The 144,179-nt window shown below is 43.9% G+C and overlaps 2 protein-coding genes and 1 long non-coding RNA gene across 5 annotated transcripts; 2 read left to right on the forward strand and 1 right to left on the reverse strand.

Annotated features, from left to right (window-relative positions):
• The first annotated feature begins 32,702 nt into the window (after positions 1–32,702).
• Positions 32,703–84,524, forward strand: GUCY2F (guanylate cyclase 2F, retinal). The gene is made up of 19 exons (XM_009688330.2): positions 32,703–33,258; positions 33,894–35,018; positions 38,865–39,166; positions 40,886–41,240; positions 45,359–45,443; positions 48,850–48,946; positions 49,777–49,908; positions 50,674–50,754; positions 51,813–51,989; positions 53,023–53,179; positions 54,536–54,685; positions 57,475–57,623; positions 59,344–59,507; positions 59,799–59,991; positions 60,124–60,298; positions 65,448–65,546; positions 67,972–68,066; positions 70,446–70,531; positions 83,213–84,524. Exons 2-19 carry the CDS (start codon positions 34,280–34,282, stop codon positions 83,349–83,351), a joined length of 3,375 nt encoding a protein of 1,124 aa, XP_009686625.2. The 5' UTR covers positions 32,703–33,258; positions 33,894–34,279; the 3' UTR covers positions 83,352–84,524.
• LOC138065662 (uncharacterized) lies at positions 60,377–81,301 on the reverse strand. Its single transcript, XR_011138770.1, has 3 exons — positions 81,198–81,301; positions 66,467–66,552; positions 60,377–60,640 (listed from the first exon to the last, which is right to left on the reverse strand). It is a non-coding gene; the product is annotated as an uncharacterized lncRNA (long non-coding RNA).
• Positions 84,525–101,368: 16,844 nt separating the features above from the next.
• On the forward strand, positions 101,369–119,337 carry LRRC32 (leucine rich repeat containing 32). 3 transcript variants are annotated; one of them, XM_009688308.2, is made up of 3 exons: positions 101,369–101,499; positions 110,510–110,600; positions 115,517–119,331. In XM_009688308.2, exons 2-3 carry the CDS (start codon positions 110,514–110,516, stop codon positions 117,455–117,457), a joined length of 2,028 nt encoding a protein of 675 aa, XP_009686603.2. In that variant the 5' UTR covers positions 101,369–101,499; positions 110,510–110,513; the 3' UTR covers positions 117,458–119,331. The 3 variants fall into 3 exon arrangements, with proteins under 3 accessions (XP_009686603.2, XP_009686602.2, XP_009686605.2); XM_009688307.2 differs by lacking the exon at positions 101,369–101,499 and adding an exon at positions 105,991–106,460 and having other exon boundaries at positions 115,517–119,337; XM_009688310.2 differs by lacking the exon at positions 101,369–101,499 and adding an exon at positions 105,991–106,460 and having other exon boundaries at positions 115,661–119,331.
• Positions 119,338–144,179: the final 24,842 nt, after the last annotated feature.

Consider the following 144,179-nt stretch of genomic DNA (forward strand, 5'->3'; position numbering starts at 1 on the left):
CCTTTTTTTACCATCATTTGAATTTCTTCTTCCACTGTGATTTGAGAATTTACGAACAGCTCAATTCTTGCTGGCAGAAGAGGGTTCTCAGCTCTTCACAGAAGGTTTTGGTTCAGGGGTGCAAATCTGGCAGTTAGAGTAGCCTAACGTTGCTGGAGAGCTGGACACTTCTCATCTTAACTATAAAGCATCACGAGTACTATAATCCATTGGGGGGGTTTTGAAATGAGAAGGCAAGTTCTGCACTGCTTTATGTCTTATTTGTTCCCCATTGCTTTCAGCCAGGCATCATGCTGTCCAGAGATTGTATCTGTATCTGTTCCAGAGTACCCTGAAGAATGGAGATGTGCTTCACCCAAGTGATGCTCATCATTTTGCCTGGAACAAATTTGTCACCCAGCCAATCAAAGCAAACCAAAGCATGGTGCCAAATAACTCAAGTGCTTTATCCGGAGGTTCTTGATTTTTCATCCAGCTCTTTTTGATCCAGGCTATAAAGAGAGGCCAGTCCCTGCATCAGGGAGCTTGGTCATTGGCAGTCTGGATTTGAAAGCCTGGAGACCACAGTCCATCACTTGGTTTTATTTGAAAGCTACCATCTGAAGTCAGGACTATTTAAAGATCATATCTATTTAAAACACATATGCACACGAAGAGAGATAGAAATAGCAGGGGCTGTGAGGAATGAAGGCTGAGCTCAAATTCTTCCATGTCTGAACACATGGTAACTTGGATGTTTTCCATAGATGGCTCACAGCCTCCATTCCTGGACTGCTGGAGTGGCAGGGAAAGCATCGTCTCCCACACATGGTGACAGCCCCCCCTGCCATTACAGCAACAACATTTGATTTATTTACAGGCTATTATCACACTATTTATAGCTGGCAGCTATTTCTAACCCTTCAGACATGCTCGTACATGAGATGCATGGCTGCTTCCAGCATCCCACATTCCAGGCGAGCTAGAGGTGTTTTGAAGTGTGATGTTTGCAGGGGCGAAGGAGCAAAGTTAAGAGAAAGCCTGACACTGGAGATGGATGGGGAGGGCAGGCAGGGCGCAAGCTATCTCATGAGCAATGCTGACCAGAGAGTGTCTCCATCTGCTATGATTCCTACTGAGTTTCCTGCCTCATGAGTCTTCAGTCTGACTATGGTGAAGGGAGGGGAACCAGTCACAGAAGGATACCCTCCAGGGCTTTTCCTCTGCCTTCGAAGCTTTTCAAAGCCTAGCATCTCCCAGTACCCCTCATACCTTTTCTGAACCATGCTTCCTACCTGCTACACTGCAGTCTGAGTTTGTGAAGGAAAGGGAAAGTCCCTGAGTCCTTCTCTCTTTCTCTTGGCTGTGTGCTCAGCTTTTGTCTCCACCTTGAGAGCACTGCAATACCGCCAGCTCCTCCCAAACTGAGTAAATTTAGAGGACGTATCCTACTCCATGCAGTATACATCCAAATCTACCACCTCCCTCCATCTACAGTGTTATTTCACATCCTCAAGCTACTCACTTCTCTCTTAGTCTACTGCAACTATGAGTGTGTTAGACTCTCTTGTAATGTTGTTCTCTGTATGTCCGTGACTGCCCACTTCAGTCTATCTATCTTTTAAGACCGTGTAGCTTCCAGAGACGTTGGCATCAGCTATTCTGACCCTGCAGGAAAGTTTATTCTATCCTCCACGCCACTAGTGTAGAAAATGGGAATCACCTCCTCAGTCCGGGTACAGCTGATCTTCCTACAAGTGTTGGGCTACCCCACGGGATTTGCTCTCCCAAGTGTGCTTTCTTCCTGCCAGTCTGAGCAGCTGCAATTCACAGGCTCTGCACCAAGCTGAGACCTGATGATTAAGATTCAGCACGCCATGAAAATGCTGGCTGCTGTCCAAGCTTTTCCCTGCCTGTTATAGCACAACAGCTGTGAAATGTATTACTCACAGATGTCTATAATTAGGGTCCAGCACTGCCTTCCAATGGCGTCTGAACCAAAAAGGCCAGCAAAAATTGAACATGCTCACTTGAGCCAGTAAATCAAAGATTCACGTTCTGTAGACCTATGTTGTTCAGTTTTACTGATTTAGCCCCAGCCTAATTGTGGGAACCAATGGAAGAAACCTTGAATCCAAAAGGATCAGAAATGAGCTGTTGTTTCCAGCAGGGCTTTCTCATATGGCTTTGTGTCCTGGAGTTGTATGGCATCCTGAAAGACTAAAGCACATCTTTGCTGCTATGTTTTGGGTTGATTATTTGTGCCTTCCTGCCCACCGTGGAAAACTAATTTGCACCTCAACTAACACCAGCTGTTTGCTACTGTTGATGAGCTTCAGTCATCTGTAAGTTCTGTCAACAGCAACACATTTTATATATAGTGCACTTTCCAACATGACTCTGCACCAAGAGCCTTTCCAGCAAGCACAATATCATAAAATCTCCTATAGAAAAAGACAACAAAAATCAGGAAACAAATTCAGAGCTTGCGCAAAGTTAAAATTTGTCTTGGGGGAACGCTATGCAGCTCTCAGGAAAGCAGGCTGAGCTTATTAAGGGCCTAGCTATGCGTTGGAAAACTGAAATTAAAGCATCTTTTAAGAGATAAATCTAGACAAAAGCTAGTATTGCTTACATAGGCCTTTCTGGATCTCAATTGAATCTCTTTGCATCTCAATGCAGAAACATCCCTGAGGGTACTGACAGCCACAGCTTTCTCAAGCTGGGTCACTGCCTGTTTCACAGATGCATCCAGCAGCTTCTCCTGCTGGTTAGTGTCACTACCAAGTCTTCTGGACAGACCGTGCACCAATGCACCATCTCAGGAGTGATGGTGCTGCTTTGCTAGGAAAGGAATGTTAATTTAGGAAATAGGCCAGCTTACAGCCAGTTAATGGCTCTCCCGCTCTGGATGACTTACACGTATTGGATAGGACTTTTTCTCAATGAGTAAAGGACAAGTGCAATGGGAGAAGAGGAGAGAGTCTGCAGTGGATGAAGCAGGGTTGGTGGGTCACTAACTGCCCTGGTAAATTTGCTGTGAGAACTTCATGGAGCCCATTCATTTGTGCAGCAGTACTTTTACAGACAGCAGGGCTGGTACAGAGCACTTACCAGGAGATATAGCTGACAAAGCTGATAATGAGTCAATTAAATACAAGTCCAACCATTTTATCCGGTCCAGGGTCCTCCCCAATCAATTGTGCTCACACCTGAGGTTCTTTCTCAGGCATCTCTAAACGGGGAGAGCTTAAACTCGAATGAGGGATGGGGGGATTTTTCTGACCAAATGGAGGTGCCTTGTCTCCCTTGGCAGAGAGAAGCAGATAATATTATGGTGCTGTTCATCTCCTGTGATGAGACGCTTACAGATTAGATGAGTCATACTCCAGAAATGATTATTTCCCTTCGCTGAATGGAAGATACCTGGTGACAGCTCCCTTTACAGAAGGGAGCCAAGCTGAGCAGGAAAGGTGGGGCTGTCCATGGCAGACTCATCTGAAGCCAAGTGAGATGAATCCCACCCTGGGATCTGAAGCAAACGCACTGATCAAATCTAATTTACTACAAAACATCCCACTATTAGACTGTGTTGAGCACAGCTTTTCCTATCCAGATGTGAATGGACTGGAGCTTCAGTGGGTCACAAAGTCCACATTTTGCCTTCGATATAGCTCCAACTGTTCCTTCCTCCGCAAATGATTTTTCAGACTCATTAAGACAGATTAATGCTGTGTTTATAGTCCTTGGATGTTTACAGTGTGTGAGGTACCTCCTTTGGTTCTCTCTCCTGCCAGCTTCAGGCCCCAATTTTGCAAGAGTCTGTTCATGTGCTTTAAGCACACAAGCAGTCCTTACAAAAACTAGTAATAGCAAATAGATAACTGTTTGTAGGGCTGACAAGATAACAGACAAATGATGGAGAAAGGCAGTAGTGCAAAAGATGATATTTGAAGGTTGATGGCCTTTTTGATGGTGTCCATAAATTTTTTAGGAGGGTAGGAGGAACGAAGGTCAGCATGCATTCAAAATGAACTGAGAAGATCAAGAAGCAGGAAAGTGTCAACTCAGAAGAGATGTAGTTAAAATGAACTCTAACCAAGATCACAGAACAAGAATCAGCAGGAATCAAACCAGAGATTTTGTCTTTGCATTCCCTGCTCAGATTGTCTAGGTGTTACCCTCCCTTTCTTTGATTGCTGATTTCCATTCATTGCTGCAGCTTTACAGAGGCAGAGAATAAAGGCTTTTGTTTTTGGTTTTTTTCATTAACAGGCTATGTTAACTTCATGCCCGTGGATAGTTCCCATTTGTGGCTCTGTTATTTTTGAGATAGGATATCCATCATTCCCAGAAATACATGCAAGCTGACATTTTCTGTTGGACTAAAATGTAATTAGATTTGCACACATCAAGTACAAGGTTGTCGACACAAAAACAGAAAGACATCATATGAACAGGGAAGAACATCTGGGAGACACATCGATCAGTCTAGGGACCAGCAGATTCAAAACCTGAATAATAGATGGACTAACATGATGCTATCAGGGCCAACATCCTGTCTGAGTAAATCTACTTCATCAAACATCATCAAGGACAAAATATCCCCTTTGCCCATGGTTGGATCCATGATGAGTACGAAAACTTGTATGATTTATAACACATTACTGAGTTATCCTAAGTCTTAGGTATTGTGCCGCAAGTAGGCACAGAGTACACCTGTACTCTGGTATTGAATTGCTCTACAAAGACTCTAGCCTCAGAGGTTAGATGTTAGATGTTGCTTCAAACTGGAAATTTTGGAGGCAAGCACTCCACTCCAGCCTGCCAGTGGATTCAGGGCACGTTAAGCGTTGGGAGTGGTTAGGGTCCCCTGTGCTCTGAAGGTCTACTTCTGGTGTCCTAGAGGCTACTCTCTCATGTTTATGTTTTCATGATCAGTGTTCATACAGGCACTAAGGCTGCTCTCAGGGAAGGCCTCAGGCTGTCCCTCAAAAGAGGACATAGACTCACTCAGTAGGCCAGATCCTCCTGGACCATGACCATTGGTATTGCATCCACTGCATGTGCCCAGCCTCAGACATGGTTTGAGAGAAAGCAGGGGCCAAATGATGTTCCCTCCAGGCTGTGTGATTAAGTAGTTTCCAGTTAGTTTAAGACACTGCGACATATTTTCAGGTCCTACAGTGCTGCAATGGTACAGGATGATCATGGGAGGAAAAGGCTGAGGAAACAGCACGAGGAGTAAGCGTTTCTTGGATCGGGCTATGTCCCCCACTCCTAGGCTGGGATGGGGTTGCGCTGCAGCTCCCAGGTTGCCATTCAGCAGCAGGCTCATGGGTACATCTAGTGTTGGCACAAACCACAAGAGAAAGCTCGAACTAGTCTAGATTACAAGGACAGAAAACAATCATCTGTAGCGTTATAAAGGCCGTCAGCAGATGACCGAGGACTTTACTAGCATATTATAACTGGGGAACCAAAGAGAAAGATCACACTCTATGCATGGTGACTGACACAGACTACTTCTGTGTTTGGCACATCCTGGACAAGGCAAACTGACAGGTAAATTGGAAGTATTGGGCGAGACAATAATTCAGTTTCTCTCATCGGTTCAGTTAATGGCTTTCATTTAGAAGGTTCATGGAGAGTCATTACTCTCCATTAAGCTGCCACAGGTAGGCACAGACAGATGATAAACAGGTTTCCTCAAAGCAATCCACTAAAACCATGTACCTGGAGACAAATGACTGAGTCTAGTTGTCAGAGAAACCTGTCAGGCACACTAACAAGATCCTGGGAATGTCCCAGTAGCTGACTCCAACGAACCTCAGTCCTCCTGGGCCTGCAGGAGGCCTCCAGGGTGCACAGGCCAGTAAGGACTGGTCAGATGCAGACATATAATACAGTATGGGGATGGTCAGAAATTCAATTCGTTGTCACTGCTCTTATGAGGCATCACATGAAACACAGGCTATGGATGCACCTGTCTCTGTATAGACACCGTTTTTATGTGGCCTGTTCCTTCTAGGAGCACTCAGATCACCCAGGGACTTGCATGCTCTGTAGAAGCAAATCCTGTCTGTAAATCAGAGCAGCCTCTTTCCCTCGAGAAGTGGCCTTACAAGGTGCGGTGCTGTTCAATAAGCAGCACAGGAAGTTGGCAGCATCTTCACCAGCAGCTCTGCCCCTCCAATTCAGGGAACTGTGAGCCTGAAAATCCCCTGAAGGTGACTGTGCCAGTCTGCAGGGAGCAGGAGAGCCCTCTCAGTGGGCTGCTGCCAGCTGCCCTCAGTCCTGTGCCACTGGAGATGGTTGAGAGTCCTGTATTCCAGGATGCTCTTCTGGTTCATGTGCCAGGTGTTTAAGACTCCTTCATGGCCTCATGAGCAGTAAGCAGTTCTTGGGTTTGTGGCTGCTTTGTGCCTTATTTTCTTCCTTTTAGGAAGACACATCAGCAATGGAGAAACTTTACTGATTGGAGTTCCTGGTGCCTGTTAAACTGGTGATGTCTCCATGGAGCAGGCTAGAGATCTGGGTTCAAAAGACTCAGATCCGTGTTATCTTTCTATAACAGGATGACCTTGAACAAATTACTTTTGCTTTGCATGAAGGATGGGAGAGGAAGCACAATGCACCTCCTCTTCTCTGCTTTGACATGTTGGAGAAGGCCTGGGGCTTGTTACAATATGAATCAGCCTAATATAGAAAAAGGGTCACAGCTTCAACTTTTATCCCTTGTTCCCTTGGCTCTCCTCCTGCAGTTCCCCACTATAGCCCAGGGCTAGGTACAGGCTGTGTCATAGAGGACTAAGGCACCACACATAAGCATTTTGCTAGAAAGGATCTCTTTGGAGATGTTCTGGGAGACTGGAAAAGTTTTCCAAGCATTTGCTTGGACTGGAAGACTGGAAATGTCCAAGCATTTCAAAATTGTCAGAATAGGAAATGTAAAAAGGCTGATGTCACATTCTGAACATCACGATGAACAAGACTTCTTGGGTGGGAATGTTTTTTGTTCTTTAATTTCCTCTGAGCTATTTTGCTCTGTCCTACTTAGTCAGTGGGATTGCATTAAGCACTTCCTAGCAAACCCTCCTTTTCTAGCATGCAGTCATGTCTCTTGGGTGGAACTTGTCACTGCCAAGTTATCCTGGAGCACAGAAACATCTAAGAACTCAGAATATGTTTGCGGAGGACCTTGTGGGAGTGTGTGTTGGGGGGAGGGGGTTATCTCAACACTAAATAATGGATGCCTTGTGTAGGCAGGCAAAGCCAGGGCCGGAGATATGCCAAATTCAGTGAAGGAGGATTGACTCTGATGTTGTAGATGGGAGCACTAGAATGGGCCACTTCAAGTGTCTTGCAACCTTTTGTGGCCCTACAGCTACTTGGAGGGGTTTGAGAAAGAGCTCCTTGGACATGCCTAAGAAATGAGAGATCCTTCATGGACACAAGGAAAAGACTATCCAAGGACCTGGTGTCAGCTGGCAGTGCGGGGCTTCTGCTGATCTATAGCTCCCTAGGAAGAGAAACTGAGTAAGTCCAGGGATAAGGGATGGTTTCGGTCTCTGGCTGACGGTGGGATGTTTGTTTTGAATTTTATCTGCCTTCTCTCCTCCTGTGCTCCCCATGGATGCACTCAGGGCTATTTGCCCAGGTTTGTTTCTTCCTTAACCTTTGCACCATTCTTGTTCCAAAGACATTAGCTGAGCCCTTTTGTTCGTGGTGACTCCTTCTCTATGAGCGGCCAGTCAGCTACACTGGGCTTGTGAGGCTGCAGAGCAGGAGAGGAACCATGGAAAGGGGTGTCCTGTGCAGGATGCCTGCTCACCATGGGGTTTAAAGGAATACTATTCGAAAGCATGCTCCTTATGGACATGCTTCGTGACCCCTCACTTCCTCTGTCAATGGCCCTATGCATGGGGGTCTCACAGGTCAGGAGGGCAGCAATATGACACTCTTGAGACAGAGAGATGGAACAGGAATATCCTCCTTTGGAGATTCACATATACCCTGCAAATGAGAGTAAAACTCACTCCTATTGCTGAAGGTTGGAATTAATCTCTAGGTTGTATACTAGGGCAAGCGGACAGGACGTTACTTCTGCCCAGGAGGCAGACATCAGCTCATTCTGTAAAATTCAAATCCAAAGTGTTTGAGCTACAAACTACCTGCTTATTGCTAACTGGGGCAGCTCCAGGCTGGTACCATCCTTCCCAGTCTGTCTTGTTACCTATTGTCCTTTGTCCAGTGTCTGAGTCAACAATTGTCTGTTTTGTACCAAAGTTCTCATGGATGCCTGCGGTCAATTAGCAATATTCATAAGGAGCAACGAGTCCACTCAGTTCCAGTTCCAACTTTGTCTCCTTTGTAATACCTTAGACCACACATTAGGCTCCTCTGGCAAAATAAAAGATAGAATGGGGGAGTATGTATGTCTGGTAACTCTGCTTTTTCTGAATTTTGCCTGAAGAGAGTTAACTTGAATAAAGAATATACCCTTTTTCTCAGTGAAGACCTGGCTTATCATCACAGAGCTGGTTTAACCCCCCTGAGGTTATCCTTTTCCCATTCATCTGCCTGTGAGCTAGACTAGAGAAAAATCGAGAATGGTCCAGAACTCAAAGGCTATTCTTTATCCTCAAGGAAAGTATTTTGATGAATAAAGGCAAAAAGGCAGATTCTGTTAAGGATGATATTTAATATTAAAGAACAAATGAATGCTTCGAAAGATTTGCTCCCATAGCCAATTTTGATACTACCTCCTAGTATTCTGGTATTTCTTTCCCTTGGTCGTATTCATTACAGTGCTGACATTCACTGTAACATGTGGTGCTACAAAGACTGGGGTTACTGAAGCCTGTCTTCCTACGGGTCGGTGTCTGGCGGCTGATTCTGTAATGCCTAATAAGGATTGTGGCTTTGCTGTGGTCTTTCCCTCTGCACTATCAGTAAAGATTTTCTCCATCATCTGTTAGCACAAACCCCTTAGCCTTAGAATACCTCTGAGGCCTCTACCTTTCAGTCAAAACTGATTGAAATTCAACAGCATGTTCAACAATGACTGGGGAAAAAGAAGAGTAGTGGATGGTTAGGCAGACAAAAAGACACTTACATGGAGGCAATTGCAAAAGTAGTATGATTGCAGAGTTCTCATTTCGTTAGGAAACTAGGGCAAATACAGCATTTTCATTGCTTTTGATTATGTCCTGCTGTGCTTTGCCATCTTCAGTCTGCGAACATCAAAAAGCCACTGCTGCAGTAACCATGTATGGCATCTGATGCTGAACAGGAGGAAATGAAATCCCAAGTAATAGGGGACCTATTTCTATCTAAACTTCCCAGGCAATAACATTAGGAAAGTGTTTTATAAAATGTATAACTTAATGAGAAGCTGATAAAATACTTTCCAAAAACTTCCTTCCAATTCCCTCTAACAAAGGCCATCAAATCTTGAAATTTTGTTCACATTTCAGTGGGAAGCAAAGCATTAAATAAAGTCCAGGTTACAGCCTGAATGAGTTTGAAGACCTTTGCATTCAGACCTCTAACTGCATGGGGCAGAACAACAGTATCAGGGCCTAAAAGATAGGATGGCAAGAGATGTAACCAGCAGAAGGTGCCGTTTCTCATCGTTGAGAAAAGAGCCACCCCACCAGTCCCAGGAATCACTGTGCAACCTGGGTGATCACAAGATACTAAGCAGCATGTAGAGGACAACTGCTAAAAGGATTTCAAGGAATAGAAATCATCTGATGAGGAGTTCTTCCTTGGAAAGAGGCTGTATAAAAAGGGATATATTTCAGTTCTATTACACGCGTATTTGCTTATCACAAACAGTTGTACTATGAACTATCCAGTTCCCCAGATAGTTTTAAGGCATCCTTGGCCAAAATCAGGAAATAAGTTATTTCTTATCTACAGAAATGCAAACACCATTTCTTTGAGTGCCACATCAATGGAGAGAACCAGTGGGGAGTTCCTGAAAAAGCACAACTGATGCAATTTAATATATTTCCTGTAGCATCGCAGGTATTGCCTCTGTCAGTGGTGAAAGGAAAGGTATTTCGCCCTTTATGAAGCCATGGGATTTGGTGTGTTTGTGTTTATTAGCAGCCTTGTTGAGAGAGATATTCAAGTCATTCTCTCCTGTTCCCATATTCTTTCACCTTACATTTTTTAGCTGTCGTTGGACTCACCAGTGCTTCTCTGACATAGACTTCTTGTGTAGCCCAGGAGATGCTCAGTGAAAGGTCAAAGAGACAGTCATATCAGTTTGTACTAACAAACAAAGAAGGTCTGGTTGCAGATCTGAAGGTTGGGGGCAGCCTTGGCTGCAGTGACCACAAGATGGTGGAGGTCAGGATCCTACGAGGAAGAAGCAGGGCAATAAGTACGATCACAACCCTGGACTTCAGGAGAGCTAACTTCAGCCTCTTCAGGTCAAGTAGGTACTTGGAGGAATCTCATGGGGTAGGGCCCTAGAAGGAAGGGAAGGGGGGGTCCAGGAGAGCTGGTTAATATTCAAGCATCACTTTTTCCAAGGTCAAGATCAGTGCATCCCTCTGAGGAAGAAGTCCAGCAAAGAGGGCAGGAGACCTGCATGGATGAGCAAGGAGCTCCTGACAAAACTCCAACAGAAGAAGGAAGTGTACAGAATGTGGAAAAGGGGACAGGCCACTTGGGAGGAATACAGGGACGCTGTCAGAGCGTGCAGGGATGCGACAAGGAAGGCTAAGGCCCAGTTGGAATTAAATCTGGCAAGGGATGTCAAGGACAACAAGAAAGGCTTCTTCAAATACATCAAGAGCAAAAGGAAGACTAGGGAAAACGTGGGCCCGCTGCTGAATGGGGCGGGTGCCCTGGTGACAAAGGATACAGAGAAGGCAGAGTTGCTGATTGCCTTCTTTGCTTCCGTCTTTACTGCTAAGGCCAGCCCTCAGGAATTCCAGACCCTGGGGACAAGAGAGAGAGAGTCTGGAGAAAGGAAGACTCCCCAGATCCATGGGCCCCGATGGGATGCACCCACGAGTGCTGAGGGAGCTGGCGGCTGTTATTGCTAGGCCACTCTCCATCATCTTGGAAAGGTCCTGGAGATCAGGAGAGGTGCCTGAGGACTGGAAGAAAGCCATTGTCACTCCAGTCTTCCAAAAGGGCAAGGAGGAGGAGCCAGGATTTTTACCTGAAAAATGCTTAGGTCAGAGAATAAAATGCTTGGCAGCCAGCAAATTTACATATGCAGGTGCCTGGATTAAAAACTAGCATTACTTTTTCATTGCTAGAAGCATTTCAGGCAGAGACATAGCCTTAAAGCAATTAAGGCAGCTCTCCACAGTGCCAATAGTTATGAGTCTAGTATTACTCTACATGTGTGCTGAAGCTATGACTTGGTTGATTAGCTACTGCTACACATACAATTATTCAGGTAAGTAGGGCAGAAGCGACTGGAAGTCTCAAAAGTCACCTTAGTCCTGTGTGCTCTGTGGGCTACAGGAAACGGCTTTTATTAGCCAAGCGAAGCTGATGGCCCCACTAGGCTCAGAAAATCCTGTGGCTCTGTGTGTGTGATGTGTACATCATTTATTTCCTGGCTCGCCCACTGTAAGCTTACAGTCATCATTAACGATAATCACTGATTATGTCAGTCTCAAATTGAATACAAGACGCCTTGGTGTGCTGGGTAGGCTAGGAACACTTTGGCAAATGATCTAAATGGACAAAAGTGAGAGTCCTCTGAGTTAATTTGCAGATGTAATGGTCTAGCAAAGTGAACCAGAACCTGCTTTGAATAGTCATCTGCCAAACACACCGGGTGGTCATTTTTGATCACAGCTGGAGACATGCTGTTCCACCATTTCCTGCAAGATTAGCCTTACCCCTCTTGAAGCATGAGAACTGCATTGTGAAGTCTCTTACCAGACTCATAGGGGAAGGGAAGAATTAACAAAATCATAGCTACATGTGCTAGCCACACATTCATCTTTCCAGGTCCTGGAAATTCCCCACTAGGGTTATATATTCCCATATTATTTTGTTTTGGTAGGATTTTCAGACACAGCTGCTGTAATATGGGATGACACATATTGGCTGGAGTGACAGTGCTTAGGACATTGTATTAATCTTAGTTCTTATCCCAGCTAAACACATTCAATTTTTTAATATTATGGTAGTGATTTGGATGAAAGGATCTATGAATTAGAGAGACTTGAAAAGTTTAAAAAAACGTAAGAATGTTTTTTCTGGGTCATATGGAATATCCTATCTCTGACTAGGTCAGTAGGGGGCTTGTAAGAAAAGTGAAATGGGCAAAGATAAAATGAACTCTTCCTAACAAATCTTGTCAGCTTTTAACAGCAAGTAGTTTAGAGACTTCCTGAGCCAGAGCTTGAACATGGACTGCCTTTTTTGGACAGCCAGCATAGACAACATTTTTTGGACGCCTTTGCAAAAAAAATTTCCATGCACCAAGTGAAAAAACAAACATGTCATTTCTGCTTGTTTTAAACCTGAAAACAGGAAACATCTTTGGGAGTCCTTTCATTGAGAAATAGTAAATAATCCTCTCCTCTTCACTATTCACGGCTGTACAGATCACCATGTAAAAAGCAACCCAAGTGGATAAATTCCCTAGCTAACTGCCTAACTGGGATTATGGTAACCCTTTTCACCTCCAGATGATTGTTTTTATTTACATTTTGATTTTGGTTTCAGATCAGCTTCATCTGACTTGGCCACAGCTTCTGCTGTGCTTAGTTTCCAAGGAAATATTTGGGTCAAACATAGCAACCAGTGGCTGTTATTATTATTATTATTTAGAGAATAGCCCAAACCGTTGCTCTACATCCAAGCATCGCTCAGACTTTGAAGAGTTTGGAAATCTAATCCCATATCCAAGGTTTGCAAACATTCCCTCTCTTTATAATGGGGCAAGCTACAAAGCCAAATCCAATCATGCCAAGCCTGCTCATTGCTCAATACTTGCGAGCTCCAACTTCTGCAATGTGTTTCCATCTCTGCTATTCCTTACTGCTGTTATGCTGTATCTCCTCCTTGTATCCATAGGAAAATTAATCAGACCAAAACTTATGAGACTTCCTAATAGTATTAATGGTATTAGTACAGAGCTGTATCTATTAGGTAGCCTGAGGCCTATTACAAGCATCTGGAAAGCTATCCATCAAGAATGTCTACAGAGACCTCTGAGATTTCATCTTCTCCCTCTCAGAGAAGCCTCTTTTAATTTTCTTTTGGGTAAACAGCTCCAAAACACCTCTGCTTCATCTCTGATCAAAATATCACATAAGAGGTAAATATATCCTATTTATATTCAAAAATTTGCTTGCTGGCTTTTTTTTCTTTTTTTTTTCTAAAAATCTCACAATAAAACTTTAATGATCCTCCATGTCTATAATAGACATATATATGGAGGTCTATGCTGCTTAAAAGTCAAGTGCAAGAGTTAACTTCATAACTAATTGCTGTGGAGGTTTACACTACCAATATAACATAACTCAGCATGGGGCAGTAACAGCCAAGGGTAGGCACTTATCTTTTGCTCTCTAGAGATGAAACCCACTTTAACCGATATTAAATGCAAACACAAGCACGGATATAGACAAAGAGATGTATTCAAAAACATAATTGGGTGCCTGATTCCTACAGAAGTGCAAGTCCTTGATTCTTCCTACTTTCTTTCCATAGGACTTTCTAGTTCTCAAAACTTTGGGGCTTTTCTGCTAAAGATTTTGGGTTTCCTGTAGGCTCCTGGGAAGCCGTGGCATCTCACTAGTGGTTTTCTCTGACTGTTTCTGGACTCTGTGGCCTTGTCTATTCTACAAAGGAATATTCTTTAGCCCTAGGACTAAATGGCACTGTTCAGGTTGTGCCCATATGGCTTCCTCCAGACCGAGCTTGGGCATTGTCTCACCTGTTTCCTGACCCGAGACAGCAAATCACCAAGTGATGCTAGCACTCACATGGACTAGACAACTGCAGAATAGTGCTAGAGTCCACGCCTTGGCATGGGTTAGTCTGCTGAGATCGGTGAAGACAACATCTGCTGAAGTGATAAGAACTAAGTGAACTAAGGATGTTATCCCGGAGTTCTTCCCGTCAATTGTTCCTCTGATTTTACCTAAAGAATCACAGAATGGCCAAGGTTGGAAGGGACCTCTGGAGATCATCTAGTCCAACCCCCCTGCTCAAGCAGAGTCACCTAGAGCACATAGCCCAGGGCTGTGTCCAGATGGGTTTTGAATATCTCCAGCAAATGAGACTCCACCACCTCTCTGGGCAACCTGTGCCAGTGCTCTGTCACCCTCACAGGAAAGAGGTTTCTCCTCATGTTCAGATGGAACTTCCTGTGTTTCAGTTTGTGCCCATTGCCTCTTGTCCTGTCACTGTGCACCACTGAGGAGAGTCTGGCCCCATCCTCTTGACATCCTCCCTTCACATATTTATATGCATTGTTAAGATCCCTCTCAGTCTTTTCTTTTCCAGGCTGAGCAGTCACAGCTCTCAGCCTTTTCTCATACGGGAAATGCTGTAGACCCTTAATCATCCTTGTGGCCCTCCGCTGGACTTGCTCCAGTAGCTCCATGTCTCTCTTGTAGTGGGGAGCCCAGAACTGGACACAGTACTCCAGGTCTAGCCCCACCAAGGCCGAGTCCAGGGGAAGAATCACCTCCCTCGACCTGCTGGAAATGCTCTTCCTAATGCAGCCTAGCATACCACTGGACCCCAAGGTCCTTCTCTGCAGAGCTGCTTTCCAGCAGGACAGACCCGCAGCGTGTACTGGTGCATGAGGTGATTCCTTCCCAGGGTCAGAACTCTGCACTTGCCTTTGTTGAACTTCTCTGTCTGTCTCTCCAGCCTGTCAAGGTGCTTCTGAATGGCAGCTCAACCCTCTGATGTATCAGCCTTCCAGTTTTGTATCATCAGCAATGGTTTGACTGTACCCTCAGCAAGCAAGAACTTTGGAGATCGATGCACAGCTGAGTTTTAAAAGTGTAAGGCCAGATTCTGATATCCCTTACTTCAGAGCAGATCTGGAACCACCTGGGGGCAGCTTGCCATCAGAGGAGATAGAACAAATAAGACTGATGTATACAGAATGGTTTATTTCTCTACAGCTGAATTCGGAGCTGAGATATGCTTCATAGGAAGCTGAGAGCGAACATGCAGTTGGAATGCCCTTGGCAACAGGGGACACTGGCTTGGGTGGGTGTGATCTGGTGTAACCCTTGCTACTCAGGACAGCTGCTCTTGGCCTGACTCTCTACTTCCACAGTGGCAGTGACTTTGGAACTACACCTGCCACGAGTACAGCACCTGAACTATAATACAGCAACCCTTCAGGGCTGACCTGCAGCAACACTGAGCAGCAATCACTGAGAAGGAGTTTCCTTTTACCAAAGCCTGGAAGATGCCACAGCTCTGAAGAGGGACAGGCAACAGAAGGCTCACCATTTTGCACCAAAAACCTCATGCTGCAGCATTATTTTAGGCTGATTGAGAATGATAGGTAGGAGTAAGTCACCAAGACCAAACTGTTGAAGTCAACTACTTAAAGCATAGCAGACAACCATCTGTGGCAACAGGCAGTCAAGGGAAGCAAGATATCAATGCCAGAATGACAACACATCCCCCTTTTCTGGCTATGTTCCTCCCTTCTACCTCTATTTCCTATAGCCATAGTGGCTGTAGCTCTTAATCAAACCTCAATTTTGCTTATTCTGCCAAGAAGCCCCAGTCCACCTTAGGTGCTTCCAGCATGGATGACAAGAGAGCCAAAGAGGTGATATCTCAGCCTGATCTGTTCGGCTTCATTCATCACAGTAATAGGAAAGTCTACGCCAAGGTTACTGAACATCAGACGATACAGTTGTGAAGATGTTTAGCTCTGGCCATCACGCAAACAAACAGTCATCTACCCCAGGCTCTCTGTGAACGAGCCTAGCAGTGTCACTAAGCTGAGTGAGTTTAAATACACAATTTTTTCTGCGTTATGACAGTGCAAACTGGAATCTGGCTCGCTATGAACTTTATCCTCCCTCATGGCTATGCCTCAGCTCTGCTTAGTCACTCTTTGCATCAGCTTCGTGGGTCCGTTTGCCCAGAGCAATGTGTCTTATGCTGTAGAAGAAGCCTTCCCTATGAGGAGGTGGATGCTGTGAATAGAGGTGCTTGCTACAGGGGGGTTCAGCTCGGGGCGGTGGCGGGGGTAAAGGCCTGCAGAGTTCAAGGGATGGTGCATAACATATGATTTGATATGGTCCAGCTCCTACTGCAAGGAGGAGAGGAAAGAAAGTTAACTCATCACAAAACATAACCCTTTTTGTAGTTCTTGCTGGGAGCTCCTTTAGCATCAGCACAGATGTCCACCCTGGGGAACTGTTTGCTTTTCCTCTATTCATCTATTTTTCTGCCAGACAGTGAAATAATAGAGTTTAGCATTTCCATCCTTGATTGCATGTTTATAACAAGCCGGTTCCAGCTAAACAAACTCTGGAGGAGACGTGTATATTTTACAAGACCTCAGAAATAAAGAATGCTAATAAAGATACATAAAACCCTTCCAGGAGACCATGCCCTGTGGCCAGGGTGGAGCAACTATATTTCGTGCTCTGTTCCCAGATGAACGCTTGCCTGGAGCACTAGAGAACAAAGACCTACATAGAAACAGAGAACAGGAGACACAAACATGTTTCCATTATTATTTCAGCTTGACACTGTCCACCCATCTGCAAGAATTCAATGGCTCCCATTGCCATAGCAATGAGTGCCTCACCATTTTCATATATTTCTCTTCACAACACCCCTGTGAGGTGAGGAGGTGTTGTCTACACGTTACAGCTGGGAAACTGAGGTACAGCAGGACATATTTTCATCCCTTTCTTTTAGGGCCTAACTGAAGTGGAGGGTTCATTTCAACATCTCAGCTCACAGAGTAGGGAGGGAGCCAGACCGTCTGTAACCCAGCCCTGCCAGGCCCTGGCATCTCCCCATTTAGCAGGGGTATTGCAGAAGTAAAGTGTTTTAGCTGCTAAAGGAAGTGGTCTGAGCTCAGTCTTGTTTCTCAAGACTTGCTCAGGGTATGCTAGAAGCTCTCTGGAGGATCAGAAAGTTGAATCCAGGCCTCCTGGGTCATCTCAGGTGACTGCTCTAACCACTTCCCAGACCACAGAGGTACAGCAGCGCTTGCATCCCTCTGTATACTTGGACCTGGAGCCACTGTCTCAGGGGGATTCACCTGGGGCCACAGCCTCCTCTGCGAGGCTCGTGAATCCCAGCCCTCACGTTAGCTCCCATCCACTTGTAAGCTGGGGGTGCAGTGGGAATTTCCTTCTGCACCCTCTCTTTTTGGGCATCTGCCTTAATCTCAGCCCCTTGCTGCAGGGCAATATGTCTACACTGATTATCTTACACAGCAGCCTGAGCTTTGGAAGATGAAGATAATGCTTTGCATGAGCAGGAAATAAAATTAGTTCACTTGGGCTCAGTGTCCAGCCCCATGTCACCCAAAACTCAACAATTCACATTTTTCCCTCTCATTTTTTCCACAGTGGTTTTGCTAAAATTCAAAGATGATCACTCTGAAATATAACCAGTCTCCTCAGAGCAGTAACTTGCAGATAGAACCTCTCATTTATGCCCTGACCCTGGGAATTTGGTGTTTACCTTGGGATTTGAATGCTGAGGCTGGACCCTCTGAGAACTCCACTCTCCAGGGCTTTTCAACACCACCTCTTCTTGCAGCCAGCATCACTTCTGGACACAGTGGGACTCCCTCCTTCTCTCCTCCAGCAAGGGAAAGGGCTGCTCCCTCCAGAGCACGCTCCTTGAGTTAATTTGGTGAAATCAGGTCCATTGTCATTTTATCCTCCCTCTTCCTGCCTGTGCATTCAGGGCTGCTAGCTGTGTGATAAGTGAATTTGGGGTTTCTCTCTCCCTAAGGAAGGGATGTTTTCCCTGTGCCCTGCTCCTTCCCCCCTAGGATGGGGGTGGTACCCCAGCCCCCTTCCCCCAGCCATGCCTGGAGACCTACCTTCTATTTACCGGCACTGGTGATGAGAAACTGCCTATTCTCACCCTCCTCCCCTCATTAATGAAGATGGACAAGCTGATAGCTCATCTCCACTGTTTGCTCAGCCATCCCTTGGGAATGCCAATTACAGCATTTATGATATGGACATCTGTCCGCTAACAATTGGGCTGAGACCACCAATTCATTTCACAGAGGCTTTCAGCTGCTGCTGCTGATTAATGCCCACTGACCTCAGGTGTATCTCAGCCATCAATTTGCAGGCAGACAGGACAGTTCCAGTTTCCTGAGAGACTCAGTCATTCACCTGGATATTGCTTCTTAAGTGCGCTTTGGCATTAAGGGCCAGATCTCCAGCGGGTGAAAATCAGAGGAATACCCTTTGAAGTCCGTACACCTCTGGTAATCTTCTGCTGCAGACACAGAAAACTGGGAAACAAAATGCCTTGTTTGTGATAAACAGGCCAAAGCTTGTTTGGAAGGTGTTACCTGTTCCTGAGTCGGAGATTGAGACTTTGAGACTGCTGCTCTTTCCAAAAAGGGACAACCAGCTTTCTCTCCCCAGCTCATGATGGCAGCATGTATCATCTTTTCATATTGTGCCAGGCACAGTCGGATTTCCAGACCACAATGGCTCCTCCTGACTGACACTAAATAACAACACCAGCAGCAAGCCCTTAAAAAAAAACCACAGCCAAACCTCAAAATCCTCTGACCCTACAAATAAAATCTATTTTTGGCCCTCTTTGGATCTTTTTGGCTCTCATGTGTCAAAGTTTCTCTCCAGAACTGTTCTGGCTAAAAATGGGGCACGGGAAGGAGAGAAAAGACAGAGGTAGAAAGAAGAAAAGATTGTTCTGAAATAACCTGATTCCCCCAAATTGAAACTTAAGAAACTGCTCCACCGCATCTAGGAGAGTCATGATACAATCTGTTCTTGCAGATGTTCTGTCCTGGTCTGAGCACAGGAAACCTAGGTTCAGTTGCCAGTTCTGCCCAGGTCTTTGTGGCAAGGCACTGAGGTTAGATCCCAAACCCCTTTTAGGATGGTAGAGTGAAATGGAGGTGAGAAGCTATCTAACCTCACCCACCCATGTGGATGCGGATCTCCAGGCATATCTGTTTTCTCCAGCAGAAACGCTTAAACCCCTGCCACTGAGCACAAACAGACCTCTTGCCATCACAGTGAGAATCAGCCCCCCGAATCCTGCTTGTGGTATCCCTGCAAGCCGTGGGACCCGATCGTGCCACCGGCCCTCCATTGCAGGCAGCCCACGGTACAGCTCTAACAGATATTGCCATTCAGTTACAAGATGGAAAAGAGAAAGGTAGTAGAGGAGAGCACCTAGGGTTCACATCAGCAACCCATGCATGGACACCTGGTGTCACCTGAGCTGCCCTGGGGTGTCTGAGACATCCGCACAGGGCTGATAGATACAACACAGCCTGTGGCAGATCTCCAGCCTTCTGAAATGTCAATAGGAGGCCAGGTGGAACATCTTGGGGCCCTTAGAGGTCATTAGGGAAGCAGGTATGGCTGATTCATGTGCTGATACTCAGGTATTTAGTGGTAAAGGAGACCATCTAGGATACTGCAGCTCCAGCAGAGTGCATTTACTGTATGAGTCATGTCTCATCCTACACTGATGTGTTGGATCCTCATTATGTGGTAAATGTTACTAGACACCTAGGGGATGCAGCTGAATATAGCTATTCAGTTGGTCAGATGTTTTAGGGGGAGCTGAGCAGCCTTCCATGCTCCCTGGTGGGTCCAATGCCACTAATCGTCATGGGTGCTTAGGTACCCTGCAGACCTGGAGACACATCTTTATGTCAGCTGGAGTGGACTCAGACCCACACCAGTGCCACTGTAAAAGATACTTCTACCACCAGACACAGCTGGGAAAGGATTTCTTGCAGCTAAGGTACTGTGCAGGAAGGAAAGGTTTCATAGGATGTCAGGAAAGGAGGGACTGACTATGTGGCCAATGAACGTTTGGAGGACCCAGCTTCCCATCCCCTTTTTGTCGGTGTTCAGGCAAAGAGACCACCTGCTGGGACAGCCCCCACCCCCACTGCTGGGGTGCTGAGTCCCTCAGCTCCCCCACTTTTAAAGCAAGGGCATCACTTTGCCATCCCCTGTGTCTTGGCTCCACTGCTCTGGAGAGGACAACCTTTCTCCCCCTCTTCCAACACTGCAGGATTAAGTGTCAATCAGAGGATCCATTGCTATCCAACAGGAGCAAAGTTTGGGAGACACAGTGCACCAGACAGCAACACCGAATCAGAGCAGCCTGCGGTGATCACACATCCTAAACATATGGAAACAACACCCCCGAGTCCAGACATCACTTTAATCACAGCTGAGGGCATTCCCATTCCGTGGAGGAAGTAGCCGGGTGTTTTTCAGGCATCATGCTCCATTAAGCTTTTTTATAGCATGACTTTGCAGCTGCAGGGTGTGGTAAGCAGGGGGCTGCGGCTTTGACTTGCTCATTAGTGAAAGGACTTTTACGCACATCGCTAGATGATATCCAGCTATCGTCTGAGCAGGAAAAGCTCAGAATGTTATGAAATCAGGAGTGGTTATGATAGGTCTGGCATTTGGGGAGTACTCTGAACTGTCTGCCATCCTCAGACACTCACCACAAGGGAAACTTAATTAAAATGATGCGTTACCAGAGACTTGCCAGAGTACTCTTTTTTTTCCAGAGCAGCTCATTGCCTAATCAGAGAGACAAACTGTGCCTGATGTTTAAATGGAACAACAGAGAGTCTTTTGGATAGGGGGTCCCTGAAAATTCAAAGAAAGGTTCAGGTCGGTGAGATAGATTTTACCAGCGCTTATTTCAGCTTCCTTTAAGGATCCTACTAGTGACAGTTTAGTCCAGATGATGATCTGGCAGATTCCACTTTCACTTGGTAAAATATGAGATTGGGAGAATAGAAAGCCCCTCTTTTGTCATACCCTTCTCTTTTGCTTGCAAGCACACGTGTCCCACAGAAATACCTTTCCTGAAAATAAAACTCTGACAGACCAGATGCAAAGGCACTCGTGTTTGATTCCCAGCGAGATGACTTTGGTGGGATTTGAGGGTGAGCAGCGGATTAGAGGGCAGCCCAAGGGACCAAGCTACCCCAGCTGAGTCTACTTTCCAGCTTAACCAGTTGGAGAAATGTGCAGTCTACCAGAGAGGGAGCGCTCTCTCGTGGATTATGTGGGGCATGAGCAGAGCATATGTTAGCTACATTGGCTCAGAGGTGATTAATAAGGAAAATAAAGACTATGGACGAAAGAAATGATATAAACCAGTACAGTAATAAAGTGAAATCAGATATCAGGTTGTTTTCATCTTCCCCTTGAAGAACCAAAGAAGAGGGAAGACAAAGGAGCCTCCCAGTGTCTGAGCCACTTTTGGTGCCCACCATGCTGCTTAAGGCCAAGAGAGGTGGAAGGGAAGGTCCAGGATGTGAGATGACCTTGGGTGGGCACTATCAACTACAGAAGCATGTAGGTAGCTCCTGTCTTCGCTGCGAGACAGAGAGACGGTGGGTTTCCTCTACCTTCCCCCACGTGAGGGCTTTGGTGAAGCTATCAGCACTGAGAATGGCAGCAGGGCAGGTTAATTTTGGGTGGATGCTATTGGGCCTGCAGTGATGAGGAGGGGGAAAACATAAGGAGGGAGAGGAAGGGCAGACAGAGAAGGAGAGGAAGAACCTGTAGACTGGTACATGGAGGCTGACTCAGAGTCAACTCACACCTTCCTGTATAACATCATGTAGCTTCTTATCATTGCTGTGTGGATGAAATGACTTTGCCCTATGGTCGTACAAAAAACCTGTGACAAAGCAGGGAACCCTGAACCCAGAGGTAGTTCTCCTAATTACTGGAGTACTGTCCACCTCTTTGGACCTTCCTTGGTCTTCAGTGAAGAAGGCACAAGTTTTTCTGCTCCCATTGTGCCCACATACCCATCTCTTATACATCTCATTGTGCACAAGTTTTCAGAAACTAGAAGATCCACCAGAAAAATCCAGGAAGGCAACTGGAGCCTTTTCCAGCACAGCTGTAACACATGGAGCTGGAGCTAATGTGGGAAACGTAGACTTTTACAGTTAAGGTTATCTTTATTGGCTTTACTGTACTGAGGTTCTTTCAACCCCAGGGAGAAGTCCACCTTGGCCTTTCCACCCAAAGGATATTGCACAGAGGTTGGGATAGGTGTAGAACCTGAGGTTAATATTGCTATGGATGGACATCATCTCTCCATCAGCTGAATATTTGCTTTAGTCCTTGAGATACTCCCTGCTAGTCAGCCAGGCATGAACTCTTTTTGCGTATTCCCATCTAAACAATCTAAGGTTGAGGAAATGCAGCATAAGTGGCCCACTCCTGGGATAAAACATGGCTTGCATATGGAATGGTTCTAAGATCTTAGGAAAGTTGTATAAGTGACAGCTCTTAGCTGCACCTGATGCGTTATCCATGCAGTATTTCAGTTATCCACAGTGATGCTGATCCAAATGCAGGCCTTGAAGTGTTTTGGGCTGTTTAAAACACAGGGAAAGATATCCCAGGTTCCAATATCTTCTTATATAAGACTCAATATGATCTGCTGCACTGACAGTTGCAGAAGGAAAATTGACAATGGGAAAAAGGCGTTGTCTGTGTCTCTTTTTCATGGCATAAAGCAGGTAGTTCTACTAGGAATATTACCCTACCCTCAGACTTGCCCCTCCTAAATCCATCTGTGAAGAGGGCAGTAGGAGGACACACTCACCAGGACTTAAGATTGTTTTTGTTTTTTTTTTTCCCCAGAAGAGGAAGCTCCTAGGAAGGGAGGGGGGAGGTGGGAGTGGCTGACACACCAGAAGACTGCTGGCATTCCGAGGGACCTGAACAGGCAGGGCTCAGGAGAGCTGGGCGGAGAGGAACCTCATGAAGTTCAACAAAGGCAAGGGCAGGGTCCTGCACCTAGGCAGGAATAATCCCATGCACCAGGACAGGCTGGGGGTTGACGTGCTGGAAAGCAGCTCTGCCGAGAAGGACCTGGGAGTGCTGGTGGACAACAAGTTAAGCATGAGCCAGCAGTGTGCCCTTGTGGCCAGGAAGGCCAATGGTGTCCTGGGGTGCATTAGGCAGAGTGTTGCCAGCAGGTGGAGGGAGGTGATCCTGCCCCTCTGCTCAGCCCTGGTGAGGCCTCCCCTGGAGTCCTGTGTCCAATTCTGGGCTCCCCAGTCCAAGAGAGACATGGCGCTACTGGAGAGAGTCCAGCGAAGGCCTACAAAGAGGATGAGGGGGCTGGAGCATCTCTCCTATGAAGAAAGACTGCGAGAGCTGGGCCTGTTGAGCCTGCAGAACAGAAGACTGAGAGGTGATCTCATCGATGTGTACAAGTATCTGAAGGGAGGGTGTCAAGAGGATGGGGCCAATCTCTTCTCTGTGGTGCCCAACAACAGGATGAGAGGCAATGGGCACAAACTGAACCACAGGAAGTTCCATCTGAAGATGAGAAAAAACTTCTTGACTGTGAGGGTGACAGAGCATTAGCACAGGTTGCCCAGAGACGTCGTGGGAGTCTCCTTCCCTGGAGATATTCAAAACCCGTCTGGATGTGATCCTGGGCTATATACTCTAGAGGACCCTGCTTGAGCAGGGGGGTTGGACTAGATGATCTCCAGAGGTCCCTTCCAACCTCAATCATTCTGTGATTCTGTGATTCTGTGATTTTGTGAAAATGATGTTCCCTAGTATGCTGAGGAGGTGGAGAACAGATGATGTGCGTAACATCTCACTTCTGTTTGCACAAAATCTTCTCATACCAGACCATATCTGCCAGCTTGTAAAGAAGGGACTGTAGGTCCTAACCCCCAGAAGCAGTGCCACATGCAGACCCATCCTGGGACAATGCCTGGAAGGTAGCATAGGGTGGGTATTGCTTTAACCCCAATGCTGTGACAGGTTTCTGTCAGGATGTTTTTGAGGGACCTGGGGAAGTGGTTTCTCACCAGACCCTTCCATTCTGTCCACCTTGGAGTACTGCAAGCCTCAAAGAGATGCTTTAACAGCAATTTGAAAGGCCAGGTCAGAACTGGACTCAGATTTGGTGTGTGAATCCTTGATCCCTGATGGGGAGCAAAGGCTGATGAAGCTGGAGCTATGGGAAGTCAGGACTAGCCCATCAGAGCCAAGAATAGTTTGGAAAGGAGTTTTTCTGACCCTTACAAAAATCAGAAAAATCAGAAAAATCTCACAACAACTCTCCCCACAGATCCCTGCAGACATGCATGCTTTTAATCCTTCTAGGTTCCTAGTGTCCCATTGACTGAAAGACCTTTTTTGGGGGGGAGGGGAGAGCACTGGATGAGTTTTGGCCATGAGTGACAGAAACCAGCATTTTGGCCCATGGCAAGGCACTGCTGCAGCGTGGCAGATGAGTGCTTGACCCTGACCTGACCAAGGGCAAGGCAGGTGGTTCATAGGGCAACAGATCCTGTAGTGAGGTGCAACGAAACCTGCTGCCTGGAAAAAATAGCCTCTTCCAATTTTCAGTACCATCCTGCCCATGTAGCCGAGGAATCTGAGGCCGAGGAATCTCCTCAAGTCTAAAAATATGATCCAGGCCTTCTGCCCTTGTTTCTGGCCCTATTGTATACCTACATCTGCGCAGTCAACATGGATCTGATCCAGATCTGACCACTGTTCACACAATGCCCTAGCAGCTGCTGTCTGCTATGGTTGCTGCCCTTCTCAATTTTTGTGTCTTACTAAATGACAAAGACAGTGCCCTTAGCAAATCTAAGCCAAGTGGAATGGCTGACTCAATGAATGGTAGAGCTTCAATCCAGAAGGCCCTCAAGTTAGCTGAGGTTTGGGGCAATAGAAACTTATGCAATTCAACAAGGACAAGTGCAGATTTCTGCACCTGGGCCAGAATAAGCCCATGCATCAGTGCAGGCTGGGAACTGGCTCACTGAGTGGCAGCTCTGAAAAGGCTGAGGCCATGGTGGAAACCAGTTTGGATATGAGCTGACATAGTGAATAAGGAAAACAGTTACATTAGGAAGTGCATGGCCAGAAGATCCGGGAAAGTTGTAATGCCCTTCTCTTTGCGTCAGAAAGGCCACTCCAGCTGTTTTGAGTCCCGCAGGCTCAAGAGGGATGCAAAGAAACTGGAGGTAGTCTTGTGGAGGGCCACCAAGAACACGACCCATGAGGAAACGTTGAGTGAGCTGGGCTTATTTAGTCTGGCAAGGAAAAGCCATCCATCCAGTAGAAGCCACAAAGTACCTGAAGGACAGCTGCAAAACTGTCAGAGCCAAGCTCTTCTTAGGAGTGCCACGTAGTATAACAAGGGCAATGACATAAATTGTGGTTAGGAGATGCAGGCTGCACAACAGGAGAAAATTTCTTCTATGGGAGGGTAGTGCCCTGGGCAGATCACTAGAGAATCATCTAGCCAAAGCTTCAGCTGACCTGATCTAGTTTTGGTGACGGCCGTAATTGGAATGGGAGTTGGGAATGGATGACCTTCAGCTCCAATCACCCTGCCTAATCCCCATCCAAAACTCCCATGATTTTTTGAATCTCTGAAAAGCTTCTCCCAGCCCCAGGCAGATGGATGACAGGCACCACACAGGCAAGTGTGGGACTCTGGATGGTGCAGCCCACAGAAGACGTGTTTGCTCTGGGGCGCTCCTCAAGAGTTAACCAGCCCCGGGTGCACCACACCCAGAGTCACCACACTGTGGGGTTGCTGTAGCCTGACAGAACACCCTACAACGAGCTTATGATTGACAAGTCCAGACAAAGGAGAAGTGACACCGCAGACCCACACCATAAACATCTTTGTGCTGTGGAGCCATTCCCTGAAAAACGACCTGTTAATGGGCATATTGTCACCAACCCAGCAGGGTCCTGGGCTCAGAACTGGGTTATCTATAGATATGCACAGAGTTATTGATTAGAGCCATTTTGTGTAACTGGAGGCTGGCATTGTTTTGACTGGCTATAAAAGAGAGCAAGCCACTCGGATGCACCATCAGCCGGTCAGCTGGCCTGCAGACCAAGGACCCACCCTGTCAGCAGGAAGACCCCTACTGTCAATGGGTGGTGAGGAGAAACAGGGGAAAACTACATCCGAAGGATGGCCCATTAAGGCGGAGAGCGGTTGCTGTACGGTGCACCCGGTGCACCCGTTTGCTTGAAAATCTGGGGAAAACTCCACTATACCAGAGGAGTGGCCCTCAAGGAAAGGGCAAAGCGGTCGTGTCATGCACCCCTTGTGATTTAACTGTAGAGCTCTGATATGTGTATTTACATTCAGTTCTGTTATATTTCTGGCTTTACTAGCCTTTTAGCTTTGTTATAGCCTCTTATCTCTAATAAACTCTCATACATGACAAATGACGATCTCTCGAGTTCCAGTACAGCTAACCCCAGAATCCGAAAGAATCCCGGACGCCCCTCTGTTGGTGCGTCACAATGGATCTGGCTCCTCAGAAATTCACTGCTTTGTCAGACCTGGCTGCTGCTCTTCCTTTTTTCTCCAGTAGCTCCGAAGCATCCAAGATTTCCATTTTGGCTTGCAGAACTCCCAACAATAACTACCAGCTTCTCATGTCTGCTGCCCATCCACAACTGTGCTGGAGGCAACAAAGCAACATGCAGTCCGCCTGAGAGGCTTATCATTATCAGCTTAGGAGATGTAGGTCTGCAGGGAATTTTAATCAGCAGAGACACTTTCGCACCCAAAGAGACAAGGATGATATCAATTCCCTTAAATGGGCACCAGAAGAGCTGAGGTGCAGCTCTTGGGACTCTTCCTCTAGTCAGCCTGGTTGATATAAATCACTCCATGGACTGCCGCAGTGCCATGCTGATCTCTAGCAGCTAAGGCTCTGCCTCTTCAGCTGCAGAAATACCCTGCAAAGTTTAGTTCCTCTGCTGCTGAACAAATTCCTTTTCTGCATGAAACACGCTGTTGATTTCTCTTGCAATTTTGAAACGGACCCTAGGTAAAGGCCACCCTGAAAAGTTGTACTGGGCAACAGCAGGCTGCTGCTATCTAAAAATGACTCACAGTCTTCCGGGTCAGTGCTTAGCTGCATGCGCAGTTTTGATTTGTTTTTTTTCTCCCTCTCTTGGAGGGCACGCTGTACTTGGCCTGCTGTAGTGTACCACGCTGTGCTGCAGTAGATAATACGGACTTAGCAAGGTGTTAGCTTGGATGTACGTGTTTCAGAAGAAGGGATTAATATCTGGGGGCTTGTCTGGGACTCCTGCAGATTCCAGGTTTGAAAATGTGAGAGTATTTACACTGGGCTTTATCCTTTGTTTTCCCTCTGTCAATATCTCGGTTAGACTCTGGTTCCTTAAGAGAATCACATGGTTGACGTGAATCTAGCTAAAAGCTGTTGACTTTTTTTTTTTTTTCTTTCTATAGCTAGATGAATTGTGGATATTGCTGGCAACTCCATGGCTGTACGACAGTTAGGACTGATTGTCTCTACACCCGCTAGGAGGCAAAGAAAAAGAGATGTTGGGAGTATTTTTCTTTCTTATCTCTGGACTTACCTTCACTGAAGAGCTAGAGCATGTGATTAGCAGAGGAGTTACTCTAGTTAACTGACTTTGAGCAAAAACAACGGCAACAGTCCACGTGCTTTAAATGATCATTGGAAACAGTCTTCTTGAGGGTTATCATTATTAAAGAAAATTAAAGGATATTTTAAAAATGGGCAAGGACTGAAACTGGGTACATTCAGCCTCATTCTCCAGCAAGCTTAGGAAATGAAGTAATTGAAATCAAAAGAAAGCTGTTTGTCCTCAGTTTCTAAACCTCTAAATGGTGATAATGATGCTATTCTATCACTAAGATTTTTGGGAAGTCTACTAACAGGGGACGCAGGTACATGCCAAGATAGGAAACATGGAGAACTGGAGGTAGAGATGACACCAGTACTATATGGCCTGTGTTGTAATTCAGCATCCAAGTTAATGCTTCTCTAGCAAATATTTGAAAGTTCAGGTATTTAGATAAGGTTGTAAAACTGGCTATTTTTTTCCAGCTGCCAAAGATGCTGGAGGCTGGAAGAGACCTACTGGAGAAGAAGCTATTCTGGGACTGTTTTCTTCAAGGGTTTTGTATAGACTTGGTGTAAAGAAAATGAAAGCTTTATTTTATGTTCAAGCTTTATTTTAGGGAGAAATGTCGTTTATCAGATCTGGCAGCCTCTGGTAAATGCTCCACTGAGGTTATGTGGTTGAGGGTTAGTTTGCAAGATAGCATAAGGTAAGTCAACATGCAAAACGGCGGTCAGCCATTCATGAGTCAACTAGTGCATTTGAAAGCCAGTTTACCATTCACTGTGAATTCAGCTGACCAAAACCCATCATTCTTTATTTGCCAGAAAATTTAGTGTTTTTCCTTTTTCATTTTCAGGCACACTGGATTGAAGCCTTATTTTTTTTTCCTTTTCTTTTTTTTACCTAAATAGCCAAGGAACCGTAAGCTTCCTGGACTCTACAATTGCTGGGTAGATTTACTCTTCTCCTCAGGTTCTCTGTTATTTTCAGTGACGTGCTGTGGCTAGTTTCCAAGATCTTCTGTGAAGGCCAGTCTTACAGAGTACGTATCACACTCACCAGCTTTCAGCTTCCCTGGCCATGGGGGAGACCTGCCTGATATCTCTGTTCCCAGATAAGACACCTGGCAGATTCTAAGGTCTCCAGACATAGATCCAGACACAGCTGAAGTTTGTTGAGCCTGAGATATTGCAAGAAAAACATTTTAGACTCAGTGTGCAAGTGCTTTTTCAGTTGAAACTGTAGGAGATATTCACTCCACCTCGTACAGCACCTAACTTTAACTTGTCTTTTAAAAGTTCAGCCTCACTAAGCCTCATGTGAAAAAAATGCTGAACATTAGTCACCTCTTAGGTCAGTTAATAGAAAGATTCTAAAAAGCTTGGAAATGTCCTCTGGAAGAGCAGCATTTCTCTATATACTGTGTAATGACCTTCTGGAGATGAGGCTGTTAAATTAAACATGCCGTTTTAGACGGCTAAATAAATATCCAGTATTATGGGACTCTTCCCTGCCAGCTCTAATACTGACAATCCCAACTACCTGCACCGTCATATATTCCACTGATGCCAGTGCCAGAGGCTTCAGATCTTACAGGCTACAAAATCAGCATCCAGGTATGTCAGATAAATCAGGCCATTTTGGGAAAGAAGTAGATCCATTTGAACCTAGCCATATGGGACCCTTCAGGGCTGAGAAATAGTTGCTCTGATGCAAACTGGATAAGCTTTTGTGGAGAAAAGGAGATTTGCACATGCCGGATGGCAACTTGAAAAGAGGATAATAGGACATACTAGTACACTTCCTCAGACAAAACCCAGCACAGCCGAAAACGTGGGGCATCAAACTCTTCCTGTACTGTACTGCCAAGAAACTGATGTCTGACTGGGTTGGCATCAAGCTAACTCACGGTCGTAGGAAGGCTAAAATGGAGAGGGACTTGTATACAGTTAAAGGATGGAGGTTAACTGATGCCGGGCAGTGAGGTCTGAGGGATAATAAATCTTATCAGTCTGACTTTTGATAATTTTTTTGATGGAGTTACAAGTCTGGCACGTAAAGTCAAGTGGTGACATTGTGTTCTTCATACTCCACAAGTCCTGCTGCAAGGTGATTCTGAGAGAGACAGCTCCTAATTGTCATCTCTTAATTGACATCTTTTGATCAATTGATGCTCTGAGATAAAATAGTAGATGAGGATGCCTCATTTTGTAGGTGTTTTCTAGTGGAGCCTTCTGGGATCTTATTTGTTCCGGCGCTATTCAATAACTGTCTCAGATTATCTGGAAAAAAACAGGAAAATTGTTATTCATAAAACTTGCACATTGTTCCGGACCTCTCATTAAGTGGATACTTTTGAAAGTATCTGCTAAACTAAAGCCAAAAGGGTTTATATAAATCTGTGGACAACGAATTTATGTGACACTTCCAGGGCAGGCGTTTATATTAAGGAAAGTAGAGATGGGCTTGAAAAAAGCAATGCTGCAACTGTGTGGATGTAAACTATAGAGCTGAAGTGGAGAAAACAAAACAAGTGGTGAAAGGTGATATCACCTGTCTAGTCAACATTAGGGGGTGAGACTCACTAATGGATTCTGTGTCTTTTATCGGAGAGAGAGAGACAAGTATAATTAGAAATGAGTGTTAAAAGAGTTACAGGGGTGAAATCCTGAAAGTATGCTCGATGGCAAAAGCCTCAAGGAGCTGTTTGTTTATTTTACTCAGAAGAGGGCTAGGACATGAGCTAATTATGGTGTGCAAGTATCTACTGGGCGGTGATATTTGTTTTGCTTCCTGGCTTTTTGTTTCCCAGGCAAAGCTGGAAGGAGAGCCCATTGCAGGAAGTTGAAGCCAGACACACTAGACATCGGTGCGTAATTTTAATGTTGAGGGTAATTAACAGTTGGAATAATATACATGGGGACCTGATAGATCCTCCAAGGCTTGGAGCTTTTAATTAAGGCTTGGAGGATGCAAACAAAGGCTAGCATGAGCGCTGCTATGCTGCTTTCCCTGCACTATCTCTGAAATCGGTGGAGATAGACTTTTCCGGAGGGATAGTCAGAGTAGGAGCCAAGCTTTTTCCCTGCCTCTGCTGGATGTAGAGGATTTCCAGCGAGACCATCTTTATGCATCTGTATCCACGGGTATAATTCATCACAAAATGCATTTTATTTCTGGTATGCACGAAGAGCTCAGTGCAGCAGGACCTGGGAGGTGCTTTGGCCAGCCTGATGTGGGAGGTCAGACTGAGAGACTAGAGCACCCCCTTCTGCTCTAAAAATTTAAAGCAAAGGCATACGGCTGTGGCTGAAACTTCCCGTGGGGCATGTTAACAGCGGTATGAATCCCTGCATCTGCCACTTGTTTCGGTGAATAAAGGCAGGTGTCGGGAACTGATCCCATAACGCAGCATTGCAAAGCAGCTTCACTCCATGGTGTGACTGTTGCTGCAATGATAAACTTGAGAATCGAGAAAAAAAAATGCAAGGTTTGGAGGCGTAATTAGGGTCTTAACCTTTAATACTAATTCCAGCCAGGTGAATTACCTTAATAATTACTTTTGTCTCCCCTCCTGAACTTGTTTCTTTCTTAGTGGGACAAATCAGGCAGTGCCAGGACCTGAGTTAGTTCTGCAAAAGTGTGAGTGTTATCCCTAGTCTTGCAGTGAGCCGATACCATAAGCATGGGATGGATGTGGCAGAGCTACCTGGGATAACCAGGTTTTCATAGCTGATAGCAGGGGGGGTAGACTTCTCTCACTGCTATTACTTCATTACATGAAGGTCCTTTCAGTAGCAAACAAGTAGCAGAAGATAAAGGAGAAAGTGATAAAGGCTTTAACCCACTTGGCTAAAGAAAAAGTATGAATTGTTAAAGCTCAGAGAAACTGCGGGAATAAAAAGACCTCCGTATCAATTATTTTTTAACCTTTCATTGCTGGGTGCCTGACTCGTATTTTTTCAGCACAGGAGAGTTTAGTGCTCTAAACACAGGAGTTTAGTGCTATAAATATCCCTCGGAAGTGAGTCGCTGGAGTATTGCAGCTACTCTGGGAGACCTTGATATTGACCACTCTGAGTGAAATTAAATTGTGCGGTACCATTGTCTATGCCGAAAGAAATGAGACAACGGTAAGCACATCATACATGGATATAGATATAGGTATACAGAGATATATTTGTACATATGCAAATGAAACTTCTAAGTTCTATTTAAAAAAGTCAGGCTCTAAGCTTCAAAGAGTTTATTTAATTTCATACTTCAATCAAAATCCAGTGTGCACCTAAACGTTCGCATATAAGAAAAAAATTCTCCCAGTCTCTCATTGTAATTCATAAAAGTCAGACTCTCTCTAACGCACTAGTAGCATACAAAACAGTATTCTGGATTTAGGCCTGAAGTTAACGCAGCCCTTAAGTACTTTCTAAATGTTAAGTACCTTGGTAATTTCTGATAACTTTCTTGAGCTATAGCACTCTTCAATGAAGGACATATTGGGAACCTTCCTGAATTGGGGCCATGTAAGGAAATGAATGAACTCGCGGAAAGAGCTGCTCTCCGCACTGCATCTGAAGACTTTCTGGCTTTCCACAGTCATTAGTCATGAAGAGAGAACTGCTGCTGAACACATACCAGTGAGACATGTATAATTTATATGATGAATTTGAAGTTAATACAGCTAAGAGATTGAATTACAAATGGTTCCCTGCATAACACAAGTGCTGGTCCTACAATACCAGCTAAATTATTGCAAAAAGCTTCTTGGCTAGGACAGTTATGGAAAAATTCGAGGTCTTTCCAGGATGACAGTTTTATTGCAAGGTCCACTGGGAAGGAAGGTGTCTGAGAGTGTGGAGAGGGTGGATGGAGAGCCCAGCTGTAAAGGACCCAGGGAAATAACCAAGAGTATTTTACCACAAATGTAAAAAGCTCCATGTGTGTGGTAATGAGGACAAGAAAGTATCAGGCAACAGGTGCCTGTAAACCATCAGCAGGATGGTGGAGCTGGAACCCAAATATTCTGCTTACTCCAAACCTAAAATAGCTCTTGGCTCTGCTGCTTACAGGGCAGAACAGGAGCTATCCCTGCTGTGGATGCACAGAGACTTAAGGAGCTGTTCTGCAGGGGCAGGACTCAGGAGCTAAATCCCACTAATCCAAGGGCACAGCTTTAACATGCCATCCCCACAATTACTGTTAGATGTGAAGAAATCTCCACATTGGGACAGTTCAGAGAGAGGCAGCAAGACCTGCATCAATGGACAAATTGCTCGGGGGAAGGTAACCCAGGCTGTGAAACCCTGGAGGAGACGGATGGTGCTCATCAAAGGGGACATCAGAAGATTCTGACACTGCGCGAAGGGTCCCAAAGCACCTACCTAATTGGGGTGGCCCATGCAAACCACAAGTTCAAGGAGGACCAGGCATCGCCTCTCCCTGGGGCAGGACCCGCGTCCCAGGAGAGCCACCGCTGCCAATGAGAAGCTGCTCAGCTGGCAGGTGGCTCCTTCTGGAGGACTCTCTCCATCGTGCTACAGGAGCTGCAGATCTATTTATAGCATGCACTGCGCTTCAGAGCTCTGCATTGTGTGTCTCAGTGGCTGGTGATCCAGGATAAAAATACTTCTTCAGTAATAAACAGGTAAGCTGGGGTGGGGCCTGCTACTTTTAGAGGGCAAACCTGCTTGAATCAGCAAATTTTCTAAGCCACAGGGTGGCACTGTGGATGGCAGGGGGATTGTCGTAGGCTTTTGATTTCAGCCCCTGGCTGGGAAGGGTGAGGTTACTGTTCCCAACAAACTCATGGCAGTTAGCCGTTAACGAGTAGTGTTTTAAACCAAGAATGAACTCAAAACTTTTGCCACCATATGAGAGTTAACTGTCCCTGATCTAAATTCCAATCATAATCCTTCTTTTCCCCAGCTATGCAACTGTATGTTTATCTACCTCCTTTCATTTTGCCAAGTTTAAAAGACTCTGCCAAGCGAGATAAAGTTGTCCTGAAAAAGCTTTTTTGGAAGATTTTAGAATCCTGTGCACACACATATATATATATGTGTATATGTACCTACATATGTGGGCCTATGTATACGTGTGTATGTATATGTGTCTATATGGGCTCTGATTCATACTTAAAATTCACAGAGCATTTTGGATTAGCAAAAGTTGTTGTCTCTGAATTGCACCCTTTTGTCTTCTTATATGTTGTTCTGTGTGGAGTTGTATATGGCTTGGCATTTATCTTTCCAAAGAACTAAAAATATCTTTTCTCAATAGGTTGTGCTTACTGCTGTAAACAAAGTGGATTGTCTTCACTCTTCACTGTCTGGCTTCAAAATATATTTCAAGGCACTTAAAAATGGCTAGTTATATGTGTGTGCATTTCAGGACTGTTGTAGGCTGAACTGAACAGTTTTAATTGTCTGTGTGGACCAACGGCTGGTGTGGCCTATAGATGTGTTTATGCAGGTTCTTGGCACCACATATGCTTACACCTTGAGAAGACAACTGTTATGTAATTTGGGCTGACTCAGCTGTACCTGCATGCGCTGAACAAATATGCATACAGGAGGGCAGATGTAATCTACTTTTCTCCCAGCAGCTGGTAGTGCGCTGCTTGGCTTCCTGAAGAATTCAGCTTAGATCTACCCGTCTGTAAAACAATGTCATTTCTCCTACTGTGTCCTAACAGCTTGTTCTGGGTGCTGTCAAGGCGTATTCAGTTGCATCAGTTCAATACTGGAAATTCATTCAGGACATTTCTCCAGGCTCTCTGGTGGCTGCTGTTGGGAATAATTGTATTTTGCTCTCCAGCACGTTCCTCTGTTTTTCAAATTGGACTGCTCGGACCCTGGAACTGTGACGCCTTCTTTTCCAAAGCCTTTCCCCATGTGGCTGCCAGGTTAGCAGTGGGACGAATAAGCAAAGATCCTTCACTAAATCTTGGCCAAAGGCTGGATTATGTAATCCTGCAAGAAGAATGTGAGACTTCTAGAGCGCTGACTGGATTCATGAAGTCTGGAAAGCTTTCTTCTGCTTTTATAGGCCCTCTGAATCCTGGCTTCTGTGAGGCAGCTACGCTTTTAGGGGAAAACTGGAACAAAGCCGTCTTCTCATGGATGTGCATCAATTATAAACTGGATTCTACCATTCACCACCCTACATTTGCAAGGACCTTGCCCTCTCCAACCCGAGTTTTGTTTGCAGTAATGAAGTATTTTCACTGGGCCCATGTTGGCATCATTTCTTCTAATGCGGATATTTGGAGGGACACAGCCAACAAGTTAGCGAGTGCACTCAGGAACCAGGGGCTTCCTGTAGGCATTGTTACATCCATAGGTAAAGGGGAAAAGGGCATTGAAGACACTTGGCGAAAGATTAAAGAAGTTGGTGGCATTAAAAGTAAGTGTTCTGAGTCTCATTCTCCTCTTTTCTCCTATGCAGAGACTGCATCGTTATTCAAAGGGCAAAGCCTAGAGAATGAAATTCTGAAGTCATTTAAGTCAAGCAGAATTTTATCTCTGACTTTAACGAGGCCAGGATTTCACCTAAAAGAATCCTGAGCATTTTGTATGTGATAGAGATATATAGAGAATATAATAGCATTCTATAGCAATCAAAGATTGAGTCCACATTGTTTGGAAAGATGATACTTAATAAAGACAGGCATCTGTGTTTGACCCTTTGAAGCATAGAAGGAGGCGGGTTTATAGGAAGTTTTTGTATTGTTGCTGTTTTGGATTATGAATTATCAGAAATCTCATATTTTGGAAATGTTGGCATTTCTACCTGAGTTCAGTGAAGGTATCAGGAGGGAAATCCAGTGCTGCACACTGCAGCCTGAAGGAGTGGAAGGACCCTGCTGGTGTACAGCACAGGCAGTGGAGAATGACCCATGTGCTCACGAGGAAAGTGAGACAGAGACCTGCTTTCCCGGCACAGGGCACTGTCCGAAGGCCTGTGATCCTGGACGTACCTCTTTACAAAGAGCGCTGTGCCAAGGAAGTGCAGTGTCAATCCAGAGGATGATGCATTTTAGCTCAAAGCCTGACCGTCAGACTAAAGGATAACAAAAGTAGCAAGGAGCTGTCTAGCTTGGAAGTTTATCTGTGCCTAGATCTGCGCGTGAGACCAAATCTGTCTTGGGTGGGTTCATCTCATCACCTTCACAGCTTTCCATGTGAGTTAGAGATGCAGGGCTCCTTTCATAATCAATTATGTTCTTCAAACATGACCCAAACATGACCAGCTTAAGCTCCCCACTGTAGCACGAGATGTTTCTTTCCTGTAAGTCTCAGGGAAGCCTGAGTCCATAGCTCAGGCACCCACACGACAGGCCTCTGGGCTGTATCTGTACTGCTAAGTGGAACAGACTGCCCTTGAGCCAAGTGGCACAGACCAAACATGAAGCACGCCAGACTGGGTTATCTTTCGGGCCCCACATTGTGTTGCCCTAGCCCTAATATATTATCCTTACTTTCTGTGCATTTTTTTCAAAATTCAACTCAAAGTGTCAGAAATAATGTGAGGACTGTGTTGTAGCCCATAAGAATGTTGCCTTTACATTATGAAACTCAGGGAATCTGTCTGTATGCCTGAGGTGTGGCAGGAGAGGTCTGAGAGTGCAAAGTCAGCTGGGATAGTGCTGTTGAAATGGGCAGGACAGAAGGAGCCAAATCTAAAGCAAAATCTCCAGTATTGCTTATTGGGAATGGTCTTATCCCATGAAATATTCCTGGCTAGGGTCTTGGAAGTAGCGAGCTAGTACAAAGTCAAACCTCACTTACAAAGCCTAGGATGGCCATGGTATCACGTGCCAGAAAGCCATCTAGGATTTGTGAGCAGCCTGAGGTCACATTAAATTTGAATGTGAGGCTACAGGCATTTTTAGATCCAGAGGCATAGACCTGGGTCAGAGAGTGTGCTAGAGATTAGCAAGGCAAAATGTGGACCTCACCAATGAAAGCTGCAGTGCTCCCCTCTTTGGACTGTAGCTTTATCCCAGACAGAAAAGGACCAAAGGAGCCTTGTTTCAGGTCACCAAGTCACCAAGAGTTCAGAGTCTGCAGTTCTCCTTCTGCGAAAGCTCCAAGGGTGGCTGGTCCCTTTGTAGATGAGGTGTGAATACATACCCACAGATACAGGCAAACCAAAGGTCCTTACCCATCAACTGGCCAGTGGCTAGCCACAGATATTCTATCCCTCCAGTTGAACTTTTCCAGGCTCTAAAGGCTCCTAGCTCTCTCTCTGAAGGGGTTCACCTAAGTGACAGGCAGTAATCCAAGTGGGAATTTTCCCTCCTGGGGGAAGAATTCCAAGTGCCTCCATAAGAGTATGATTTTGACTGCAGGCTTTCCCTTCTCCCCAGGAGACAGTGGCTGCTTCACACAGTTTCTTCCCAGAAGCAACATACAATAGATGGAAGAATAGAAAAGAAATAATCTGAGATTGCATTGTTTTCTAGTACTGGATGCTGGGATTCTTTTACTCTCAGGAGAAATTTATGGACTCTAGAGCACCTCCAGACCCCAGCTGGAATTCAGTTCCTCTCTGCTGGTTTCCTCGTTTGGGGAAGTTTCTCAAGTGAATAATGGAGCAGCTGATAAGAAGATGTTGCCCATAGTTTGTAATAAAAAACTTTGAGATAAATGGATGCATTTGGGGTGTGAGGAAGACCCCGCCTAGAACTACAGGAATAGGCCAGGAAAGGAGGGATGGGGCTGAAGGAGGATAATAATTCAGAAAGAAGAAGAGGATGAAGAAATACAAGATCTATATCTGAACAACCAAAGTTCAGGGACAGTTCTGCTCTTCTGAGCTAAATCTTCTGCTCAGTCATGTCCATATGGCATCTCAGATATGAATTACTTCACTGAGCTGATCAAACGTTTCAAACTCTTTCCAGTTCAACCCATTTCACTTGACTTTAACAGTCAATGCTCATGATAAGCCATGGAAGGGAGTAAATGTTATTCCTTAGTTTTTGCTAATGAAGACAGTGAGGCAAAGAACAAACTTCACATAAGATGCTTCAGCAAGGCAATATTTCAGCTCTCTATGAGAATTCCAAGTTCCCTCATTCTCAAAAAAGTACCCTTCCCAGTTCATCCCTAATGACTGAATTCAGATATAGATGGCAGTTAGTATTAAATAGGATTGTCTATGCTATGAAACATTAGGTCTTCCAAGGAGTTGACAGGATCTGGCCCTGAACTTGTCGAAGTTACTGTGCGCTCTGTTTTACCTCCACCTTCACAGATGCATCTGTAGCAAAAAGCAGGCACAAACCTCCACAGAAGCAGGGATGGGCAGAGGATGAGAAAATGGGAAGGGCAGTACTGCAGGATGGCCAGGCTCTTCTTGAGAAGGCTTAAGCTGCTTTTGCTCCATCTGTAGCGGTGTGGAAGAGCTACAAGTTTGAGAATATTCCCATTAATGCTACAGTTACCTATGCTTCAAAGCCTTCATTGCACAGAAATTTATGAGGAGCTGGTGACCTATCCCAAAGCCCAATACAGGACCTGAAAATGCTCCTGTTTGGTTCACCTACTTTTCCTGAGGCACTTTCCTCTCTAAGGAGAGGCCACAGCTACTCTATAGATACTACTCCTGCCCAGTTTATTAGCAGGCAAGTTTTCTTGTCATCTTTCCTTCCTATTACTGCCCTGCTTTGAGTTTTAAAAGGCTGTCTCGGGTACCCGAGACAACAAGAGCACTTCCTTTCGTAAAGGGTCTGTGAGTGCTATGGAAAACCCATTATGCAGATACACCTGTATCTGTCTCCCGACCAGACATGGAAACATGGGCACCATGGCATTTTGCAGGCAGAGACACAAACTCTGGGAAGGCCAGTCATGAACCACATGTAACACAACACGGTGCCCAAGATAAAACCTTTATATGCAGTGACAGGTTGAATGGGTGATGCTTGGGCACTGATATGTGACTACCCACCACGTTAGCCCACGCTTCACTTTGATCAAAAGTGTTCTCCACTTCTTCTCTACAGCTCCAGGAAAGGGTAATGCTCACAGCCTCTCTTGACAGATGCTGTAGACCTTCAGAGGTTGAACAAGAAGAGCGTAGCTCCCCAAATCCTCAGTACATTGCAGGAGTGGGAGACCATTTGGGTCTGACTTGATGCTGTAGTTCAGACAGCTCTTTTGCTGGGGGGTCTTTTTGCTGGGGGGTTTTGTGTTGAAACCCCCAGATGGACTAGTGACATTGTCTGTGATCATTGTGTTGCAGTTGTACTTCTGTGCATGCATTCTGTGCTCATTGGAGGGGAAGAACAGGCCGCCTTACTCACGAAAGCCCAGGAAATGGGACTAACAGATGGAAGATACGTCTTCATTCCGTATGACACTTTACTTTACAGTCTTACATACCAAAACAATTCATTCTACAGTTTTGGTAACAACAGCAAGCTCCAGGAGGCATATGATGCTGTGCTCACTATCACACTGGAGTCTGGAGAAAGGACCTTTTATGAGGCATTCAGGGAAGCTAAAGAAAGTGGTGAAATAGTCAGGGAATTGGAAGCCACCCAGGTAAATACTCTTTATCTCTGACTTTTCTGGGAGGTGTTGGTGGGAGACACGGGTCATTGTTTTATAAAGGGACAAGTAGTAGTTATAGAGAAAGCACAGAGGAGAGACAACTCAGACTGTGCTTCTACATTGAAATAAATATGGTGAAGGTTGAATATGGTCTGCATTCATCTGGAAAGGATCTTTCTCTTGAATGCTTGGTGATCTAATCTAGAGTTATTTAAGCTGCAGAACCATGCTGGGGAATTCATAAGATTGACTCTGGGGCTATCAATATTTTGTTTGCTGAGTGCTAACTGCATTAGGACCAAGCTAGAGAGGTCTCTTCTGCTGTGGATGAAATCAGAGGAGTTTTTAAAGCATTCGAGTAAGATGTCCACATGCCTGAGAATCTGTAGGGAAGCTACAGGCAAACAAAATAACTGCATGCTTCTAGAGGGAGATGTTTAGGAGCATTACCGCCTCGTTCTTCTTAGTGCTACAGTTAAAGTTGTTATTTCAAGTGTGTCAGCACAATCATCTAAATGTCATCAGTAGACTATAAAAAGCACAGTCAATTTCTACTTTATAGATATTATAAGAACTGGAAAATCTGTCACACTGATGAGGGGTTGCAGGATTCAGCTGAGCTAAACTCATCCCACTATTATCACTGAAAAATTATAAGTACTTTTAAGGTACAATTCATTAGAACTGCATTAGAAGTCTACTTTAGAAGGGGATGAATCATACCTTAAAAGTACACCTTTTTTCCCCTTCACTATAAAGAGAGCACAGATTAACTATATTGAATGTAGAATTCAGCATCGTAGATTTCTAAACCCGGTCGATGAATCCCACCACAGATATCAAATTCTATGGCTCCCAACAGCACTTCTCATCTCACTTTATCAGGATTGGCAGTCTAAGACTATAAGCTCTCATTCCCCACCAACTGTGAATGGTCATGCGACTGCAAAAGCCACCACGTGTGTTTCGGCGGGAGGGAGAGGTGTTATAGGTTTCTAAATCAGGTCTGGAATAGAGGGGAACAAAGCAAGGAGAAAAGGCTCTGGGACCCCAAAGAAAGAATTTACTCTGGTTCTACTTCATGGATTTTATGTTTTATGAATAAATGATGCCCTGACAGAGAACTACCTGGGCATGATATTTTTCCTACCTGGGAAGGGGAGGCAAGCCTCTTGCTGTGATGCTATCTTCATGGAAGTTATTCAGCCTAGTGCTTTGAGGCAGGCTGTGATAAAAAGCCAACTGAACATCACATCCAGGTCTTGGCTCTTCCTATAATAAAGTAAAAATGTGGTTTAAAAAAATATTTTGAGAGAGTATTTTTGATAGCGACCGTAGGAAAAGACGGATATTCAAGGTCAGCCATATATTTTGATCCATTCTTCAATCCAAGATTCTCCAAAGCCATTATTCCGATGCCAGTGTTCAGGTACCTTCATCTTGACATCTCCAATATTTAAGATGACCAGATGTTTTCAAGGTCTAACATCTGGACTGAATGTATACAGTGAGACCAAGATACCCAAGTCTTCCAATAAAGCTAGAACCAATGTATCACTCTGAGGTTATACAGATAGTCTGTGACAAGCTTGGAGAACAAAATCAGGTCGGTGATTTTACAGCCTAATCAGTGGAACAACCTTTACCTCAGATGACAAACGAGAGGTTGGCAGCAGCATATCCTGGCCATAATTTGTCCTGTATTTTCAGATTTCTCCACTCTTTGGAACAATCTATGATGCCATTTACTTCATGGCAATGGCTATAGACAGTGCTCGGAGGAAAGGAGCCTGGATCTCAGGAACTAATATAGCAATGCACACAAAAAACTTCAGTTTCCCTGGATTTAGCCATTGGATAGAGACAGATAGCTGGGGAAACCAGCTGAGCAGCTACGTGATACTGGACACAGAGGGCCGAGGGAACCAGCTCTTCCCAACTCACTTGCTGGACATGGCTTCAGACTCTGTGAAGTTCCTAGGCCGGGCCATCCACTTTCCTGGCGGAGCCCCACCTAGGGCAGACTCTGACTGTTGGTTTGATCCAGAGGTTCTCTGCACTGGAGGTAAGAAAGGCAAAAGAACAGAGTTAAATGGGGTTGGGCCCAGGCCTCCCATTTGCTTCATCTTTTCTTTTACTCCATATGACTGTCCCTCAAATTAGAGATCCCCAAAGAAAAAAACCTGAACCCAGGAAATTCATGTAATGATGACCACTCCTCATGCTGTTCATTTTGGGACTCCTAAACAGAGATCACAAGACTGACATTATTTATTAGGCCACTAAGACTGTTGCTAGTGTTATGTGCTAGAAAGAGATTTCCCATTCTAACAGTCAGCATTTACATAGCAATCAATATATACCAAGGTACCGCCAAGCACTGTGTTCCTGTCTTTTGGGGGAGAAGAGTAACAAGAGGATTTATGTTGAAGATCCCCTAACAGAACTGCACAACTGCAGATGTTCTCACCATCTCTCCTGGTTAGCACCAGCTTCTTCAGATACTTAGTTATGGGGCTTTAAGGATCATCTGAATTCACCTTGTCAAGAACGGAAAATAATCGTTACTCAAAATAATTTGAGTTACAGTACACCACAGAGGTGGTAGTCAAAGACTTAGGAGGAGAGATATCTGTACTGATAGCTGAATTTGTGAGACAGGACACTAGTTTTACTTATGCCTTTTAATCTGAGGAACTGAGGTGCAGTTTTAAAGTCATCAAAGAAGTCTAAATCTCAGGACAGGACACTTAGCCTCTGCTTGATATATTTACCTATAATGCTACACAGTTACTCCTGCTCTGGGATATTTCCAGAAGTTTCACACATTCCCACAATCCCCTTAAAATATTCCCTAATGAGCTTAACACAATCCCAAAAGTCCTCTCAAATATGCCATAATAAGTTTGCCCTTTCCCATGAGGCCATGACAATCTTATTTTCCCTTATTAGTGGTAAATTGTGGTTGAACTTCCTCAAGGCCTTGAATGGTTCCTGCAATGCCGCATCCATTAGTGATATGGGAACTGTGGTCTTTATTATTACCTCTATCACCTGTTCCTTAGGGCTTGTGCATCTGAGTGTTTAATTTTTACTTCTCCCGCCTCTTGCCCTAGTCCTTTACGCTCAATAGTTGTCAAGCAGATATCCCCACAAACCAGATGTCCTTACAGTCCACATATCCCTACAGGCATATTTGCTGCTTCGGTGAGTCTTTCTTTCCTGTTAGTTGGTGCAGTCCTTTGAAATGACACACATTGGAGTGGGACTTTATAAAATGTGGAGGAAATAGGCAGTATGAATTCCATTGCCCCTATCAGAGTGACAGAAGGAAGTCCACCCTCCTCATGCCCCTTTGAAAGCCCCAGAATTTGTTAGAAGTGGGTCCTGCTCACTGGCTTTGCTTACCTTGATTTTCTCTTTTGAAATTATTTCTTTGACCATCATCCAAGCTCAGTAGTTAATGCTGCAAACTCTCTCCTTTCCCTTGCTGCAGCAGAGACAGGCTTCCCATCCCACTGCTACTGAGAATATGTCAGTGATGTTTGTTATGATAACAGAGCCTCCATAAAGACTAGCCTGCATATTTGTTAAACCTTTTTCTTCTCTACTACGGCATGAAAGAATGAGGAGTGATGAAGTATGGCAAACAAGACCAGAGGAGAGGGGGTGTGCCATTAAACACCTATGACTGACTTTATACCGCCAAAGAATTTGCTCACATTTCAGTCCAAGCAAATGAATAGAAATTGCACATGCACGTATTTAGAGCGATGTAACACTGCTAGCTTCCCACAGTGAACTTTGTGCTCCAACCAGCTCTCACTCTCAGCTTAATCAGATACTATTTCAGTGAATGCAATTGGATTTTGGCTGTTTTCCAGCCTTGGAAGGGTTCTCACATCGTGATGGGTAACAGCAGAGAGGCTTCCCTCCTTCAGACAAGTGGCACGATCAGGGAAAGACCCTTTGTTATTACTCGGTTTTATGCGCTGGTTTTGATTTACCACATTGCGGTAGAGCTCTCTCAAGTATGGCCAAGCACTTGTGGGTTATACAAGGCAATGTTAATAAATAAAAGAATTTCTCTGAGACTCTTTTTCAAAGGAGCTTTCTTCAGACAGCAGCATGTCTGGCGGGTATCTAAGGAAGCTTAGGAGATAGCGCCAAAAAATAATTCCTGACTAAGTGTGGAAGAAAGCATCAACAAACTCTGCATTATGTCTGCTCTGATGTCATCTGGGGCACAGATCCTCTCTAAAAACGCTAGAAGGCCATGCAGAGACTTGAAACGGGACTTTCATGCCTCTGCACTTCATCACTGGTTTGTCCAGAAGGCACTTGCTACTCTGTGCAGCAGCAAGATCAGCCCCTTCCCCTCTCACTGGGCCGTTCAAAACCCACTCTCTTTTCAACTGCAGCTTTCCCAGCAGGCAAACAGAAATGTGGAGCATCAGGCCCTACTATAATTATTGGCCCTTCCTTCTATTCAGAGGAGACTTCTGCCTTCCCAGCACAAGGATGATGATTTCTTTGCTCCTTTCAGTCTCTTTAGTTTGACAGCACCAAGCCAATGAAGTCTGATCTCCTTTGCTAAGATGCTGACCCAGCATGCAGCTCTCCTGCTCCTGTCTGCCATGCTCTATTGACTGACACCACTGTCTCCTAGGGCTGGGTCTCCTAAAAGAAAATCAGCACCAGAACTGCGTATCCAGCCCTCACTGGGACCGTGTTGGCTGGGACCGTTTTCTGACAAGAAAATGGTCCTTTCAGCCCTTTATATCCTATTTCCCACAAGTCTGCCTCTAAACTGACCCAGATCCTCCTTTTCCATGGTTCTAATATTGTGCAAGACCTTTGTGGGACGTCTTCTGGCTTCAAACCTCACACCAGTCCTTCAGGGGTTGGGAGGGCTGCACCTTCAGCAGCTCTCTTGCCTCCTAGGGATGAGCATCGAGTTGCCATCACCCTCTCTTACAGGGACCAGAACACCCCAACTGTGTCTGCACAGGAAGAACAAACCCTGGTCTCCAGACCATGTTGGTGTGGTTTTGCTCATTCTCATGCTATTTAAGGTGAACTTCCTCCAGGGAAAGCTGGCTGCGTCTCCACTGCATGTTAGTGGAGTGAAACCTTGGTCTCCATCTATATGTGGCTTGCTCCAGATTGGACCATGATAACATGAGGTCCATGAGCCCTGGGCTCTGAACTAAAGCAGGAAGTGAGTCAAACTGACAGCAAAAGCTGGCAGGAAAATTTCAGCTAAAATGAAATTTTTGAAATGACATTACTGACGTTATTATTATCCTGACTGTTTCTGAAAAGAATAATAACTTCCAAAAATTCCTGCAGTTTTGACTAGGAAACTGTAGATTTCCCGCTTATGCAGTCGCATGTAATTTAGGAACAAGACTAGCTTAGATGGATAGCCTTTTATGTATCCAAATTTCCTCATACTTGCTTGTGTTTAAGGATCTCTAAAGACAAAAAGAATAAAATAAAAATAAACAGAAGACAGAAGGGGTAGACACAGCAAACACTTCCCATCGGAACTGAGCTCGTCCATCCATGTCAGTTTTCCTCCTCTCTCTAGCAAGGAAATTCACGAGCAAAGTGGCTGTTCCCAGCACCTTCTATCAACGGGCGCATGAGGAAGACATCAGCCTTCTTTTGCTACCTGTGGGTCTGCTCTTTTCAGCATTAGAAAACTGTAACAGGGAATGAAAAATCCCAGATGGGCTGATGACTCACACTGGCAGCCAGTAGGGTACCGCATGATTAAGCTTTTTCAATGTTTCAGTTCCTTGGAAGAAGAGGGTCAAATGTTCAAAAGTTATGAACTTTGCAGAAGCTGTCTGTACAACTTAATTTTTCCTTGCAAGTCCATTCCTTATTTACTTGATGAAAAACTATTTTTCCTCTGATTCAGGGCTCTGAATCTGTTGTATAAAAAAAGGGTATACAAATAAATAATTAAAGTGTTTACATTCTCAAGTAAATAAAGTCAGTAAATAACGTCTATACACAAATTAACATTGCATAGGAAATAGCCTTCTAGCATCCTCATAGCTGAATATTTGATTTTGATGTTCAGTATTCTATTAAAGAGATTTTACAATGTTATTTCCTAAATCAAAGGGACCTTCCAATTCACTATCTTTTTTTTTTTAACCCTTTGTGCAGGGATTGAGCCTACAATCATGATCCTCGGACTAATGCTGGTATTTGCCCTGGTGCTATGTGCTGTCGGCCTGGCTTATCTCATCAGGTGAGAATTGCAGTATATATTTGATTTATTGCTATTTTAGCTTCTGTGGGAGCTTTGCACTTTAGGCAACTTTTGGACCATGTAACTTATAGCAGATTCACTTGCGTCTTTTGCCCTTTGGCTATACTTGTCTTCTCTTTAACAGAGGGTGGCTTGAGCACTCTGGACAGACCCAGGGCAATATCTCATTGATTCTAGTAATCTAAGGAGGAGTTAAACATGTTCAAGTTTGGAAGGACATTGCAGTTAACTGTTGAAAGGATTAGCTGGATGAAGCATTAGGAAGGTGACTATCACTTTGGAAGTGCTAAGTATGCCATGCAAACCCAGAGCAGGAATCTGCTTTGAGAACACTGGGGTGGAAACTAGGTTAACTGCCACATTGAATGTCTATTTTGTTACTCCAGATCATTCTTTTCCCAGATTTCTGTTCCACCTGTTCACTAGTATGGTCATGCTTCCTATTGAGCACATGGTTTGATCCTCCTTAATTTCCCCATGTATTGGAGAGAAGGAGAGAGAGACTCTGAGGAGAGGATTCAGAGCAGTTAATTAGGATGCCTCATTATTATCAAGTTCATTATTATCAAGTTCGCATCAGAGTCCAGGTCCTGGTCATGGATGACCATGTTGTGTATAAATTGGTCTGAGCATGGGATCTGCTCTGGAGCAAAGGAAGCAGTGTCCTGGGGAGGGGACAGTTTCTGACAATTTCTTAAGTCACAGCTGTCCTGACTGTACACCCAGGACGGACATGAGCCAGTGTGTGTTAGGTGGGCAAGCAACTATGGGTTGCTCTTTGGTAAGGACAATGTTGCTGTAACCTAAGTTAAGCTTCTTCTCTGAATTGTCCCTGGAGGAATCTGTTGCTCATCTTTGACCTCAGGAACCTGGACAGACTCTTGAGACTCCAGCTTTCTTGTCAGGTGCCTAAGATACATGACTACACCCAGGTAGTGTGTGTACCTGTCAGAGACAGAGGGGCTACGTGGACCATACTCTCATCCAGAAAGGCAAATCCTGTTTCCCAGCATCTGGGCACATAAAGCACTGACTTTGTCAGCTGTAGTGCCACAGAATCACAGAATTACAGAATCACAGAACGGCCGAGGTTGGAAGGGACCTCTGGAGATCGTCTAGTCCAATCCCCCTGCTCAAGCAGGGTCCTCTGGAGCACATTGCCCAGGATCGCGTCCAGACGGGTTTTGAATATCTCTGGGGAAGGAGACTCCATCACCTCTCTGGGCAACCTGTTCCGGTGCTCTGTGTCAGTATACGAAAGCTGGGCTCCGTCCTGTGGCACTCAGAGTGCATCTGATTGTTCAGTGGGAGCAGTCACCATCTGTGGGGGGTTCTGGTCAGTGGACAGCAGCAGGCTGGAAATTCAATATCTAGTCATCTTTAACTTTGACAGTAAAAGCAGCATACATGCCTTACTTGGACTATACACCTAATATTAAGTGACCAAAGTAAGGTGACGTTAATCCTGGCCTAGGTCAGATGAATGGTTCTTCAGAAACGCCTGCTTTTCTCTGCTGTCTGGAAAGGGAGCCGAGGTGTCTCCTGGCTCGGGAGGAGATGTCTACACAGTGCGTGCCCGAAATTTGAAGGTATATTTATCCAGCAGCAATGTGTTCAATAGAGTAGGGTTTAAATACTCAGAGTATCCTGGATTGTCCCATCCTCTTCTGTCTGTGAAATCGTCCCTAAACCTATTTTCTTTCCATGCCTGAATCATCCTTCCAAACCCAGATGATCTAAGGCCACCCAGCATGCGATGCCCCAAACATCTCCCCCACTTATGACACACAGCTGCTTCTGATGTTTTATAATTGCAGACGCTGAGGAGTTCATCTCCATCTACCCGCACTTTAAAACCCTGCTCTATCCTTTGGCCAGCAGCCTCTACAATTGCATAAATAAAAGAAAAACTTTCTGCCTACTCTATGTGTAAGCTGTTTCACAAGTATCAGATTGTGTTTGGGAAGGCCCAGTTGTGAATAAAGATGTATGGCCATCTGCAGAAAAAAGAAAAGTCTGAAGTGACTCAGACAATGATTTATCTCAGGGAAGGGCATGTCTGGAACTAAATTTAAACCACAGTGTGGACTGAGCTCAGATATGGGAGCTCTGGTCTTAGATCTGCCAGGGATCTGCTGCATAATCTTAAATGAGTCACTTCACTCCCCATGCTTTGCTTTTGTGAGGGGGATGCTTTCCTCCTGATGGGATTGCCTGAGCAAGGTTTTTCAGGAAGACAGGGAAAAAGTACAAAAATGATGAGTTTTTGCAAGGATCTTGGTTGGTTGGCTTGGGACAAAGTGATTAAAGAACTGTTGCAAAAAGTCATCCCAGGTGATGCCTGCAGATACGTGCCCAGGGCTCTGTCTGATTTCCAAAGAGCTGTCCATGCTCTCCTAAAATGCCCAACGTGGGCCGATACCTGCAATGGAAAAGTGAATCGTTCTGACCTGTGGACATTTTGCCATATGGTTAGCAAAAGGAATCCTATTGCTAACAGGATCAAATTAAAAAAAAAAAAAAAGTCTTAGTTGCCCGCATCTCAGACTTCTGAAGTGTAAGCAGAGCTCATATTGAACAAACAAGTGACATGTGCATCTCTAGGGAGTTTTCCTTTTCTTTCTCTGTCTCTTCCTAATGAGTATTTGACTGTCCTGTAGGTGCAGTGTGCTTTGTGTGACAGCTTGGCATCCACTCAAAGAGCGGGTTTAAAAGGATAGCGTGTGACTTCTGTCTCTTCTCAGGCATAAAATCACCACTTGGTGGGCGCTAGTGTAAAATGAATCCCAGCTAAAAACAAACAAACAAAAACAAAAATAATTAAACTCTGGGATGTTTCATTTTAATTGGAGCGAAGTGGACATAAGCCTGGCTGAACTAACCCATTAACATGCGGTGACTTGTGTCCTGGCTGCTTTTATAAATTATCCATTGTGCAATTTCAGGCCTTTAGAAAGGCTGCTGTGCTTGAAAGCTGGTTTATTTGTTCCCCAGCTAGATTAACTAGTTCTAATTAGTAAGAACTATTTTTCTCTCCTACTGGAGATACGAAAAACAAAACCAAGTGGTACAAAGTATGCATTACATACACATCCAATTTATGCTTGTAAACAGATTGACTAAAGGTGTCTATTTGTGAAGAGACTCTCTGAGGTTACAGCTTTTGTTATCTGTGAATTGGATAACCCTTGCTTTTTGAATCAGAGGATTTCAATCCAAGTAGGACATCACGGCTTGCCTACTGCTTTCATCCGTGTCCAGCCCCACTGGTTCACCACGTTACACTTTCTTGGTACTCCGAGGAAGAGAGATGTTGGGGATTCAGACATGCTGTAAACTAGTTACATAGCTAAAAACGATAACTGTCACCCTCTGAATCCCTCAGGCATAGTATCCTGAACAGCCAGTTATTCAAGGGGCCTAACAAGATACTACTGACCCTAGAAGACCTCGTCTTTATCAACCCGGACCTAAATAAAAAGGTAAGTTCTTCCGCTCTTGCCACCACTTAATCTGGTGGAAGTAGGACACTCAAAGGTAGGTAGGTAGGTAGGTGCTATATGATATTTTCATACCCATGAAGCTCTGGGAAGGTCATTCACTTCTCTCTGCCTCGTTTTCCCCTGTATATCAGATAGTTCTCCATGTGCTGAGTGGTTCTGGGTCTCTGATTAGCTGCATATGCAGTGTCAGAGCTGTTTTGGTGATATAAAATACTATCCCAGGTTTTGTTTATTCTGACAGCCAGGGCTTACTTGTTCCTGAGGTTGGAAGGCACAGCATAGGTCGTGTCCATACTGATAAATTATCTTAGCCTCCAAAACAAGGTGTCTGCAAGTGAATTGCCTACTGGGCACAGTTCTTGGCCTGTGCTAGCTCCTGCCCAGAGCTGGGGATTGCATGGGGAGTGTTAATTGGCACAGGCCAGGACCATGCCCCGAACCATGCTAACAATATGGACTGCTGTGGGACAGTCCCGTTGCTTAGGTCACTGGTACAGACAGAGGCTTTCTGTCCGTGTCAGAGGAGAGTCTTCCCTGTGCCTTGCTCAGAGAGACATCTGCCTCTTCTGATGTCTCCCCTGAGCCACGGCGTTTCCATCGTACAATGTACAGCAGTAGTGTTTCAAGATGTTATGCAGGGTCAGACTTATGAGCCTTCCAGAAGCCTGATGCATTGAAAAAGGTAAGCTGGGGAGGCTGTGAGGTGTGAAGAACCATCCTAGTGAAAAGTACAAGCTGGAAATGAGCTGGAGCAGAGGTTTACATCCACAGGTGCTAATTACCTTACATTTGCTTTCTTTGTCTTCCAGAGGCTGACACTGGACAGCCTGACTGATGCAAACAGTGTAGTCGAGGGAAGAAGCCTGAAATCCACAGCTCACTCCTCTTCCTTGAAAAGTGCAGCTGCCACTCACGAAACATCCAACGTGGCTTTGTACGAGGTAGGTAGAAACCTAGTGCATCCTCCCCCTGCTTTGGTTCACAGAGCTGCTTAGACAGTAGGAGTCTCAGGCTGCAGCACTGTAGACCCCAGGGTCTAAATACTGTTGTTGGTCCCTGAAGGTGGAAGTAGATTATTCATGAGCATGGATTTACCAGTGTTTAAAGGGACTTTCCAGTGCTTTGAGTCATGCGAGGTGTTAGCATTCGACAGGTAACGCCTCCATCTGTACATGCTGTTCCCACGTCTGGTCATTATTAGAGATGTCATCACCTGAAGACACTGTGAAGAACGTTTCTTACAAGACAGAGCCTTTAGGTGATGACATCTCTAAAAAGGATCTTTCTCACAAGACAGGATCAAAGTACTGCACAGGGTTAAGGACATCAAATTCTATTGCCTTTTGTGCCAATAGCATGGAGTTCCAAAAAGCATGGAGATTTTTCCAGAAAAGGAACAAAAGAAACTGGATTATTATGCCATAGAGAAATTCTAGAGAGAGACACTTTCCCCTTAATCAGTTCATCAGATAACACCCTCCAGGTATGAAGTTCTGATCCAGACGAAGATCTCGTCTCATCCTGTTTTTGGAAGGTTTCCTGTTGACATTTTTATTTGAGTGCAATGTAGAAAAGATCTACTGCTGTGCACATTGAAAATTTCAAACCACTCTCAAAATCAAGGATCTGGAATTCAGATCTAGGTCCCTATGTTAGCTGTTGTTCAGAGACTTGCTCTGTCATTCACCCACCTGTATTGTGGACAGGGAGACTGGGTGTGGCTGAAAAAATTTGAGACCGGAGCAATTCACACTCTGCGGCAAAGCTCCACGAGCGTCTTGAGGAAGGTAGGAACAGGGGATGACTGGGCATGTGGAGGGAAGGTTATTCTGAGGCCTTTGCAATTGCAGGGCATTTTTAGTGTCCTTGTCTTCTGTTTATCCACTGAATCATGCATTACTGCTGTTAATAATTCTTGCCTGGTGAAATCTGGTGGAATGGACCATGCACAATTGCAAATGACAAGGCTGCCAATGACTGACGTATCACATTCAGCAGCTTACAAAATCCCACTGTGGACCTGATGCTTCAAAGCTGGCGAAACACTGAAGGTACAATGAGTCCTCTAAGTGACCGTGTCCCCAAAAGCATAGCGGTTTGGAGCAAATCACCCCTGCTTGTAACAGGGCGGGATAACAGACTAGTAACTGTTGTCATGCATTATTTGTTGACTGCTTAACAGTGTGACACAAATATGGCCATGCCTTTCTCAGGGTTTTGCTTTGTGTCCAACTAAGAAACCTGCCTGTTGGAAGCTCGCTTTTAATCTTCTGTCTTATTGTTATTACTAAATGACAAGTGAACATATTTATTTTCCAAATTCAAGGCCATTAGTTATTGGCAGCTATTTACTAACATTAGAGTGGCATTTTTGTGCATATAAATATAACAAGAGTTTACCAAGGCATTTCTCCAAAGCCACCATTAACGGATGAATACTCCAGATGTGGTGTTGCTTTGCAGATCAGACCTGGAATAAGACTCTCTAGGAATCTTGGAGCAAGACTTTACATGCTGAACTGATTTTTCCCCACCTAAGCCATTTTGCCCTAGTGAAGGATCCAGTCCAGCTTGTCTAAAGAATACAATTTTCTATTGAGCTTCCTTCTGTTACCTTACTTTCTTTGACTTACCAGTTAGACTAAGAAGAGCAAACCAGAAAAAAACACAACAAAAAAGGAGAGCTGAAAGGAAATGGTAAAGAGGTTGTTTTCTTCCCCGTCCTTGTGTCAACATGAAAGACTGTTTGAGAGTAGAGAAATGGTAAGAGCGTCTGATGATATAAAGAAGCTGCTGAGCAGATGTCTGGCTGACTTGGTCTCCTGTTTTCACTGTCTTGTTTCAGATGAAGGATCTGCGTCATGAAAATGTGAATCCCTTCCTGGGCTTCTTCTCTGACTGTGGCGTCTTTGCCATAGTAACAGAGTACTGCTCCCGAGGAAGCCTGGAGGACTTACTGAGAAATGAAGATATGAAACTGGATTGGATGTTCAAGTCCTCTCTTCTGATGGATCTAATTAAAGTAAATTCATTGCTCGTACTGAGGCCTGACCTACATCTGATTTTTGTAATGACATAGCTATTTCATCTAAGATTGTGGGATTTTTATAGTTACGCTGGGATAACCAATGTGAATGTAATTATACTGGTATACCCATGTATACCAGTCTGGTATACAGTCTGGTATACTAGTATACCCATGTCTTTAATGGAGATCTCTTACTCCTATTCCGTAACCACCTGAGAGAAGCTCTATTCAGATAATAAGACTACATCCGCATGGCAGGCTGAGAAGTGAGAACTATACATCAGGCTGGAACTCGCTGCCTGGAACAGTTAAAGTGGTGACAAATACCTACTTTTCGAAGACTCTTTCTTGTCATACAGTCAGAACTGCATTAATTACAGAACCAAACTATAGATATCCCCTGTCATGGGATGCCTACACGTACGGCCACTTCATAAATGTGCATGCACGTCAAACACATCTCATGTATTTTGATCACATTATAGTAAACTGCCAGTCTGGGGACATGGAAGCAGGTGGCTTGTAGAGGGGTAGACCTCCACAACCATTCATACAGCCCGTGACCCACCTCCTGCTCTTCCCCGAGTGAGTGGGATCCAGCCGTCAATGGCTCTGTGGCCTCCCTTCGCCTAACTGTTGGGCACCATTTGTGTCTATCTTCTTAAACTAGTTCGAAAAGTACAAACTTGGAGTGCAGTGAGTCCTGGGGCTACAAAGAAGGAGGTATCTGGCTTCTCCTAAAGCTGCCAGTCCTTTACACTGTTACTTCTGGCTGCCAGCTAGAGCTAACTCAAACGCTTGTTCCTAATTGGTTTCTGAACTTCCTCCTAATTTCTTGGACTGATCAACACCCATGTTGCTGTTTGCCACATTCCAGAGGACGGTGTCTGAATTGACTTCCGTATCTGGCATGGGGTCAACTCCATGTTTGGTGCCACTCAGGGTGAAAATTTGACTTGGTGTCTCTGAATGCTGGTCGTTAGTATACTTCCTAAAGAACAAAATCAATCTTTTCTATCTTTCACAGGGAATTAGGTATTTGCACCACCGAGATTTTGCCCATGGACGTCTCAAGTCTCGTAACTGTGTTGTGGACGGCCGGTTTGTGCTGAAGATCACTGATTATGGGTATAACGAGCTCTTAGAAACACAGAAATGCCCATATGTTCAGCCACCCTCAGAAGGTAGGTGCCATAAGAAACAGATCTGTGAGAAATATTTTCCCATGGATTAAAGATGTTTGTCCTAACATAATTGTGGGCCGATGACCATATGAGGAACTATGTGCTCAGTTACCCATATATAGTGCAGTGTTATAAGAAAGGCCATGAAAAGCTTTTTCAGACTTCCTGCAGGTGAAGTGAATAGCAGAGTGTCATGGTAATGGAAAGGGATTTTACTGTAAGTGGAAACGGAGCTTAAGCTTGTCAGAGTTGGGGGAGGATTTAAGTGTATCTCAAATTGAAGCATCCCTGAATTTCTGTGATCAGTGCAACTGGTTTCGTGTCCTTAGCTCTAACCCTGTTTGTGAAGGTTTAGGTTAAGCCAAATGCAGAGAGCCATGTTTTCTAGAGCTAATCCATCTGAAATCCGAGATGATACAGGTCTCTCTGAAACACAGCCTCTACTTGCTGTACCCTGAAGGCTGCCACATGGGATTTCCACCTTTTGGGGCAACACCTCATGGGAAAAGATTTGGAGAGGTTGACTGCATTTGTTTTACCTGGTCATTGCTTTGGGGTTCCTTTGGTATCACAGCTTATCCTTGACTTCTCATTTTGTGATGGCTACAGCAATTTGAGCCCTCTACACAGGATTTGACTCTCATATTTCCACAGTGTCCCAACTATGGCAGTTGCCAGAAGGCATGACGTCTCCTCCCTTACAAAAATTAGACGTATTGCAGTACCTGCAACACTCCTTATTTCCATTGTCCAGAATGTACAGTTACCAGGGTCACAGAATCTTAGTTTGAAGAAGATTCATTTCTTGATGATTCAGGGCATGTTTTACAGTTGTATTTTTTATCACTTGAACTACTAGGATTATAAAGACTGATCGTACTTCAGACTGCCGCAAATTGCTGTTACGGAAACGGCTTTAATCTGAGAAGAACTATGTGAAAAATATTTTATGAATTGTTGCTTTGTAAAAAAGCATCAACAGTAATAAGAAATCAGATTTTAGGGCCAACATTTTGCGTGACTGGTGTCTTCAAAGAAAACAGAAGTAAAAGCTTTTGATGGCGATGAAGTCTTATGTGAGCCCCAAAGGTCAGGGCTGGCATTACAATATACAAAGTTTTGGTAAAACAATATTAAAAAAAAAATAGAGTGAAATTTGGAAAACTCAAATTTCTTATTGTGATAGAAGTTTAATATTTCTAACACATCACAAGAAATAAGAGACCTGATCCAGTAAACAATGAAATATGTTTCAGCCTTTCCTCAAATGGCTGAAATGAAGAGCTAGGAGCATCGTTGTAAATAGTAGTAGTCTGAGCCCAAGTGGAAGAAATGTAACGCTCTTGAATGTTTTAGAATTGCTCTGGACAGCTCCTGAGTTACTGAGGGACCCAGACATGCGCAGAAAAGGCACGTTCAAAGGAGACATTTACAGCTTTGCAATTATCCTACAAGAAGTGGTTGTTCGAGGTCCTCCATACTGCACATCGGATCTCTCAGCCGAAGGTAGGAAACTATTTTACTTCATTTTTAAGGCTTTATACATAGTGTTCGTGGAAGGTCTGGTCAAGTCCTTGAGTGAAATATTGGTATGAGAATGAGGTCCCAAACACATGACCTTTCTCAGTGAGAAAAAGCTGTTTTCAACAAAACATCCATAATGACCATCAAAATGTGCAGTTCTAATCTCAGCCTCTGTATGTGACTCAATCACTTCTGTCAATGGGACTGCAATTCTGCATCCCTCATGCGTCATTATATGCTGAGCCCCAAGTCTCAGCTGATTTGTGTCTCCCACGATGCTTCAGAGCTCCCCTGCAGCTAGCCTGTTGCAGTGCATCCAGTCCTGCCCCAGAATTTTGACTTTTCATCTCAGTGTGAGGTCAGATCTGATGGCAGAATTTCCCATAGCTTGTAAATTCATTTGCTTCCCACCTATCAGCCCTTAATTGTATGTCATGACAGGGTTGAGGCTTTGAGGCTGGAGTCTGTGTTGGTGGTGGCTCTTTCCTGTTGTTTCCATCTGTGTAGTCTGTGTGTGCAGACTGTAGCATTCATGTGTGGGCAAAGCTGTCTGGGCCATTTCTGCTTGCTGAAATTATTTCTAAATCCCTCTGTGACTCAGTAAAGTAGGACGGGTCTTTAGAATACAAGTGAAGTGGTGTCTCCATTCGTTATTTGCTAATTGTTATTTTTTGGTTAATTATTTCCGCATTTAAAGAGGTTCATCCTCCTCAGTAGAGATCAAAGTGGTATGACATCACTCTGGTGTCTTATACAGAAGGTGGCTTATGTCAGAAATAGCAAATAGTTGAACTGCTTAGGACAGCTCATGGTGCAACTCTCTTAAGATTAAACTATGTTGTGAATGCATAGGAAAATCAAACACACTTCAATCAGATCACAAACACTTTCTGAGCAGGGAGGGGGTGAGAAGAATAAAAAAAGAGCTGATTTCAGTGAATGCCCGTTCACATTTCAGGCTGCGCGGTCCCTGGGTGTGGTATGGTCATTCCGTATCTGCCTGTCCAGCACCTGGAACAATGGGCCCCTGAGTTGGCCACTGTAACAATGGTTTAACAATGATGATTATGACGTAACCAGCTCTGTAATTCGGACCTGAATTGGTGTGGAGTCTTCTGTTTTGGCAGGTGTCCTCCCAGCTAGCCCCTCCGGAGAACCTCCAGCAGATGTTAAATGTAACATACTCTAGTTTCCTGATCTAATAAAATCATGAATTTCTACTCATTGCTTCCTAATCCTCAAGGAGCTTTCACTCATGGCGTGAACTTTAAAACTGTCTGAGGAAGGTCTTTTCTCTTGGCTGCCTCTGGAAATATTTGGGCCAGGTTCTTTGTTTAGTTCATTTGGTGGAGCCTGGTAGGATGGGCCAAAGAGCGCTTTAAATTAAACTGTCAACACTGAAAATCTTTGGGTACTCACAATGACAGCTGTGGAAATGCAGGCCCTGTGATAGGAAACTGCCAAAAAGTTTCTGCTCTGCACTACACGAGATAAAACCTTTGAAAAGAGACAATCTGATTTTTTTTTCTAAGTATAAAGATATATTTTTACTTTACATCTTTTCAGTGGCAAAGTTGGCTCCTCAACCTTCTCTTGCTTTCTGAAGGTGACTCTCCTTCTCAGTCAAAATTGCAGAGACCCAGGCTTAAAAGCAACAGCAACAGCCCACGACCTCTTAGAAAACATCCCAAAAGTCTCAGTGCTGTGATTTACAACAAGCTCCCACAGAGAGTCACCTCAGAGCAGCTGTGGAAGTGGCAACATGTAATTTGGGATATGAAATGAAGTGCCAGGAAGAGGGCAATTTCATGTGGAGCGACAGCAAAAATGTCTCTTCCAGGGTACATTTCATAAGAAATGCTTAAGCTGAAGTTAATGCTCGAGTAAGAGCACTGCACTTTCAGCAGAGGAGACTTTAGTTGGGCCACAGCCCCAGCAAAAGAGAGAGAAGCTGCCAGGGATTTGCAGGGGCTGGAGACTGGGCTGGTTCCCAAGTGTCTTTAGCCATCCCCTGCAGGAGGCAGTCACTGGCCTGGCCCTGCTGTGGGGTAAACTCCAGCCTGTCTTGAACTCATGCGGTGGAGTCAGATGCCGCAGTCCCCCATCTGCGATGCAGAAAGAAACCCACAGCTCAGCTCCTTCGCTGTAGGTCTGTTTTATCCAGAAACTGCAGATACAAGAACTAACTTCTCAGGGTCTGCAAGCCCAGGCCCAGTTTTTTATTAGTCTGCTTTCACCTCCGGCTAGGGAATCACTTCCCAGACGTTGTTTTGAATCCATTCCCTCACCCTTAAAATATTTTCCACTGTCTCCATTCCCAGCAGCCTCCTACATACTGGTTCCCATTTAGCGAAGAAGGGTGAGTGGCTGGTATCCTTCCTGTCTGGGCATGGCCTTAACCCTCTCCTGTCTTAGAGGACCACAGAGCCTAATATAGAGAGGTAGAGCCAATTTTATTAAAAACTAACCTGCAGGCTCACACATCCATCTGTCACACAAGCTTCCCCCATCCTGCCATGCTATTGCTCTTCACTTTGCTCTCCAGGGAAGGCAATTGAATCTTTCTTTCTTAATGTCTTTGAGACTCCTGGCAGGCATGACAGCTACAATGGAGGAAAGCAGAACCCTCCAAGTTCATTTGACACAGCCACGAATAATAGTCTGTGACAGCCAAGGGCATGAGCAAGGAAGAGGTGAAAAGGTCTGTGTCCTTCACCCTCATCAAGACCCCCCATTTCACAGTGTGCTGTGCATTCTTCTCTTTGTCACAGAAATTATCAGGAAAGTGAGGAAACCCCCTCCCCTGTGCCGCCCAAACATAGCCCCTGAGACGGCCCCCATGGAGTGTATCCAGGTGATGAAGCAATGCTGGAGTGAAGCTCCTGAACGACGGCCCAGCTTTGAGGAGATATTTCACAAGGTCAGTAAACAGACTGGCAGGTGCAGTCCTTTGTTCACACCTGACAGTGAAGAGTTAAGGGTGATCTTGGGAAATGATTGCAGCAGGGGTCTCAGAGTTCTAGTTTTGCCCCTGCCATTGGCTCATTTCGTGGTCTGTGGTGTGTAGATATCTGTCTTCATTGGCCAGCTCTAACCTGGCTCACACTGTGTGCTGAGTGTGGACTTCAGTGGCATCACCACGCAGGGTGTGATGCAGGCCTGGTATCCTCATATCTGCAATGCACCTGCCCTGATGGTTTCATGGACATCAAAAAGCTGCAATTCATCATATGATCACTGGCCCACAATTGTATTAGGACAAACATCTTTAATCTACGGGCAAATATTTCTCACAAATTCTGAGGGCACCTCCAGATCAGACTGTTCCTTGGTCTTTTAAAGTCTGACAGAAAGACCTTTTTATTTCTTCTTAGTCACATTGTCAAAGAGATTTGTAAAATCCTGAACTGACAGCAACCTGAATGAAGTTAAATGACCCTTGATGCCAAGGAATGGCTGACTAGACTAGGACTCTTTGGCCTGGAGAAGAGGCAGCTGAGGGCAGATATGAAAAACATCTGCGAAACCATGAGTGCTATAGAGAAGGTGATTAGGGAACAATAGTTTATCATTTCTCATGATATAGGAACAACTGCAGGAATACATCGAATGAAATGAGCAAAATGACTCTGAGGAAACAGAGGGAGATCCTTCTTCACATGGTGCATATGCAAATTGCAGAACTTGTTGCTACAGGATGTTTCCAAGTGTTTAAACAGCAATTAGACAAATTAATGAAAGGAAAATTGACCAAGAGCTGTTAAACACAAAGATACAACATTTGGCTTAGGAAGCCTTTGAACTGCAAATTGGTGGAGGCTGGGAGCATGTCCAAGGGAAATATGACTGTATATGAGCCCTGTTTGAACATCTTCCCTAGACATCTGTTCCTGGCCACTCTCATGGACGGGAGGTGGCAAAATAACCCCTTTGTCTGATCCAGTAATGCTATTCCTATGTTCTTAAAAGGTCAAACTACATAATACAATTCTGCCCTTCAGTTCAATGCAACTGTAATTAATTTTACACCCCTGCAACTGCACTGCTGAGTCTAAGGCAGCATCTGAAGCCGCAGCTTGTCCAGATGGCTCAGACGCTTACCTTCAGCTCAAGAAGAGAGAGCATACCTCAACATGGAATTGGCGTGGGGGTGGTGGCAGTACACATATATGCCTGCATACAAAGGTGGCTTTAAGACCAATAAGACATCAGCAGATTGTAAATATTGCCTGTGCCTCGTCCTGGCGTTTGCAGGCCTAAATGTAAAGGGTTGCAGGTTAAAGGCTGGTCACAATCAATGAAGTTTTCATGGGCTAAATGAGGGTGCAAACTAGCAGCATGCTAAGACTCCCCAACAGCTCACATACACGTTGTCGTCCCATGGCAGGTGATGTTTAACTTAACACTCAGTGAAAGGTCATAGAGGAGCAAGATGCCCCCAGGCAGTTTCCATAGTTAATAATGCAAATCCACACTCTAATGTGCCTGTTTCCATTACCGTTTGACGTTTTGCGCTTCACAAAGCCAGTCTTTAGTATTCTTCCTTTAAAATAAGTCTTTACTTTTTGTTTCTTTCCAAATTTGTAGTACTACAATGGTTTAATGAGATGGGGAAATAACTCTCCAGTTTGATTTTCCAGTTCAAAACCATCAACAAAGGCAAAAAGACCAATATCATTGACTCAATGCTCAGAATGCTCGAGCAATATTCAAGCAACCTGGAAGATTTAATCAGGGAGCGGACTGAAGAGCTAGAGATTGAAAAACAGAAGACAGAGAAACTCCTGTCACAAATGCTCCCCCCGTGAGTACTGGTACTTTAGACGGTAAACAACCTTGTGTCGCAACATAGCCGAATTGGACCAAATTGTTCCCCAGAGCGGAGAAAGTTTGCCGATCCAGAACTCCAATTTTTGGCAAGCACATTCCAACCAGAGCAAGAAACTTTGCTTTCATTAACAGTTCTTAGAGCCCTATAGACCCTTCTATTTATTAGAAGGTCTTTTGGGCATAGTAGGAGGAGAACGTTTGAATTGTTGGACGTGCTAAGACAAGGGCCCTTGCCATGTCGTCTTTCCTCGCTTTGTCATTGCAGATCAGTGGCAGAAGCCCTCAAGACCGGTGGTACTGTGGAGCCAGAGTATTTTGACCAGGTCACCATCTACTTCAGCGATATCGTGGGCTTCACCACCATCTCCGCCCTCAGTGAACCCATCGAAGTAGTTGACCTCCTGAATGATCTTTACACTCTGTTTGATGCTGTCCTTGGTAACCATGATGTTTACAAGGTAAGAAGCACCTGGGCAAGAGCATCAGATCATCCCTGAGTCAAACATTCCTGCACTTTTATTCCACTGCCCATTCCCATATTTTTCATTTTTTCTATTTTTTTTTTCTAATAATGTAATGGTGTTTGCCAGGTGGAGACAATTGGTGATGCCTACATGGTTGCCTCAGGGCTCCCAAAACGAAATGGAAACAAACACGCTGCTGAAATAGCCAACATGTCTCTGGACATTCTCAGCTCAGTGGGAACCTTCAAGATGAGACACATGCCTGACGTTCCCATCAGGATACGAATAGGGCTGCACACAGGTAGGCATCAGCACTCGCCTGTGCCTGAACATCACAGAACTTCTTCACAATTGCTTTTCCAACTTTGAACGCTTTTATCCCCACCCATCCCAAAACCAGCACCTTTAGATGATGGTAGAAAATCTTCCATAGCAACAAAAGCAATAAAATGGAAGCACAACCTCCAAGCACAAAAACGGGTCCATATTATTAGGGAGAGAAATTGTGTATTCAGTCACAGTCAGAAGCTACATCGGAAGCATTAGTCCCAAGGGTTAAGTTGTAAGGATAGTTCTTTGATATGCCATAGGAACTTCAGTGGCGTGATATGAAGACACCCAGTGATGTCTTTGGAACTCTGTTCTGAAATAGAAAAACATAGAGAAAACATTCATATAAAGTGAGAGAATGAAGAGGCTGGAGAGATTTATTACAAGTAGGACGTAACTAGAAGAGTACACGGTACTACTGTTAGAAAAAAAACTTAAGTATTTTATAAAGAAAGTAAATTATCTCTTTTTTTAAGTAGAAGTCAGAAGCTATTCAATGAACTGTAGAGTAGCAGGTTTAAAAAAAAAAAAGAGGAAGTTCTTTTTTTATGCAAAGTGTAATTAAACCCCAGAGCTCCAGAGCAAACCAAAAAAAAATCCCCCCCCCAAAAAAAACAGTAAGACTGCAGTCATCGTATAACTGAAAGTATGACTGGCATTTTAAATGCAGGAAGAGACATCTGCTGTTATCGTGGAGTCAATATTTTTAGAAGAGATATAAACCTACATAATTTTAGATCACAGTCATCCACTAGTACATTTTTCCCAGCTGTTCATTACTGGACTTCTCGCATCTTCCTCTAAAGTACCAGATATTGGCCATTGCTGGAAGAAGAATAATGAATAAGATAGATTGTCCAGTACATTTACTTTTTATCCTACTGATTAACTACTGGTGCCCACCATTTCACAGAGTTGGCGCTGCAGGTGCTTACAGGGAAAGTCAGTATCCTGGTCCCTATTGTGTACTAGGGAAAGAAAAGCAGAGAAAAGGCAGTGTCTCACCCACAATAGCCCAAGAACAGAGCTGTGACTTGAGCAGAGCTGAAATCAATACTTTATATCTCCTAGACCATATAATTTCTTCTTTTGGAGTCTCTGAAAAGTCATATCCCTACTGTTTTCCTTGTAATCTGGGGATCTTAGCTGATCCTTCACAGAAGTATGAAGCATAAAGGAGTGATTGGAGGAAGACTGTGAGTTTTATAATGTGATAGGAATCAGATGAGAATACGACCCTGACTTTTCTTCCCCAGAGCAGGAGCCTCTGGAGCACTGGCAGTACATTTTCAACACAGAAAGAGAAGAATTTGGTGTGCAACATCTGCTGCTGCCTGTTGACAGCAGTTTTGCAATGCTCCTTCCATGCACCCAGCCAAAAATCCGCCCATAGGTGATGTGTACAGGGGATTAGTTAGTTATGTTTTTTCTTCTTTTTATGAGCTCTGGGTGTCTGGGAAGCAATTTTGCAACGAGCTGTTGTGCAGGGTGCGAGAGGAAGAGGGGAAGCAGTTGGTGCTTTCTTTTTAAAGAATCAGAAGCCAGATCTTGTTTTGCACAGATCTGGCAACGTCCTTCTGTCATGGGAGCAGGAAGAAATACGCGCTCCAAAGCAAACCAACTCTCTGAGCAACTGCATTGAAAGCAGAGTTTGATTAACCCTAGACCCCACTGCTCCTGAGGAAACAAACCCAAAGAGGGAATCACCAGCATCATGGAGAAACACTTGGGAAGAGGAGGGCTTGGCTAACATTTTCACCCGCTTGGAAAGGATGGAGAATGGGTGTGAACCATCATTTTTGCGGGCTCACTGCCCTCTGGAAACTGGTGCTGAAAAAAAAATCTTGTGATCCCTTTCCTGAAAGCACAGGAAATGCCATTGTGTCGTGGGCTGCCCCATCCCCATCCCTCCTGGGCTGCCACATCTGCTTCCCCCTTGATGGAGAGCTGGGGGGACCTTCTGCTGGCCGGTGCCCATGGCTGGCTTGTGGCAAGGCGTGGGTAACACAAGGGGGACAAGAAAGTCAGTTTTCTGTTTTCTGCCTTTTTAAAATGCACTCTAGATTCTTGGCCCTCTTTTCTTGACTCGACTGCTGGTGCAGAGAAATTCAGCTGACTCAGCTATTTCCATGCTGGCCGTGTCTGGGCTGGAGCTGGACAGTGTGGGAGAGCAGTAGTGAGAAGACAAGCTTTTCCACGGAGGCTTAACTGGCCCTGTTTATCAGCCAGGATCTCTGGCAGGCAGCCCTGCGCTCTGGCCGAGCTTATTAACCTCCACGGCATCGCTGATGGCTCTTGCAGAGGTTTAGCCAGCACGGCTTGTCAACTGACCCCACAACCCCTGGCAAAAAGACATTTGAAAACAAACTAGAGAACCTGTATAATTAAACAACGAGGCCAAAACGTTCTCATTGAAGAGTTTCTGGTCTCCTCTGAAAGTTGTTACTGTGGGAGATTTATCGCTGGAAGTTTTTTGTTAGTCCTTGTTGAGACTGTCTAGACAAGGGGGAACACACACAGGCAGGCAAGGCAGCAAGTGAATTATCTCTTGGACACATTCAACAAAGAACAATCCTTCTATCATGCTTAGATTTTAAGGCAGGTTTTGAACTGAATAATAACTTTTCTACAACTGAAAGACAAGCTAATAAGCAATGCTCTAGAAATCCCTAAAAATCTTGCCTGTAAGGTTGTGAGCTTCATGGAAATGATGGGATGATTGCCTTGACTGAGTAGAAAACTTAAATTTAGGCTTCCACATGGAGCTGTTTGTAGGAGTGTTAGGGACCTGTGCTCCCTGTGTAGTCAGAGGAGATCTGGCAGATATGGTAAGCAGACCCTGGAGAGCCATTTCAGCTGCAGAAGTGTGCTTTAAGGTGAGCTGAAAGTCTCTTATGGCTCAGTTGACTGCACTGACCTGGTCGCCATTGGCTTCAGTGGGAGCTCAGCTATCTGAATTAATACTTCTTAAAATAGAATAAATTTCCTGTGCAGTGAGGGCTGTTTTTTTCAACAAGAACCATTTATTTGTGTCCTTACAGCACATAGCTCAGAAGGAGCTTTGACCCTTACTGAGATTTCTGAGTGCTGCAATCGTGTTATTGTCACAAAATAAAGAAAGCCTATGCTATGAGAGTTAATGTTTCCTCAGAGAAAGCTTTGACTGAAGTATGACTTGAAAGACTTCCAATGAGACCCTTTATTTATGCATATGTCACACTGATGACCACACATTAATGTTGAGGTGGGTAAGCCTTAAGTCTTTGATCTAGTAGCGTCAACAGTGCCTTTACGGTTTTGCTATAGAGGTGCCTATGGACTGCCAAAATTAGACACTTACTTAAAATCTTCCTTTAATTCATAGTTCCTCTCTTGAAGACCTTGACCCAAAATAGAGAGTACTGATAAGGGTGCGAATGAAATTGAAAGGCACTCAGAGTTGCAGTGACTTATGCAAAGTTGCGCAGCGTGTTAGTGGCAGTAAAACCGTTCAATGAGACTCTCCTGATCGCCAGTGTTTCCCACACACTGTGCTCAGTTCTCACGAGCTAAGTCCTTGCAACGTTTTTGGTATTGGTATGGTAGTCTTCCTCTTTTTCCTTATACTTGAAGTAAGTAATGTCTCATCGGGCAGGAACTGAAAATGATTTTACATCTAGTTTGCATCCTGTAAACATGGGGTTAAAATAATGCTACTTTGACTTTCCAGAAATGACTTTCCAAGGGTCATAGAAAGAAGGAGCTCTTGCAAAGTGCTCCATATTTTTCAATTTTGCAAGAATGGCTTATTTCAAAGTGCTTTCTATTCAAATAAATAAAATATGTTAGACTGAGAGTTAAAATTTGAGTGTGTATGTGCCTTGATAGAGTTTCATTGGCTTTAAGATATAACCGAAAACTCTATGAAGAATCAGTTTTGTGACTAAGGTTAAAATCACAGTAAAATTACTTGCTTTGTTATATTGTCATAAATACTCAGCAGCAAATGAGTAACTGATCACTTCTAAATTAGGCTACAATTATTAAAAAAATAGTCTACAACATTTTGTACTATCAAAAATCTTTTCTTATCTATAATATATTTTCAAATACTATGGATGATGTACTACATTCACATCTCTTGTAATCTTTCATGGGAAAAGATTTCCCAGAGATTAGCTTTGCTAAATCTTAACTCAGAAGAATCATGAAATTGAAGAGCAACATCCAGAGCTCAAAAAGACTTATGACATAAAAGCAATTCTTGGAAAATATAGAGAGGCCTATCTTTTCTCTGCAGGAACCCCTACATCTCCTTATGTTTCTGAAAGTACTCTATTTTCTCTCTATCTTTTTTTTTTTTTTTTTTGCATTTATTTTGCAAAATGGACTTTTTAAAGTGTGGGTGATGAAATTTAGCATCTCATCCTTCAGAACACAATCCAAACATTTGCTGATCCAAGTGCCCCAGATGACGGTTGTCTGTGTTGCTTGGCTGTCACATTTTAAATGTGGGCTCTGTGTGTGCGTGTTCATGTGAATCCTGCATGCATACCTCTCCCTGAGAACTTGGCACGAGTTCTTTGGGAGCTACTTTGGAAGGGAGTGGATCTTGACTAAAGAATGAGAGAGAGGAAAAATAAACAGTATTTGGCCAGACAGCAAGCTTATGATGTCTTCCTTTCCAAGGAGGGGACACAGGGTGGTCCAGTGTACTGCCAGCATCTTCGGAGATCCAAAGCTGAATCTAAACGCTATTTCCCTGGGACATGGGGCATATGTACTTCAGTTTTCTCAGATGGAAAAGGAGGTCAGAGCTGGTTGATTAAGATGAGATTTCAGTAGTGCTTGAGCTTCTGCTGACGGTGAATGAATTTCTCCCAGATGAGGGCCAACCAAAGTCTTTCCACATAAGACCTTTGTCTATTTTACATAAAATACCACCGTGCAAATCTAGAACAATATTTAGCCTTTGGTGGCTTGTAGCAAGCACCAAAGGCAGTAAAATCTTTAAAGATCCTTCTCCTGTATTCCCAAGTAGTTTTTTAATATTAGAGGAGCAGATCAGATTTGTTTATCAGTGGACTCCTTGATTTGTGCAGTACCATTGGTTGGGTTTTACAGACGATGTCTCTTTCCAGGGCCTTGCGTGGCAGGCGTGGTAGGGCTTACAATGCCACGCTACTGCCTCTTTGGGGACACGGTGAACACGGCATCACGGATGGAGTCCACGGGCCTGCGTAAGTATCTATAGCAGCACGTGCGAGCGGGTGATTGATTGACAAACTTCTCAAGAAAGGTGAAGAGCTGTGTGTCTCTAGTTATAGACATTGCAATGGAAGCAGCAGCGGTGAAAGGGCAAGACCAAAGATTAAAATTAAAAGCTTCCTGGGCAGCAGGCGTCAGCTTTGCCCTCATAGGTCGACCGTTAAGATAAGGAGGTCATTCAGTTTTGCTTCTCTTTTCCATACAATATCTCAAACGAACATTCAGTCTGGTCCTGTGGTACGGGATCTGCAGATGGACTAACTCAGTGTGACTCATACTCTGCATGCCAATTGCAATCCTCTGATTTGTGTCCCATTAATTAAAATTAACGTGGATCTTGCCTCAATTTCTCCTACACGGGGAGGAACGTACATTTTAACGTACATCATGCCTTCAGATCGGTCAGTGCAGAGGTCCCCTAGTTCCTGCACAACATTGTAATGTTCCTACTTGTCACAGCTGGTATGAGGCAAGGGGTGAGGCACATGTTTTCACTGCTTCCCTCACGCTATTGGAATCAGAGAAAGAAAAGCAGACCACAGACGATGGTGCACTGCAATGTGCAGGACTTACTGGTGTAGTTTGTGACAGTTTCACTCATCGGTAATAGCAACTCTATGAACAAGTGTAGGCAGATCCTAATAAAATCCTTAAGCTTCCCTTCCCCTTTGGGTTTCTTGATGTCTTTTTTCGTGGGTTGGCAGTCATGCTATTTTTCCCACAAGGTGTTGTCTCTATTTTCCTGAGGCTACCAGTTATAAAAGCCAAGTCTTCACTCAGAAGCCCATAGCTGCAGCAGATAAGACAGTACCATCTCTCAGGTGGTTCTTAGTGTCCCTTGGCTGGGGACTTCTACACATGTAAAAAGAGGTGGAGAGAAAGGAACACTGACCTGCATTTCAGCCATACGTGAGCACAGAGCCGCCTTTGGCTGGTGTCCGAGGCTAAGGCATGGATCTGTAAACCACAGTGGCTGACCTGTGAATGACACAAAGGACAACTAGGGGCAGCAATGTCTATAATTGTCATGGAAAGATTTTCCAGGACCGATCTTTTAGAGCCCTGGAGAGTATTAGAGTTTATCCTTGTCAACAAGTGAGTTTTCGATGTGCTTTTGATGTTCAAGCCTTCAGGACCAGGAGACTTCTAAAGGCGATATTGTCTTTCATATATTAACCTTTGCTCTCCTCATGCCTCCTCCCTGACATTTTTAACAACTCTAAGGGAATGGGCCAATATGTCTAGTACACAAATCACAGAAAGTCTATGCTATTTAAAATTAAAATCTTGAGAGCTTGTCAGGCCAGAAATATGTTGCAGTATATATGCCACATTGGAACTTTCTTCAGTCTGTCGTATAACCCTCACATTTCTAGCTCCAGTGATTTCAATTAGATAAATGAGACTAACAATTAGACTAATCATTACTCGGGAAAGATTATCTTTCTTGTGATTATATCTGGCTTATTTTAGGAGGCATATATTGAATTTAGAAAGCTGCAGAAAGGAGTAAATACTTTGATAGCAGGTTTCTAATGGCAAGATTCATTTTTGAAGATTCTCAAAGTTTAGATCCCTGGAAATATGAAGTCCCACTGAGAGTGAAAATATCAGGAGCACTGCAGATAGAAAACCATCTTTTCATGTTAATAGAAACATAAATGGATACACAGTGATAGGAGGATTGTAGTTATTGTCTCAGGAAATGTAGCTCAAAACCATGTGGTCCTCCTTTGCATATTTGAACTGCTGTTGTTCTTTCTGATCATTCTGCAAAAAATTAATTGGTTCATCCCAGACCCTTCAAGGAGGAAGAAAATAAAAGCGTGATAAATTTGAAAGATCTAGATACACAACCACATTCTCATTATGTCCCTGTGCAAATCCCAGCTCTCTCTCCTGTTTGTCTCAACAGCTGCTTTTCAGATGAATGTTCGTGGGAAGCAGGGCTGGACCACGATGTTTGGTGCCTGGAGCAGGACTTCCGTTGAGCGTTTTTCCTGTCTTCCTCTCCGCGTAGTTAAGCTGTGGCGATAGATATTAAAAATATAGATAGATATTAAAAATGACATCCTTGATTCCAGCCAACAATGTTGCTCGAACAGCACTTACCGTCTTTGTTAAGAGCCAGACTTCCCGTGCTCAATATGTTACTCTGTTTGGCATCCTCTGCAGGAAGTCCCCAGCACAGGTCTCCTCTCACCTCATGCTTGTTACGGCTCTAGCTACGGCTCTAATCAATCAGCATTGTACTTCTCATAGAGGAGCATTGCAAAGCTACAATAGCTACACTCCTGCATGCCTTGGAGCAGTTTTCTCCTTGCCAGTATAAAGCAGTAGGGAATTTGCTGTATGTGTACAGTATAATAATCCAGCTGTTTTGATTTCCACTCTCAGCTTACAGAATTCACGTCAGCCAAAATACAGTGGATACACTTCGGGCGCTAAACGAGGGCTATGAAATCATACCTAGGGGAAAAATAGAATTGAAGGTAAGAAGGCCAGGGCTGTGGGAAACGTTTCACAGGGAATCTTCTTGCTTAAGGAATTTTAATTTTAAGCTCTTGTTTGGCCTTCATCCACCACTCTTCCATCCAATGCTTCCCAAATTGTCCCCATCCGTTATTTGAATACATGAGGTAATTCTTGAAGTACCATGGAAAAATTCACGGGATGAAAGAGTCAGCTGTGTTTGCTAGGTCTAACAATTTATTCCTGGGCTAGAAGCAGAAAAAGGTCTTGAAAAGGTTGATAATGAAAGGGAGGCGTTCAGCAATGCCACCTTGATTCGAAATCCTCTGTTGTGAGCAGATTCCTGATGGAGTGGGTAAGTGAGGAGAAAAAAGCATTTTCCTGAATTAATTTTTCTTTCCTGGTCTTTGTTTCTGAAGTTTTTCTGGGAGTTTATTTGAACCTTGGATCACAGATATAACCACAGCTCTTTAAGTGATTTTGGAGCTCTGTCCAACAAGTTTTCAGGCCCATAAGGTCTGACTTCTCATGAAATGCTGCCACCGCTATGGCATTCAACTCTGCTCACTGGTGGGAGATCCCGCCAGGGGGAAGTCCCCTGGGACGGATTCTCAGCTAAGATAAATTAACAACGTACACTGACGCTGGGGGAGAGGCACCAATTCATCCCACCTGAAATTCATACCTCTGCCTGCTACTGCCCTGCAGATAGAGAGCTGCATGATTTTGAAGTCTGTCTATTCAGTAAAGCCCAGTTCTGTCACCCTTTCTCTCATTTTCACATCATCCGCAAGTTACTTGCAAACAACAAGGCATCACTGATTGCAATAGGATTGCTCACATGAGTCAGGCCTTGCTCAGAGACGGTAAAGTATCAGAAATCAGTCCTCAGTAGAATTTACCGGTCTCTCGGTGATTGTCAGAGAAATGTAAAACTGTGGCAGAAAGAAAGAGGAACGCTGAGCATATGAGGCACTCTAATCATCATTCAGAAAGGGCTTGTTTTGCCTCTTAAGGTTGATAAAAAACAACGGAAAGAAGGGGTACGCTTTAGAATAATGCATGGTTCCAAATCACTTTTTTTGAGGCATTATGTAATAACAGGGGAATCACAAAGTTATAAAGAACTTGGTTGAAAAGAGAAATACAAAGGCTAGGATTCATCTGATGCAAAGTCGATGTCTACAGTGTATGCATCGCCACCTGAGGTATCTATAGTCCCTGTTTAGTCAGTGAGAGCTGCAAGTACAGATACAGCATCTTGCTAAGGTGGGCTTTCAGAATAGGTTTGAGGAACACAGCTACAAACTAACTGCTACCTTCTTTCCCTTCACTACAAAGGGTACCTGGATGACTTGCTCAGATGAAAATATTCATACTGTAGACATTTAAATTTGGTTATAGTAATTCCACTGAACATTCCCATAACAGACAAAGCAGAGCGCACTGCCTCCTTCGTAAGCCTCTCACTGTATGAAACGAGGATTTTCAATAACACAAGAGTATCTCTTATTATTCAACATTTACCTATTTTTTTTCCAGTCAGAAATGTGCCTGATATTTAGAACTCTATTTAGTCCACCTGGAGCAGAGGCTGCTACTTTTCTCAGTGTCCAAAGACAGGACAACACTAAATAATTCAAAGCATTGCTTCTCCCCTTGCACAGTCAAAAGAGAAAAGTAAGAGATTTGCTTCCCATAAACACCTACAGTAGGTGTCTAAATATGGCCCCATATCTCTCAGCAGTCTGTCATCAACAGTGGAATCATCTCACCTACTTTATATGTCTGCAGTGGAGATCTCTGCATCTGAGGGAGTCATTCCAGGTTTAGTCAATGGAAAGAAACCTTTAAAAAGTCAGTGAAGATAAATGGGCACTTTAGGCAATTATTAGCCTTACTTATTTTCGATGTCCAGTTTATGTGAAGATGAATCACACCCTGGAAGTGTCTATTTTCCTCCATTGGCTGCAAAAGGCGTCAAGGGTGATTGAATCTGATATAGATGTCAACATTTCATCAGATGCAGCTTACTTTAAAAAGATAAATTTATCAGTGTAAGGAGGTGAAGCGATTATTACAATACTCAGTCCAGAAGCTGTAAAACCTCTCAATTAATAATAATGCCAAATAAGATGATTAGAGAGTCTGTAGTTTCTCATTTCTCATTTCAAGCCAATGAGGGTCATTTGTACGTGGCAGTTTGAACAATGCCTCCCCGTTTAAGTCAATGAAACTCAAAGCGTCCCTGAAACATTGCAAGGGTGACGCTAAGATTTCCAGCTTTGCTCTTTCTCTCAGTAAACGCTAAGACCTCAAAAGCTCAGTGATGAAGTCACGTATCTAGCAGAGGGTGGTCAGAAAGCTGCTTTTTATCTGGACTTTCTTTTTCCTTTTAGGGTAAAGGAGTAGAAGACACATATTGGCTAGTTGGGAAAAAAGGTTTTCTGAAGCCCTTACCTAAACCTCCTGAGATAAAGGCAGGGTAAGTGCATCCTCCTCACTGGTTCAATATATTCATTAAAAGGTCACTGTTAGCATTCCCAGGTTGAATAGCTGTCTTTCCATGGCATCTATTTGCACATCCACATCATTTTTCTTCGGTGGCTTATGTTTCTTCAGACATAGTACTGGGAATCAGAAGTGGTACAACCGTTTCATCTTTTCTTCTTAAATACAGTGCCCAAGAAGTAGCATGGAAACTTGCTATTTCCCCCCGTAGTCCCTTGGAGATGGAGCACTGTAGAGTTCCCTCCCGAATCTCTGTCCTACTCTGTGTGCGGGTGGGAGACACACAGGTAGCAACACTTTTAGGCCTTATGGTGTTGTTATCATATGGGTGAAACTCAGATTATTCTCTGCTTTCATCAAGCTCCTCCAGGAAACACCAGACTCATTCACCACATAAACCTGATTCTCCTCTGTAATGTTGCTGTCTGAACAGAACGAGGAGGAGATTCTGTGTTATACGCATGGCACAGCTATATAATTACAGATTTAAGGATGTTACCTGCACAGAAGCGGAGGTGAGCAAAGGCTGCACACACAAAATGCGTTAGGCCGTTTTGTAGCTTTGCAGGGGCTGGCTTTGCAAACTGAATAGTCCTTGATGTAGCCTTTCAGCTGTCGTATGCAGTACGCCTGCAAAGGATGCTGAGGCCAGGACATAAAACATAGAAGTGGGATTTGTTCGACAAGTACAGTGTAGCGACCCATGTTAAAGCTACTGAACCTCGATTCCCTTTATAGTCAGCAAAGAGAAATATCCTCTCATAGGGTGTGATTAGACTGGCCTACTTAGACTTCTACGTTAAGAGATGAATCACTCTTAAAAGATACCTTTTTCATTGACTATAAAGAGAACCTCCAGTGACTAGCTCAGAGACGGATGTCTGACAGCAAATAGGGTCTGTTTTTACTTTGCCTCTGACTTTCTGAGTAATCTTGTTCTAACTTTTGCCTCATTTCCTTCCTCTTAGTAAAAAGAGGGTACTTACCACCCTCTGCGGATAACGGTTAACTATACAGGACAGTTACACGTGTTTAGGAGCCCTCAGAGATGTTGTGGAGCAGCATGAATATAACAGTATTTTAGGCAGTAATTTTCGAGGTATTTAAGTGTCAGTCAGGGTGCAAGACAGAAGGTGTCTGGAAAATAATTCTGAAAGATATATCACATTTCTTAGACTTGGAGGCACTTATTGGTAATATTTGATGGAAAAGAGCTATTAATGAGTAATGTGTGTTGATTTCAGTGACGTATTTTTCATGGGAAAAAAGAAACTTTGAGGAGCTTTGCCAAATTTGTAAGGTGAATTGGTTTGCCATGCACACAAGGAAGCACCAAAACTCCCACTTTGAAAGTAGGCCCATTTCATCTAGGTTTAACCATTTAAAAGTTGCATCTTGGGCCGGTCAACATTTGTGTCTGTTGACTGTTGATGTGTCTTCTACAGTCCTCTAAGAGCTGAGGAGATCTGGCCTCTGGTATTGTCTGCCTGTTCTTAACCAGAAATATATGGGTAAGAACTGTTTCTAAACATGGACTGTAAATGATAGAAAATACAGCCTGGAGGCAAAATAGGAGAGGGTCTACCTTGTTCTGGCTTCCTATTGCCCCACATGCCCAGGATCAGGGGTTGCTGAATGTCCTTGTGTAGCCCCAGGAGAGTCCACCAGTAACATTGCAGAGCGGGAGGTGATCTTCTGCTCTTGCCCCAGGGCCCTGGCCTTGCTGTTTCTTTTGCAGTATTTCTGTCCCCAGAGATCCTCACACAGCAGTTGAATGCATGAGCAAATCAAACAGCTTTACAAAACCAAATCTGTCCCAGTGAAGGGCTCAAAATGAAAGCAGGACCCTGTAGAAGTTAAAGGGGAGAAACAAGTAACTGCACCTTCAAGCAAAGCAAATATTTGGACAACTTGCTTGTGCACAGACCTGCCCTGTTATCGGACTGGTATCATACAAGGTGTCCTGTTTTTTTTTCAGACTTTTCTTGCTGATTCAGTTTTATGTTAGTTTATGAGAGGCTGAAAATTGTTCCTCCGTTATGACCATTTGTTGGTCAGTATGGTGCTCTCAGCCCACTGCCTAATACACTCCTGTGGGAATTTCCTCATCTGTAGGCTTTTGAGCTGAGGAAGGAGGTTCCGAATAAACTCCTATTCCTCTTTTCATCCTGTTCTGAAGCAACTCATCTCATCTTTCACTTAGGTCTTTACTTTATATGGGGTCTTATGGGATCTCTTCCCTCACATCCGGGGGGATCAGTGGGCAGCAGCAGATTTTCTCCTTCGGTTCATAAGATTGGGGGGCACATTCCTCATCATCTCATTCCCCACGGCTCACCAAAGCTAACAACTCTCCTCTGAGAGTTAGGCGGGAGATTTTCAGCCCGTTGCTTGGCTTCATATCCGAACTCTTGACTTAAGACTACCACAGGGAATTACTCTCATTAAGTATTGAAGAGCAAGGAAAGGGGATTTGATTTAATGAAGCAAGTTTCAACTCCCAGGGTAGGAGATTCCTCTTACCTAAATGAGACCACTGAGGGCCTATTTTTAACATAATTTGCTTAGCCCCCCAAGGGTCATTTTGCTTGAATATTTCCTCTTCCTTGAATATTTGCTCTGAGGAGCTGTCGGGGCTTATTGCTCACAAGAGGCTGGATGTACACAAGGCTGGATATTGATGTTTCATGTGCTGCACGCTCTGAGGGATTTCTTTCACGCGCCACCATGAAAGTTCCCCCCATCAAGCTCTAAGTGTCACATAATAGAACACAACTGAACTATCTGCCTTCGCACCTTCCCATCTGTCAGCCAGATTGCCCTAACTGCCCACGTGTGTTCTCCCCACTCACCCTAATTAAGACATACAATGGCATTTGCTTAAGTATCAATGGAAAAGGCTGTATCTTACTTCACAATTGGGGTGGCCTGAACATGTACAGGTGAGGAGTTGTGGTGGTCCTCCTGAGAGGTGGTACTTGTAAGACAAGGAAATAAAATTGCTTTTGGTCTCATGTCCACGCCATGGAAAGACAAAGCTGTGGGCCGTGGACCTGAGGCTCAGATTCTGGAGATGGAAGTGCTATGCGAAGACAAGGCCCAAAGTAATCCTAAGAAGAACAATTTCATATTCATGAAGATCTCTGAATCTGTGTCCAGACTGTATCTGACACCATGAGCTATCTTCTGGAACTCATACAGACCTGGACAAATCGACCAGCTGGGTTTAGTCTCATTCACATGCGACTAATGCTACCTACTGCCTATGACAAATCATAACCCTCGAAATATGACGTATTTCAGGCCTTGACCGCAGTTTTTTGTGGTAATAGTAACAGGTACCACCAAAAAAAGTACTAACTTTCTGTTATTTTCCATGATAACCGGAGCTAGCTGTAAACACAGTCCTTGCCAAGAGTGAGATTTCTTGGCAAGTAAAGGCAATTCTCCAGCTCTGGTAGCCATTCATGAGTGAAACCGCGATCAGGGAGCTCATGAAGCTCCTCACAGATGTCTAGGGACATTTGTCACACCACTGCAAGCCATTATTATGCTTCCAGTAGTCTTGGCGCTTCAGATAGGCCCCAAGAATGATCCTTGACCTTTACATAGGTGAATCTACATGCAGGTTAGAAGACAAATTTCAAGCAAACTTAAAAATATAGGAGAATATTTAATTAAGTACATGACTTGATTAATATTAATGGTTCAGTAAAAAGCTGTGAAAACAACCCCTTCTGGTAATACTAAAATTGCTGAGGGAATACATCCGATTGTCTAGAAACGAATCTCAGGAACAACCACATGACTAAGTAAAGAACAATTACTGCACCTACATAATTTAAATTTAATTGATATTCATCAGCTTCTCTGTTTAATCTCAATTACAGGCTTCTTGGAGACATTAATCTGAATATTCTCATTGATTTTCATTGTCTGCAATAAGCTTTCATACGTTCAAAACTGTGTAAGGAGGTTCAGAAAAATACACATTACTCTTAAAATCCAGATGCCGTGGGTGATGTAGCTCGCACAGGATACAAAACACTTTAATTAAGAAGAAAGGTACTTCAATTAAGATACCTAAAATGCTTCTTACCACCTCTGCCTTCTTCCAACCATGCATAAAATCAAATGAAAAGGCAATTCTTGAAATTAACCTTATGTCAAGCTACAGAACCTGTATATCTGCTTTCAAAACTAAAAAGCTTACTGGAAGTCAGGTGAGAAACCCTTTTACATGTTATTTTTATGGGATAGGAAGTTCAGGAGTAGTCCCAGAATAGCGGAAAAGCCCAACTTTAATGTCCAGACTACAGAGCTGGCTAGCGTCCCAGAGAATTTTCATTTTTGAAGGTTAACCTCTTTCCTTCCGGATCTAGTCAGATATCAAGAAGCTCACTTGTTTTACATGGGAGCTTTAGGCCACCTCTGAATCACGTAAAACAGAGCAGGGAGTTCAATAGGCTCCTTAGTCCTCTTCTTGCTCGAAGGCAAGACGCCACACCTTCCCTGACAGATGTCTGTCTCGTAATGGAAATTATTTCTCCTCCTTTCTTGTAGCTTGTTAAGAGTTGCATTGCTGCATCTCAGCAGCCCCTGTGGATTGGGGCTCTCTATATCCACAAAAGATAAAGAAAAAGGCTTTGCCTCAATAGTCTTTTACTCTACCACAAGAAACAATGGAAAAACGGGATGGGCATAGAGAAGATATGGACATAAGGGAAGAACATGAGGGAAAACTGTTTTTACTGAGAGGGTGACAGAGCACTGGACCAAGCTGCACAGAGTGGCTGTAGATTCTCCATCCTTGGAGATATTTAAAATCCATCTGGATAAGGTCCTGGGCAACCTGCTCTAGGTAATCCTGCTTAAGCACGGGGTTGGGGTCAGGTGATCTCTAAAGGTGCCTTCTAACCTCAGACATTCTGTGATTCTGTGAAAATATAAAAAGATGATGATATTGCAAAGAATAGCATGCTGGGCAGCTGAGTAGCAGCCTACCTGTAGTCTAGACTGTTTTGGAAGTTTCACAGTCAGATAGCTTCGAAGAAGGACTGTGAGGTTTCTTTGGGGATATACCAGGAGACTAATTTTGGGGCTGGAGAGCAGTCATCGAGAAAGCACAAAACTGTTAGTCTATAAATGCAGGATACTGAAACCAGCATCAGGCAATGCTCTGGAACAGGCATCCGTTTGTGAGCGCTGGCAGGGAATTACTCTCGTTCAAAACAGCAGAAAAGATAGGAACTTCTACAAACCGAGCACATATAGGCCTGACTTGGACTAAATTGCAGAGGCATTTGATAAACCAGTGGTAAATTACCTAGTACCAGGAAATAGTCAATAGCCAATGAAATTCAGAAAAAGGCGAGAGCCTGGATCATGTTCATTTCATGTTTCAGACTCATGAGTGACCTAATAGGTTTCCTAGCTTTCTAACATCCGTGATCCCGGTTCTGAAATGCCTTACTCTGACACGACTGAATACAGCGCTTTCAAGCAGCAGGAACCATCTAGCCCACAAAGCAGTGGTATCTAGGATCTTTACCTTTCTAATACTATTTTAAATAAACTATGTAAAATCAACTGGAAGAAAAAAAAAAAGAATAAAATTCAGCAAAGAAGGAAAAGGACCAAAGGTCCTCTCAGAGGGCTTTTAACCATGAGCCCAGTGCCCAGGAAAAAAACATAAGGAGGTTTTGGATGGTTATTATCAAGCCCAGATCTCTGCTCTTGTAGGAAACCAGGTAGTAGGTGTTTAGTCTAGAAGAGCCCGTAGAGCACCTAGTCTGCCACCACCAGAAATGATAAGTGCAGAACAAAGTGAGAAATCACTAAAAATGGAGATTCAGCGAGGGATAAGAAGATGTTTTCTAGCTGTCTCTTCCTCCTGTAACTGAGGGTCAACCCTGGAGAAAACACCCAACATTGTTGTTTTAAAATGAAATAGGCAAGGAGCAGTGAAGGATGCTCAAAGAAGCCATCTCCCAGTAGCAGATGAGAAGCATCCTGTTGCAAGCCAGGAAAAAGACAACGTAGTTTCTTACTCTGCCTACCTACAAAACTGTATCATGGCTGTATTTGTGCTGCAGCACACTGGCAGGATGAGAGAGGATCAGTGAAGGATCTCTACTGTTGCTGTTGCTGCTTAGGTACCTGCCTGGACCATAAGTGAAAGGATTTCTACTCAGGCCCCTTTTGAAGTTTTTCACTCGACACATTTTTTAATCAGAAGTAAAGAGCTTGTATAGAAAACACTGAAAAACTTCTGCTGTCCTTGCATGGCTGGAATTATAAAAGCTCATCACAACATTTCACAAATAAACTTTATATAATATGTAAAAAAAGTTATTTGGATAAATCAAAACATATTCTGGCTCATAGTCCTGATCACTCAGTGTCAAGACGGATGTTTTTTGTTTCACAATCAATGCCTTCTTTTCAAATGATTTCTGAACCCCTAACACAACAGCACAATGAAGAAAAAAAAATGTTTTCTGGTCATGGCTACAGCATAATGAGAACAAGAAAGAAGAAGTTTCTCTGACATCTGATTGTTTGGGGGGAAAAAAGGATAAGAAAGCCTATGACTCATCTCCCTTTGAACAGGGCTCTCTGACTTGGAATGCAGTCGCTACAAATAGAGATACTTAAACGGGATCTTTTCACGAAGCTGAGCCTTCTAGAAGAGTGCCTGGAGTTTTAGAGTCGAAAATTATTGCCCATCCCAAGAAACCTTACAAGCAGTGTTCAGAAAGGAAACAAAGTCAGCTAGTGGCAGTGTTTGTTTGGAAGATATTATTCAATGCATAGCCCTTTGGTTTGCACATATTTCTGCAGAGATATACAGGGGTGGTTCTGAAACTATGTTTAGGGTCTCGATGTGTTTGTGGATTGTATTCTGTCTTGCAGGTGTGGCTTCAGCCATGGTTAAAAAGTACCCAGATATGCCCAGGGGTTTCTCCTGGGTCACCCAGACAGTCAATGTGGTTGGGAGGGAAAGTGGGGGGCAAAGGTCACTTTGAAGGAGTACAATGAAATGTGGGGCAAAATAAAATAAATCATATAAAAACAAGTAGCCAGAGAGACAATCCTGTCTGGCGTGAAGAGGAAGCTTTGGGGCGAGCAGTCAGTGAAAGGGCCCTAGGGCACGATGGAGCAGGATTGCAGAGCTGAGATGTGATGGGCTGCCAGGAGACCTGTGCCTTGGAAGAGAGCACACATTGCTGCAGCACAGGGTTTGTGTGAGAAGGGAGAGAAGGAAAGGAGGACGGAGAGGACGAATGCATGTAGGTAACTGAGGTCTCCAGGCGATTCAAGCTGCAGTTTTTCTCACCAAACTGTATGGAGTGACCAAATCGTAATAATTTCCTCCCATGACTGTATTTTCTTGGGAACCAGAGGCTGTGCTGACTGCTGCAAGTTCAAGACGGGGGCCTGTGTTTGCAGTGCTCAGAAAAAAAAATGATTATGCTAACATAGTAACACACCCTCACACCACGTTCAGGAAAAGCAAGGCAAATTCCTTGAACTCTGCCGGGTAGCTCCTGTAGGATAGGCCATGAGATAGGGGCTGGACTAACCAAAAGTAGACCTTCACAGCACTTTGGCTCTGCTCTTTGTTTTGATGAATTACGGATCAGACGATCAGGATTCAGCCATCTAATGCCTATCTAGTTTGAGTTCCTCAAGGACAGTCATGCGTCTCATCCAGGGATAAATGTCTAAGATGCGTCAAGAGCCCTCTGGAAGGGCCTGGCTATGTAGACTACAAAAGATGTCTGTCTCAGAGCAGGCACCTAACTTTGGGACAATTAAAATTACCTTAGTTAACCTCTTCCTGTGCAATAAGTGCAGATGAAGTAGTATAAGATGGGAGTAAATAAAATCTGAGCCACGCCCAATAGTTATTTTCCTTTTTAGCACCAGAGGACACTTCCATTTCACTTGGTCTCCATTACAGTCTGTTCTTTACTGTAGATGATACTGAACTGGTTCTTTCTCTAATGAAAGCCTACATGTTCACTACAGGTATAGAGCTCATGGGTTACCCGCGGAAGAAATTGCAGAGTTCAAAAGGAGGAAAGCTGAAAAACTCCTTGGCAAAAAGGCCTAGATCTGAGGTAGTAGCTGTAGGAAAGTCCCAAAGTAGCTCTGCTGTTTAGTGTCTGCTTATGTGTTATTTGTCTGCACTTTGCTGGTTTTAGTGTCATATATATATATTTTTTTTAATCAAAAATCTATATTATTCTTTTAAAGTGTCTCATTCAAAAGGTACTGAGAATAGCAGCGGAGCTGTCTAGAGATATTAGTAGCCTTGCTGGGAGATTTCCATGCAGACAAATTTATGACCTGCGGCCATGTTCATTCTTGGAATGACTGTGTTTACCTGCAACGTATTACTGAATCAGTGGATGTCTATTTGCACTGTGCCAGAAGAAGTCCACTTCATGGTAAACACAGAGATAAAGCTGGAATTCCAACCTGGAAGAATCCCAGTTGCCTGTTGTTGCTATCCTTCAATGCATATTTCCTGCCTAGCATAATTCCATATCTCATGACATGAAACAGGATGCAGCTCTGTTATTCATCACTATGGTACCTACTGATATGAGAAATATATGTGGATTTAGGACGATCTAGTTGGAAGTCAAAAGTTATATGGAGTGTAATAGTATGAATTGGACAAAGAAAGTGGAGGCTGCTGACCCATTTTGACGGCTCAGCAGAGAGTGAAGCAGTGTCTTTTGGTGTCTCCCTTCAGAGGACACTTTTGCGCCTGAAGCAGCAAGACTAGACACGTGTATTTAAACACTTGAATTGCTCCTCCAGGTTCACGCTGAGGTGACTGGTCAGATGGGTGTTACCAGAGCAAGGTTAGCATTTCCACGTGCACATCCATGCATGCGCACAGAGGACCTGACGCCTCATGAAAATGCTGTATGGTTACTTTTCTTTCCTATATCTCTGAAGGCAGCTAAAATGCTTTTACTCAGTACCTACGATTTAAATTTCATTTAATTTACACTTTCTCAGAAAAGGGAAGACCTGGAAGAAAGCCCTAAGTGCCTGGATACAGGCTAGTTAATACCTCTAAGATACACAATATCAAGCTGATAGATTTCTCCAAAGCCTGAGGCTCCATCCAATTTTCTCACAAGGATAAAACACCAGTGCACCAGTGCACCAATGGAGCACTTTGGCGTTACTTTTTCTCAGCCGTTACTTTTAAAGATGTAGGAGGTGCTTTTAGGCTGTTTTATCTCCCATAAGAGATTTCTAAAGTTTTGTTTGAGGCTTTCTTTATTCTAAGAGCTGGGCAAAAGTTTCTCATGAAAAAAGATTTAAAGATGGGACGTACTGTGCAGAGCCCTGTATAAGCGCTACCATATGTGAACACTCACTGCTAAATAGAAGCTCCAAGTCACAGAAGACCACTGTTTTGATCTCCATCTTGGAAGAGTAGCACTAGCTACTCTTCCAAGGCCAGAGGCAAAGAGCAGCTCTCACTTGGGTTAGCTCTGATTGACAGAAACCGCACGTCTACTAATACAGACGCATTTAGCACATGTATCACTCACAAACATACACTTCTGCATGGGAGTAAGGCTGGTTAGCAGTTCACTATAGAGAACTTCAGCTATAGAGGGGGTCTTCATTAGCTCACGTGGTTCAATTCATGGCAAACAGCAGAAAAAGCAACAAGGCATTTACACCTGGAGCTTTTCAACAGTCCTAATTCAATCACTCTTGTAGGCATAAGGCTGTCAATGTAGACAGCTGTGCCTTTAAGACAGGCATATTCCCATATGCCTACTTCATGACTTAGCAATGTGAAATGAGTCACATTCCTAGGAAGGACATCCTAAATGGCTTGAGTCCTGGCCCTTGTTACCATATATTGTATGATGCCTTTCAGAAGGTGATCGCATGCCGTCTCAAAACAACAACAAGATTTCTAATTAGATCAGGTGAGAAGATGGACCCAAGAGGAAGAGGTTCTGGTCAAAATCAGCTCCCCCAGAGATGGTGCACAAGCTGGACATCATAACCCAATGATCCCACTCCATCCAGGATGATGCCCAAGGCCAGGCATCTGTGACTTACCCTTAGTTTGAGCATTCCTGGTGGGCTATTCTCCTAATTTTAGTTCTGTACCATGGAGAGGCATCTGAACTATCTTAGACATCTACTTTAGGATGAAAAGAGTCACGCCATCAGTATGCTTATTTTTTTCCCTGATAACAATAATGGCATACTAGACAAGTAACTCACATACAGGGACCTATAATGGATTCATCCAGTTCTACAGTCCCATTAATCTGACATCCTTCGACCCTTTTTTTTTTTCCTTGAAAGTTTGCCTCTCCCTCTATTCTGACCTCTCTTCTCATGAACTCTACCCAGTATGAGAAGATTCCTCATGATTCTTTCCTCTTCAGGAAATACAGTAAATAACCTAAATCACTGCATCTTGCTGGCCCAGCCATATACTAGTAGGATGTGGCTGACCAGCAGCTAAGGTCTGATGCTTAAGTCTGAAAGCTCATTCAGCACAGGGTTTTTGCTAAAGATTCGTTCTGTCCTGGAAGGTGAAACTCACCCTTAGAGAGAAAGCTGATGCCATTACAACTTACCATTTCTCATTCAGTCCAGCTGCAGTGGTAGTCAGGGATAGTCTGAGATGATTTTGCCTGCATGATCTCTCCAAAGAATGAAACCAGAGTTGCAGAAACCAAGCATCCACTTCTACTGATTTTTTTTCCATCGTACTTTTCCCCCTTTCTTTTACTTTGCATCACCTACCTCTTTTGTCTTTGTATGCAGAGACGTCTCCCAGCGTCACACGGGGAGGCATATCTTCTTTGGCCAATGGGAGGGCCAAAAAAAACCAATCAAAATGAATTTCTTTGGCTTGTTTCCTTAGTGGCTGCAAAAGGCTTCTCATCATGTTTGGCAAGTGGTATTGGCTATTCATGGTCAATGAATGGTCGGGGGGATCCTACACTGAATCCTGAATGTTATGTTATTGGGTTGATGATACATTTGTAATTTCTGAAGCTTCAGGGATTTGCCTATGAATCCCTTTTCTGTCTCTTGTCCTTGGTTGTCCTCAGCTGTCCTTGGTCTCCTACTGAGTGTGAGAGTGAAAGGAACACAATGTGTTCGGAGGTCCTGGCTCTTCTGTCCTGTATTGCCCCCAGATTTAACAGCCAGTTTGCAAGGATAGGTGACCAGACTACCAAACACTATCTGCAAATCTTTGCATCAAATATTAAAATATAATTTCCTTGAACGATAATAAAACAATATTTATATACGCAGTGCTACAGTGCAGGATATCAGAGTGATCAGCCCTACATAACTGGTTCTGGTTGCAGTACTAGTAGTTGTTTTTGTTGTAATTTTATGTATACTTTAAGGATAACTCTTCTTGTGCTGTCATTAGGGTAGTTTCATTAAATTCCTGCACAGTTTTATATTAGTAATTAGTCATTTCTGAGAATAAGTCTGAGGACTTGGTTATCATGCTATGCCTCTTCTTTCAAGGCCTTTTGTGGGATCCCTGCTACAGTCTCATGACTATTCACTTTTACATGTATTCTTATTCTAAAGTTATTGCTTGTTCATTGTGCACAATAGCGGTGCGTACAATTTAAAACCATATAATTTGAATATATATATATCAGTTTCTCAACTACTTCTTATAATATCTATATAATCACAACACTGTTATTGGTATGGGTTAAGACCTGTCTTTTTTTTCAGTTTACAAAGCCAGAATGTCAGGTCTCTTTCTTACACAAAGCAGTTTGATCTAGTGATGCTTTACGTAGGACAGGACAGCTAGAGAGTTGAGACCTACCTCAAGCCCTGCAACTCACTCAGCTTCTGGCTTTCTGCAAGACCCTGGTATTTTTGTCTCTGAATCCCCTGTTATGCTGTAATAAATCTGTGTCTACCAACCTATGGTAGAACCTGGGTGTCATGGACACTTAGAGCATCCTATCAAATGATCCACCGCAGCTCCACCACATCGTTGTAGCAGCTTGGATCTAGGTGTAGTCCCTCTGTGTTAGTCCAGCTTTTAAGCCCTTAGCAGAGCTTATTGTCTCAGGAATGGTGTCAGGCTAAGGCACTGAAATTGCATCTGAGAGGCATGTCAGAGCTTGCACGTTCTCTGACCATGGGGCCGTTGGGCTCTCGGAGTAGCTGGACCGTCAGATTTCCTAGTGGTGTCAGTGAAAGGCCTCAAACCTAGAGAGACAGCTGATTAACAAGGAACCTCTGTTATTAGCAGCTAGAGGTTTTATCAAGTTAGTGACGTACACTTAGGGAGGTTCTTCATCAGCAGCTGAAACCCTCTAATTGTTTTCATGTAAATGTAATTTACATTGGAAAAGTGAAAATCTTAGGATAGAAAGATCTATATATCCCATTAACCCATGCAACAGCTTCAGCAGTTGTAAGGTCTATTGGGGCCACCGTGTCCCAGCAGCTCTGTACCAACATCCTTCCTTGTCCAAGGCTTCCTAATGGCTTTGAGAACCTCTGCCATTTCAGTTGTGGTCTGACACAAACTGATGTAAAGCAAAAGGCTATTTCTCAGAGAGCAGGGCTGCTAACGCCTTCTATCTTCTCCTTTTTACAGACAAAACTGGCAAGATATGCTGACCAGGAAACTCAAATCTGTCCTGAGGGACACAAAGAAGACACTGACAAAAGCAACCTTCAAAGAGACGGGAAGCACAAAGGAGACTGGAATAAGTATTGCAGAGGAGGAAACCTAACAGGGACACATCAAAGAACTAGTACGACCAGGCCTGGCACCTTGAAGTCAGCCCCAAGAGAGGAACCAGTACCCCATCGCTTAATCCTCTTTCAGCTGAAAGCAACGTAATGGCTGTAGCCTCTTAGCTCTTGAATTGGGATGAAATTCAGTAGGCAGATGAATCCTGATAGTCATTTCCTATTGAAAATCAGGCACTGGCTCAGAGCTGTATTCTTCATGGCTTCATCTGTGCATTTTTGGCAGGGGTCCACTAGTGAGGAGTGTGATGGTAGGGGCAGTACAACCTCTTCATCAGCATCTCAGTCACAAGGGAGAGCAAATAATGTTTTAGGTAGGTGTGCGTAAACACATTTGGCAGCATTTGGGATTGAATTCCAATCGTAATGCCAAGTACTAAAAGTGGTTAACCGTTTCCAACAGTTTTTTGTTGTTGCTGTAGGAAACTCTGGTTTCATAAAAATCAGTGGAATCTACGAGGCAATATTTTTGACAACAACCACAACATTTTTTTCACTCCCCCACAAAGGGAAATTTTGAATCAAAATGTTTTGTTCCCGTACGTCAATTCAAATTGAAACATTTTCTATCAAATTGACTTTTCATCTGCAAATGTCATTTTAATGTTATTTTCAAACTAAAATGACAATTTTGAAATTAAACAGTTTGGTTTGAATCAATATTTGCTTCCAAATGTCAAAATGTGATTCTGATCAAAATGTCAAAATATGTCATCTTCACAATTCTAGATCTAAACTGGAAGAACATTTTGTTTTGCTTTATACACACTCACATATAGCATATCTAAAACATTTTATGCTTTTCAGCCCAAAGCAGGCTGAGAACAGAATGCCAAGATATTGGAAAAATGAGAGACACAGAAGGATATTCTGCAGTCCCCTTTAACTGAACAATACTAATAACATAAGAATTTTCTTTCCTGAAAAAGCGGGGCTTGGGGAAAGAAAAGTACACCAAGTAACCAGTGCAAATCCTAAAACATGCCACCCTTTTTCATTCCCAATCTCCTAGAGGTCTCAAAGGCATTTGCCTTCAAGCAAATCTCCCAACGGGTAAAAATCCCTTTCTGCAAAGGGCCAGCTTTTGGCCTTTAGGCAGTACTTCCCACAGAGCACACTTCATCACTGTCAAATAAATATTTTTGTTGTTGACCACTTCTTATTCTAGGCTTTTTACTCCTTTTCAGCATCTAGCTTCTAACAAACCTCTGGGAATTATTGTTCTCTCTCCCGCAAGGCTAAAGAGAATTACAGATCTGATAATTTAATTAATATTACCACCAGAAAGCCTTAATTGAAAACACCAGGATCTTTCTCAAGTCTGGTTTGAACTCTTCTCAGTAGAGCACCGAGGGCAGTTTTTTTTTCCATTCAGATAATAAATAAGAGCAGTCAATAACCACTTGTTAAACCTTTTCCGCTTATAAAATGAGACAAGTCAGACTCTACAAAGCCAAAGAAGGTACTGTGTGAAGAACTAATGCACCATACCAAGTATAAGACGTGCACTGTAAAAGTAAAAGCTTCTTGAATTATAAACACATAAAGAGTGAAAGTGGGAAGAAAATTCATCTGTCCTCTTTGATCCTGAGATTCTACTCTAGAGCACCTGTTTTTATGACAGGATTTTTTGGCTACGATGTGATGGAAATTGTTATTCCAGGTGAAAGAAATTGTTGCTTGAAAGACATCTGTCAAAAGGCTTATGCCACACTTCAGTTGTCCAAACGGGGCTTAGGTAAGCTTTCTCCTCCTCTGCTGTGTCCATCCTCCATTCACAAATTCATGCAAAAAGAAAAGTCCCTTGGAAGAGATGTGGGCCAGGCAATTCTGTCTCAATATACCTTCTTTGGAACAAATCTAGGGAGGAATGTAATCTGGATTAGTCTCTGCAGATGTGAGTTTAGAGTCAAACAACTTCTGCATAACTTCTGCTTCGTTCATTATTTTCCTACGTCAAAAAAAAAAAAAAAAGAGTTGTCTCATCATAGATTGTGAATCAGAGGCTTTCCATAACATGGCGAATTGTGTCATTTTTCTTTCTCGTTCTACAGTCCTCAAAGTGAGCATTACATGCCAGGCTTCATAAAGAAGATGCCCAGAGCCTGGGAATGTGAAAGCGAGCTGCCTCTGCTCTTAGCATGGTATATCCTCCTAATAGAGAATTGCCTGAATGGGTTTTACCTTGGAAAGGTCTATGTCGTCAAGACTGGCCTCCAACCTGAGAGGAATACCCACAAAGACATACAAGGAGAGAATCATCTGAAAACATATAGCCCTGTATGGAGCAGTCTGAAGCAGTCACCAAGGGATCCTCTAAGAGTCAATGAAGAAAAACAGGCACTTCCTAGGAGCTTTTCCTGGGCTCCTGCATGCAGGTACGTCGCTGTGTACCAAGTGTCTATTCTGTAACTTCTATGACAGTTGCTGCAGATCTAGTCAAAATAAACCAAGCACTTGATGACCCAGCTAAGCCTAAAAAGGGTGCCTACATCTGGCTAGCTCATTCACTAGCTTCATTGACTACATCAGCAAGGTGTCCATTAGTGCAATGGCAGCCCAGGCACAAGGTGCACACAGAGATACCTAAATGGAGGCATCTGCAGTGCAGTTCAGCTGCCTAAACAGAGGGGCTCAGTGCCATTTAGGATGTTCTAGAGTATCTACAACATCCAGATGGAGCAGACAAATGGGATCAAGGAGCTACAGGAGGCCAAATCCTTTTACAGCAGGAGCTAGAGGCCAGACAGCAGACCTTGAGATCTGAAATAATACTAGACATGTTTAATGAGATGCACCTTTAAAGCTGGGTGTCTTAATCTGAAGCTGAATCCCACCCCAGATGCCTGCATTCAGAGGAGATGAATCATACCCGAAAAGTGCCTGCCATCGACTCTGACAGGAGCTGAACTGATCAGCTCAGGTGGAGAAACCTACATCACAGATGACTAAAGTCAAGCTGCATGAACCTCGCACCCGCACAGGCACCATCACAGGTTCAGAGGAGATGCTGGACTCCCTGATTTTTTGTCTGAGCCTGGAAACTGTCTTTTGGCTTGTCTGGATGGCAGGTGTGTGCTAATCCTCTTTGAAATAGGTGTGCTTCCCAGCACGCAGGCCAAAAGGATGTAAAAGAGGATGCACGTGAGCAGAAAACATCTATAAAATTGGTGAAGTGGCTTACCCCCAGTCACACACGAAATCCGTGGCAGATGCAGGAATCTCCGCCGTCGTTACTCCTGGATAACTTCCCACCGATCCGTTTAGCTGGTAATGTGACAATGAGTAGGAGGGAGAGTAAAGTTCTGTTTCTGTTAAATACCAACCTAAACATTTGTAAGAGCATAAGAGAGGAGGAAAAAAAAAACCCTACCACTATGCGTATACATGTTTCTGTTTTTAGGCAGTCCAGCTTTTCACTTCCCATTTCCTCACTAAAAAATAATCTTTTGTGAGTGTGCTTATGTTTGTGCGAAAAAATTACAGTTTTTACCAAAAAAAGAAAAGTTGGCTAGTTGTAAACCCAATTTTCCAGCTAAAAAATCATTTAAACAAAAAATTTTTAACCAGCCCTGCTGCATGAAGTTTTGGGATTCTTCCTTCAGCCTGTTGTCTTCAAAAATAAACAACATTCTTTGAATTTATTAAAAAAAATGGTAAATCTGTGGGAAAGGGGAGCAGAGAAGCAATGTTCTGACCACTGACGACTTTAGTAATCCCAAGATAATTCTTAATTTCTTTGAAGCCAGTGGTAATTTTTTGTCTTAATTTCAACAGGAAGAGGCCAAGGATTCATCCCTAAGTGTGATAACCTCTGCTGTTAAAAAGCTATAAAATATATTTATATTTTCCTGGCATTGTTCTGTTTAGACAGGTTTAGGTTTACGCTTAGGATTTCTTTCCATATTAAATGTGCTTACTGTATCAGGCTCTTTTCTTGTTTTTTTACTCCTAAAACGAGTGTGTGGTTGTTCTGATGAGGAAGATATGGCCTAGAAACTGCAAATGCAAATTTTCTAGCTCTGCAAAAGACTGCTCAGGCGATTCTGGACAAGTTGCTTGCTTGATTTCTCAGATATTGAAGTACACACTCTAGAAAATCCTATCAGTAAAAACCTACAGTGTGATTGCTGGAGGGTATGCTGATAATGTTACAGGATAAATTTTAATGTAATCATGCGGACCTGCTGAGAGCTGTAGAAGATGTATTTATGCACAGTATACACGGTTTGAATGTAGTTTATATTTCCTACAGGTTCTACAGTATTTTGAAAGACGAATTAAAATCAAAAGCCAATAAAGATCCCACCCCTGCTACCTGAAAGTTGTGCCGTTGCTCCAGTCTTCATCTCAGCTTCTTTTTCAGCCCTCTGTGCAGATAAGACACCTATGGAGAGCTCAGTTCACATATTCCCTCCATTATGCAGGAATTTAGAGGCAGGTCCCAAACCAGGGTCTCACAATGCACAAACCAGCAGCAGCACAGTCAGGTAGCAGAGATATGAGGAGATGCAGAAGGAAGGTGCAGAAGGATCTAAGGAAGGTGTGAATGGCCACAGTGCTGATGGGGTGTCAAAATAGCCACAAGGATATGTATCTGGGAAAGTTTTCCATGCTAGGGAAGAGTAAGGTGGGGAAGGAAAAATACAACTTCCCATAGTACGTTTCTCATTAGAAAATATCAAGATGCTTCCCTGGGGTTTGAGACTGCAGCTGGGTGAAGGCAGGAGTCAGATCAAGGATAAGTCTCCTGCAACTTTACCCCTCTTTGAACTCATGAAGCAATGCAGTCTCTGTCCTGACAGCCTCTTGCAAAGACATCGGCACATCCCCTTTCCCCAAAGCTCTGATTATTTACCTTGGCATTAGAGAGATGTGTCCTTCAGGGTGAGGCCAGGGACAGCTCCGCGGTCTCTGCAACAGGAGCCGTCCCTTCCCTGTAGCCTTTTATCCTCACACCAGCAATGGGTTTGTCCCGTTGCCGAACGCGTGGGAGATGCCAGAGCACCCCTTCTATCCGTGTGATTGAAACCACGCTTCTGCAAGGTCCTACACACAGGCAGACCCTTACTCCTCCCTCATCCTTCCCCACCAAATAGCAGCGGTCATCAGCTGGGTGCAAGTGCATGGGCATCACTGGCAGATTTTATTTACCACCCTTTCCTCGTTCACTAGTATGACTCGCAGTCCTCCCCAAGCCTGACTTTGTTATCTACAAATCTCAGTCCATCATTATTCTCCTTTCTTTCCTGACCAACATCTCCGAGTGCCTAAGTAAATTGTATTAAATAGCACAAGACCCACTGGGAAACTGCAAGGACCATGTGGATAAGTTTTTGCGTGGTGAACCCTGGCTGTTTAATCCTCTTTGATTCTTGCCTCCACACCAGTTTTGGTCCATTACATTTACCCCTCACTCCGTGATTACTCCACTCAGTAGTCTCCTTTCCTGCACAGGACCTGTGTAGGATCTCCGGGAAGTCAATATCAACTGGTTTTACTTTCCTGACTGCTTTCACTGACACGTTAAGAGACTGTTATTCAAAGGAATTAGATCCTCTTTTTTGCCACTATTGCTCCTCAACTTAGGGCTACTTATTGACCAAACTAGCTAACATAGACTGCAGAAACAGTAAAAAAGGCCGTATAACAGATTCAAAAATAAGTACACTCACTCAGGGTGAGCAGATATAGAGCCAAAGGCCAAAGCTGAAGTACGTTATATCTATGTAGGCCTGATGTCCAAATGAAAACCACATTATGATGCATGAAATTCCAGTTGGTCTTGAACAGAAGGCATTTATTAGAGTTGAGACTTTTTGTTGTTGTTGTTAGAATTTGCCAAGTTGCAAATGTTCTGCAGTTTTCAAATGGAAAAAGGTCTGGTTTTCTAACACTTTGTCTGCCAGACACCTCAGCTGCCCATCTGTTGGACTATCTCGGTTACTGATTCCAGTATCTAGCTGCAAAGCAACCCTGGAGGCAGATGTCTAGGATCCAACCTCCATATCCAATTTCCTTTATTTATTTATTTGTTTTGTTCAGAAAGCTGGAACTGACATAGCGTTTCAAAATATTGAAATCCTTCAGGAAACCAACTGACCTTTCTCCACATTAGTCAGAAAAAAATGTAGGCAGGAAAAGGAGACAACAAACAGACTCTGCACAGCTCAAGTTCCAGTCTTGTGGCCTGTATTCACCAGGAGCGGTGCTGTGTCCAAATGCCCATACAGCATATAGCCCAAATTTTATGGCTTATTGAATGTTTGTTGTGTGGCTTTACCAGAGGGCTCTGACCATGGACTGAGAGTCCTTTGAACCAGGTGCTATGCAAACATGAAACAAACTCTCCTCTGCAGTGAGCTCTGCTCTGAGACATAATTGCCTTAAGGTACAAATGTGAAAATTGTTAATCTGAGCACTTCTGAGTTTAAAGGAAGTTCAAGTTTGGCTCTCAACGTGCATATTGTGACTCAGGGCTGTTTGTAATGAAAAAGCATCACAGGAGCAAAGCATTCCTTGCCAATCCTTGTCTGGATCCGTCTGTGAAATCTTGGCACAGTGTCCCAGGAACACTGTGTGGAAATAAAGCTTTTGTTTAACCTACATGTGTGGGCTCCCTGCAGAGGTGATTATCTGCCTGGCCAAATCTGTAACTCTAGTTCCCCAAACACCGCCATCACAAAGAAAGCGCTAGAGGGAATAATCATAGGTTGTTATCCAAATAAGGTGCCAAAGCTTATTCACAAAGGCATGCATGCCATCAAGGTTGCTTTGGTTGACTACACCTGTCAGGACAGCAACATAGTTAGGACTAGAAAGAAGCATGACCCAATACTCATGGCTGGTCCAGGCCTCAGGCCCAATCTGCAGAGTGACCCAGCAAACACCTCCGTGATGGCTATGGAGAATAGGGATCACCCTGAAAACCTTCTCTTCCTCTGCTGCTGTTGCTTTGTCCTGGCGGCTGAGTATTGGGAAGGGTGCAAACAAACTATCCACCCCTGGTCTGTGTGGAGAGGGACAGGAAACTCAAGGATGCTAACATCCTGACTAGATGGAGTTAGATTTAACTTACAGAATTGACTTCATTTAAGTCATGAATTAAGGGATGATGATTGAGGGATGAATCTGTCATGGTTGTCCTATATGAGCACCCAGCAGAAAAAAGGGAAAAGGAAAGATATTGGGTGAAGAACCTCCCCAGCTGAGTCTTTTGGCTATGGTGGGTTTCAGTAGGTTTCATGTCCTGAGAGGCCTGCAGCAAATTGTTCCCCACATCCATGCAAGCAAGGAATTTCTGGAGGTCCTGAGTGATGGGAGAAAACACCTTGCGTGGTGCTTCTGCGGCCTTATAAAAGGCTTTGCTGAGAAAGCACAAATGGATGCTCCTCAGAAAGCAATGGCTACATCTCTATGTTTAAATGACACGATCCTGATATGGAAGCCAGCAGCTAAACTCTCTTCTCCCAAGCACCCAAACTGCCTGTCCCCAGACATGGCCCAGAGACTATTTGGAGTGGTGCCCATTGGCCTAGGGAACACCAGTGATCAGCACAGATGACTGAGTCCATCACCCTGGAACTGGTTGCTGGTGTTGATGGAGTCAACATGAGGCAGAGAAAAACCTCAACAAGTACTTCCAAAGCATTGTCTGATGTGCTAGAAATGATTATTTTGGACACTGAGGACACTACCTCCATGTTCTCTAAGGTACATGAGTTCAGTGAAATTGTGTCCTGATCCTTGTGCATGGCTTTGAAACACAGTCCAAGGCAAATCTAAAATCGGGATAATAAAATCTACAGAAGGGCTTGCAGATCTCAAGGGCTCCAAGGACTCAAGGCTATTTTCCCAAAGGGGGAGGACTGTAGCTTCATTTAGAAATGCCAGGTAGTGAATTAAGGTATTTAGATCAGAAATTTCTCTGGTTTGCTTCCCACTAGTGATATTCAAACTAGTTGAACATGAGCACAGTCTGAGGAGCCACTTTTGCTGTCCTTCCCACTACAATAGGTCATACCTGAAGAAAAAAGCCTAGGAGCACGCTTTTTCAGGGCAATACTTGATTTATTTATACAAGACCCAGGAGCTGCACGCTGTTTGCATACTTATCCTCACTAACTCATACGTAGGTGCTGGACATGTTTGTTCCAAGAGCTATTTCCATCTCCTTCACCAAAGGAAGGTGAAATGCCTCATGCCTTGTACTATCAGCACATGGCAGAGCAGAGGACTCACTCCAGGTCTCGGTGTCCTAGGCGTGTCCTATCCCATCTCCTCCTTCCTCTGCGTGATCAACAGGGGAGGATGAGTCTGCTGCTGTTTAAACTCTTCTTTTCTTTCTGGAGAGACATCACTAGTTTTATGAACCCTTTTGCTTTTGCGCATCACCTCGCCAATGACAGATTGCCTTTCCCTAGTACACGGAGGCTGGGCAGCTGAAAAGCGTGGAGGGCTGCAAGGCAAATCCCTCTGCTCTTTGCAGCTCCAAGGGGAAAGAAGTAGCAGTATGCTGCTGATCCCTCTCTGGATTGAAAATAAACCCTGCAGAGGCACTGAAGAAATACATCTCCTCCAAACAATCATATCGACTCTACTTTCAGCCCAGAGGCCAGCTTTCTCTCTGCACTCGCCTGGTAACCCAGACTAGTAACTTCGTAGGGAAAGGCATATTCACGCTGCTGCAGTTGTTTTTATGTTGTCCTGTGTTTGCTATAAGAGCTGGAAAAACATTTTGGTCTTGATTTTGTACAGCTTGCCCAGTTTCAGCAGGGTTTATTTATACAGAGAGAAGAACACATGAACAGCCCACAGCTCTCTCTGAATATTTAAGCATACTTCTATTATTTTCATACGGAATTATTTTAACTGAAGTAAATGTAAATACAGTCATAGTGAGATGGAATAACTTCAGGGTGAAAAAGACCAGTTACAACCAGTGACAATAATTAACTACTATTCGTATCTGCAGCACTCAGATTTAAGGCGCAAGTTAGCTGACAGAATTTTCTGCCATATATGTCAATGCTTATGCTTATATGCATATATATATATGTAGAAAATTAATAAGCAGCCATTCACCACCAGAGGGCAGGCAAAGTATATGTAAATGAATTGTCCTCTGTGTTCCCTGCGCACATCAACGAGTGAACGGCTCAGTGTCCAGAAAGATATTGCTAGTGTTTTCTGAGCATCTCCAATGACTTTTGTATCCTGAATCTTGAGCCATATGGCAAATTACTATGTTGCACAATGCACTGGGCATTTTATTTTATTTGGAAATTCTCAGCATTTTTCAAGGATGAAATGGGCTGAGCTGGAAGCAGTACATCACGGAGTGATCGGAGAAGTGTCTCATGTGAATGGTGAGAAACTTCTTCAGCGCTATGGCTGAAACAGTGATAATGGCATGTGTGTGTCAGAAGAAAGCGGTAGGTCAGTGGAAGCCTTACGTTGCCACTTTTCAGCCAACATAAGCTAATATTACTCCTTTGCAGTCAGTAGATATTCACTGATTTACAGTAGATAAAAGGACTGGTCCTTTCTGGGGTGTACTGAACATTGATCAAGACTGCGTTACTTGACAGCTGAAAAGAAGTGAGATCTAGATTTTAGCAATATTATGATATGGACCGATAACAATGTCGCCATTCTCATAGTCCTGAAACCAAGGAACACCTATTTCATCCATTAAGATGTTTCATCAAGTGAGGTGTCCTCGCAGGAACAAGGACCTTCTAGTCAGATACAATTAGCAAAAAAATACCTTTTCTCCTTTTCACTCCTGTTACGGAGAGGATATAAATACAAGAGTCTTATCACTAAAAAGTAAATCCTAAGAAGCACACTCCTCCAGCCAGGGAAGGCTTATGATATGGCATAGACAGACAATGAGAAAGGACCTTTTAGATATGCCAGCCCACGAGGTCTCTAAGGACTGGTGTCTAAAACTCAGTGCCTTTGATCTGAGGGGGAAAGGATATAGGATCGAATCACAGAAGCTAGATCCCAATTTGCTAGCAAAGATCCCTGCATTCATAGGGGTGCAGAGGTCCATCAGGGCAGGAATCCTGCACAGGACTTAGTCCAGTGGGATGATGGATGTCATCGGCTCAAAAGCAACAGCTGAATGGCAAAAGCAGTTACAATGTTTGTAGCACCTCCAGAAATGACCCCCAGCATCCCAAAATGTGGCTTCCCCCAGAGAAATCTGGAAGGTATTTTAAGAGACTGTGATATACGCAACCTGGGGTGGAAAGCTGGGGTTTGTACCAGCAGCAGGTATACCCTCAGACAGCAATAAATTTAGGCTTTTTTCTGTTTCCTGGCTGTGAGAAGGACTCATTCTCTTTAATTTTGAATCTGTGCGTGAGTTAGTCAGACCTCACTCCCTTAGTGTTCACAGGAGAAAGTAGGAGCTCATTGTGGGTGACTCATCTGCCCCATTTTTGTTATCTGCTGGAGCATGAGATGAAGCATGACCAAGGGCTTCCATTTCCCTTCATGAGCTGTGAAGGATATCGGGATGAGCGGCTCATTGATAGACGTCTGCCTTGTAAGTGTCTGCATTTGATCAGAGAAATCTCATCTCTTACATCTATGCCATCATTCTGGGGCTACAAATTTGTGTAAGGAAAAGGAGTCCAAGAGGCCATATATCAGTTTATCCAGCTCATCAGTGCTATTGCCGTTGGTTCTTCTATCTGTGTTCGACTGTTGATGTATGTTTGAACATAGTTATCTGCGCTTCTGTCTCCTCCATATCTGACTACTCCTTTGCACTAAACCTCCCTGTAGAAATGGAGCCTGGGCAGTGGCTCCGAAGCTTTTCCTGAGTGCAGCCCACCTCCACAATCTAGGAGCTGTTCAGCCTCAAAGTAAATTTTCAGAGTTTTGAGCAATTAAAGAGACTGATGAAGAGCAGGATTAAAAAGGTGCTGTTTCATTTAGGTTTGCTACAGGTTGTGCTGTGTATTTGCTTTACCTCTCCGCTGAAGTAACTCCATCATTCCCCCACATCTCCCGCTGTACCCCCTCTTTCACTGTCTGGTTGGGATTTAGTTAGATGGTGCAGGTGCTTGTCTCCTGCAAGAGTAAGTTTCACCCACGCAAGGGCACCCATGATATTCTATGACAGCACAGCAGGGAGCCTACTTAGGAGTGAAAACAGAGTTTCAATATTTTTCCTTCATGCAAAAAAAAAAAAGTCTTTTTGAGGGCACCAGATAATTCAAGAAAAGCCAGCACCTTTCATTGGAAGTAAAGATATCTTGAAAATAAGCCAGAATCCAGCTGTTTGTTGAAAAAAAAAAAGACATTCAATGAATGACGTAGGGATGGATCCAGGGGCTACGGGAAGGATCAAAGGATTTAAGGAACATAACAGAAATAGAGCATTTCTAAGCTACTTTTTCTCTCTTAGGGTTATGGTTGCAAACTTCTGTTTTTCAGTGTTTGCCTAAATAATTAGCATAGCCAGAGCAAAGAACAAGGCGGTTTACACTCTTGACCAACTGTGGTGAAACCCTTTCCACAAGAGCTGAAAGCTATCTGTTTCATGGTCAGCTTTAATGCCCTGTAGATATAGTGCCAGTAATCCTTTCACTATGGCTTTGCTGCAGTAAGGCAGCACCTGCCCGAAGCTAACACAGTAGCCGGTGGAAAGAGAAGCGACAAAAAAAAAGGGAAAATTGCTCAGCTCCGTGGTGGCTGATAAAGTCATTTTCATGAAGTCTGAGTCAAAAGCAGGGAGAAAAAAATGCAAAGAGAGAGACCAGCCTTCCTCTTCATTCCTCAGCTCAAAGGAAATGAAAAGAAGGAAGAAGAAAGAATGATATTTCACATATTGAATTCACTAGGAGATCTGAAGGGAGAAATATTATATTCAACCCCATTGACACAGATGACAGAGCAAACTTCTGCAGCTTGTTTGGGACCACCTGATTTATTGAGGCTCTTGTTATTCCAGTGGCGGGTAGAGATATGAGAAATAGTTGCAGGAGAAACCACATCAGTCTTGTCTGGTTTGCCATTTCAAGATAAACCGGATTTATCACATGCAACACAGTTTCCTGAATCTTTTGATAAAGCTTGGGCTATTTCAAGCACGGGCTGGAAGACGCCTCTGGAGATTATAGCACACAAAACTCAAAGATGCTTCAAAAAGTATGGGTCAAATACTGCTGGATGCAGGCTGCCTCTGACCATCAGAGTTGGAAGGGCAAGTGCAAGACTGAAGGTCTCTACCCTAATTTTTGCCTTTTCAAGATATTCACCTGGCAGTTTTGCCTGCATTCAAGCCACACCTAAAAATCTCCCTAGGGGCTGGTGGGAGTCTCCGGCCCACAAGCATTAGAAAATGAAACCAGAGGACCGTGAAAACACTTTTGGCCCCCTAAAATCCAAAGACACATTCCCCCTCTGACGATTGTTAGACTCTCTGCAGCTCCAGCGTAATGCTTTCTCTTTTCTCGGTGTTTTGCCCATGTTTCTCTTATTCTGTTTCTCTTACTGACACTGCTTCACGTTCCACCAACATCCACATCTGGCTATTCCCTCCACAGCTGTATTTGGGTCTCCTTCCCTGCTCTCTTACTCTTCAGACCATTCCTGAGTCATGTGCCAAAGCCACCTCATCTAAATCCTGTGGTGGTTATCTACTTGCACTGGGAGTTTCAACAATATCTGCCACCCCATGTGGTGTACAATGTTCCTCCAACACTCCACAAATGTCTCAAGCACTGTTACGTGCGGGTTGCTTTCTTGCTCAGTTTTGTAGCAATACCTGCCTCAGCACCAAGCGGTGCATGGAGACAGGCTGCCAGCAAACAGGGACAAAATGCCGATCCTACAAATCACTGCATCGTAGCACGGGCACAGCCGAGCCCCTCCTAGCCATGTTTGGATAGGTGAGTGTGGAGTGTCACTAGCCATGCATTAACCGTGCTTTTCAGGTGGGATTTTGCAGCTACTCTGGTTACCAGGTTATGGAGAGCTGGTTTAGAGCGAGCTCAGGTATGTCTCCTCTGCAGTTGTAAGTGGGCGGTTGTTGGGGCATACCTGTGGTTTCAAAGTTAAGGTAACACTTCCAAAGAGTTAAGATAACAGTGTCCTGGTCATCCCTATGGGTGAACTGAGGGGCAGGGGAACAATCAAAAGGCCTCTGTGCAGGACAGAATGAGGAACTCTTCCCAGAGCGAAGCCTGGGATCAAAGAAACTTTGAGCTTTAGAAAAATGAGTGGATGTGAGTATATATGGGGAGCATGTGACACAGGAGCAGGACAGACTACAGAGAGCAGGCTCATGCCTGAACGGAAAGAGCAATGCAGACACTACTGCCTTCCTGCAACCAGAGAAAACAGCGCTCAGGGGAGAGCTCGAGGGAGAGGGGCAAGCACTCCCCAACCATGGAAATTTTGAAAGTGCCATATTCAAGGCTGGAAACTCACAGCGTTGCTGGGCACTGAGCGAAAAAACAGTGTTTGGAGTCACTGGTTCTGCCTCGCTGCACGCTGATGCTGTCTGCAGCTCGCAAGGAGAATATCTTCATGGTCTGAGGCCAGGTGGAGCTGAGGGAGGTTGTGGTTGCTATCCTGGGGGACTAGGCCAGGCCTTGTCCAGGGGGAGGCCAAGAGCAGCATCTCCCTCTAGGACAACTAAAAACCCAATGCCTGAGACCTGTAGGCACCACGTAATGAAGCTGAGATGGGACAGGAAACACAGCTAATGGTGATCAGGACAACACCCTCATCCTGCTTTCTGCAAACGTCAGCATCAAGGTAGGTAGATGCATACATGTAATGCATCTCCATGGGCCCAGTGGCAAGCTTCACTGAATAGCAGCTGGAACAGAAAAAGAGGCAGTGGCAAGAGCGGAGCCTTCTGGTTCTTCATGCATTTTTCAAAAAAGAACAGCCTATAAAGGGAGCTGAAGGAAACAGAACAGAAATATAAAAGTTCAAACTTTGTTTAGTCTGGGGAAATATCATTTATAATTAGAGATGGGCATCCTGTTGACATGATACAACCTATTTTAAGCGTGAGGTGAGCACGTGGTCAGCTGCTAATCTTTTGCAAGTGATTAAAAACTGCCAGTTCATCTCTGACTTGCTGGTTTCTTTTTTTTTTTTTTTAGCATAATTTCTGAAAACCAACTGGACTAACGTCATCTCAAGATAATGATGCTTATACTGGCAGTCATATCTTGGAGTATCTAAGTAGCTGGGAGTTTTGGTTTCTGTTTATGTTCCTCTGCTCGTTTCCATGCCAGCTCCACCAGCCAAGCCTGCTCATCTCTCCCATGACAGTGGGAAACACTGACAGTTGGCAGGACAGGGGCCAAGCTTGACCTTGTTGTACCAGTGCAAATCTGTGGCCCCTTATTTGAAGCTGGATTAACCAGCTGCCCCATCCTATTGCCCTAGTGTGGAGCAGGTACATATGTGCGTGGCTGGTTTAGCAGAACTGATTGCAGAGCTGGTGCTTGCAAGCAGCTTTGGAAGCATGATCCTCCAAGTCTTCAGAGTGTGATGTTCCTCCTTGTGTCCCTAGGTTCATTCGCAGGGTTTGCATCGGCATATCTATGCTGCCAAATAACCTGGTTCCCATATTTACTCTCAGGCCTTGATCTCTGGTCACCCACATTGCACTTTAGTTAGCTCTCTTCTGGGCTTTCTTCCCCATTGAACCCATTCGTTCCATCCACTCTGGGTTAGTTCTGGAGGTGGTTTGCTGTAAGAGCTGCATTAGATTTGGTTTCTTCTGCTCTGTGCCACCCTCATATACTGTCCCTGAAGGCTTCGCATGCTCTCTCTACCTTATTAAAGACGCTCTGAATGAAATTTAACAGTGAAATAACAATCTTAGGACTGTGAGGACACCACCCAGGGACAGATATCCAGGTGCTATGTAAACTGGACCTAGACAGCTTGCTCTAGAGGAAGGCTAGGTCTGTGTGGTTGGCACCAGTGATCTTTCTCTGGGACAGACACCTTTAGTGGGAGAGTTGTAACCTTGGAAGCATCGGCCCTCAGGTGTCAAAGGGAACCAGCCATAGGTTGACCCATGTCCTCTGCAGCTCACACACCAGAACTGGAGCTGTAACAGCAGCAAGGTCTGTGGAAATAATTCCTACGGCTTCTATATAAGGTTGAAATATGTTTTTAGGAGGTTCACTTATCCTTCTTGCAATGGGTCTCTTTGCTATGTGCCGTGCACCACCTAGACAATACTATTGGACCCACTTCTCTAGGTAGTCAGTCCACAGCTCTCCTCCAGCCTTGGCTGCTGTGACAACAAGCTGGCCATCAAGTGGGCATGGTGACAGGTGGTGTCATAATATGTCCTTGTGCCTTGGTAAACTCTTCCTGTGTCCCAGCCAAAGTAAGTTAGCATGAAATAAAGATGAATTTCGGGCTGAGTGGAGGCGTACACCAACAGGACAATGTCAAGCTCATGCCACACCAAGCAGTACGGCCATATTCACTAGGCATGCTGCCACATGATGAAGAGACGGAGGATGGTTAGTTCAGGTGCTGCACAGGGCGGCCTTGGCCTTACGGCTTTCAGAGCCTAGAGTTTACATCTTGGTACTGCTCTGTTCTATTTTTTAGTGGGTTGATATACATTAGAGGTAAAAACGTTTCTGATGTGAGCTGTCACTCCTTAGGATGCTCTTGGAATAGCAGCATTGCTGTCAAAGGCCCAAGGGGATGCTCATCCTTAAACTTGCTGTCAGACGTAACATTTACTAAGAGGGTGGCTTTATTTGGTGTAAAACAGGAGCTCTGGTAGATGAAGTCCTATAAAAATAGGTGACATTCATCTCTGTACTGAGGGAGAATTCAAGGTACACGATGTCCCATGAAAGTGCTATTCTGAGGATATGAATAAGAGTTTGGGACTGCTGCACACAAGCAAGCTTCTCTGTAGGGCCTGCTTCAGTTGCCAAGAAAAGTAAATGGAAAATCTTTCAATTATTAATTGTTAAGTGATTTGACCTTTGATAAATATACATATATGTATGGTTATTGCAATAATAAATTTCTTATTGCTATTTATTATATACTTGTTACTCTTAAATTTATTATCCTTGTTACGTACTTATTGCAATAACATGCGCAAAATATATTTACTGCGATATTTAACTAACCACATCTTGCACATCTGTAGATGTTTTCATCTAGAGTCTCCAAGTATGTTACAGATCTGACATTGTTCTCAGTCACAAAGGCTTGTGTGCTATGTAAAATGATCAGTAACCTGTTGCAGAGAAGCAAAGGTCTCTGGACTGGAACCCAGCATATGTTTAGCAGGATCCACTAAGCTCCTTGGCACGTGGAATGTGAAGGACATGGCTTTTATCGGATTTCACTGAGCAGATCCAGGAAAACAGGACAGAAAAGAGGCTCTCCAGGCCAGAGGAGTCAGCACCCCTTTCTCGGGGAAAATTGTTGCCGTTTCATATCACGGTCCAAAGGGCCCCTTCTGCAGCAGAGCTATCTCACCTCGTGCTTGTTCATCGCCGTCTCAAAGGGAAAAATGCCCACCGCTGCATCCAGACATCTCCTCTGACGGGCTTTGTCCTTCCTTGGCATGCCCCCCCGGCACGTCAGGGTGCCTTCCATTACCAGGGGAAGCGGCGTGACTAACATCCGTCACGTAGGTGTGACATCCTTCCCCGGGGGGAGCCGTGTGCACAGCGCATTGTCTCAGTGGAGGTTTCTATTTGTATTGTTATGTAAGCACGTGCGGGGCCAATTTCTTCCCCTCCGCCACTGCAAAAATGGCAAGGGAGGAGAAGCTCCCCGTGCACTCAGGGCAGAAGGTGGGAGGCTTGCATCTGTCCTTCCTAGGGTGGGGTGGGGGTGGCCTGAGGAGTCTTGGTTGATGGATCCAAGACACAATGTGCTCTTAAGGCACCCTGGATCCATTCAGGAGCTGACAAAACCACATGGGAGGTTTTATTTCTACAGAATAAGACCTGGAACCTGTGGCACCAGCCTAGACGTCAGGGTGTTTCTTCTAAGCAGAAGAAGACAAAACGGATGATGCTACGGTCTCCCACCAGTTACACAGAAGCAACGCTTCTGAAGTGAAATGGAATTTTGCACCCAAGGAAAAGAAGCCAAAACCTGACCCAACACTCTTTTTATAAGGCATTTATGCTATTACCCATTCAGGCATTAAATTGAATTAATCCTCTCCCCCAAGGGTACCTTTGGGCATCACGCTGCTGTGCCACATAGAGACACCTGAGCTAGCTGAGATTTCTGAAGCAACATATTTACCCTACTGTGGCACTTCACTCACATACACCCTCTTTCTTCACACCCCGTCCCTGCACGGCCCTTGATAGCTGGAGCCCAGGGCTTGCACTTTAATGGAGGTGCTCTAGCTCACCCTCCTTGAGCAGGAGGGTTGGACCAGGGGGGTCTCCTGCAACCTCAGCTGTTCTGTGTGCAATTTGCAGAAGCTGAGACCGTAGCCCTGAAGGGACCTTTTTTGCTTTTGTGCCTATACCAGTGTAAATCCACCGCCCTCAGTTCGGTTGCTGTGATTTACCCCAGCCTAAGCACCAGCCTGCACTGCCCCAGCATACCTGGGAGTACACGCAGCTCCAAGCACACGATCACATCTGTAGGACAGACATGGAGAACTTCAGAGACTACATATGTCACCGAAGCCTGCAGAGGGGATTTTTGTGGTATTCACAGAATGTTTCATGTGTCAATATGAGAGGAGTGTAATTACCAGCTGAGACACTGCAGGAAACAAGCCAAGGTTGAATGAACGAAATGGAAAATAAAGAGAAGAGCAGAGGACACACACATTTTAAAACTATTACGGAGGTATGTATTCACGTGCTCATGGGAGCTTGGGAATATATAAGAGCTCATGACTGCGAAGGAATGAATTCAAGGACCAGTCTATGGGGAGCATTTTTTTTCTGTGTGACTTCAAACTTCTCTCCGAGCTCGCAGAGTTTTAGTCAGCTGGCATGCAACAGAGGTACGACTTCCCCAAGGAAACTCTTCCTCGGCTTTCGCTGGAAAGGCTGCTGGGAGAGTCCCGGAGACAGAAGGCTGCAAGCAGAGGCGAAACCTCCTCCTCCAGCCACGGAGCAGGTACGTGGAGAACCGGGTGAAACCGGGAGCCTGCTAGAAAGTTGAGCTGGCTGCCTTGTGCCTGCGAGAGGGAACGGGGCTTCGCTGGCTTAGAGCTGCAGCCTTTAAAAATAGCACAGATGAGGAAGGTACTGTATAAATAAAATACACTGTGTTTACGAATGGGCTGCGGAACTGACTAAACGCACTGTGTAAATGGCTCTATCCATATGGCTGTATATTTAATTCATCAGGGACTTGCACTACAGTGATTTAAATCCTTTAAGTTAAGGAGGCACCGGTTAGTTTATAACAACGCTGTTATCATATTCCTTTTTTGTTATTACTCTCTGTGTTAACAGTTGCAGAAGACGGGCAGACGTTTTTTCTTTCTTCGCAGAATTTTAGTCTATTTACGGTGTTACTGAATTACAGAGCTCTGAACCAAGGGTGCTGCAGAAAGATCAGTCCTGTGCACTGATTAAATGCTGCTACCCAAGCTCTCCGACACGGACTCCTAATATAGCCTTGGGCAAATCACACAGTGCCCGTGTAAAATGCACAGAGTACTATTGAGATCATCTGGTCTTCTCACCGTTAAAGCTGTCATTGGACTCTCCTTGCTGGAGTACAAGATGTGAGACAGCAGAGTTATTTTTTTCGACTCTTAAGATCCTGACAGCTTGGATCTCACTTTGGGTAAATGACAACTTGCTGATAGTAGCTGTTTTGCTGAATCTGTACTCTTATCATGAGGAATTAACGTTTTTACAAAATCTGGAAATTATAAAGTTCCAGAAAATCTCATCCTATATAAGAACTAAAGATAATTTTCTAAAAGTAAATCCTGTTATTTTCTTCATAAAAGTGCAAATGTTTCCTTTAAATAAAAGCCAAACTTAAATAACAGTGAAAAATTGATTTTTTTTTATTCAAATGTAATCATTTCAGCTTTAAAATGACATTATTATTCTAAAATACTGAAAATATTTTACTTCCAATAACAAAAATTCATGAACAGCCATCTCTTTTTAAAGCAGGTAGTAACACCTTAGCGAATAGATCAGTGGTTAGCCTTTTACTAACAGAATGATGGATAACTCTCAGGACGGATATTCAGTATCAGTCAAGTCAAATAGATCAGAACTAAAATTCCTCCCTTCATTTTACCTGCTATTGGATCACATAAACTGAATACATCTTTTCTTAAAGACTGAATGCACCTGCAGTTAAGAGAAAAAATTGCGGGTGTAAAAATGAGCGTCTCTGTCTTTGCTATGCGTAGATTAAGCTGATGAGAAAAGGTTCTTAGTTTTTTCCCAGATTTGAATTTGCTCCAGAAGTTTTGTTTTCCAGGGTAAACATTTCATTTAGTTTCATCTTAAAATGCCAATTCATTGCTGGTTTTGTACATTGAGGCATGTTCATTTTCTCATCTGCTGCTGTCCCCTTGCCCAACTGCTCTCTTATAAAGTCTCCAGGGTGACGGACTTTGTGGGATTCTTATTCATTTTCAGTTTCTCTTCTGGAGAAAGGAGTAAAGAAAAGGTGAAGGAAGTTGGGGAACTAGCTAAACTTTATCTTTATTCCTTTGGCCAAGGGGATCGGAAAGGCTAATGTCCTCTGGATCATTTTTTGCTGGGGGTAAACGTCATAGGTTGCCTGGCCTGGTAGAAGTGCATGCAGAGAGGACTGTGTGTGAGAAAGGGAAGGAAGGCAGCAGCTTGAAAAGACAGGAGGAAAGGCCTGATTTGGGTGAAACTGGTGATCCATGAAGTGTAGGTGTCGCAGTTTTGATGTGTGGACTTGACGCTGGAGAGCCACGAGGCTGGGTCTGCTCATGGCAGCGGTCCTGGTGGGTCTGCAAGACTGCACCATGCAGACAGCACCAGCAAATTGAGCCAGAAGAGGGAATTTATGGAGACGTCGTAAGTTCTCAGGAACTGCAGATGTGCCTCCTTCCCAATGGTGCTGGCTGAGGATGGCACGGATTGTTTATTTTTTTTTGATAGGGTTAATATTAATGTTTCCCGGTGGGATGAATCACCAAGGAGCTATTCCAGTCCAAGGGATCAAGACTTGCCCCCCCTCCTGCCCCTGCAGTTCAGACTTATTTCTAAGCAAGGAGGGTTTTTTTTGTTTATTTCTCTCAAGATTTTGATTCATGTGGCTCGACACAGGGCTCAGCCCAAAAGCAGTGCCTTAGAAAGCAGTAACGTTATGGATGGACAGACTCCAAAAGGTCTGGAGGTTCAAGTCACATAATCGTCAATACATATTCTTGTTTGTCTGAAACCCTTGGGAATCTGCAGCAGATGACAGACAGTCTCATGAGAGCCAGCTATTGGGATTTGCTTTTCCTTCCTGCCCCAAGTTGTTGTGGGGAGAGCCTGAGAGCCAGGGCTAGTGGCAGAGGCACCCAGTGCTGCACCTTGTGGTGCAGCCAGATTTGCCTAGAGCTGGCATGAGCTCCACCTGGCTTCAGTAGGAGCCAAGTAAGCAGTGATACCTAGAGAAGACCGCAAGAAAACCAGAAAGGGTCCGATTTCACGGAACTGCAGGTGCTCTGAAAACCCTCTGACATCAGAGGGATGGGAAAGCCCTCACTGCTGCTGGAAATAGGTGAGAGAGCCTGCTTGTCCATCTACCTGATGGATCTAACCTGTCTGACGGGGATGACCCTTGCTCTATAGCCCTGGAAACAAGCACGTGCCGTGCTAATATTTCAATAGCCCTTTACAGTGTAAACTGCTGAGTAGCCCAGTCCAGAAGAGCAAGCATGAAAATGCTGAAAATGAGAAACCAACCAAATGTTTTGGAGCCTTTGAAACTTTTTCCCTTCAGATCCCCTTTGGGAAAGAGCAGAGACGATGAAGAGACCTCTTGCCTTTCCCAGCACAGTTGGTGCATCTCTGAGGTCGCAGTTTCAACGGGGCAAAGTCCTGAGCAGCAGGATGGGCGGACGCCCTTCCCTCCCGCTTTGTCATTTCTTTCTGTCCAGGCTCACCCACGCAGTTCAGTTGGCACGGCTGCTCGGTAGTTCAGTAAATTAGCTCAAGGAACTGATACGGCTTTTTAAAAAAAGCATCACCAACAAAAACCCTGCTATTTTTTCGCCTGTGAATCCAAACTTCCCACTGACCTCACAAAGCAAATTGCTCTGCACATCCAGGTGCAGGAAAACGCGACACTGCAGTCACCCAAGACATTCGCTTCTCTTCATTGTATGCATGATATTTGCATTCCCTATCCAAATCCAAATCAAAACATCCTTTCACCAGAGATATTGTGTTTTTTTTTTTCTTGAAGACCTCAAATATTTGAGGTTTTCCTTGAGAAAACTCCCCACCAAGAGTAGCTGTACATTGCAAGTGATATCACATGCTACTGACGAATTGAAATATAAATTCAAAGCAACCAAAAGGCATTTAAACTTCTGGACTCCACAGCAATCCTGGGGGCCAAGTCCAGCTGCAACATGAGTTTCCTACTTCCACCAAGGGGGTAGCAGATGGAAGGTTGCGTCTAGTGAGCACGCCAAAGCGATTGAGTAAAGAGGCAGTGCTGTGGCCAGCTCCGACCAACGAAAGCTTAAGAACATACGTGCTAGGGGAAGCTGATCAAAACTAGTCTGATGAGAGTCCAGCAAAGGAGAACCTATCCAGATTGTGTTAATATCTCATTGACAAACAGTTCTCTTGAGAGCTAAACATGGATTTTTCTATCCCTTGCACCTCATCATGCCCTCCCCAACCCACATGTACGGCCGCCCCTGCGTAGCATTTACTCCTCGCATGCTCGGGGCGCTTTGAAAAGCAAACAACATGATAAGAGCCTCGCTCTTTGACGTGTTAGTTTAACCACAGGAGAAGTGCATTGCAGCAATTCAGGCTTGCGAGGTTGGGAAACAGCAATGGGGAAATCAGCACAATGGCAGGTTTTCCAGAAGCAAGTCTTGATTAAGTAGGAAAATGAACTAAGGAAACTTGCAATTAGGCAGCTGCTCCAGCCCTAGAGGGCAGCACAAAATAATAAATAAAGAGCTGAACTCACAGGCAATCTGACAGGCATGGCAAAAGTGTCCCTTTTGCAACGGGAATTTTTACTAGTGGGTCTGGTAGCTTGAGCACTGTGTACTCACTGCCAAAAATTAAACATCTCATCCAGACTTTCGGATCGGTCTTTCTTTGTTCATATCAATCTCCCTAATTTCTGCATCACCCCAGAGAAACCCACAAAGGTGCTTTAAGTCAGGTGCATGGAAGCTGATACCGACTCCCCGTCCTTCCATCAGGTTGGTATCGCGCTCTCGGACCAGGAGGGCTGTTACTAAAAAAAAGGGGTTATGTACTCCAGGAAAGATTGCACAGCTGTGAGTTTTCTCCTTATCAACAGCAAATCTGAAACCTTGAATCCCCAAATGCCATTTTTGCAAAGATGCAGATAACGATTTAGGTGGCGGGGTGGGAGGGCTGCAACGCTTCAGGAATGTGACGCACGGACACAAAACCCTAACATAAACACGCCGCCTGCACCGCGCACAGAGTTAAACAATGCAGCCGGCAAAGATAAGTCACATATTCCCCTGAGCAAACCCGGGGCCCGATCCCGCCCATTTCTCTGTCAAAATCCCCTTGTTTCCTGATGCGCGTCTGTCCCGCGCAAGGGTTGCAGGATGTCATACAGTAGCTGGCTTTGTTCAGCGCGCAGCGGTGCCTAGGACCCAGCAAGAGCCCGGAGAGGAATCAGAGGGAAGACAAGCAACATAATTTAAAGCAGACACTGTCCCAAATAAGGTTATTTCCCTCAAAATGCCGTAGTTCGAAAGTTACGAGTAAGCCGCTTTGCATCCTGAATGGGTGAATGGGAAGCTGAAGAGCAGTTTCATCGGCGCCAGGACTGAATCAGTTGTGAAGACCTGGATATGCTTTTTAAAGACATGATAAGCAGTGTATGGGGATGCAAGAAACCCTTGAAACAAGGTAAATGTGAAATGCTCACTCTTTCTAACGGTGAAGGCACTAACACAGAAGCAAAGTGTCTTGTCTGAGGAATTTCTTGGGGAATTTGGTTTGTGTTTTGCGTATTCTTTTTTATTTAACCTCTATCTGGCATAGAATAATTTCACTATAAGTTGTCTAAGCAGCTAACAAAAAATACTTTGGGGGGAAAATTGGAAACTGCTGCTGTTGTTACTTACAAATGTCATCTATTAATTTTTTTCAAATTTAATATTATAAAAGAGATGGAGGGAAATCTTCCTCTAGCATAAGAACTGGACAAACTGAGATTAAATCCTAATTCTACCACGGTTTTCAAATGTGTCTTGTGGCAAATCACTGCTCTTCTCTGCTTGTGCCCTCCCATCTGTTAAGTGGACATAGGGACACTGCCTGGGCACCATACTTTTTCTAAATGATGGAACATTTTACCAGCTTGCTAAGACTCCTTGGTGGTGTCACTGACACCACCTGTATTTTTCAACTGTGAATGGGGCTAGGTAATTTTCCCAAACTGTGGTGGAAAGCTGTGACATTAAACATGATGCAAAGCTCAGTCCTGCTCTGAGAAATGCTGGGATTTTTTATCCTATTTTTCAGTGGGAGCAGACTGGCACCATGAATGAAGCTGCTTCAACTTGGCAGAAGCCTCACAGCAGTAAAAGCTCCTTTAGGTTGAGTTATTGCTTTTGCTGCTCCCAGACTGGTTTTGAAAGTCATGGCTAGAGCCATCAGTCCCAACGCAAACAGACAGCTGCTGTGCTCAGCAGGCTTCTTTGCCCTGTCTAGTGTTTGCTCCTTCCTGATATGGGACCAAGCACCGTACCATGCCCCGTGCTGGGATGCACCTCTAATGTGAGGACCTCTGACAGCAAAGGGTCCATGATGCTAAACCACAACATGTCAAAGGGTTGCACTGGGCAAAGGTGGCAGGTGGCTGAGACCTGCCAGAAGGGGAGAGAGGAGGGGGACATGGTGCTGGACACACAAGATCTTGCTGACCAGGGTGCAGAGTCAAGAGAGTCTTCCGGAGAAAATCTAAGCAAGAAAAGCTCCTCAGCTGGGTAGCTAAGCTGAAAAATGACCTTGGGAAGGGATTCTCCAAATTCGAGGATGTAGCGCCATACCACGAGGAGTGGCTTACCCTTCTCTGGACTGAGTCTATGTGGTCTAATATTTTGAGGAAGAAACCATCAGGTTCCAGTACTTTGGGGCTCCAGGGTGACAGTCATCCTAACAATGCCCTGAGGGACAGATTCCTAGCTTGCTATGGAGCTGCCTTACACAGCAAGCCATTAAGTCATGCTCTTGGTTGGAAACATATCAGTTTCCTTGTTACTTTATGAATTTATGAAGTTTCAAAGCATGTTAAGACCCTGGATTGTGCCAAGGTTATTATTTAAGAAACAAAGGGGCCATTTTTTGCACTGGTAGTGTGACAGAGTAGACCGCGGACAGCATGGGGGACACGCTCTCTGTTAGGGCGGTGCCCTGTTGTGAGTAAAATCCATGGAGAATTTGTCATATTATTGCACTGCATTTAAACAGAAACAATTTCCTTTTGAGTGTTCTGAGTAACGCCTTCACAACTGCACATCATCAGTATGTTTGTCTTTTCTCTCAGTTCTAGCAAACTAATGATAAAAGTCATCCTCTCCTCCACCCCCTGGACAAATTTCCTTGCTCAGAGTCCACAAGCACCCACTTCCTGTAGGCCTCAGGAGTGTGTAACAGAGGGGGAACACCAAAGACATCATAGACGGTGCTACCAGCAGTTCCTCCCTCCACAAGAAGATTTTTGGAGCACTTTGCAAACAATAATTAAAAGGCTTGAGAATTAGCATATTCAGGCTGGGTTTGGAGAGGAGGAAACAGATTTTCATCATGCTGTTGAGTCTTGAGGAAAAACTCACAACCTGCCAGATCTTGGGGTCCCAGATCATCACCCATTACAGTTTTTTTCCCTCAAATGGAAGGAATATGGAGTCTAAAAATAGAGCAGCTGTGTCCTAAACTTGCCCAGTACTTTTCCTAGTGTACATCACTTATGTCAGGCTGGGAGGAGGAGGGAGGTGTGTTGCTTCACTCAGAAGTCTACAGAAACGCATCAAACTATGTCACGGTGTGGGGACTTCAAGGGAAAGCAACAGAGGGTGTGAGCAGTCTGCTCGAAAGCACCTGGTTTGTGTCTCCTGGCAGAAATGGATGTCCCAGGATGTCACGGAGGTGAGCTGGGGGAGCCCCATGGAGACCTCACCCTCGGGTGAACCTGTTCAGCAATTGCCATGCTCTGTGGAAGCGCAGAGCTTCAGATGCATCCCTCAGGCAGTGACTAAGCGGAGGGATCTCCATCAGCTGGGAACGATTCCATCTTTTCTCTTTTGCTTCCAGCCTCGTGATGCTCTGTGGGTGGAAGCCGCTGAGTAATGATACGTTGACGCTGTCTTTTGGAGGCACATGCAAGTGAGATTGGCTTTGGAGCTAGCTGGATGCAGGCTTGCTCCCGGAAAGTCTCAGGAGCTGTGCTAATTAAGCACTGCTGAATGTTCTCCTGTTGAGAGCTAGCATGTGTCTCACCGGCTCGGGATGTGGGCTGGACCGACTCAGATCCGCCTGCAAGAGGCCAAACAAACACAGGCAGAAGTCAGCATGTTTGTAACAGAAGCTGTAATACACAAGTGATCCCTGGAGCTTGTGTCAGCGGTGCTCGTGATAAGGGAACATCCACAGCTTTGATAAAATCTATTCGCTTTAAGTGAGGTACAGTCCCCCGCGCCTGTGATTTCCCCATCTGTAAAACAGAACTGATAGCCCTTCGCCAGGGTGCTGCCTGCAAGTCTGAACTCCCTCTATTTGATCACTGCAGCCTGAAGGCTTCACCCTCCCCAGCTGCACAGGGCTGTGCTTTGTATATCTTAAACTTTATATTGCTAAATGTTCCCCTCTCTGAGAATCATTTGTTAAAAGGTTAATGACCCTTCAAGAGCTTTGGGGCTGCAACTGAGTGGTTTGAACTACTTGTTTGCTGGTGAACAGCCTACTTGAGAGAGACGCACACAGACCCCTCTCCTCCTGAAAAACTCCTTCCATTATTTTTTCTGAGTTACCTGTTGTGACACTGAAGTCTCATGCTTGGACTCAGAGATCCCATTAGCGTCCACCTAGACACGTGCATTCTTGAAGAATGGATGCTTTCCCTTTCCCTTCTTAGCATTTTTCTCTCACTGCTCAGCAACAGGCCTACCAGTGCTGACTGCTCTTTTTGCAGCTATTTCTATGCTCTTCTCTCGAGTGCTTTCCAAAGAGTTAAACTCTCTGATGAATCCTTCATTTCAAACAAATCCATTCCATTTAGTATCTGTGCTCTTTCTAAGGCATCCGCTTTCAAATCTGTTTAAAAGTCTGCCCATACCTGGGTTGTATAAAATGGAAAATAAGATTTGAACAAAAAGTTCTCAGTCCATTATTTAAGCTGTTTATATTAGCCCATCAAATCTGGATGTGCTAGGACTAATGAGCATGTAAAAACTTTGATGCTTTGTGATGAGAGGAGTGGAAACTTGTGGAAACTGTTCCCAGCATTTGTTACTTCTTAGTGACACCCAGTCCCTTCGGCCGGGACTCGGCAACCCAAAGTACTAGTTAAAAGTACCTGAGCTGCCTCTATATATAGAGAGAGAGGTGGCTCTGGAAGGCAACCCTCCCTTCGATGATTGTCTTCCTCCATGCTGCCAGGCAACACTGCTCAGCTTGGGTGCGTGGAGTTAGGTGGGTGACCTGGGTACCATCCAGGTAGCAGCTCAAATCACACTAGGGAAATCCCGTGAAATGCCTTGGACCTTCCTTTCAAGTCCTCATATAAATCTCTCTTTTCCTCACTAGGCTTGAAGGTATGTTGATGGGTTAATTTTGTTGCACTGGATACATGCCTCTCCGTGCTAGAAGATGTTCTGGCGCCAGCTTTTGCATGCCTGCGCGAGCTGACCGCTGTGTTGAATTTGCAGTCTAACCATGATCACTTTCCCCCGCAGAACCATGAAACTGTACGTCATCTTCTTCCTGGCAGTGGTGAACAGAGGGATCTCCAACCATCGGCCCATGGAGGGGACATCCTGTGAAGTGGTAAGTGTATCTCCCTGCACAGGCCCCTTCCGAACCCGGACGAGGTGGCGATCCCCCCGTTACGGGCGCTACAGCAATAACTGAATAACTTTCTGCGAAGGGAAGCCCAAGGTGCCCCCCAAGACTAACCTCTCCTGGGATGCAGAGGTGGGCTTTGCTAGGCTAATGGATGCTCTGCAAACTGTTCCCAAGCAGCATCTGTTCCTTGCCATAGCAACAGCATGTAAAGGGTGGCAAAACGGAAGGATTATTGTCTCCATTTTTTCTGAGGGGGAAGTAGTTGACAGAAATATGACCTGATTTCCCCGAGACTGTACAGAGGATCTGTAACGGAGACAGAAAAAGAACTTAGACCTGAATTCTACTTCTTTATATTAGGCCTAAGTCACATTGTAATCTCAATAAAGCATCTCCTGTGAAATACGTCCATATCAGTCCTCCTTTTGTAACAACACTGAGTCTGATCTCCTCTGCCCTGATACTGCATTGCTTCCAGTGGAGTTGTTCCTAATTTCAGCTGGGGGTGAGAAAAGTGACAAAGCCTCTGGCTCCCACGCAGAATTTGCCCCTTGAAGTTTTGCAAGCGCCTGCTACGGTATTGTAAGTGTTCTTCACACTCGATTTTCTCTTTGCTCACTCCCTTCCCTATCCCAGTGCTGCAGACAGTAACAGGCCATTTAAAAACACTAAACTATTTTGTTGAATGTTGAAGCTGTTCAGCACAAATCCCCAAGAATTTCCAAAATAGGGAAAAAAAATAATTTGCTAGCTGTACAAATCTCCCTTATGGGACTCATTCCATTCCTGCCCACCCTGCTGTATTACTGCACTTCCTGAATTCCAGAGAAATTAAGACCTAGTATATATAAAAAGATCTTGGGAAGGTGACTGGGTAGCTCAGTTCATTGGCTGGCCAGGGAAGACTGATGAAACCACTGTAAACATGACAGTTTGGGTCCCATGTATCACAGTCACATGAACTCAGGGTGAGACACGCAGAAATCCAAGGAGATTTGCCCCGTCCCATTTCTTGATGGGTCACAGATCGGGCTGAGCCTTGAGAAGTAAACATTTGCTTGTTTCCACAACTCCACTGTAAACTGCTTTCGGCAGGCCAACTGCGCAGGCCAAAAACCCAACGCAATGAAGCCGGGATAAATTCAGTACTGACGGAAAACGCTCTGTAGTCAGCGGCTGGGATTCTCATCTGGTATAAATTAATAGCTCAGCATTGCTAATTTCAATGGCGCTTTACTAGACCTCATTTTCTGAGCACTTGGTCCAACGAAAGTAGGAGGGTATAAATCCAAACACGTTTCCGCTCTGCTTATAGAAAGAGAGAGCTACTGAGTTAGCTGACAAGCCCACTGGGAGTCCCTGTTATTTCACGGTGTGATTTTTCATCACAGTCTCACTGTTTTACATGTTACTTTCCCTGTGGTGACACCTTTAAAGTGGCAAAAGATCAGAAATGGAAACTTTCATTCCAGATCTTCTGGAGGTGAATGAGTCAGAAACCTGTACCCTTCTCTGACTCACCACTGGCGTTCGTTTTGTTCAACCAAAGCCTTGTCAAAGAGGTTTTAGTAAATAAACAATCCAAATCACAACCCTGCCACGGGAGTGAGCTGCACTGATTTAACAAGTTATTACACATCTGCTGAGCCAAGATAACTGTCAGCAATCTACCCATTTCCTAGAGAATAAGGCACAGCTTAAATGTCAAGGAAAGAGGTTCAACCCAGCTCACTTTACTTTGCAAGGACAGAGGTTCCCTCTAGTTCATATATTCCCTCCCAGAGTAAGGTGTTTCTACAAGTTCCTCTTACCTGCCAAGGAAGGAGTTTCCAAACGCTTCATATAAGAGAAGAGGTTTTGGTTAACTGTACGTTACCTTGCATGATTGAGATAGCGCAAGAATGCATAACCAGCCACCACAGGTTAGCCAATACATGGCACCTTGGTAAACTGCTATGGTTTGGTTATGTAGTTGAGCTTCTCTACCTGTGAAATTCTTTTGGAGAAAAGACATAAACTCCTAGCAAGTGCAAGTCAGCGCCAAGTGGCTCTATTCCAAATTCTGTGGTTCAAACAATCACAAACTGATACGGGAGAACGAGGCAGAAGCTTGGATCCAGCTGCTTCGTTTGCGGGGCTCTTACTCAGGTGGACGACAACATCCACCCAGTGCTGAGCCACGAAGCCGGGGCTGGAAACGGTCCTCAGCTTTAGGGTCGTGGGGCCAGTTTTTAGGGCAGCACCTGACTGGAACCAGACACCGGATGGGCCAGCGCTCTCCACCCTACAGTGTCTCCTGCCAATGGGCTTTAAACGAACAGGTGGCAGCACTGGCAGAGCTGATGAAGTGGGAACACGAGACAGACAAAAACCTCTTTTCTAGCCCCAGGCTGCCAACCCACTGGGCTACCGGGGGAGGAAAGGCGATACGCACACGCAAACAGATGCTGTTCACTCTGTCCCATGGAGATGTGCTTCATCTTTTCTTCCTGGTGTTGATGAGAACAAAATTAATGCAGTCTGAGCCCCAGGGGAGAAAACACAGTGCAGAACTGACAAGATAAGAAACGCAGCAAGGATCAAAATAGTTAGTGAAAAGGAATGAAAGTCAGAAAAATGGGAGGGGAAATGTTATAGAAGCAAATGGCACACAGTGTGGGGTATGGATTTTATCCATCCTTTTACCACTTGGAGGGTTCAGCGCACGCAGAGTAAAGGCCCAATTCTGCCTAGGAACTAGGCAGAACTAGGAGAACTAGGACTGACCTCACCCTCAGGGACATCAGTGGAAACCAGCTGCCTGATGTCGATGGGATTTGAATCAGGCCTTGGCTACGGTGCTGAGCACCCAGGGGGAGCAGAGGGTGCTCAACACTTGTTGAGCTCTGGCTCAAAGTGTGGGAAGAAATTTGTCGTTCTGTCTTGGGCTGCAAAACTGCTGCTCCTGCTTTGCTCCAGATTTTTGCAACTTTCTGACTTCTCCCTCTTCCTCAAACTGAACAAAATGAGACTTCCTCCCTATTCTTTGGGCCTCTGGGCTTAACTCAACTTTTTCCCCCTTTTAGCGCAAGACGAGTAACTCTACAGTGGCCTTGCAGGAAAGAACTAATGGCTACGGGGAGCGAGAATATTCCCATCTCTCTTTTTTCTAATTCATTTAGCTGGGGGAGATCTCAGTGGACGGGAGGTAAAAAGGGAAGGGGGGCTCAGATTTTAATAGGCTGTTTATCTGGGATCAAGATGTATCATAGGAAGGACAGCAGAGCAGCCTGTCTATACCCAGAGCTTGGATATGCTGTTACATTTCTCTAGTGCATTTATGCACAGTTTCCAAAACTCACATGATGCAAAAGAGATTCACGAAATGCTGGCTATTACCCTACTTCTCCTAAACAGACCTGCCAGTTCATCCACCTAGAGGTTTGCATGAAACAGATGTTTGGGGGACAGGATTTTTTTTTTTTTTTTCAAGTCAGAAAAATTAATACAAAGCTTTACGTCATGGAATCTGAGTTCTGTTTCTCAACAGAAGTTAAGATTCAACAGACCTTTTCTTTCTTTTCTTTCTGATCTTTCTATAAACAGTACATGACCCGGTCACCCATATACATTCGTAACGAGAGTTTTCCTTCAGTAAATTAAATGCTGCCTAAGCCTTTTGCATTCCACTTCCTCCTGCTGTTATATGTTCTCCTTAACAACAAAATACAGCTTGACATTTATGCAAGGGTGATTATCTTGATGTTTCCAATGTTCCTTAGGAGCATAACTCCAAATTCTGCTCTGGACACAGATTCAGTCCTAGCTGCAACAAATCCTCCGACTTGCATCTAGGAGATGAATTTGACTTTAACACTTGAGTTCTTCTCTACCCTGCTGCCAAAAAGTGACCTCAAAGGGCATGATCCTCCCATTGCACATCACAGCATTTTCCCCCTCAAAACGTGGCTTTAGATGATCTGTCTTCTCCCTGCTGTATCCCAAGGGTCTTGTATGGACAGCTGCACAAGGTATGTTTCCCATGCCAGGAGAAGGGAATTGTTGCCTTTGGAGAAGGATGAGTATGGATGGGAAAAACTGGATAAGTTTAGACGTTTGCATCAGAAGTGTTTGAGTAGTTGAAGGAATCATTTGATTAAAAATGCATTGCTTAACTAAGCCATGGCTAAAGGAAGACGTGATCACAAATACCTGAGAGATGTGACTAACAAGGAGAGAGGGTGTGTTCCATAGGATCCTTAGATGTTTCTCCATGGTTTGCTTTGGGAGCTACCCTATCAACAGAGAGGAGCTCTTTAAATGCCACTTACCATTGCAAGTAAAAATTGCAAAATCTAGTGCAGTGTTTTAGGGTGAAGTTGAGAAAATATAAACATCACAATAAAAGTGAGGAAACAATGTTTGACTGCAATGGAAGAAGGGGAAACATCTTCACTTGGGTCTTTTAAAATGATCCTGAGAAAAAGGTTAAAAAAAAAAAGGACAACCTTCTCAGGTTCAGCTGCTGAAGGTTAGGCTAGGTGATCTCTTTAGAGAGTTTCTTTTCAGATCTAATTTTAGATACTAGATCTCTATAATCTACTGATCCAGTTCTCCTCTCAGGTGGGTTTATTTATATAGGAGAGATCACAGACAAAGTTATAGCAGGTATCCCACGCTGAAGAACCCCTCTACTAGTCTAAGTCAGAAGAGTCTTTAAAATGAAATGAGTACAAACTGTTAGTTGCAAAGAAGTGTTAGGACTGTTGTGCTTGCTGTCTGAACGCTTAAAGAAAACAATATGACGACCAATGTTTCAGAAGAAGAATGTGAATGGGTGCTGAATGTTATTTTAAATTTCATCCAACGCTATTGTTCATTTCTCAGGTGACAACCCCTTTTCTCTCTTTTTCTGGCAGGCAAACATGCAGGCATTTTGCCACAGCAAAGACCTTCACCAAATCCCTCATGAGCTCCATCTGAATGTAAACAAAATAGATCTGTCCGGAAACCTGATTCAAAGTATCCCTGAAATACCGTTATCATTTTATATTTCCCTCCAGTGCCTGGATTTAAGCTCTAACCAGATAAGCTTCATCAAGCCCGGAGTCTTTGCACACATGACGATGTTGCGGGAAATAAATTTAGCCAACAACCATTTATATGAGTTTGCTCAGAATGGGACAGAGGGGATTGGACTTTTACCCAAGGTGGAAATATTGGACTTGTCCCACAACAGTCTCTACAACGGGATGGCTGAGTATTTCATTAAAGAAGCTCCAGCACTGCGGTATCTTTCCTTGGCAGACAACAGTATTATAATGATATCACAGAAGATGTTTCAGGGATCTCCCAGTCTTCTGGAGATAGATCTCCAGAGTAACATCATCATGGAAATAGAAGAAGGTGCTTTTGAGACTCTAGCGAACCTTTCCAAACTCAATCTCTCCATGAATTCGATTACTTGCATCTCTGATTTCAACCTCAGGCAGTTGGAGGTACTTGACCTTAGCAGGAACAGCATTGAGACCTTCCATACCACAAAGTCAGAGGACGAGTATAGCTTAAGATGCTTGGATCTGAGTGAAAACAAACTGCAGGCCTTCCCAGTCTTCCCGCAAGTGAACAAGCTGGTAACTCTGAATTTATCAAAGAATTTAATTCAGCTCACTACCGAATCCCCTCATAATAAAATGGACTATATGGAGAAAGACTGGCTAGATGCATCTTTTCATCTTCTTGATCAGAAGCAAAGCAGAAATAAAAGTTCTCTTTATTTATCTCAACTCGTATATTTAGACTTAAGTTATAATGAAATCAAATCTATTCCAAATGAGTTCTTTGAATCAATGTTGTCCCTTCACACCCTTAATCTCAGTAAAAACTGTCTCCAGACTTTTGCAGTAACTTATGACAGCACATTGATCTCCCTAGCCATCCTTGACTTGAGCTACAACGCTTTGCAGAACCTTTTCCTCGATGCTGGCACATTGTCAAATTTGAAGGAGCTCTATATTCAAAACAACCATCTTCAGACCCTGCAGGTGGATATCTTTTCACGTCTTCCTAGCCTCAAACTGCTTAATCTACAGAGCAATAATATCAGCCTTTGCAGCATGTACTCAGGACTGGCTAAGCAAAGACTCGCTGGAGAGGAAAGTGGCTGTGTATCATTTGTTGATTCTCCTGCTCTGCAGTACTTGTACCTAGCTGACAATATGTTGACCATCCTACCAGCATACACTTTCTATAAGACTTCCCTGATTGTCTTGGATCTCTCCATGAATCCAGGACTGAAAATAGAAGTTAAAGCGCTATCAGGACTGGAAAGGTCACTAGAATATTTGTATTTACATGGCAATAGCCTGATAGAATTAAATATTGACTTGCCTTGTTTTAGTCACCTTAAACATTTAAATCTCTCTGAAAATCAGCTGAATTGGCTCCCTACATGGGGTAGTGACTCTCCCCTGGAAATTCTGGACCTACGGAATAACAGGTTTAGCGCGCTACAGAGCAGCAATATTTTAGCATTAGAAAATTCTCTTAAGAACTTGTATCTCACTGGGAACCCACTCAATTGTTGTGGAAATATCTGGCTATCATCAATGATCCAGAACAAAAATGTCCAGATCCTCAATGTAGAGCACTTAACATGCCAGTACACTCAGAACTTCGGGTACCAGGAAGAAATGCACATTGGGAACATTAGACCAGAAGACTGTGAGAAAGAGGATCTAAAGAAAATCAACTTTCTGATTATATTAACGTTTGTTTTGGTGTTATCCGTGATCATCATTGGAGTGGGTTCATTTTTTTGCTTCCGCAGGCAGAACTTTAGCCATCAGTTTAAAGCATAGCACACACAATGCCTTGACAACTGAAGAAATCAGGTGCTACACTGCAAGTGTGTAGAAATGAAGGGTAAAAATATTGTCTTTGATTTTTAACTGTGGATTTTAAGACCATTTCAAAACTCCCCTGAACTGCACCACTATAGTGCTCTAGCTTGTGGGGAATGAATGGAGAATTTGTCATATTTTGCACTTACTTCATTCACGAGCAGATCTATCTAAAAAGTTTATACAGCAGTAGCAGAGACCCCTGTAAAGCTCTGCTGTTGTAAGGGATGAGTAATTTAAATCTGACAAAAAAAAAAAAAAAAGAAAAAAAAACTTTGAGGTCTTGAAACTTTTCATTAAACTCAGAGATAACTTTGCTGATGTCATCTGCATAGAAAGAATTTTTATAAATGGAGCATGTTAACTGAATCACCTTTTTATGACGGTCATTAGGGTAGTTGACATCAGCCAGGTGGGGTAGCTTCATGAAGCTTCACAAAACGATGCATCTCCATGAGGTATTTCACTTTGGCCTGAACTTTGCTTTTTCCTTAGCGGTTAAAAAAAAAACAGTTCCTAACCCTTCTTAAGCTGAAATCATACAAACCAACACCAGTGCGGATCAAAATATGATCACGCACTCTTTGAATTTGGTTGCAAATCTCTCGTGAGTTCCAAAGCAAAAACAGTGTAGCTAAACAAGGAAACCACATTTCATGCTAGTCTGTTGTGTTCATGACTGCCATTTAGAAATTCCACAGCTGTCCGTGGGAACCAAAGACTTTAATTGTAGGAGATTCTCTTTGGATATCTCCTTTTACTTGCAGGACATCGATCCAGCCACTGGGACAAGACACCAGAGAGAGAAGTGACCAGATACACCCATCTTGTCACCTACACCTGAATACCTACGAGCAATGCAACAGAAATCTCAGGTGTGAAACAGCTGCACTCTGCATTACCCACAGATCTGCTCTGCTGCCCAGATCTACGTTACCCAGATCTGCTCTGAAGATGAAAGTTCCACAGTTCGACTCAAAGAATATAAATTTCACCCTTGCGTGCAATACATATTTAACTGGGTTTAATGTGAAGAAATTCATCTCTTGGGTGAACACTTTAAAAAAAAATCTTAGAGAATGAATTTCAACCAGCTAATGTTGGACTGACATGTTTATATTTCTAAGGAAGACCGTTGGGAACTCACTGCATATGACTGCATTTCAATGCAAAAATATATATATATCTAAGTTTAAAGGTCACAGGAGGTTAGACAGCAAGAAGGTGTTTTAAAGATATGAGGGTGAAAAAAATGTAAAGGGAACCTACTTCCAGGCCATTATTCAGATTACAGGTTCACTGTCTCTATCCAAAAAGAGACTATGGTCAAGAGGACTGATTGCATGAAAAGTTATGTAATCCCTCGTTCTGTGATGGGTTTAACACGGCCAACCCATTACATTACTAAAAGCAGACTGTTATGTTATGCCCTGTACTCTGATAGCAGATTCACACTTTTGGAGTGAAAATAAACTCAGTAACACCTGACCTGATCATACAGGGGTCCAGTGGCTTCCAAAAGAGCTGTATCAGGGTTTCTGTTAATGCCAGGAACTGTATGTTATGGCACTAAAGAGAAACAGAGGTCTAACCAAAACCTATCCAGGTAATTAACTCAGAATCAGATTGCTGCTCCACTTCCATTTCTTCCAGCTAGTGAATGTCAAAATTAACACACTACAAAAGAATGTATAGTTCTATTTTTAAAGCAGTTATGTAAGAAACTGGCTGGTAGTTTTCATTGTGGGATTTTGTACAATAAAAACACCTTCAAGATTTTGTAAAATACACAGAGATGTGAATATATTAAAGCACCAGCTTGGAATACTCCACAGATGAAAAGCCATGTCTTCCTATTTCTTCTATGGCGTTCAGACTTCACCTTAGGCTTTCTTTTCTTTTTTTTTTTTTAATCTTCTAGTCCATATTTAAGAGTGCAACTAGTGAATATCAAGGAAGTCAAATGAAGATTGAGGCAAGGGGTGTCGGAGTAATTCACTTGTGTTGAGAGTTAGCAGCAATAGGGCCTGATCTGACATCTACTAAAGCCAACACTACGCTTTGGTTCAAACTCATGTTCTTTCAGGAGAAAGTCTGCACAAGCAGCTATCCAGGGTTTAGTTGAAAGTCCAGTGCCGAAGTCAATGAGCTTTTTCTTGGTGTGAAAGTAAGCAGATCCGCACATCCAAGCACAGGCTGATTTAGCCACACATTGAGTTCGTGCATCTTGTGTCGAACACGGCAAGATTATATCTCATCAACCAGTATTAGCTTGGCTGCCACGACTGGAATTAGTTAATAACCTGATGACAGAGCCAAACCCATTTAATTAACAGTTTTAACACTGCTTTTGTTTGGCTCTACCGAAAGAATAAAAAGGAAGTGCTTGCTATTACTAGACATCTGAGACTAATTAAACTCACACTGACTTCCATGGGAGCAAAAACAGATTTCTCGAGGAATAAGCCCCAGGAGTAACGTGCAGCGTGGTTCACTTGGATTTCTCTGCTAGCAGCATAAGCAATAGAGAAGTGACATGAGCCCACTCTGGCCTATTGCCTTATTGTAGATGGGATGAGGAACGTGAGGGAGAGCAAAGGGAAAGGAAGTACGAATAAAGGACCAAAGAAGGGGGAAAGAGGGAGAAATGGCAGATCTCCAAGTACTTATTCCTCAAAATCCAGTGCTAGCTCTCAGGGGACACAGATGATAGCCTTCACTCTTGCCTCCCCCAGCTGCTTTTGTGCCTGCAAGAAGCCCAGATGCCAGTATGCGTGATCTTGGATCAAATATAACACTGCTCACTTATCACACATCTTCCCCCAAGTCAGGTCCATCTAATAGGTGTGCAGAATACAGGCTGCTGTGAAGATGATTTTGTTACCTAAATTTACAGTCTCTTTTCCCTACTATTTCATAAAGTTCCTGCAGCTGCACCTGTTAATGCAAAGAGAACTCATGCTACTATGTTAGAGAATATCCTTCCAGGATCCATAGTGCAGTGCCTGGGGTTTAAACAACCCATACAATTTTTTTTCAGCTGTTGCAAGCAGCAGGTGACTTCCTCTCTGCAGAGATTTGCAAGGGGCAGGCTCAGACACCAGATCTTCTTCAAACGTTCCCTACCATGATCCGTTACACTCAGACACTGAGTGGTTCCTCTCTCTGGTTTGTTCCCAGAAATGATTCTCTGCTGTGAGGTCAGGTAGATAAAAGCTCTAGAGGAACTAGAAAATCCCCAAGAGGGTCCTTAAAAGTTCAGCAAGTGATGACTCATGCTGGTCATCCACGGAAAAGAAGTCTCGTCTTCCAAAGGAGTGACTCTTTCCAGTAAAGCCTAACCTAATACCCATGTAGAGTACCAGAACCTCTTATCTTCAGTGGAGGCCCCAAGGGAGATGCTTAACACAGTCAATGTCCTCTCTTGAGAACTTAAGCGGACACCGTACAGAGTCCTGGCAAGCCTTTTCTCTTCAGGAATTAACTTTACCTTTATCATACAAGCATCTTTAGGCATCCTGATAGTGCAACAGGAAAAACAATGAGGCACAACCATGGCTACTGAGAATTATTTGCTCTAATAGCAGATCCACTGGTGACAGAGCTCTCTGCAAGGACTGCAGTCAGCCATGGACTAGCCACTGTGGACTAGTATCAAAACCAGAAAGTGCCTCCTGATATTTCAGGAGCCCAGAGCATTTGCTTTTGTGTTCTTGTCTATGCCCCTAACCATTCTATACCTTGTTACATGGCTGGGGAAGAAATAAACCAAAATCATAGCCTGAATCACCTTCTGTACCTCAATACGAGAGAAAAACATATGTCTCACCTTGCATGGCAAAGTATGCTCTGGCCATATCTTTATTTTCCATAAACAATTATCAATTCTGTTTGTGCACACATGTGCAAAAGTACAAATACACACAGACTAGGACAAAAAATACATCACACTTGGACGATTAACTTTGTTTAAGCTAAATTAGAACAGCCTGTGCTAAATGATCATCTATAATAATGAGCAGCTGGTTATACTGGTGCCTGAAGATTCCCATTTCATGCCTGTTTGTGTGGAACAATTTGATCAAGATTTTCAGACATAATTAACGATTTCTTTCAGACGCCTTAATCTGTGGCCTGTATCTGGCAAATCCTGAAACCCTGAAAGCCTGATTTTCCAGAGAACTGAGTGTGTCTCTTTATAAAACCAGACTCCTTTAGTTCGTCTCATATAAGCCACTGCCCTGATTGATATTCCCTTCTTTCGCTTACAGCTTTCCTCACTGATGAGGACAGTCGTCCACTGCATCAAAGTTGTGTTGAGCATTTAAAGAGTTGAAATATAGCTACCTAATAATGCCTGCTCTGCCCTATAGCCTGATCTTAGAAAGACTGAGTTAAATATCTCCTCATTGGCAGAATAATCCTTTACCTACAGTTGTGGCTTAATTTGGGTGAAAAAGGAAAAGTAACCATAAGGAATAAACAAAAATAAAGTCTAGGGTTTGTAGCTCTCTGGAAACGCTACATTTACCCAGCCAGAGCAGATTTTGGTCTTGCAGGTCATGACTTGGTGAGGGGCCAGACAGAGCTTGCCAGGAAATGGAAGGAAATAGGGATGAGAGGCACTACCAGCCTTCAGAGAGCTGAGGGTTAGCAAAGGGATAGGAAGGAAATAAAGCGTAATTCCCTCAAAGCAGTGGAGATATGGAAGCACTCCAGAGGAACAGGCAGTAACATGCACCTACCCACCTTCCCTTGATCTAAGGGGTAAGAAGACATCTGTGAAGTTTCAGACCTTCTCTTTTCGTGGAAAAGTGAGGAGGTATCCTAGGAGGTAGAGAATAGAGGAGCAGAAAGGAGGGATGATAGAACAAGAAATGAAAAAAGGAAAGAAAATGGAACAGAGAAAAAGGTTTTCAGTACAGTTGAGTTCAGTTCTTCACAACTAGTAATCGAGAAGTGTAACTGGAAACTGAAGAGCATCCAAGAGAGAGGGATGGGAAAAGCTTTACACAGAGCCTGCCAGAGCTGAGTTATGTGGAGCAGGGGCAGATGTGGACACCTTGGCTGGGTGACATGCTAACTACTCACAAATATGCAACGCATGTAAACAGAGGAAGACCTCAACTCATGGATGGTGATAGAAATGATGGTAACCAAGGAGACGGGGTGAAACTGAAACAGGAGGAAAAAGCAACTGAATAAGCAAAGAAAAGCCTTCTGAGGAGGGCCTCTCAGGCTGTGCAAAACTCTTTCACAAGGAAAGGCATTTGGAGGCAGATGCAACATGATACTAGACAAAATTTTGGCAAACATGAGAGAACAATCCTGTAACACTGGGAGAGTCGTTTCCTCTCAGGCTGTTGATCATGGCTGTTTTGTCGCGTTGCAGAAACAGGTTAGTTCAATGGGTTTCCTTCTCCTATTTACTTCTAGCGTTACTACATTGAAGACACTCATTTTCCAGATTCAAAAGCAATGCCACTGGTTGCTTTGATATTAGACTGTCTCCAGGATGATGAGTGAACTTCTCAGTAGTAAATGGGAAAGATGCCATCAGGAAATGTCCCTTTATGAAAAAGAAGTCTAGAATGTGAGAACAACCGAGAATATTGTGTTTCTGACTCTCCCGGGAAATGGAGTGGACCATGGAGTACAAGGTCCCAGAGACAAGACCAGAGAAGGAAAGAAACACATTGTCAAGCAAAAATCCACAGAAGGTAAAGAGGGTTTGGAACAGAAAACCGGGCAAGAGGCATTAGGTGAGGAGTACAGAAGGGGAACGAACAAAGCTAAAGCAGGAATTTGGAATACAAATAGGGGAGGAGTGAATAGGATGAAACCATGAACTAGAACTAGAGGATGCAGCACTCACTACAGGGAAGAAATAAAAGCAAGGAAGGCAGCGTGCTTCTTTAAGCTAAATAAACCTTTGCTTCTTTAATGTGCAGTCAATACTGGTTGCTACTGCGTGTCCCCCTTCATCGGAGATCTGGATGATGTGACAGAGCCTTCAGCATGTTTGTGGGACACCAAAAGGAGCAGTGGTTGATACGGTGGGGGCAGGGCTGCTGATCGGACGGATCTTGACAGAGTGGAGTAATGGTCCAACAGATACTTTATAAATTTTGCTAAAGATAAATGCAAGGTCCTGCTCTCAGAGAGAATAACCCCATGCACCCATCCCACCTGGAGGCAAGCTGACTAGAAAGCAACTGTGTACAAGAGGACTTGAGGGTCCTGGTGCACAGCAAGTTGTCCACAAGTGAGTACTGGGCCCTTGCAGCAATAAAATCTGGCTGCATACCTAGATGTGTCAGCAAAATTATAGTCAGTAAGTATTATTCCCCTCTATTTGGCACCTATAAGACACCTCTGGATACGGTGTCCAGCAGTGGTGCTCCCAGTTCAAGAGAGATACCGAAAAACCATCATGAGTCCAGCAGAGGCCACCAAGACAGTAAGGGGGCTGGAGCATATAGTACAGGAGAAAAAGACTGAGGGAATCAAGCTTCTTCAGCCTGGAGAAGAGAAGGCTTGAAGGGCAATCTATTAGCAGTCTTCCAATACTTGAAGGGCAGTTACAAAGTCAGAGCTGGACTCTTCTTGAAGGTTCTCAGTGAAAGGACAAGGTGCAGCAGCTAAGAGTTGCAACTGGGGAAGTTCAGACTGGACATAAGGAAAACAAATCTTCACAATGAGAGGTCAAACTCTGGAAAATCTTTGGAGATTTTCCAGACTCAGCAGGACAAGACCATGAAGAAACTGATCTAACATTGAAGTTGGCCCTGCTTTGGTCAGGGAATTGGACTACAGCCCTCCAGAGGCCCTTTCCAACCTAAATTACTGTTTGAGTCTCTGTAGAACACAGAGGACTGATCATGTTTTTAGGTTGGTAATAGATTAATAGATAAACTTCTCAGCAGCAGAGTTTCTTAGTGGTATCTACTTCCTGCACTAAAGCTCTGGAAAAAAAATTGACAGTGGAAGAATCCAGAGAGATGGCAAAAGTTGGCTGATGATATCATGTGTGGGTAGAGCTAGTCAGAACATGCAAGTCTGAATCTACATAATGTTTTCCTTTTTTTCTTTTTGATGCAGAAAGAAAACAAATGGTTTCAAAATTTTCCTTAAGGATTCTGAAAAATGTGATATGGGGAAATGTTTGACTCATAAGGCCAGAGCTTCAGTTTGAACTCAGTTATTCCTACTCCAGCAAGCACATTCCAGTACAAAAAGAAAAAAAAAAGTTGAATTTTACTATCTTTTTTCTAGACAAGATAAAGAAATGTTTCAATCAGCTAATGTTAAATAACATCCTCCCCCCCCTAATTATCAATAAAATAAAATAATATGTTTAGGCTGTTGAAACTATTAGATCTTTTCCACCAAGTAGTACTTACACCAAGTAGTGCCTGGGCATGAGAAGTACATAAAATAATAGCAGTAACCTTTTGAAATTCCATAAGAAACCTATAAGGTAAGATTTACTTTCAAAAATATGGTTTTTCATTGTGAAATTTCCTTCTCCCATGAACACTTTAATCATAATTGGTGCATTTTTTAAATATTTGCAGGTTTTATGACTCCCTTGCTTTTCATTTCAAAGTGCTGTAACAAAATCTCCTGACAAGAGCTGTAGATTTGAGAGTTTGAAAACCTGAGCTTCATTAGTCGGTGCCTACTCTTGGAAAAAGCTCTTTATAACTTAGCAGCTGTTTCTTGTCTTACATATGTAATTCAAGACGGTATATTTCCTCTAATCTGTCCCTCATGGTCCACCATAGACATTAGGCAAGTTATAGCACTACTGAACTGGACCCATCATCCCTAAATCAAGGTCCTCTCCTATTTGGAAAGAAGGATGACCAGTGAGGTTACGCGCCACAAAAGTACTTAGCTGCTTTAATTGCCACTTCAGGTACTTAAGTCCACAATCTAAATCCTCACTTTCGTTGTCAGCTGCTGACTCTCCCAGGTGGTGCCTAAAGTCTGTAGAGAACTCTGTTTCTGATGTTACAATTCTCTGTGAATTTAAAAGTCATCGCCTTGGCATATTCAGAAATGCCTCAGACAGCACAGAGCCACTTATACATATATATGTATGCAAGCCCTGACAAGATACACTTGCTAAGCATCCCCCTGCCAAGGCTCCTAAGCTAGTAGATGCTGCTGTAGCATCCCTACTAGATAAAGGTCTGTACAAAGTACAGGGGAAATAGAGCTGCCATCCTCCGTAACATGATAGCTCCATGTCTAGATTGACAGTTCAGTTATCTTCCCTGTTCATAAATTCAGAACTGGATTTTCTACTCCTCAAGTAGTGCCCTTCTTGCAAGGCCAAGGGGAAGATTTGGTAGGACGCTACCAATTTATCCCCAATTTTATCTCAGTTTATAGAAAGTTGCGTCCTTCAAGGAGCATTTAAGTATTCTCCTCGCAGAAGGAACAATGTCCTCAACACAATGTATTGGCCACTGGGATTACAGAAGATAGAAGGGAATAACCTGAACAAGAATGCTGGGAAGTACCATGCTCCCAGAGTCCTCAATGTATTGATTAAAGCTAACCCCCTGCTGTAGAGGAGGAAATCGAACCAGGGTATGCCATACTCTATGTGATGTTCTAAACGCTATACTATAGGAGAAAAGACCACATCCTCCTATCACCGTGTTTCATGAAGAAAGGAGAGGGTAAAAGAAGGTCCAGAGATGTGAACCACAAGTGGCCTGTGCTGTCTTATTCTATAGTCCATATTAAGGCATGCTAGTCACAAAGAGAGGTTAAAATGCAGGTACCATCATGAAGTATTATGACATCTGAGTCTCCAGATGAACATCTAAATCCCGGTAGAGCATCTACATTTACATGGGACTGGAAGCTGTGACTCCGGTCTTCTGGTAGACCCACAATCCTACTACCCAGTGAGCTGAACCTCTCTTCAGGCTCCACTGACTGTATGGGCTAGAACTGCACTGGCTGTAATGGGAACATTGACCACCAGCTCATCCGGTAACACCTACATCTAGACACCTACTTTTAAGTATATTAACCTGGAGTTGTCTAAACATAGGCAGCTAGCTTAGCCTATTGCAAGAAACTAGTTTGGGACGCCCTATGATTTAGGCTCCATCAATACCGAGTTTGCAGGTGTGACACAGGATCGTATTGTTATAGAGTATCAGCTGGAGGCCTAGCACCATACCCGAGGGTGTCTCAGATGCCTCCAAACAACAATGTGTGGGCACCCACTCAAGTCCAAGTCAGAGGCAGTTTAAAGAAAAGGAGCTCTGAGTCCTTTGCTTTAACTAATAGATATGTCAGGTCTGTTCTCCAAAATCTGGTGCCAGTTTACCATCTTAAACAGGAAACACAACCAGAAATCATGATCAGCTTTCAACCAGGAAGGTTTTGTACAGTTCTCTGCCTGTTCTGGTGAGAGCATCCATGTCATGTTATCTGTTTTTTTTTTTCTTTTCCCACAATGTAATTGCTTTTCCAACCTCCTGCTTCCTTAGACTGCTCTTGAGGAGGCTTTCGAGTAAATACAATGAAGTCCAATGACATCATGTGTTTGTATGCTACAGATCGTGTTACTTCATTCAGTTTGCATCGTGCACTTCTTACAGCTGTTCAGTAGACTTCCAGACTCTCCCACACAAAGTGTTCCTAGATGTCTCCTAGTATAGCACCTGAGTGCCACAAAGTTAAACAAACCACTTACTGAGGTCTGTGGAGCAATGCTGTCAGCATCCTATGGCCCAAATGTTGTTTTTTTCTGCTATTTCTTATTTCACAACTTGCCTGTTGGGATTTTGGTCTTGTGCAAGAGTTTTTATGGGAAGAAAATCTTATCTTACAAAAAAGTCTTGCTTTATTTGGATCAAATAAAATGAGCAGATGTCTGTAACTTTCTTCCTCCAGCAAAAGCTTTGTTCAGTTAATATAGACTGAAAAGACACAACCAAGACTACAAATATCCAAAACTCCCTTGTTTTTCCCCCACACTATTTACTTTGTATATCTCTTCAAATTAGACACAATATGATACTGTCTGAATTTGGAAGGTATGAAGATAATTTTGCTAATTAACCTAATGCAGTTTTTGAAGAAGTCTCAACCGTAATTGAATACGATCAAATTACAATCTGTTCACCATCCAGGCCTTCGTAACTCTCTATACCTCACCCTGCTTGTCAAGCAGATTAAAACATCTTTATGTTTTACTTCACAACTGGGACATGCTAAGACTATGTCCAGTATAATTTACATCCTGACTAGGGATAATTCATTAGGCCACAAGACTCAGTTCCATGACAGCTGCTTCCATCCTCCTTCTATTGCCTCACTTTGCAGCTTTCCCAAATGTGCTTCCCAAGATCACTCGTCCGTTCTTTCAGGAATGACGTTACAGAACCTGGCAAAGTTTTCCAGCTAGACACTGTGAGAGAGTTCAGAGGGGATGCAGCAGCAACTGGGAAAGGTGTGAAAAATGGGACCTTTGCAGAAAGGTTATGAGAAATAGTTGACTGTGGAAGGAGGAGAATTAAAGCATATAAACAGAAAGGGATGTTTTAAACATTCTGAATCAGCAGGGAAGAAGGAAAAAAATACATAGAAAATGTAAGTCAAATGTTGGGTGGATTTATACAATCTCAGTTGTGGCACAGATAAAAACGTATATTGGGATCAATCCTCAGCCCAGGGGACTCCGCAGAGACTGCCTGCTGCAAGATGCTTTATGCATGAGGAGTGGAGTAGATACTTTCCCATCAATTTGGACTTGCAGATGTTTGGAATTTGAAATATTTAGGACTTCTGAGACTACTCTAATTATCCTGGAGGGTTCTCAGATCGGCCTCAGTTCCTGAATCCTTCTTGTTCTACTAATGAAAAATATGCTTGCCTTCTCCAAGGACAATTCAAATTGAATATCCCAGCTTCTATGTATATCATATGGCTCCGAGTCCCCATCTATGCCTTACAGCGTGCAGTCCTGTAGTTTCATGCACACCAGTAATGACACTGCTGCTATTGGCAGTCACTTTTTGCTCTACAAATGGCACTGACAAATGGGACTGCCGATGTCATGGCATGATGCTCAGCGGGTTTGATACAAGAGAGATGGGGATGTAAAGGGAACGGCACGTGGTGATTGCAGCAACTTTGGCTTGTGCTCAGAGGAAGATCTGTGTGAAAACTGATGCCACCTTAAAAAGTGAGGGTTTGTACAGAGTATGCCTTCTTTTAATGCATTTCTTGCTTTTATATCCCCAGTTGTTATGCTTAATCCATTCCCACCACTGCCCTGCTCCCGCTCTGTTCTTCACTGGACTCCTCTCATCTGTTTCAAGCTGTCTGTCCCAAACAGGACATAAACCCAACAACATTTGAGCCTGAGCTGAACTTTTGAACTGTATTATATTTGCGTGAACTGGAGATTAGGTGAAGGAAATTTGTCCACCCATCTTTCATTGAGAGATGAGTCCTCTGTTCCTTGTTTATTATTCCTACAACATTTAAATTAAAAAAAAATATTGTTGATTAGAAAAAAAAATACTGTAATTGGAATTGTCATTTCAATGCTCCAAAATGTTGTAATATCAGCCAAGGCTATGCTTTAAAGGATGCCGGCAAGTATGAATTATGGGTTGGCATTGTGTCAAAAATGCAACTATTGTTCTCAAAAACAGGATGCAGACCAAGGGGAAATGGTGTCTAGTCTTGACTGTTCATAGTATAGGCATAAAAAAACCCATAGTCCTGTTGAAAACATAAAGGGTCAAAACTTCATGGGAGAAAAGTTTCTTGATTTTGCTGAAGGTCTGTTGATTTCCACCATGCAAGGGTCTGGCTCTCTAACCATTAGGCTTGAAATGTTGTTAAAAGTATTTATTTCATCAATCAACTTGTGGAATGTGTTATCCATAGTGCATGGGGAAGACTTCAAAGCAGCACCTGATCCCTTCTAACCTTCTAAACAAAGAAAGTTCCCTTTAAGCAAGATTTTTCATCTAAACCTATGTAAAAGTCACTTAAAAACCAATAAATTCTTTAGATCAAGGTCGAGGAAGAATAAATTTTTTGCATTCCTCAGGTGAGCCCTTATCCACACTACAATAGCACAAGGAATCCAGCAGGGATCAGGACTACTTTACGGTAGATGTGCATTAAAAGATGTCCGAGGAACTTCTAGTCAAAGCCAGCCAAGAATGGGGGGAAAGAAACACAATCTGGCGCCTTCCATAGATGGGAAGGACCTGTGCAAGTCCCTTGACACACATGGAGAAGCCACACAAGCTGTCTCAGTTTAGAGCATCCTTATCCAGTAAACAGCTGACGCACCCACACCTTTGCTGAATTACTTTGCAAAGGCCGTGCCCTGTCTTTCGAGGACCCCTAGGGTAGGAACTGACCTTGAGGCTTTCAGCTTCACCACCAGACCAGCCGACTCCTCAGCGTGAGCTTAACTGGATGGGGTTTCCCTGTATTGTTCCGCTGGTGGGACGGCTGCCCTCATTCCTCCCCTGGGCTGGCGCAGCTCGTATGCAGCTCCCAGACCCAGGCTGGATCCCAGCGATGCTGGAGAGAAAGCCTTTCCATGGTTTAGCAACTCTGGCACAGCGTTAAGAGGAGTCCCTGATTGCAGGGGGGGGGAAGGCAGGATGGAGGGTGCAGAGTGGGGGAAACAACCCCAGGGGGTTCAGCAGCAAGCTGCTGCCTCTCCGGGATGTGCTGGGATACGACAGTGCAGAATAAATTATTCTCTCCCAGGCTCGGGCTGCTCAGTGCTACTGTTTTTCTTTCATGCAGTAATGTGTCACAAATCACGTCTTTATAACTCAACACAATATCAGGCAATGAGCACATTCCTCCATTAAGGAAATAGGCCTCCGAGGAGGGTTGCTCCAGATGAATCCTGTGCCAGGGAAAATTCTGCTGGGTAAGGCACTGGACAACCCCCGCCAGCAGCTCTGTCTTTCTCTTTGACCTCCCCAAGGGTATGTCTACATGGACGGATGCAGACTGATGTATTTGCTCCACCCAAGCGCTGAGCTGGCCGGCCACAAGCCAGCTCTGGCTGGGATCCGCGTGGCTTCATTTCTGTGGTACTATGCTTACAAGCTCCGCTGAGAAGCAAGGTTACTAGCTTGCATCCCAGACATGACCACGCAGCCTCCAAAGGTCAGCTCATGCCCTACCAGGGCCCCTCCACGTTGACAAGCCCAGAGTGAAGTCGAAGGCCGAAGAGCCAGGAGGTGACATAGCTGTCCTATAGTGTTCCCCCTATTAAATTAAGAGAGTGCTTAATAAAATAGGAACCAACTAACCCCTCAGTCTGCTTGGGCTGGCAGCGATGACTCAATAGCCAGATAGATAGCGCTGATGTTTAGCGTCGCTCTTATCCAACAGGAGGAAAGCGATCCCAAAAAGGGCAGCGCAGTGTGCTAGCATGGCTCACTGCATCAGGTAACATCACAGACACAGGACAGCTCATACGATGGACAGCTGGGACAGCAGGGAAGAGTCTTTGCTTTATAGCACACAAAATTAGTTAACATAAGCAGCCCCAGTTCCCTTTAGGGTCCTGGAGAAAGCCACAGCTCTTGCAGGACAGCAAGGCTCTGAAGGGGGAATATGTTTGGTACCCACGGACGAAGGGGACGTTCTCTGCCTAATCAAGCAGCAATGGAGACAGTTTTGCAGTCAGGAAATTCGCATAAATCAATGAGTGTCTTGCTGGAGTAAGGACTGCCTTGGGTGCGGCCCATTCCTTCCTGGTGAGGAGCTGTGATCTGGGTCTCCCCAGGCCTTTCGTTGCCACTGCAATATTATGGTTACACTCCAGTAAAGAAAAGAGGTACATGAGACAGAGCCGAGGCTCGAGTGTTCTCTGGAAGCTCATCATAGCCCTTTCTTCTCCATGTCCCAGAGAGGGCAGAGAGGCTGGAAGGAGTGTAGAGAGGCTATGCAGCAGCCCCGGGGAGAGATTTTGGCTGATTCAGCAACGTTACTCACGCAGACTCTTTGGCTGCCCAGGGCTGAAAAGTCCATGTGGTCTCTCTTGTGGGCCAGACTACTCCTGACTAGGGAGGTTAACAGATAAGCTGTGCCCTCGTTAGCAGCTGCAAAATACGATAATCAATGCAGTAAGCCAAATATTGCATTTTTCTCACAGTGGGAGGCTTATCCCTTTTGGAAAGGCTTGGAAAATATCCAAAGGGGCATGAAAAACCAGCTGGGGGTGTGGATAGAGTTCATTCAAGGTACCGGACGCTCTCCCTGGGGTAATTCTAGGTCTTAGCCACCGCTCATGAGGTCCCAGGTAGCGCAGGGACAACGTGACCAATCTGGGGTGCACGCGAACGGCAAGAGACCTCCACGGTGCAGGTGCTGAGGGGATCAGAGTACGGATAAGGCAGGAGGGACACGATTGTACGTCTGAGGGAAAACAAGGAAGGAGTGGGGGCAGGTGCATAGGAAGATGGAGACAAAGGTGTTTTACGGGCAAGTTTAAAAACAAACGGCGGTTTTCATTGTTTTCCCCTATTTGCTTATCAATGGCGATTACAACGCAAAGTAAACAGCCTTCCTTCTGGCACAGCTTGTGTTTCAATTTTTGCACAAATCCTGGCTTGAATCACAGTTCATATGAATTGCACCGCTGGGAGGGCAGAGGTCTGGAGGAGGCTGGACCATCTCTAAGTAATCAAGGAAATGATAGTAAATTAATCATTATTATTCATCGATTTGCAATGTTTGAGTTAATTATTAGTGCTTGAATATCTAAGCCCCTTTCCCCCAAGGTCCCCAAAACACTACACTCCTATGAAATTACCGGTCTCTTGTAAAAGATTGAAACTGAGTCTTAGAGGAGTTAATTGAACGTAGAAGTGTAGGTGGAAATTGAATGTAGAAGTTGTGACTCACAGTCACTTGCCTGTATCCCTGTATTGTTTGCATTGCTTGCACTGCTTGCAGAGCTCCGATTTCTGAAAAATGAAGGCTTTAACCAGGCCAGTAGAAATAAACAACAATCTAGATTTAACATCAGAGAAATAAATACCCCAAAGACTAACTGATACACATAGATAACTGTCACCCGCCATCCCTAGCAAGTGTATGAAAGGTTGTGCATGTTGGAGACGTTGCTCTTCAGAATAAGGTTAATTGATGGTATGACCAAAAGGGGCCACTTGGGATTTTGGTTGCATATCCAAACACAGGGCAGAGAGACTCCAGCCAGGGCACCACTGCCAAGTCAGACAGGAAATTTGAGAACCCTTTAAGGAAGCTGAAGGAGCACGTAGGGGAATTATAAATGAAAGCCAGACAATGGGGCACTGTTTGTTCAAGGGGGGGAAAAAGACTGTGCTTGTATATACGCAACGTTTTCTTAAGGTTTCTCTGGACACTCACTCTGCTACGGCATGAAAATATCTGACAAGTTGTTGTGTGGGTCAGGCAAGACAGACGCATACTTTAGCCCATTCTACCTATGATAGAAAAATCCGAGTTCAGAAGATTAGCAGCCCAACCTCCAACTCCAGATGGTAATTTTCAGTGGGATACCCACACTTAATGTGGGGCAGGTTTTTGAACAAGTCAGTGTCAAACATTTGAATTGCACATGGCTGTTGCTGAGGATCTTTTCCTGGGTAAAACACTATCCGTTTGTAAGAGGTTACCACTGAAATTAGGAGAAGTAACAGCCTCAGTCATCAGATCTTGCCAGCTTAGCTCAACCCAATATGCCAATACGATCCCAGGAACACTGGAGCATTTCCAAGAGAAATGGGGTTCCCTGTCCCAACTAATGTCTTTAAAAGTTTATGCAAATTAACCAGCTTCAGGATATGTTCATTCAGGGAATGTCCTAGTGAAGTACTGGCAGTCCAGGGCCACCTCGCCCACCATGAACAGCGTGATGTCCTGTTTCTGATGGGAAAGAGGCTGTGATGCTGCTTGGGTACTCTGTCCAGCTCAGCTCACTGAATTGCACTCGCCCACCAGAATAACCCCTCGCCTTCAGAGCGGGGATCCCTTCTATAGAAGAGACAGAGGCTGAAGGCCCTTGCAGAGGACGGATTTGAACCCTTGATCTCTACTGCAGGGACAATCTATTTCCCTTGGGGCGATATCGAGCTGTTCTTCCTGCTCCTCCGAGTAATGAATGGCAGGCCAACCTAGCTTCAATTTCCATTGACTTTTGTTCCAAATAAGTTAAATTGTATTGCTCAACCCAAATATCCCCCAGTAGAAAACGGCTTGAAAATTTAATTTCAAGTTGATCCAACCTATCCGTTTAGTTTCTTGTTTGGTAATTGAACCAGAAATACGTATGATGGGCTTAATTTTCACAAACCGTAGATCCATCAGCTGTTTTCTACGCAAAGGCAGTCACCGTTCAGGGCAGTACGCACAGCCTCAGCAGGGCCTGGGAACTGTTTGTTTGCTAGTAAGCTGCCACTTATGTGTTTCATTTTCTGGAAAAAAAAAAAAAAGTCACAGTAAATTTATAGCTGAAAGCAATTTTGCAGTAGTCCTACTGAAATACAAAGCAGATGCCTTCAAAAAGCAGAAACAGAGCAGAGCTGACTGATGCCTCTGTGATGGAAATAACTTTGATCCATATTTCAAAGACCAAACTGAGACTGGACCTGCATTTCCAAACCTGGTTTGTGTTTCTCTCTTAAAAGAACTATCCACTTACAAAAGATGTGGTATTTGACTTTTGTTTTCTTCTAAACAATGTAATAAAAACTACTCACCATTCCTTATAAGCTCTTTCCCATATTTGGCCTATTATCTGTGTTTAGCAATGTTTGTTCCCAGTTTTGATTCTTAGCAGCTATGTCTTCGATATTTTGCTCAATAATATCAGATTTATTATGTTCTTGGTCTGGGATTCCAGTCTCAAGTTTTGCCATTTGACACTTCAAATAGTTCATTTACTTCTATAGCTTTACTTGAGATTGGAAAGAGATCTAGGACCCACATAAGTCCAGATAAAATTTAAGTACATCTGGTTGGACTCATCAAAAGCACTGAGAGCCAGTCTTGAAAGGACTCAATATAAATCATTGCATCATCGCTATTGGAAAATGTGCAGTTTAGGTCTCAGAGTTTCCAGAACACGTAGATGGTGTTCTGACATCAAGAGAGATTACAAACATATGTTTTGGGTTTGACAGAAAATGGGAAAAATCTCAGAAAAAGTTATTGGGAAAATTAGTTTGATTCTCAATATTATACTTCCCATTACAGCAAAGTGTGCCTGTTTCATGATGTGGTGAGCTGGAAAAGGCATCAAAAAGGAAAAACTGCATAAATCATTAATGAGTGCAATAACAGCAAAAGTAATGATGCACTGACATTGATAATTAGAAACACTGGCAAGTGTAATAAAATGGACTATCATCAAAGTAACCTTATATTAGAAAAATACGTAGATTATAAAGAGAGACTGTTAATGATATAGAGAAATTGCATAATAATGAAATGATTAACAGCCATCTGAAATCCTGTCTTAAACACTTTACTTAAGTGATTCTGTTATTTAACTAACAGTTGCCATCTTATCCTTTTCCACAATATTTACTCGCCTACTCTCATATGCACTTTGCAAAGTTAGTGACATAACTTTGAAGTTTCGGATTGCGTGCCACACCTCCGTGTAACTGCTATTGAAAACCTGTGTGAAAAGGGGAGTGTTGTTTAACCTGGGAGGTCTGAAAGAATCAGAATGGGCCATTTACTGCACCGGGACTGAGAAAACCAGTAAAATGATTTCGAGGAAGGGCCATTCACAACTGCTTCAGTCTTTTTTTCCGACCTTATTTTTTTACCAGAACTCAGAAATGGTCTTTGAACATAGGCAATTCAGCCTACCCAAGCAGTCCCTTTAAATGCCCATTAAAGGCAGTGATACAACAGTAACAGCACTTATAATCTTCAAGCATCAGGCATTAGCTCTAGAAAATATCCCAGTGTCAGCTGCATATGACAGAAAAAACCTGCCTGCTGCTGTCAGAGTGGAGTACTGGACTTTCAAGATAGACTTAATGCACCAGGCTCTAATGGAAGGATAATAACGGTGGGTGGGAGAGGAGACTGGAGGTCTTCTGGTCATCTAGTTCTTCCCATTTGGTTTCAGCTTTGCAGTAATTTTCTTGTCACCTCTGAATCACACTCTGCTTTTAACGAGGTTACGGTGTCACCGGCAGATGTTTTGTCATACGTATCCAGGCTCTTCTACCCAAGCTGTGCAGACTCACATTTTTCAGAAACACACATTAAAGGTCCATTAAGTCTCCATTTTTGTAGAGGGATTTTTTTTTTTTTCTGCTTTCTTGGGATAGTGAGGGTGACCAGAACTAAACTGCACAATTAACGGAACATAACTAACTTCCAAAACAGGGTGGAGTTTTGTTCTCTGCAGTTTAACGTGTCTTGGATAAACCGGGTTACACTGACTGCTAAGTCAACACTGCAGTCTAAATATGGGGAAAATGTATGCCCTAGGAAGATACCAAATCTGCAGTCCAAATATCCATAACTAGAGTTTGCTGATTTGATCTTTTGGAGACCAAACACCCCACAGCGGTCTCTTAGGGGCTTCTGCGCTACGCATTCCTGCTGAAACAACCAGTGTTTCATGGTATGGAGAATAATTCCTGTGGAGTCTGTTTTAAAGATAAGAGCAAACTTACTTACTTCCTGAATTTTCAGCTCACTCAGTCTGAGGAGGCTCAGAGTGTGGGCACCGTTTCGAACATTAGTTTGTTTGTATTCAGCTTGGGCAAAACTTGAAAAAAGCAGATGAGAGGAAGCAGCTTACCTTTTAGTTACGCGTACTTCCACTCTGCCTCCGTTTCTCTCATCTGCCGGTTGCTTCTGGAATGATTTGGACACGTCCATCTTCCACTGCAGATCAAATCTCCTCCCTCACCAGCTCAGGGGGTTCTCCCAGGGAATAATTCATTGTACTTTACTGCCATGGTTTCCACATTGCTACCCTAAAGCAATGCAGTGCAGACATTGCTGCCCAGCGTTACAGTGGAATGATTTCCCTTAGGTCCAGGCTGTCTTGGTCTTTCTAGCCGTGTTTGCGATGTTTACTGGTCCAGGATTGTCCTCAGTTTCTCGCTGTCAGTCCTTTTTCATAGCTTGCTCAGGTTTCCTCATAAGCTCCTGTCCCGCAGGCAGTTAATGACATTCCGGTCCCCTTCTTCCCACAACTTCTTCTCTCAGCATGGATTTACCCTCCCTGATACCAGCACCTCTCTTCCCAAATCCAGGTTCCTAGGACCGTCATCAGCATACCTTTTCCTTTTGAAACTTAGACCTTGTTCTCCGTCACGTGTTTTAATTCCGTGTCTCCATGGAATAAAAGTAAAACATGTATTTTAGGAATAAAAAAATTGGCACAAATTAAACCTGGAATTTGCACCCCATCGAGATCATCCTGTGAAAATATGGTTTTGGATCTGGGCTCTGAATCCTGGACTAATGGTAGTCAGATTCATCACCTCTTGCTTCAACACTTTGAAAGCTGGCCAGAGAATTGGAGGTGTTTATCTATAGCCAATAGAGAGACAGAGGCACCTCCAGAGGAGTCACCCCACCTGTATTCTACATCTGGTTTTGGGTAGGAAGGGTTATGTCTGGAGATTCTTCTCTCTCTCCACTGCCAAAAGTCGGCTTAGAAGAGTAACTTAAAGTAGGTACGTTACTTTCAAGTCACTGAAATGAAAGGTGTCAAATTCAGCCATCAGTGCTTCATCGGTTAACGCTGGATTGAGTCAACTGTGTGTGTCTCTTCACTGAACTTGAAGGGCACGTGGTCTTCCCCTATTATTAGGAACAGCTCAGACAAACACTTGCCAGGGAAGATCCAGGCATACTTAATCCACCCTAGCAGACTTAGTGGGGACAGGGATGACCCTGACGACCTTCCCAATCTACGAAATGAAGGGCAATTCCTAGATCAGGCCCTTCCAGGAAGGATTTCTCCCTCGTGTCTATAATCAGTCTCTAGAAGTGCTTATTGCTCTTCACTGGCTATAAAGGCAGCTCAGACACAAACATCTACATTGCATACATCTATATTTAATCTGGCGAATCCCACCAGTGCGGTTCAAACATAAAGCATATCTTGTGCAATTCAGTCTCAAATATTTGCAAAAGTTTCAGTTCTGATAGTGCGGCTGTCTCCTACTTACTGGCAAAGCAAAAGATCTCTAAAAACAGTGCAACGCATACGATGTTTATTAGAAATAAAGCATTTCTGATATCTGCTATTGAGTGATAATGTGCAAGGTTGCAGAGCATGCTCGCAGTTTATAATTCAGCACACTTTCTGATTGTCTAAAGACCAGATGTTTCAGCAAGAAGATGAGGAGCACTGAGTGAGTGGAAGGTTTGAGGACAGGATGATAATGCAGAGCTAAAAACTGCATATCCTCCAGAATCTTAGGTGACTATAAATCATGGTGGGCTCCTTCAAACCGCATCAGGAGCCCAATTCCAGCTACACTCTCCATTAAAATGAAAATGAGTAATGCTGAGAATAGCTTTGATCTGCTTTTAAGCAAATAAGAATTAATCAGGTAGTGGGATGAAAGCAAATATATTTGTATTTCAGGGTAATACGAATTCAAAAATGAATTGAAGATCACCTTGTGCCATATTGTTGCAATGAGATTGGAAGGATAAATGAGTACAGCACAGAAGGATAAATGAGTACAGCACATCATTATCAACGCCCTTTATAGAATAAGTCTTTAGAGAACCTAAAGATTTCTTCCTATGCATATGAAAGAGGTAAACATCTGACTACCCATCCATCAAAAATTCAATTCAAGGATTAATAAAGAGAGCCTCTTCTCTGCCTTTCCTCCATAGTTTCATGCTAAGTGGGTCTCTCCATTAGGACTAGAGATGGGACAGGTCAGTCTCTTCAGAAAATGGATAGCTATTCCCACAGTTTTCAGGGTTCTTCTTGTGTTCCTTACAAAACTCAGTCATTCCAAGGAATAGCACCTTATGCGTCAACAAACTTCACTGGGGATAGGACTACCTACTTAACCTTGTTTCTATTTTTAGTGCCATATTAACTTAATGCAGACTAAAGGGTGGACAATTTGACCTTTTTTTTTTTTTTTTTTTTCTAAAAAGCTCAGTGTCAAATCCCAGTAGTAAAACGCTGGCATCCACAAAGGTGAGGGTTTGGATTTCAGTGTGGCAAAAGTTTTCCCCTTAGTCTGACCTCTGGACACTTTTCCCTCACCCTGGACATTTTCAATGCCAATTTAAAGGTTGTGGCTGAAGCTTTACTTAGGACTGGCAGGCTCAAATGCTCAGACGGCGTCCCTTGACAGTGTTCGCCTCCCCCAGGAACAATAACATTTTTGGCCAACAGCAAAATGATGTGACAAGATGAATCTTTCATAGGCGCTGGATTTAGAGACCATAGACACTTTTTCCTTCAGAGATATGAAAGCTATAAATAGGATCAAAGCTTCCTTCTCGCAAACATTTACACACATGCTAAGTTCCATTCATCAGACTGGGTTAATTGACATCAGTCAGACACTTGTGTACATAAAGTTAAATATGTGTATAAATACTATCAGTACGGGGGGTCTAAAAGTAAAAGAAAACCCTGAGGCAAACTGTTTAATATAACCAAGTGCGAGGTTAAGAAGTTACAGCTCAGCCCTGGTACTTGGCTTGCATATATTCTTAATGAGTTTGAACACATAAGTACAAATTTAGCTTTGACATGAGCAGCGGAGGAGAGAGACTTAAGCAAAAGCTTTTCGCTACGCAACTAGGGTAGACTGAAAGCAGGAACACGCACAGTGACGGCAGCAGGATTTTGGTAAAGGTCAGCAGAGATGTGCCGCCAAACCTCTGACCCACCTTCATCAGACCAGCTTCTCAAGGACTGTTCCTGCAAGAGAGAGGAGGGGTAGAGCAAGGAACCGTGAACGCGTTTCCATTTTAGCATGAGGAGCAGAGTAGATTTTATTTGCATGGTGGAGAGGGGTATTGTACAGATAAAATGTCCTTTAACCCTCTTGAAATGTAAATCTTTTATGTGAACGTTGTCTCTCTCGAGAAGGAGCAACAAAGACCTGCACAGCCGGAGTAATTGCTGACACTGCTCAAAAGCATTTCCTCCAAGTACAATGATTCTTTAACAGCACGAAAACCTGCAAGAGACATTTCAAGAACTTTTTCTTTTTAAAACGCATCTTTTGAGTCTCTGCAGTCCCAAAACTGAGAAAATGTATGAAAAATGTCAAATCTGACAGCAAGGCACATTATAAAAATATGTCAATATGTTTAGGTCCACTTCATCTTTGTGGATAAAGCCAGTTAGCTTCAGAAAAGATAGGAAGCCACATGGATTTTCAGAAGATAGCTTCCTCACCCAGAGGAAGCGGATACTGTCACTCAGTGGTTTGTTAATGAGAGATGTACATGGTGACACAGAGGCTTTCTGTGACTTCCTACAAGAGGCCAGGAAGGACATAAAACCCATAAACAAGTCTGACAGCACTCCAAGTCTGACAGCGTGCTGAATAAACCTGAGTCATATACATTGCAATAGCTCGTTCCCTGCAAACAGAGGAGTGCACTGGGAGAATGGGAAAGAAATGCCTTTACGGTTCTTGGTGTCATCAGGAAATGTTGCACACTAGGCCATGTCAGAAGGAATTTTGGAACGTTTTGGTAAAAGAGCATTGCAATGGACAGATTGCAAAAGAGAATGTTGCTCCAGAACACTTACAACAGGGCTTGGGAAGGAATTCCCATGGCCTGAGCTGCACCAGAGGTTTGTTTCAAAGGAGCGTACAATGCTCTAAGGTTTGACACGGTCTATTCGTCTAGATTTCTACCTCCACTTGCCAGGATCAGTCCTCTAACGTGGAGGGTTCTTCCCTCCTCAGAAGTCTCAAAGCTGCAAAATCGTGAATGGCTGAAAATTCTGCCAGGTAGAGCTGAGCACCTCTGGGTGGCTTCAGCAGGACTGGGACATATCCAAGATCCTGCAGGGCTCAGCCCCAAACCAACAACTTGAGAAACTGCCAAACATGAGTGGGAACTGGTACATTTTAATTGATCTTTCTTAGCAAAACCTCTGCTAAAAGAGCTGAATAATTCTGGCAAGTAGGATTAAAGTACCCACTAGGAATGAGTTCACTGAAGTGTAAAATCTCTGGGAAGAGGTCATTACTTTGCCACTGAATTGAAGGGAACAGGATATCCTCTTTCTTGTGCAGTTTCAAAATGATAAAAACTCAAAAGATCTTGGTTCTAATCCTGATTTCTGCTCTTCACAGTGAACAATTCATTCTACCCAGTCTACACTCTCAGACTCCATATTTCTTACACTGGTAGGGAATAGAATGTGGTATTTTCAGAGAAAATCCTATATTGTGTGTATGAATAGCACCTTTCTTGCTTTTGCTATAAGACACATATAATGAAAAACTCTTCTCTCAAGGGAGTAGGTTTTGCCTGTTCTGCGCCCTGGGAACCACCAAAGCTTTGAAGGTTGAACTGTTCAGCAAGAGGTTCCGGATTAAAGCTGATGCCTTTGATGCCTTCGAAAAAGGGGTGATGAGTCCACTGCCTACATATTTTTGCTAATAAGAAGCACAAATCTAGAATAAGAACCAGAACTTACCTCAAATTCAGACTTGTTATTCTTTGTGCTCTGGTTCAGACAAATTGCAAAGCCTCCATAACAGAAAGAATGGGATCTTATTAAGAGAAATAGTCCAGCAGTCAGAATTTACAGGCTGGGATGAGTGAACAGGAATTACATTCCTTCCTGTGCGGCTTTGGTCCGTCACTTGAGGTCAGACCTGAAAAGGTGTTTGGGAACCTAAGCTTGACCTATTGCTTTCAGTGGACTTACGCACCTAACTGCTTTTGTGTATACGGTCTTTAGTTCCTTTTCTCTTTATATGTAAAATAAATATCTTCCCTCTATTCAGTGGTCTGTTGTGCAGATAAATACAGCGAAGATAATGCTTTGCTCAATACCATATTGAAGATCTGATGTACATTTACAAAGAAAAGCTTTTTTCCCTGTTTTTTTCCCTTTTTAGTGTTTCCCAAATTGAGCATAGATTAACTATAGAAAACAGCAGCACGGTTGACATTGCATGTTCCATTAATCACTATGATGAGATTTGTAACTCATAATGAAAGCTGTTGTCCTGGATGAATACTTTTTCCCCCCTTAGAAATAATTTTGATTAGTCATATCTTGGATATCAGATAGTGAAAACAGTTATCTTTGGCTATTTTCAAGTGTTATTATGAGCTAACTTAATATTTGAAAAGTGACTCAGAAGCCCTGGACACTCATCTTTGAACTCTTGACATGGTTCAGAGGGCCAATTCCATCCCCTCGGCAAGTATTGCTGGGTTATACATTGCTTATTTTCCACGGGATTTATGTTATCCATGAAGCAAAGGCTGTGGATTAGTAGAGGAGCAACATAGGTCTTTAAAATGAGCAAATTATCTTTCTACAGCGCCCAAAGCCCCACAGGAAATCAAATCAGACACCAAGGCCTGCCTTGCCTCTCCTGCACGCAGTAGAGTCCTATAGATTGATGTCATAACAGTGCTCCTTAGGGATTTAGTGCCATTGGCAGAAGACCATCTACAGCTCCAGGCTTGGGAACAACCAACTCCTCTGGCACAGTGACCCTTTCTACCAGAAGAGTGACAAAATATAAAGTATTCTCAGGGGCCAGCATGGGACAGACTCCCACAGGAACAAAAACTCTCACAAATATTGCAACGCTCTATTCCAAATACAACACACATTTTGGATCTCTCTTCTCTAAAACGATCACAGAAAAACATGTATACTAAAAAAAAAAAAAAAAAAGCTTCCAAAACAAAACACTCCACTGCATCTCCTTTCCCCCCAGAGAGAATGAGAGAATAAACACATGATACATTAGTCATAGATTATAAGACCATTGTGGAGACCACTGTGATCATCTTGTCTGATTTCTTGCATAAGAGGCCTTTAGACTTCTGGCAATTAATTCATGCTTGAAATAAAGAAAAATGTACTGTGGTAATTTAGAGAATTTCTAGTGATGGAAATCCAACCACATTCCCTGCTCCAAGCTTTTCCAATGCCTTGTTTCACACCCCTATCCCAAATCTGAATTTGCCTAGCTCCAATCTTCAGATCCTGTTCTACTTTTGTCTATAAGACTGAAAATCCTCTTAAATCAAGTTCTGAAATAAGTACTGTAATGATCTGATCAAATTATTTCCTCCTGCTTTCAGAGCTGCACAGTCTGAGCACCTGATCACTTTTGCTATAAGTCAAGTTTTTCTACAATTCCGTTATTCTTGGTTCTCTTATCTGAACCCTTCCAAATTTGCTTTTTTTTAAGTGTGGACACCAGAAATGGGTACCTCTTTCTAGAGACAGTCACTGTCAAATGAAGCCCCCAGTATTTCTCAAGTTTCCCCCCTTATGCAGTCTGAGACTCCATTGGATGACTATGTTGAGCTGAATAGCCTCCTCCCAAGTCTTTTCCTTCCTTGCCGCTTTCCATAATCTTCATCATCTTGTGAGTGTCACTCTCAGTTTTGATCCCTTATGTATGATTTTATGTTTTCCTATGTTGTAAACTGTCTCCTTCATTCTTGGCCATTTTCCCAGTCTTCATGTCATCTGCAGATGACTAATTATGATTTTTAGTGACACCAAGGCTTTGATAGGATTGCCAAACTGTATGTGGTCGAGAATATATCCCTCCAGGACCAGACACAAAGGAAATGAGCGCGGAATGAGAGTAGAGGTGGCAGAATATGGAAAGGGTTGTTTCTATTAAGTTTACTTATTTCTGAATATTATATCTGGAAATTGATGTTAATCTTCAAATGTAGACAAAGCTTCTTTATTTCGCTTTGTGTTACGTGGAACATAAATGCTGTCCAGTGTCAGTACCTCATCACAGCAAGTTTGCAGAGTACTCCATTTCAGTTTTGGGTAGATCATCCCTTGAAACGTGACAGGCTTGCTTCTCTGGGCAAAAGTACTATGTTTCATTTGCTGTCTCCTCTTGCATAAGGACAACCCTTGTGCAAGTCGTACAGGGTCTAGTGCCCATGGAGCAGGCATTTGATGTGCCTCTTTGCTAGTGCCACCTTTTCAGTTCTCGCTCTCTGGTTCTGGATGTGTCTACAAAGCTGGAAAGAAGCTTTTGAGCTGATCTGAACCTGGGCTTGGGCTTGAGGCTACCTAAACCAGACTTGTCTTCTGGAAAGTTCAAGAGGGTATTCACCAAGGTCTGCGTTCCCTCCGGCGCAGGGGTAGGCATCATGGGAGCACCACAGCAATCCCACTACCACAGGCTCCTGAGTAAAGCCAGAGGGCCACAGACCCACAGCCCTGCTGCTAAATCTCTGTTCTTGGTCCATCTTGCCTCACGAGGGGGTACACAACTATAGCACCCTATCAGCAGGGGGAGGAGGCAGCCTTTTTGGTAAAAACACCCTCCTCTTGAGGTCGTGGCTGCTTAGTGGTGGCATAAACCAGACTGGCCCCAGGTCACCGAAGCATTTAGGTCATTGCCAAGGACTCAGCACTCTGAAGGTCCTAGGTCCTTCTCGTGGCCCTTTC

Source organism: Struthio camelus, chromosome 1, assembly GCF_040807025.1.
Source record: "Struthio camelus isolate bStrCam1 chromosome 1, bStrCam1.hap1, whole genome shotgun sequence".
Lineage (NCBI taxonomy): Eukaryota > Metazoa > Chordata > Aves > Struthioniformes > Struthionidae > Struthio > Struthio camelus.

Coding starts and splice junctions, on each gene's coding strand:
- GUCY2F (XM_009688330.2), top strand. CDS start 34,280: ATGTCATTTCTCCTACTGTGTCCTAACAGCTTGTTCTGGGTGCTGTCA. Junction 49,909..50,673: donor CCAACGTGGCTTTGTACGAG/GTAGGTAGAAAC, acceptor TATTGTGGACAG/GGAGACTGGGTGTGGCTGAA. Junction 59,992..60,123: donor GTAACCATGATGTTTACAAG/GTAAGAAGCACC, acceptor GGTGTTTGCCAG/GTGGAGACAATTGGTGATGC.
- LRRC32 (XM_009688307.2), top strand. CDS start 106,432: ATGGGGATGCAAGAAACCCTTGAAACAAG. Junction 106,461..110,509: donor CAAGAAACCCTTGAAACAAG/GTAAATGTGAAA, acceptor TTTCCCCCGCAG/AACCATGAAACTGTACGTCA. Junction 110,601..115,516: donor AGGGGACATCCTGTGAAGTG/GTAAGTGTATCT, acceptor TTTTTCTGGCAG/GCAAACATGCAGGCATTTTG.